At 45.1% G+C, this 144,179-nt stretch overlaps 1 protein-coding gene across 1 annotated transcript; it reads left to right on the top strand.

The window, feature by feature from the left end:
* Nucleotides 1-72,408: 72,408 nt before the first annotated feature.
* LOC129077339 (39S ribosomal protein L40, mitochondrial-like) lies at nt 72,409-72,908 on the top strand. The gene has a single exon (XM_054581777.1). It carries the CDS (start codon nt 72,420-72,422, stop codon nt 72,906-72,908), a length of 489 nt encoding a protein of 162 aa, XP_054437752.1. The 5' UTR covers nt 72,409-72,419.
* The last annotated feature ends 71,271 nt before the right edge of the window (nt 72,909-144,179 follow it).

The following is a 144,179-nucleotide window of genomic DNA, read 5'->3' on the forward strand; positions in this document are numbered from 1 at the left end:
GACTGGTTCAGGCCAAACAGTGGTTTAGCATTTAAAAAACGCTGTCCCTTAATTTTTCGTAAATACTGGAATCTCAATTCATCGCTGGGGTCTGGTCTGTGTCCCATTGCTGGTTTCAGACATGAGTGTCTTCATTCCGGAAGCTAAAGACCTTGATGCATTCTCTGTTCTCGCTAACAAGTCCCTACACCCTGGTCTTTCATGGGAGCGCAACGTTTCTGACTGTCGTCCGGGTAACTAGGTGGGACCCGAGTCTCAGTGAAGCTGCGCCATGGGGGCTGTGACCCGCAGGGAGCTCTCTTTACTCCAGTGTCACTCCAGGGTCGAGCGTCCAGCCACATCGTCATCTCCTCTGTGGGTCCCCCTTGGACCTTCCTCAGCCCTTTTCATAGGCGTGCCCTTCCGCTCCCTCGCATGGAGTACGTCAGGCAAACCTGGCTCTTCTCTGCACCAGAACTTCTCAATGTTTAGTGCGAACAGGAGACGCCCAGAGAGCTTGCTCCCTCACACATTGCCGGCCTTGCCCCACGGTTCTGATCAGGTGGTCTGGGCCGGGGCCCTAGGATTTGTCTTTCTAACGAGCCCCCGAGGCGGCTGCTGCTGCCGGTCTGCAGAACTCACCACTCGACTTGCCTTTTGAATGCTCCTCCGGAATCCCTTGTCATGGGGCTCTCTGGGCTGTTTCCTTCCCATTCTCACAGGTATTGTTATCACCAAACCATTTCTTACGTGGGAAGCTCTAACCCCATTGGCTCTTAGGCTTCTACTAGATTCTTCATCAGTCCTCTCCCAGCGAGTGTCAGTGGGGCAAGGGCCTCCGTGGCGAGTGTTTTTCTTCTCAGTGCAGGGCACGTGCCAAATCATAGCGATGGTGGGAAATCTACGATATTTCTGCCCTGAGGTGCTTGAAAATCTAGACAGGAGGAAGGTTTCCCTGTAAAGGATGAACCTCGCCCAAATAAAGGCTCTGCTCTCGCCAGACAGCTGGGAGGGAACCTCTAAGACTTTGGAATTTTTTGCGTGGTGAGAAGGTCTTTGTTTACCTGGAGGCCTCGGGCCCTACCAGATAGTCTATGCTAACAGTATGGTTTATGGAGGGGGCCTTGGGCCACATGCTGTTGGCTTGACATCTGGGGGGCTAGAGACTGAAGGCAGCCACACAGGTGGCCCGTCGTGCCGACCTGACCACGTCCCAATCAAAACCCTGGATCCCAAGGCTGGAGGGAGCTTCCCTGGTCGCCCGCACTGTGTGTGCTGCTGTCCGTGGTTGCTGGGGGCTGTGAGCTCTGTCCGTGAGATTCCCCCGGGAGAGGACAACCAGAAGCGCACGCCTTGTCCCTCCCGGACTCTGTCCTATGAGGCTTTTTTACTTGTTTGTAATTTGAGTACTTTTAATAAACTGTAACTGTAATGAGTTTTCTGAGTTCTGACCTCCTAATGAAAAATTAAACCTATAGGTGGCCTTGGGGGCCTTCCAAACTGAAATAAATATATACAAAATAAGTGTCCAAAGATAACAAATGCCAACTGCGAATGAGAAAAGTGGTAATTTCACAGGTGCTCAGCGGAGGGAGCAAGCCTTTGGTGGAAGGGCTCAGGGCGGCCCTGCAGGGAGAGAGGACAGGAGACAGTCCTTGAAGGGTGGGTGACATTACATGACAAAATGCCCCTAAAGCATTTGATGTTTCTTAATTTTTTTATAATATAGGAAAGTATGGAGATAATACAGAAATCACCAATAACCCTAATTCTAAAAGCCATCAGCAACTTAACATGTTGTTGAATTTTCTCTCAGTCTTCTTTCTACGAGTATGATTGTTTTAAGGTTTTTAATATGAAAAATTCTAAACCTACAAAACAGTAAAGAAAAGTATACTGAACCCTTTGTATCACCACCCAATTATTGTGGCCAATCTTATTTCCTTCATGTCTCCTTTTGTTATACTCATCCCCTAAATTATTTTGAAGCACGTCCCAGACATTATGTAATTTATTTTTAAACATTTTAGTATGAATCTAAATCTAAGAGAGGAAGACTCTCCTTTTAAATATACCACAATACCATCATCGCTCACACCCCAAATTAGCAAGAATGGCTTAAGGCATAAAATACCCAGATAATGTTCATATTTTCCAATCTGTCCTATAAATTCTTTTTTTCTAAACTGTTTAAATCAGGACCCAAAACAAGATCCATATCTTTCAAGTGGTTTATAGGCCTCTAAAATCTCTTTTTAAAAAAGTCAGCTTTACTGAGTGAGTGGATGAATATACAAATAGACAATGGCCAGGCCTTACATATGAAAACAGAGCGTTGACCCTCGTCCTGCGGCAATCTGCTAGGAAACCAGCCCCTTATCTGCAATACCCAGCCCAGGAAGCCAACCTGCTGCAGGGATTGCAGGGAGCCAGACTGCTGTCGCTAGTGACAGCTCAGGAAACCGAACAGTAACTTCTGTAATAGTTGGTGCCAAATGGCGAGGACTTGATCAATAACTAACAGTTTCCTTAATCTTTGTCCCTGTTTCTAACTTAGGAGCAATCAGAGAAAGCCAACTTTGGGCTGCTCCAAGAGTCCAGTTAGTTTTTTCCATAAAATAGAACATACTTTTTTCATTTTCACCACTTTCTTGCTTTGGATGTTTTGAGTATGTTGGCTGTCTCCCACTATTGGCTTCTAATGGGTAAAGGCCAGCGGTGCTGCTAAAAATCTTCCGATGCGTAAGACAGCCCCACAGCAAAGAATTGTTTGGTTAAAATGTCAGTAGTACCAAAAAACTTCACAAACCACTTTTGACACATTTGATCAGTCACAGCACCTTCTCCATACAATGCACAATTTTTTTGGTGTGCATTGCAGTTGCATTTTTACCTTTCTTGAAATAATAAAGCATAACACGCCAAAAATGTGTATATTTTTTCATCTTCAATATTAAAATAGCAGCACAAAAAATTCACCACTTTTGATAAGGTTTTTTTTTAAGTGCACACTGATATGACAGCTTTCCTGATACAATCTAACAAAATTGTTTTGAATGAAGTTTAAAGACAGCTAAGCACTATTAGAGCATAGTATGGAAAAAACTAAATAAACTTTTTGGCCCACCCGCTAGGCTCCCCCAGCCAATCATATGGCTGCCTGAGCCCTGCTTCTAGCTGCTCGCCTCCAGCTTTCCGGTGGCCGCAGTCTCCGGCCAGGGCCTGCCTGAGGCCCTCTCTCCTTTTTGCCCCATTATAAAGCTTTCCCATGCATTTGCCCATCTTTGATACTCTGCCAAACGCGAGTGACTCCTTTGCTATAGCACGCTCCGAGTTAGTAGTCTTTGCTTTTCTCATTTCTTTGGTCTTCGTTTATTTACACATCCGGTATAGTTTGCCTATATAAAAATCATCCATTTTAAGTGTACAGTCTTTAGTTTCGTAACCACCATTCTAATCAAGGTAGAGAACGTTTTCATCATTCCCCAAAGTTCCCCTGTGCGTCTCTGAAATCAGCCCCCCAACGCCGCCCCCGGGTGCCACAGCGCCAGGCAAACACCAATTAGCTGTGATCCGAATGCGGTGTTTTAATGAATCTCCCTGATCGCGGTCCCTTGCCAACTCCTGCACTTGGTTCCTCTCTCTGCCCCTTTGGAGGTCTCTAGAGATCTCGGGGCTGATTTTTCTACTACTTCAACTCTCTCTGCTCTCTTCCGGGGATTCTAAAAAAAAAATTGGAGACTTTCGATGGCATTTCTCTTTTTTCCTGTGCTATCATAGCTTTGTTGTTAAAATAAAAAACAAAAACAAAACCTTGAAAGCTGTTAAATTCAGTGGGGATGTAAACAAGAAGTAGTTTTTATTTCTTTAAGTCATTGCCTGTAGCCATACATACGTTGTCAGTTTCTTCTTCCTTGTCCCTTGATAGAATCTTGGGAAAATTCTTTAACTTTTCTTACTTTCAACTTTGGGCCAGTTATAACTTCAGAGCTGCTTTAAGCTCTTCCATCCCGTGGCTCCTGGGACCTGTGGTGTTGTGGGGACGGAGGCTTAAGCTGCTCAGGAAGTACCTTCTCCTTTACCGTGTCTGCTTCTTCATGAACTGGGTGCAGGGAGAGGAGGCAGTGAAAACAGACCCAACTGCCTACACGTGGGAGAAGAAAGATACCATGACTGTGCTCTGGCTGGGAAGGGTTCTGTCTGGAGAGACAGCCGCCCCGCACAGGCCAGGCCCTGTGGAAGTGTGTGGTTTTCTAACAGGGGAGACCTTCCTTGGGGGTGTCTAGCTGTCCGGCTAAGGGGCAGTGTCACTATCCCCTAAACCATGGTCTTAGAATTGGGGAGTGCAGTTCCTTACAGAAGACCTGGGGGGATATCCTCAGCATGAACGGGGGGGGGGCGGAAAGAGGCTAAATCAGCAGACTTCCAATGCACGTGTTTAAAGATCTCACCTTTTAAATAGTTGTGTATAGGAAAAGAAGCAATTTTCCCGAAAGAAAATAGCATGGTTCATATCAAAGCCCTGTTGTTAAATCTGCCCCTAATATGTATCAAAGAGTTTATTTTTCTGGAGAAATACAGTTGTCAAAATGTTTGCAATTTAAACTTCCAGAAACTGCTGTGTTTTTCTTTTAAACTAACACCATTGTTTCTTTCATAAAGATGATGGTGAGAAAATGCTTGAGTTCTGTTATTACAGCTCGAGAATAATCTCATGTTTGCCTTACTTACATTCTCTTCCTGGATTCGTCACTCTTTCAAGAGGGGAGTTGTAAATTGCCTTTAACTGACTGCCTCCCCGAGGCGCCCCCGCCCCGTGGTCTTCATCTCTCCAGTCTTCGAGCGTCCTCCTCAGAGACCTGGCAGCTTTCTTCCTCCATTTCTCGGGCTGTCATTCAATGCAAGACTGAAGGCTGTCCCGCCCGCCTTGTGAACCAGGGATGAATTGATTTTTGTTTGAAAATGAATTATTATGAGGATTTACTGATGCTAGAAACGAATGGAATAAAGGAGCTTCTTCAGAGGGTGGAAGGCGGGTGGTTTTAAATTCAGAACATTTTTATTATCATTTTTGCCCAGATTTCAATGGACACTTTGGGGAGTTCACAGAGGAGACGCGCCACAATCTGTGACCAGGCATCCTGGCCACCAGGTTTTGCTGTGTCAGAATCGGTGTCACGACTATTGAAAAGCACCAATCGCCTCCAGTTCGGTGGGACAGAAGAACATAGTACATTTGTTCTGCCCCGTAAATCCTGTTCCTCAAAGGCAATTTAAGGCACGTAAATCAATCACATACTGTTATAATCTCCATGGCATTTGCCAATTATTTTTCTCAGGTCCAACAGGATTTTGAATAATTCTTTTGGCATTTCAAATCCTCTAATGAAAATAGCAAAACACAGCAGGAAGAGCAAGGGACTGGCTTTGGATTCCAGTTTTCACCTATAGCTCTTTATAAACTCAGTGAGCTCATTCCAATTCTGCAAACTCTCTGGGGCACAGTGTCCTTTTCAGCGAATAAGGGAGATGGACGAGGTACTTTTGAAGTTCTCTGGTAGCCACAAAATCCACTGATCCTGTGTTGTACACACACACACACACACACACACACACACACACACGCATGCACGTGCACACACACATAATCAAGAAACCATTCAATAAGTGATTCTCTACTTTATTAAATAACAAGCCTATGTCTTATTAATTTTATTCTTTGGCATTTGATATGTTCTATATTTTGAGAGGCATCTACTATACCATCATATTTTCTAATTTATTATTGTTTTGGAAAAGGAAAGCTTTGATTTTTGTATATTTGATTTGCATTTGATTATGTTATAAGTGCTTTGTATTCTAATAGGTTTTTAGTTGAAGTGCTTGGATTTCCTGGGAATAAAATCTATAAGTAATAATTTTAGACCCTCAAGACCAATACATAAAAGTAGTGGTGATAGCAAGTGTTCTTCCTTGTTTTTTAACTTGAGTAGCATGTCCTTATTTAATATGATGCTACTATTGTTATATGATGAACATTCTACCAAATTTAGGGTTTTTTTTTTCCCATATTTCAACTTTACTTGGAATTTTTTATGAAATGTTTTTCTGGCATCTATCAAAATAAACATGTGGATTTTTTCTTGTTTAATGTACTGATATAATGAATTACATAAATAGATTTCTTCATATTAAACAATCTTAGAATTATAAACCATCCTAAATTTCCTGCAATAAACCCAACTTGTCATTATGCTTTAAAAATATGCTTTTAAACCCAGTTTGTTAATATATTATGTAAGGTTTTTTGCCACTTATACTATTAGTAATGTAGGCCTACAATTTCTTTTTACTTTAAGAAAATTATATTTTGCATCAGGATTATGCTTCTGTGGGGGAATGAGAAAATTTTCTTTACCCTTCTAGGTTCTTCTGGGTGGTCTAATAATCAAATTGACATGAGACATGTTACCAAAGGAAAATAGCCAAATTTAATTATATGCATACATATGGGAACCCCGCATACAGGAGAGGTTCAGAGACACACAGGTAAAATGAGGTAAGAGCCCTGGGACTTCAGAGGGGAGGGAGGTCACGCGCAGGACAATGGGAAAAGCCTTTGTTCAGTAGCTGGGAAGTTTGCCTTGCCCTATAGGAAGGCCGTAAGGAGCTACTTCTGGTGATAACTCTTATTGTGGGCGAGGCCTAGAATTTAATTTCTCTAAGAGAGAGGTAGGGGTTTCTCTTGAGCCCGCAGGGGCTCGGTCGCCTTCAGTTCAAACGATCCATGCACTGAAGTAGCGCATCTTGGGGAGGCCTGTGCTGAACCCCTTCACTTACCTCCCCAAATGATTTGGAAATTAAAAAAAAATTCCCTTTTTCTTGAATTGTTTTGATAGGAGTTTATCTTTTTCATTCAGCGTTTCGAAGAAAAATTTAGATTTTTTTACAGGAAGCGAATTTAACTTTTGGGTTCTTGATTTATTTGATCCACAAAATGTTCAGAAAGGCCACTTGTGACCTTGTCTAGAGCCCCCGCCTGGCCCTCCTGCGGAGTGGGGAAGAAGGCCACGCGGGGGTTTGGGGGCAGAGAAGTCAGTCCAGGCTACACTGGGAGCTGCCTCGTGGGTAGACTTGGTGAGTTTATTACTGTTAACCCTGATTAACAAGTAGTCTACAGCTGATCGCTGGGGAGACACGGTGCTCGGCAGCTTGAAGGCAGTGCGCTGGGGTTAAGGTGAGGGCTTTGGACAGGCGTATGCCTGAAGCCTGACGCTGCTACTCACAGGTGGTGTTACTTTGGCCCAGTCCCTTGGCTACTGTGTCCTCATCTTATTTATTTAGGGGCGATTAAATGAGACGCTCTATGAAGAGCTTTCAGCTCAGTGCCTGGAGCACAGTTAACCTCAGTGGGTGATAATAGCAGAAGGAGTTGTTATTAATCTAGTGTCTGGTCAAATTGTGGCGTCTCAGTTTCTCATTCCCAAACGGTAAGTTTCGGTCCTTTGGGAGCTACGGCTGGCAGCCCAGGCCCGTTCCCCATCGCCTGCCGGAGCGGGGCTGGCCCAGACGGCCAGGCGTGTGGACACCGGCCCTCCTCTGCACCTTCCCAGCCAGCTCATCGAGTTAGGAGGCCTCTGCTAGGTAACCTCGACCCCTCGCCTGAATCCCACAATCTGGACGATGAGGCTGCACAGGGGGAAAGGCAGTATATATATCATTGATCTGTTCCTTCCCCAGCTGGGTTGTAGATGGGATTTTTGAGGTTAAATGGGGGTAATTTAAGGAGTTTATTCTGGTCTCTTTGGAACAGCAAAGGAGAACATAAGGCCTCTGGGTTCCTTACCACAGAAGGACGAGGCGGCAGCCATGCTTTGTCTCCTGCAATGTTTTTCCACCTCACGCCCATTTCCGTCGCGTTCTGACATGAATGGCTATTGTGCTGTATCTGAAGGAGACAAGTGGGGAGAGGTCTTAGAAATACGCTACAATGTTGGAACTTACACACCTTTGTGAAACCTTAGCTCCTATTCCATGGCACATGCTACATGGCCAACAAAGTCTCTTCGGGTTTTCCCTACTGTTCTTACCTTTATCCCTGGGGGACTGTTAGGCCCATGGCTATTGCAGAGACTGAGTCCTAGGACCATAGCAATTTACAAAGCCAAACACCAGCACTGTCTTGGTGACTTCTACGAATAATCCTGTGAGGTCAAAAGAGCCAGTAGATTTAGTCTCTGCATTTCATATGAGAGGAAACTGAGCCCCAGGGAGGTGACGAACTTTGCCCAAGGTCGCACCTAGAAGACATGAAGTGGATGGACGTGGCCTGCTCCCCCTGTACATCAGCCTCTCCTCCGCAGGGACCAAATCTCAGGTCCGAGGTCTTGCATCTAGAAGTTCTTAATGTCTAGAGTCCCCAGCTTGGCACAATTCCCCGTAGAGAAGGACGAGGAGAGGAGAGAAAGGGAGAAAACCTCTTCAGTTATCCAAGCCTTTCCCAGAAATGTGATCTTCTGATGCTCCTGAGTTTTGATAGCTTCTCCAAAGTGCCCTCTGTGGGTTAGCTCTTCACATCCTCTCCTGGCAGAACTGACAATATAAATGTAAACTGTCATCATCATTGCATTGGACCCAGGGGAAAGGTGGCATTTTCTTATGAGACTGAAGGGGAACAGAAGCAGATGTGGGGAAAGGTTGTTTTGCAAACCAAATGCTGTGGTTTGATTTTTACGGTCTCAGGAGAGACACAGCGCTTATTCGGAGGGAGTGGATAACGTTCCCCAGGTTGTTCTGTCTCTAGCAGCAAGCAATAAGCACACTAGTCCAGGGCCCCGCTTTGTGCTCCCGCTGCCCTTCCTCCCTGCCCCGGGCGATGCCAGCTTTGCCCTCAGCCAGAGCCATAGAGTGGACAGCCCCTTAACTTACAGGTGGCAATCACTGGCTCGCTCTCATAAAATGGCCAAACGTCCGTTCTCCACCAGGGCAATTTTCCCTATGAATACATTTGGCAATATCTGGGGACGTTTTTGATTGTTACAATCAGGGAGGTAGGCAGGTACCACTGGCTTCTAAAGGATACAGCCAGCGATGCTGCTAATCCCATGCATCGATGCCCAGAGCAGTCACCACAGCTGAGGAGGGTCCAGCCCAGCGTGTCGGGTTGGTAAACACATTGCGGAGCTGGGAGGACGGCGTGCCTGGAGGGGGATGGGAGCCTCGGATGCCACTTCACCACCTCTCATCCTATGTGTCTCTTCTATTCAGCTGCTCCTGAGTTGTATCCTTTATAGGCCCTCCTATATTTAGGGGTGATTAAATGAAACTGGAAAATTGTGTGTCTCCTGCACACCGTCCATGGGAAGCTGGAGGTGCACTGGGACACAGAGGGAGCTGGAAGGACTTTAGGAATCAGGAACCTGCCATTTCTTCCAAAACAAACAACTAGCTGCTACGGAAAATGCATATGATGTGTAGCTGACACGGAAAAAGTGGAATGGCTGTATAATTTTGCTTCCCTTCTCTCAAGGAAGAGCTTCTCAGGAATCAGGGTAGAATACACTCTGGTAAAAGGGGAATCCAAGCTAAGACACTGAGAGTCTCCAAATACTTTCAAGAACATTGAGGCAAATCAAATATTTCCCAGGGGATCTCTAGGTGAGGCCGCCCAGCTCTGGGAGAGGATTTGAGGAACTGTGGAAGAGGGGAGCGGTGTCAGAAGCTCAGGGACCTACAATAATAGCTCTGATTTTTGAAAATGGAAAGATGGCACCCCCTAATTATATAGCCTGGTGAGCTGGACAACTGAAGCCAGGCACAATTCTAGAATAAATTATTAAGGGAACTGCTTGTGACCATTCAGATTTGACTAATAGAGGTAGTGTGGGTTTACTAAGAATAAGTAAAATCTGATCTTATTTCTTTTTTTCTAACAGAGTTTGTAGACCAAACTGTCAGTTATTTAATTAGAGTTTAACAAGGCATCTGGCAGGAACATAATAATCTCTAGATAGAACAGACTGTTGTGCCAGGGGTTAGTACAATCAGGTGATTCACACAGAATCACTACTCAAGGATATTGATTAATTGACCTGGTCTCTCTGTAGAAGGTGTCTAATGGTGGATACACACATTGTCCAATATCTAAAAATGCTGTACTTGGCTTTTTCATTATAAAGCCTTGATGCTAGAATGCACAATAGCAAGAGGAGGGAAAATCATCGGGACAAAAGAATAATTTTGGAAAGATCCTGTGGATTAAGTTATGGACAAGCCCAGAGTATTCATAGCTGCATTTTATGTGTATAGTAGGCTATAGAAACAAATAGACCTAAAATGTTGTAAAGGCTCACACACAATAGAAATTCATTTCTTGTTTATGTAACGGTCTGAACTGGATGTCCGTGGTTGGTTGGTGACTTTCCGTGAGGACCCAGGTTTCTTCCATCTTGTGGCCCCCTCCATCCCCAAGGGCCTCCTTAACATCTGCTTCCAGATGTGAATTTGGAAGGAGAAGGAGCACAGATGAGGCACACTTGCTTTCTTTTTAAAAAAATGTCTATTTATTTATTATATTTTATTGATTATGCTACTGCAGTTGTCCTGGCTTTTCCCCCTTTGGCCCACTTCACCCAGCACCTTGTACTCCCTCAGGCGATCCCTCCACCCTTGTTCATGTCCGTGGGTCATGCTGTGAGTTCTTTGGCTGCTCCATTTCCTACACTGTACTTTACATCCCCGTGGCTATTCTGTAACCACATATTTGTACTTCTTAGTCCCCTACCTCTTCACCTGTTCCCCCGAAACCCCCTCCCATCTGGAAACCATCAAAATGCTGTCCATACCCATGTTTCAGTCTCTGTTCTTCTTGTTTGCTTAATTGTTTTTTAGATTCATTTGTTGGCAGGTATGTATTTATTGCCATTATATTGTTCATAGTTTTGATCTTTTCTTAAATAAGTCCCTTTAACATTTCATAAAATAATGGTTTGGTGATGATGAACTCCTTTAGTTTTTTTTTCTTGTTTGGGAAGCTCTTTCTCTGCCCTTCAATTCTAAATGATATCTTTTCTGGGTAGAGAAATCTTGGCTGTAGGTCCCTGCTTTTCATGACTTTGCATATTTCCTGCCAGTCCTTTCTAGCCTGGAAAGTTTATTTTGAGAAATCACCTGACTATCTTATGGGGACTCTCCTGTAGGTAACTAACTCCTTTTTTCTTGTTCCTTTTAAGATTCTCTCTTTATCTTTAATCTTTGGCATGTTAATTATGATGTATCTTGGAGTGGATTTCTTCACATCCCTCTTGTTTGGGACTCTCTGTGTGTCCTGGACTTGCACGTCTATTTCCTTCACCAAATTAGGGATGTTTTCTTTCACTGTCTCTTCAAATAGATTTCTAGTTTCTTTCTCTCTCTCTCTTCTCCTTCTTGCACCCCTATGATGCAAATGCTGGGAAGCTTGAGATTGTCCCAGAGGCTGCTTATAAGAATACTCATTTTTTGGTATTCTTTTTTCTTGTTGTTGTGATTGGTTGTTTTATGCTTTGTTATGTACCAAATCATTGATTTGATTTTTAGCTTTATTCACCCTACTGTTGTTTCCCTATAAACTGTTCTTTATTTCAATTAGTGTATTCTTTGTTTCTGACTGGACCTTTTTTATGCTATTAAGGTTCTGAATAAATTCCTTGAGCATTCTTATAACTAGTGTTTTGAACTCTGCACCTGATAGATTGCTTATCTCAGTTTTGTTTAGTTCTTTTTCTGGAGTTTTGATCTATTCTTTCATTTGGGCCATGTTTTTTTTTCTCCTCATTTTGGTAGCCTCCCTGTGTTTGTTTCTATGTATTAGGTAGAGCTGCTTTGACTCTGTATCTTGGTAGTATGACCTAATGTAGTAGGTGTCCTATAAGGTCCAGTGGCACAGCCTCCCCTATCACCCAAGCTGGGTACTCGAGTTGCATCCTTTGTGTGTGCTGAGTATATCCTCCTCTTGTAGTTGAGCCTTGGTTGCTGTTGGCAGGTCAATGGGAGGGATTTACCCAGGCCAGTCAGCTACAAGGACTGGCTGTGACCACTTACTACCAACCTCCACCCTTCACCCTTCATTAAGGAGCAGTTGTGTAGGAGCAGAGTGATGGTACTCTGATGTGGTCTGTAGCCGTCCACTGGGTGCACTGGCCCTGGGGTTTCCTGGGGGGTGGAGGCCAAGATCAGCCCCCACCTGTGTTTTGCCTGGGGCCACCCTTCCTGAACTATAAAGCAATCTGAGATGGCTGCTACTTGTGCTGGGCTTGAAGATTCCCAGGTGAAGCCAAGCTGAATCTAGGCTTGCCTCTGCTAGTGCCAGGCCTTGAGCTCACTGGGGCCAGCTGTTGCTTGTTTGAAAGGATTTAGGAAGTTGTGAAGCTTGAGCCAAGACCAGCCATTTATATGGAAAAGCTACTGTTAACAGCTGTAAATTGGGTGGGAGGGGGCCTCAAGGGATCTCCAGGGTGGGGAAAACAGTGTTAGCCAGGTTGATGGAGTCTCAGACATGGCACCCTCCTGCCGGCTCTGTGGCTCTGCCTGCCTTTCTGTCTGGGAGGAAGCTTTCCCCCAGCTCTCAGCCACTTTAGTTTCTCCCCATATGCTGCTGGTGCCTTTCAAGCTGCTACCCTGGTGCTGGCGCTCAGAGGGGGTGAGTCTGAGTAAGTTTGTGCATGGATTCTTTAAGGGGAACTGCACGGGACTCCAAAAGTTTCTACCCCCAACTGGATCCCTGCTAGTTTTTTCAGCCAGAATTTATGGGGACTTATCTTCCTGGCACTGGAACCCTGGGCAGTGGGGCCTGGGGGCCTGGTGTGGGGCTGGGACTCCTTGCTCCTGAGATATCCTTCCCAAATTTTCCTCCACCACACATGTATGTGGGACCAGCCCGTTCCGTGTTTGTGCCCCTCATACCAGTATGGATGGATGTGGTTTCTTTAATTATGTAGTTCTCTGACTTCCATTCAAACAAATTTCTGCTGGTTTTGAGTGGTGGTGGTTCTATAATTGTGTTGTAATTCTGATGTGGTTTCGTGAGGAGGTGAGCTGTGTTTACCTATGTCGCCATCTTGACCGGAAGCCCTGGTGTCCCTTGCTTTTTTTTAAACTTTATTTTTCACTACAGAATATTTCAAACATATACAGGGTGGGGCAAAAGTAGGTTTACAGTTGTTTGTGTGGAAGATGATACAATAATTAAGAAACAATAATACAAATATAACTGTATTTCATGTATGCACAACTGTAACCCTACTTTCGCCTCACCCTGTATAAAAGGAGAGAGAGCTGCTAAAGTTCACCCAAGTACTCATCATTCAGTTTCAACAGTGATCTTTTAGGGTCATTTTTGTCTCTTCTATCCCTCAGCCCTCACTCAGTTTCTCATCTCCCCCCATTAGATTATTTTGTAGCCAATCCCTGCCTTCATATCAATTTATATGTAAGTATCTCTAAAAGAGACTCTACTTTTAAAAAACATAACTACAACACCATTATCATTCCTAAAATATAATAGTTCCTTAATATCATTCAATTGCTATTTGGTGTTCAGATTTCCATGATTCATATTCTTTCTCTTTCCCTCTCAACTGTTTATTTGAATCAAGGAGATACACATTGCAGTTAGTTAATATGTCTCTTAGGTTTCTCTCAATCTATAGGTCCCCCTGTCCCCACTTTTCCCCAATGTAATTTATTTGTTATTTGTCATTTGCCCTATAGAATTCCCCACAGTCTGGATTTTGCTGATTGCATCTCCACCTGCAGTTTAATATGTTCCTCTGTATTTCCTCTAAACTGATTATTGTATCTAGAGTCTTGCCCAGATTCAGGTCGATTCTGGGGGCAAGTTAACTTCCTAGATGATGGTGTGTGTTTTCATTTTCGACGATCACTGTGGAAGTTCATTATTTCATTAGGGGTTTGTAACACGGTAACATTCTAATTTATTGTTCCTTCTTCACTTGTTAGGCAGAGTCCTTCTCTAAAGAGAAAACATTTCTCATTAACAATTTGGTTATTCTGAGGTCATCCTTTTTTCTTAAATACCTTGACTTTTGTTCACAAAAGTTGCATACATATCACTTCTTTTTTTAGCTTTATTGAGATATAATTCACATAGCACACATTTCATCCATTTAGAGTGTACGATTCAATGGTTTTTAGTATATTCACATGTATGTGCAACCCTTACCACTGCCAGTTTTAGAGTATTTTCATCACCTGAAAAAGGAACCCCATGCCCTTAAGCCATCATCTCCCCATTGCTTTCATTCTTTCCAGTCCTAAGCAACCACGATCTACTTTCTACCTCTATAGACCTGCCTAATCTACACTTCTCATGTAAATGGAAGCATATAACATGTGGCCTTTTGTGTCTTCTTTCACTGAGCATAATGTTTTCAAGGTGCGTCCCTGTTGTAGCCTGTGTCAGTGGTTTATTCTTTTTCATTGCAGAGTAACATCCCAGGGTACGGGTATCGTGCGTTTTGTTTATCCATTCATCAGTTGATGGACATTCCGGTTGTTTCTACTTTGTGGCTGTTATGAATAATGATATTACAAATATTCAGACATGAGTCTGTGTGTGGATCTATGTTTTTATTTCTTTTAGGCAGATACCTAGGAGTGGATTGCTGCGTTATATGGCATGTATCATTTCAATCCTACTTAGGATCCTGTAAAACAGGAATTACTAATCTCGTTTGACTAATGATAAAACGAGGCTTGGGAGGTTAAGCATCTTGCCAAGGAGACGTAGCTAGGAATTGGTTGAGTTCGGATTCGAACCCAAGGCTTTCCAAAGCTGTGCCTCTTTCTGCTGTGCTCAGTGCCCAGGTTTAGCTCTGCTTCTGGTCTGGCACGTTTGATGTAGGAGGGCTACCATGAGCTTGTGGAATCAGCCGCCTCCACGTGGCCCTCACCTTTCTTAAATCGCACGGCTCTTCTGCTCAGAGCCCGTGGGGTCAAGTACAACATGAGCTGGACTTAAGCAGAATTCTCTCTCCTCTGTAACATTTAGATGTTTCACATATGACTGGACCAACACTCCAACTGTAAATGCTTTCCAATTTACAAGTTGCCCATCGCCCACTGTTAATTGCACTTTCATCCTCTTCTTTGTCCTTGACCCCATCAGTTCCGGTCCAGGAGCTGGTACGCCGCGACTGGGAACACCTCCTGTTTCCCTGGCTCAGTGGCTGCGGCCAGATTGTTACTACAGGAACGCGCACCTCTGGCAATTCTTGGCAGGACTGTGTACGTCTTGTTGCGGCATTTTGATTCCCAGCTCTGGGAGAGCGCGCAGCAGATGGCAAGGACGGTGCTGACGCTAGAGCCGTGCGCTCAGGAGTCGCTGAACGGACGTTCCCGTCACGGAAGCAAAGCTCGATAGGATGTGTGCGGTGATTTCGAGGTGAAAAAACTTGACTGGATTGACTCCTCCCAGAATATTGCTATGTGTAAACAGATGACTTTTGCTAAAAAAAAACTTCAAAAAGAAACTCACAGTGATATTGCGTGTTTACATGCCATAGTACCCCCGCCGATGGAACCAGCTGCTTTGCTAATATTTAGGGCCATTAATTCTATGAGCTGAGGCAGGGAGTAGACAGGAGTACCAGGCAACCTTTTTTTCATTATGAAATTTATATCAGATAAGGAAAATTGACATCAGCCTATCCTAACACAATCATTTAAGCATTTTGCTTCATTTCCTCACAGTCTTAGATTAAAGGCAAATCTAGTTCTAGATATGCTGTGTCCACAATGTTATATCACACCATTCCTTATTATAATTATATAATATTATATGTATTATGATTTCCTCTTCATTATTATATTATTTTCATGACCATTTTAAATGGTGCCAACATTTGATTAGGTATAATAATTTGTTTTATTATTTGCCTAACTTGGACATTTAGATCATTCTTGTGCTTATAGAATTATTTCCTTAGGAGAAATTCCTAGAACTGGCATTTAGAATAATCTCTATTATCTGTTGCCAGATTGTTTTTCAGAAACAGATGAGCTGGTTTCACCACATCTTTACCAGCCTAGCCTGGCTGGTGTGGGAAAATTCAAGTGCAGGGTAGTAAAATCATGCTCAAAGAGAAGATAGAAACTGCCCTGCATCTCTGGGGCAGAGTTGGGGGGGTGTCCTGGAAAGGCAGGAAACCCACCTGCAGGAGGGGGAAATCAGGATATGTGTGTCGTGAAAACTGGTTGGTATCGATGATGCCAGAGGAAAAACTGAAGTCTCTCTGTTCTCTGTGTAGAAAATGATATACCATCCTTGTCTCGTGGAGCGGTGAGCCGAGATCATGCAGCCAGCAATGGAGGGAAATGGAATTACAGACGTTCGGTAGGCCTTGAGTTAACCACACCCCTCCCCCCAAGAGTGGTTTTTAAAATGGATTCTAGATGTTTTCCCAGCTTTTAAAAACTCATGATTCGTCATTTCTCTTCTCATTCTAAACATCCAGTTTTCCACCTAGTTTTGTATTTGCATCTTTTCATTGTGGTAAAAAGCACTTACCATGAAATCTACCCACTTAAACAATTTTAAGTGTACAGTCAGTACTACATTGCTAGCTATGTGTACATTGTTGTATAGTGAATTTGCATTTCAAAATCGTTTTTCTTGAAGCAGGCCCTCCAAACTGTCTACATTTCAGGGCCCGCAATTCGGAATCTACCGCTGTTTTCAGACTGTCCCTAGACTGTCCCCCTCTGTGCCACTTTTAAAACCATATATTTCTCTATGTAATGCACATACTATGAAGTTCACTCCTTTAAAATATGTGATTCAGTGGCGTTGTGCAACCATCCCCGCAGTCTAATTCCAGAGCATTTTCACCGTCCCCCGAAGAAACCGTAAGCAGTCACTACTCTCTTCCCTGTCCGCTCAGTCCCTGGGAACGACTACTCTACCTTCTGTCTCTATGGCTTTCCTTGTTTTGGACATTTCATATAAGTGGGATCATATACTATGTGGTCCTTGGTGACCGGCATGATGTTCTCAAGGGTCATCATGTTGTCGCAGGTATCAGAACTTCATTTTTTTTTTTTTTTATTACTGAATAAGCTTCCATTGTATGGCTATGCCACATTTTGTTCTCCCACTGAGCAGTGGGTGGCTATTTGGGTTGTTGCCACCTTTTGGCTGTTTTGCATGATACTGCTGTGAACATTTATGTGAAATCTTTGTGTGGACGCATGATCTCATTTTTCTTGCACAGTTATCTTGGAGGGAAATTGCTGGTTGTATTGTAATTATTTGTGTGCTGTCTCGATGAATGACCAGACTGTTTTCCAAAGGGGTTGCACCATTTTACCACCTCACCAGATCTCGTCAACACTTGTTATTGTTTGTCTTCTTAAATTTAGTTATCTCAGGGCGTTTCAATTGGTATCTTCCTCCACATTTAATTGTTTAATTTATGTTTTTACAGCTGTTTTGTTTTAATGACATTAACACATGGAGGGGACTTCATTTCTCCCTGATTGTAGAACATACACATTGCATAAGTTTTTCTGAATGCATACAAGTTTAGCACATAAATAGATTTAAACTTATGTTTAACTCTCTTCGAGCCCTTGTAGCTTATTTTACTCTTACAGTTTTAAATGTCTGGCCAACATGCAGACCCCTTTCTTTATATTTCCCTGCAGGGCAGTCTTTTGGAGCAGGGAATAATTCAGCCATCCCCACCCAGACTTCCGGCCCAGGGCATCTTATTTTCGATAGTACCAGTTTCATAAGACTGTTGTGAGAATTAAATGTTAAATAAGATTATGTATGTCGCGTGCATAACCTAGTAAGTCTTTAGTAAATATTAGCTAATAAAAAGCCTCGCCCTGATGAGATGTGCCAGTTGTTGGGTAGAGGGGACTCATTTCAGGTCATTTTCAGATCTTTTTGTACCCAGATTACATCTGCAGCATTGAAATAGGAAGTATTTCCACGAACTCTCTCCCCTGGCTGATTTGTTTCATTGGCTGGAGTCTAAACACCCTTGATGTTTCTGACCAAGTCCCCCAGAGTGGACAGCCTGTGGTCATAAAATCGCCACTAGTTGCCTGGGGTCCTAGTCATCCTCTATAAATTTCTTGAGATAGAAGAAGTTATGATCTCGGGGAGTGTTTTTTGCAGCCTGCGCCTGGGAACACTGCCCATATCTTCTGAGTCTTTGCTTTCTGAAAACTAACTGCCACCCACATTCTCTACAACTGAACCATCCATCCAAACTTTCCTTCAAAGGCAACTAGCTAAAAAATCACCTTTAATGATACTCAAACTATAACCGTTCAGTAACACCCACCTCAGAACTTAACTACAGTGAGGGTAAACTAAAGAATTGTATTGGTATTTTTAAAAAGTACATGCACATACTCCCATTTATGAGAAATTTCTTGTTTCACCAAATGCATAATCTCCCAAATTAAACTTGTAAATGTTTTCAAGCCAGTCAGGATGTGTTGATCAAACCCCATGGGCGGAGCCCAGTGTTGGCTTTATTCAGCGGGTTAGAGAGATGTAGTTTATATAAGAACAGTGGAGCCTTGTGATCTTGGCCTACAGTAAATCGCGTGTAAAAAATAATATCCAGCTGAAAAATATAAATGAAAGCAAATACATCTTTACGTAATCTCTTGAGAAACATCAAAGGGGAGAGCACAGTCTTGATGTGCAGAAAACGTCTCAAAATCCTTTTCCGGTGTCTCTTTCACTCACAATCTTTCTCTTATACCAGATGGTGAGAGAATGAATTTCTGTTGTTTAAAACCACCCAGTTGTAGAAATTTGTCACAGCAGCCCTTGGAAACTAAGACATCAGCTCTCATGCAAGAAGTCCAACTTCTCTAAGACAGTGCTTCGAAGGAGCCTCTTAAGCCAGCTGAGTGAAGAGAGAGAGGTGCCCGGCTGGCCAGCCACCAGCTGCATGAGAGAGGAGTTGTTATCTATCTCTCTATCTATCTATCTCTCTATCTCTCTATCTATCTATCTATCTATCAATCATCTCTCTATTTATTTATTTTTAGAGAGGGAAAGAGAGGGAGAAAAACATCGATGTGAGGTTGCATCTAGCGCGCCGCCTGCTGGGGACCTGGCCTGCAACTCAAGCATGTGCCCCACACTGGGAATCAAACTGGTGACCATTTGGTTCGCAGGCTGGCGCTCAGTCCATTGAGCCACACCAGTTAGGGCAAGGAGTCATCATGAATGTCTGTCCCACGACTCCATCTGGTGGTATCCGCATTGGTGACTCGGGCAAGAGCCACCCAGTGAGGTCCAGTAAACGCACAGAACCACGAGGGGGAACATGGACCATAGTTTTAAGCCATTCAACTCTGTGGTGGTTTGTTGTGTAGCCAGGCCTTCTTCCAGGACCTTCCCACAGATCACCGCCTCCTGAAAATGGGGGGTTTGTCCCTCCTCGCCTTTCTCTGGAGAACCAGCTACCCTGAGATTCAGGTGAATAACATCCTTAGCCCCTTCCCATGCCTGTGAAAGACTGGCTCCTCGCATCAGCAGGTGGACAACCTGAACGTAGGGCGAACCTCAACTTAAGAACACGGCTTAGAACGTTTTCTAAGCTTCATGACGACAAATGCAGGCTTATGGGTGAGACAGGCGTGGAGCAGACACGTGGCCACAGTGAGGAGCCCCCTGGGGGGCCTTTCTGGGTTGTGGATGAGGCGATGGGCGTGAGGATGAGCAGCCGGGAAGACATTTCAGGAGGGGCCTGCACGCCGGTTATTGTCATGGAGGGTCCTTTATTTGAGGAGGAGGCTGAAGGCAAGTCCACCAGACTCAGACTGGCCACCTGGCACAGCCGCTTCAGGAAGATGGGCCACAGGAAGTTACCTGTGTGCAGATTCCTGCTTTGTGCCCCGCGGCCCTGAATCCCTGGCTACAACTGGTCATGCCAGGCTTTTAACTCTGGCTGAGGGTCAGCATCTCCGATGACGGTCCAACCTGAGCTCCTCACCCTTAGGGGTCCACAGCTGGCCTGTGGCATGTGTGAACACCCTACAAATGTGTGCAAAATCTTCTAGTTCCCTTCATGTATTTTTCTGGTAAGAGTATCCATACGTGGATCACATTCATAAAGGAGGTGCGGCTTGACCCCACGTGGGAAGAACCAGGTTTCAAGGGAACAAGGAGCTATAGTGCGTCCAGAATGTACTTTTAGGACAATGCGCATAATCACAAAACATAGTCACACTGTAAGCACACAAAAAGATGCCCACTAGGCATTCCAGAGTGGTTGCCTTTGTTAGTGGCAGCAAGTAGGAGTGTGGTTTGGAGATAAAGGGTAAAAAAGAGCAAATGTATGAGCCAGCAGTGGCCTTTCAAATGACCTGGCTCAACAACTTTGGCCAATAGGACACTCCATGTTGGAAGATGACAAGTTGACAAATTGAGTCCTTTCCCCAGGGAAGTTTTAGCGTGAGTGGTGTAAATGGAGGCAATTGTGGGATCAGAGCTGGACTTGGAGGAGCCCTAGGGAGGGAGAGCAAGTGCCTGCTCCTGCAGGGGTGATAAGGCGCTTGGGCTCTCAGAGCTGCTCTTGGCCCACGGCTGTGACTTGAGCTAATGCAGAGCGACGCTGCCTCGTTGCTCCTCCTTTGCTGCAGCCTTGCTGCAGAGCTGGGAGCGTGAGAGAGCCTCCAAGGACTTCTTATATGCCAGCTTATTCCAAGACAGCAGCAACACAGTAGTGCTCAAGTGGCGAGAAGACTGTGAGCTGTGCTTGTAGGAAGGGTCCTGGGGTACAGACCTGGCCTGTTTTGGTGTCTCTGAGCCTGGCTGCATCTCCAGGTTGGCAAACCATAGGGCAGGTGTCTTGCGTAGGCTCCCGAGACAGACGCGGCTAGTTAAAATGCATCGGGCTGAGTGACGGCAGAAATAATGGCCCTTCTCTCAGGCTCCCCAAAGCAGCACATCCTTTCCCTGTTGGCAGGAGGTCTGGAGAGTTCATCCAACTCAGGGGCAATGTTGCAGAACGGGCTCTAGGTCTAACCGAGAGGGAGGCCATCACGGGAATAGCATTTCTCTGCGGAGGCACTAGGGCGCACAGCTGGGGCTTGTGCTGGCACTTGTCTGTTTGGGAAGAGAGGAGGCACATTGTCGCCCACATAAATTATACATCTGATTAATGACAAAGTGCTGGTTTCCAGGCTTGGCGGAACGCTGTGGCCCCACCTGCAGCGTCCCCCTGAGATACACGCTGCCGTCGAAGCATCCCTAATTAGTGGTGTGCAGCGATGCGGCTTGTTACGAGCTCTTCTCAGCTCCCCGGGGCAGGCCCATGTTCCGTGATGCTCACGAGTCTGTACACTGTGTTTTTCAAAGTTGAGGAGGAGTTTGATTCTGACATGTTCCTTCTCAGGGCAGGAGCAACATGATGGACCTCAATTCAGTCCAGAGAAGAGCGATAGTTCATGTTACTGCTCCACGTGGTCCCACTGAGATGGGGAGGGACTTCCTGGTGTGACCCGACCTCCCGCTCCAGGAGGAGGATTAAGTGGGGTCGCTCATGGCCGTCGGGGTTCGGCAGGCTGACATTCCGTTCTGCTTTTGTTTTTTAGCTCGAACAGGGTGTAACAGCGTACTGCACAGGTCCTTCTATAGGGTTGGTCCATGGTGGCCAACGTGCCACTTCACGTCTTATTCAGCTGCAAAGGCTCAGCACAGCATCTGCCATGCAGTGGGCGTCCCAATGGTGTTTGCTCCCCCTCCCCCGCACCGCTGGCTGGGAGCTCTCCTCTGCCTGCCAATGGAATCACAGGCTCTGTGGGCTGGAGCAGATCACCTTTATGCTCATTTCCAGCTCTGACAGACTTTGCTTCCAGAATCCCAGGCCAAAGACGGGACCCAGGCTGACTTGGTGCTGATGCCTTGGCCATGGGTGATGTTGATATGATGGGACAGACAACGGTGGGGGCATTTTTGGTGCCACTTGGATCGCTGGGAGGATTGTTGACATTTTCTGAATTTAATAAGCAAGTCCTAATGTCTAGGGAATGATGTAGTGACAGCTTCATTTCTTTAGTGGCGAGGTTTTTGTTTAAAAGCAAGCCAAACCACAAACAAGTGAAAGGATAAAACACCAAAAATCCAATGTATGTGCAAGATGATACATATCTAGAAACAATCGGAATGGATGTAAAGACGTCATGGAGGTGGTTTCTAGTATTTGTGACCACTGTCACCAACACTTGTAAAATTATGGAACTTAGCAAGGTAAGGAGTAGGTTTGCCGTGTTTAACAAATAATAAATACCTCCCAAACCGAGCCAACGGCCGAGGAAGAGAGGGAGCCAGCAACACAGGGAAGAAATATGGAGGGATCATGAAAAAGGCCATGAGCACCGGCGGAGCAGGGAACAGTCTCCTGCAGGAGATTTGTCCTTTAGTAAGAGACTGGGGGCCAGGTGGCAGCACCGTCAGTTAGCCAGGCTCTGGAGGAGGCACACGTTCCGTTACGCTTTGCAGTTAAGGGCGATGATAATAACAAGGGGCGATATTTCTTGCACACTTGTTCTGGGCCAGGCGTCAGCCGAGAGCTCCCGATGTGGGACCTTCCCTGAAATTTCCAGCTGGCCTCCCTGGTCCCTGATGCCCCGCATCGTTGCTCCGTGCCACGCAGCGGAGCGCCCCGCCTCATTCTCCTGCTCCTCCTCCTCCCGTGCCCGCTGTGCTTCCTGGCGACACTGGGAACACCCTGAAGGGAGGATGTGCCCTTCCCATGGGTCCTGTGCTTGGCGCCCCGCACAGCGCGAGCCCAAGCTGCATGCTCAGTTCGATGGACTAGCTGGCAGGCTCCGCTTGTCTAATAGGGACACCTGACAGCGATGAAGGGCCTTGTGCCAGGACCTGTGCTTGGCACTTTGTAAGCGTGACCTCACCCCATCTTCTCAGCAGTCCCAGGAGGTAGGCAATTTTGTCTCTCCTTTCCATGTCAGGGGCCGGGGATCGAGAGGCATGCCACCTGCCCAAGGTCACAGTCATAAATGTGTCACGGTGAGTTTTGGGCCTGGGTCCACCTGCCTCCCGGCTTATGCTCCTCACCCCACGGACCCAGGCCTGTGCTCGGGCAGGAAGCTCTGGTGCAAGTGATGACTGGCTAAGGCACGCACGCAGGGACTTTCTGTCAGGCCCTGGAGCGTAACCCTAAACGCTCTCCTCTGCTTTTGCTGAAAACCTATTACTTGAGGTAGTTTAGGAAAAAACTGAGTGGAAATGACGCTGGCAGGATCGAAGGGCAATGCAGCGGAGAAGCAGAATTCAAAGTCAGTTGCGGGGGTGATTCGTGCTCTCTTCCCTTTAAAACAACAGACCGACAAGTTATGCGACAACATTCTAAAGACTTGATGTAAAGTGGGTGCCCTTGTTCAAGGGCACACGTGCTTCCATGCAACGCACAGAAAACAGAGTTGTAGAAATAACCCAAATGATAAATGGTCTCTGTCTACATATAGTGTAAGCAACGGTGCCAAATTATTTGCACAAGTTTGCTAACAGATGTGATCTGTTTAGCTAAACAGATATTAATTTTCCAGCTCTTTGACCAGCTGATATATTATATCCTGTTGGAGATACCTCATGACAAGTTATAGAAAAAGCTGATGTTGCGTATGATTGTGGAGAAATAACTCAAATGAGACGAAGACTCTCCTGCCACAAATGTTGTTCTTTGGTTACAAAATGGCCAAAATGCCTTTGATATAGTAGTTTGTTTGTTTTTTTTTGGAAAACTTCTTTTGTTGAGTGGTGTAATAATCCCAGGGGGGTTGCAGTGCTTTGAGCCATTTATCTTACCTGGGCCAGGCCTTGGGATGTGTGACCGCTTTCAAAGTGGGGCTCTCCTCTAGCTCTTCTGCCTCACCTCTGACCCCATGTACCTGGCGTGAATGTTGCTAGGCTACAAAATAAAGTTTTCCCAGGGGTGCCCTAAACTATACATTGCTTTTATGTGATGGATGATCATGACTGGAGTTCCTAGTAATTGGAAAGTTGCTGTGAATCTCAGCTGATCTTTTCATCTATGGAAAACAGATTTCTCAACCTTGATACTGTTGACACATTAGACTGGATAATTTTTTTTCTTTGTGTGTGTGTGTGTGTGTGTCTGTTCGTCCTATGCATCATGGGATATTTAGCATCATCCTTGGCCTCTCCCTACTAGATGCCAGTAGCACGCTCCCAAATGGGACAATCAAAATATCCCCAAAGGTCGTGAAATATCCCCAAGGGACAAAATTGCACCCTCTACCCCCATTGCGAACTGCTGAGAATAAAGCTTCAGAAAGTTAGATGTCTGCAAACTTCTGCATGTTGCCCTGATTTTATGGATAGTTACAGAGCATTTCACATGTACTTTCCCTTTGCAGCAGCGATTAACATAAATATTCTTATTTGTAATTTTGGCAACATCCTGGCAGGGAAGATTAATGGAGAGAAAAAGCAAAAATACCCTCCTGTGATATTGCAGTGCATTGAATTACACGCTATTGAGGTACCAGTAAAGGAGATGATAAATGGAATAACCTTCAGTTAAGTGCTCTGTCCCCTGAGGATGGCCACTTCCTGTTTTATGGCGTCCCTCACCGGAGCTTATCCTCCTGGGGCAGTTCATTGTATGTTTCTTTTTAACCTTCATCCGTATCACCCAGTGACAACTCCCTAGTATTTCATTTTTTAATTTTTGTAATCAATAAAGTTCTGCTACCCATTTGTCATTAAAGTGTCAGCTTGTTTTTCATCCCATATATCTGGCTGACTTCCTGCTTGGATGGAAGGAAAAATCTATTTGACTTTGATGAAGCTAAGATTATATTGCTATCGATCAATGCCTTTTGCATGGCAACGCCTGTTCAAGTGAACTCATGGAATTTTATAGCCTGTGCAGGTGAGCAATAATACTAAAGACAAACACAATAAATAGTCTGTTAACAGGCTGCGGACACTCTCTTCAACTAGACCCTAGAACATACCTTCTGGTTTACATAATACTATAATTTGGACTGTGAATATTAGAATCTTAGAGTTTAAAGAGCCACTCCAACACTTACTTTGTAAAGGAAAAAATTAAGGTCAGGTGAGGAAAAAAAGTAATGCTGTCAAAACCATACAACCAGCAATGTCCAGAACTAGGGCTAGAATCCTCTGTGGAAGGTTTCTCTAATTCAGAGGTTGGCGAACAATGCCCCTTTGGGCAAATCTGGCTGCTGCCTTTTTTTCTAAATAAAGTTTTATTGGGACGCAGCCTTGCCCATCAGCTTACTTATTATCTATGCCTGCTTTCATGCCATAACTGCAGAGTGGAGTAGAGGTGGTAAAAGCAATATGACCCAAGGAAGCAAAATATTTGCTATATGGCCTTTGAAAGAAAAGTTTTCATATACCTGGAGAGTCTTCACCTGCTCTTCCCCTCCCCACTTCCTGGCTCTCGGCACAGTCACATGTCTTGCTTTGGGCCTGCTTGTGCTTGTGCATCTGCCGTTGCAGTGACAAATGCCCGAGCTAGACTGCTGGAGGGTGAGAGGCACGTGGGACAAAGTTGGCTTATCTAAGTTCTCCCAACTAAGGCCAGACTGGGTCGGCTGTCCGCTGAGCAACCCCGGGGCGCAGGGTCAGCCAACAAGTGCTGTTCATGCAGAATAACCCTGGCGTGTAGATTGGATACAAGTCTCGTAAGAATTACTTGGTCATTAAGGACTCAGATTTAAGATGTAGATAAATCTGGATTTGGGTCCTCACCGCCACGTTTTAACTGTGTGACCTTGTTATTTCTTAAATCATGTTGCCCCTCAAATCTCTCCTTGTTCGCTGGTGGTAGAAGACATCACTGCTTTCTTGACATCCGTTTCTCCTCACCTCTGACCCATAGGAGGATTGGATTTCCCTGCCTTCCTGACGATGGGCAGGGCTGTGGGACCTGCTGTGGCCAACAGACGGGGGGTGAAAGCAATGTGCGTCACTTCTGGGCGGAAGACGTCATTGCTGACGCTGGCTCTCCATCTAATTCTTCCCTCGATGGGCATCTGTGGAAGAATGGGTGGATGTGGAGGTCAACCCTGGGCCACCACACGCTGGGCAGTGTCCTTGGGGCGTCATCTGGACCCACAGTGCACTTGGAATGAATGAGAACTGGACTTTTGTTGTGTTAAGCCACTGGAATTTGCGGGGGAGGGTGCTGGTTATCACAGTCAAACAATTTTTTGAGCATTTTGGTTTTTTCTGAACTAGAAGTTATTACAAATGGAAACATTGTGGAGAGGATGGTGTCACTATGAGTTAATCAACAACCATTTATTGGAAGGAAACCCACTGTATGCCAAGGAATAACAGGAAAAAGGATACGCCTCCGGGGGTCAAGTCCAGCAATTGCCGCTAAATAAGCTGTATGAGCTGTGGCAATGACTTCATCCTTTTGATCCTCAATTTCTAGTAAAATAGGAATGAACCTATTCAACCTTTCAGGATGTTGTGAGGGATTCAATGAGGTAGTATTATCCAGTATCCAGGTTTTTGGATGAAGTGGTAGGACTGTCACCTGGAGGGCAGACAGGATGGAACAATATGGAGCCTGGGCCAGGCTGGGACACAGAATAGCCCATTGGGCCATGGAAGCTGAGTTGTTGTTGGAGGGAAGCTAGGTTGCTTCCAGGAAGGCTCAGAAGATGTGCAAGGACTCTGAAGGCGATGAGGCCAGTGCAGGGGGGGTGAGGACAGCTGAGGGACACTGACTGGCACGTCGGGAGGCCTGAGAGGCAGAGGACAGGCCAAGGGCAGGGCTTTGGAGTTAAAGAGTCCTGCGCCTGAATCCCAGATCCACTCCTACTTGCTGTGTGACCAGGGGAAACTTGTTTAACCTCTCTGGGCCTTAGTTTACTTATCTGTGACATAGGGATGATAATATCAACCTTGTAGGGGTGCAGGGAGAAAATGAAAGAATATCTGTAAAGTACACTTGATAAAGACTTAATTATTAAATAGTATTCTTTATTTTTGGAGTTAATCTACAAATTTGGGGGATATATAGGCATGCCCAATTCAGATGATATCCACCTAGTATCTATCTACCTGGTACACACAGCTGAGGTTTCTTAAAAGGAACATACTGGGAGGTAGGTGGGATGGTATGGGCTACAAGCCTGCTGTTTTCGCTAATGTGACGGGGAGGCTACTTGGCCAGTATTTGGAGTCTAAATACTCCAAAAAGGGGTGTCCAACCTTTTGGCATCTCCAGGCCACACTGGAAGAAGAGTTGTCTTGGGCCACACATTAAATACATTACAACACGTAATCACAAAAATATCTCATGATGTGTTAAGTAAATTTACGATTTTGTGTTGGGCTGCATTCCTAGCCATCCTGAGCCACATGAGGCCCACAGGCCATGAGTTGGACACCCCTGATTTAGACCTTTGGGGAATAATATTTTGGAAATAGACTGAACTTGCCATGTTATAATAATAAGTTCCTTGTCTGACGATGCTAAACAGAACTAGCTGCTGTGGGAGCCATGAAAACCAAACGACCTAATTTGATCCTGCCTGAATAGCTCTGTGACGAATACCTGGGTGGCTTGCTCATAACCTCCTGTATCTCCTAGCCCAGAGGAATCCAATGTGAACTCAAAATCTCGTAGAGGCTTTACATTTTTAACTTCTGTTAAGGGAGGAAAACAAAAGAATAAAAACTTCTTAATTGATTACCTCATAGTGGTATAAAGGTAAGAATTGTACACAGGTTGAATTATCTAGCTGGGCAGTGTTAGCAATATGGAGATTATGAAAAGGAACAGTTAGAGTTTATACAGGATGTGCATGTTCCAACCTGATGCCTCTGGTCCCTTCTTTTAATTGTTAAGTGCCTCTGGGGTTTAGCTTATTGGAAGGATCAGGAAGCAATATTCTAAGTGGGCCAAGTTCCAGGACTGGAGGAAGAGAGTGGGAAAGTTTTCTTCCCTGGTAAGTACCGTGTCGGGTGCACACAGATGAAACGCCGACTTAGATGTAAGCAAGGACCAGCGGACGAGCCACGGGGAGCCTGCGGGGAAGGTCCCCACAGAAGGCTTTGGGAGGGCTCTTCATTCAGTCACTTCCAGTGGGCATGTGGGGGCCGCTTTCAAGTTTACAGTTATATTCTGGTGCAGCAAAGCCATATAGCACTTGATTAAAGATGTTGCAATTAAATCGGCTTGAGACCAAGAGTGAGTGTTGTCATGTCTTTAGGAGAAAAGAAATAACTTTTCATAACGAGAGAAAGACACCCTGTAAATTAATTTTCCAAGCCTTGATCACATAGTGCCTGTGCCCGAGAGCCAAGGTATTAATCTCAAAGAACTGAAATGATGAAACAAAAACTCTTGGTGGTTTTTAAGCTAACAGGATGAGAATGTATTTACTTTGGAGGCTTTTGAGTCCAGAAGTATTCCTCTCCATTGCTAAGGTGATAATGCATACAGAGGAAGATAGTAAAATGCTTTCAAGCCCAAAACATCAAAGAGGATGTAGCTCTGGCTGTGTGTTGGATTCATAAGCAGAGCTCCTACGAGCAGCCTCAAAAGAACCTGCCATCGTCCAGGAATTCAGATAACTATTTTAAAGAATATTTCCCCCAAAGTAAGCAGTATTATGAATGAAAATGACTCATATTTGGAGATATGACTCCTAAGGACAAATTTAATTTTTGGCCTTTTACTTTGCCTCTTACCGCATCCCCCCCACCTCTCTTTTTTTTAAATTTTTTTGTTTTTTTTTTTTTTTAGTTGTTTTGGGATACGTGATACTTTTAAAACATTTTTCTAACAGTTTGAATTTTATGTGAAATCAGTCTGCTCAGGGGACCCCAAGAATGATCTTGGGGTACAACTCTCTTTTTGTTTTAGCTTTAGAAAATTCAGAAAATATTTCAGCAGTGTTGTGAAGCTTAGCTAACGTGGTTGAATTGCTTTTACACTGTAAGGCAACAACATCTAGGTGAGTCTTGAAGAAGCAACCCCAGTTCTCGTCCCTGTAACTCATCAGCATTTGGGCACAGAGAGCCACTGGAGAGGGAAACTAGTTGCCTGGGTTCTATTCTACCTGCAGCCAAGCCATTAAAGCGTGCGTGTCCACATGCATGTGTGTTGTATTTTCATGTGTGTATTTGCATGTTTTCCTTGAATCTCTTTTACTGGTCCCAAGAAATGTAATTATGATTGTTGCAGGCATTATCCTTGGTTTCCACCTCCTGTATATACAGAAGAACACAGAAAATGAATTCAAAAATAGGAAGAGCCAAAGCAATTTGCAATTCTGTGCTTGATTAATTGGCTTTTGGAATTGGAGTGTGACTCTAAGGGAAGGGAAGGGGGTTTATATCTTGTGGGGCCTGAGACCCAAACTCTGAGCCAGTGTGCAAGAGGTTCTTAGGCCAAGGCCTGGGGACACCATGGTTTTTATCGGTCTAGCTCAGGATGCTTTCTGGGACCCCCAGGGCCTGAGGCAGCTCAGCACTTGGAAGGAAACCAATTTACACATTGCAGAAATATGAACATTGGTTCAAAGTGTGTGATTAATACTTTAATTAAGAAACTCTTAGGTGTAAATCTAAAAAATCTAAAAAAAAAAGAATGCACCAGGTATATTTGGATTTCTACATGCAAAAGAGTGGCAGATTTGGAATGGCTGCTTTCCCCAACACATTGAATGTTCTAATTGCAATATACTTATCATTCGGCTCTTCCTTTGGAAGCTGTAACAAAGCTGCTTTTTTGATCCCAGGCTCACCGTGGCTGAATTCTTCCCCAAATGCTTGGAGTTTGGTGGCCTTTGGAAAACGGCCCATCAAGCCAGGTCTCCTTGCGGAAAAGGCCATTTGTCATCAAAGGCAGGCAGGCAGGTGTCCAGCAGTTTCGGAGCTGACCTCATTGCGGTCGGTTTGATTTCTTGACTGCATCTTGTTCTGCTACCTCCTGAGCCCACTCGAAAAATTGCCTTATGTGATCCACTCCTTTAAATCTTCAAATTAATTGAAATTACATTAGTGTTACTAGTTTGTAAGTATTATTTCCCTTTATATGATTTTAAACACTCCAAAGCATTGTAAACCTAGGAGTAGAATCAATGAACTGTAGAGGAGAATTTTTCCTGCTGATAATATGAGTTTTTTTCCCCCAAGAATGGGCACTTTTTTCCTTTTTAAAAAAATTTTATCTATGAGGCTTCTTTATTTGAGAATTGTTATAGCATGCCCTATTCTACCCAAATTAGTCTTTAAAAGCAGATGCAGTGCCTTTCATTTTTTCAGTGAGAAGGGTCGTGTGTTCTGTGGGGGGGAATATTTTGAATGTGTACTTCCTTGCACTTGATATGGCTCTGAGTTTGTGATAGACATTCCGGAAGTAATCTTTAACACTACATACATGACCGTAGGTGTTTATCTGGTTAGTGTGCCCCAGGTTTGGTTTTCCTGGGCTCTAGGGCTTTCCTTGGAGAGCTGGAAACGGTCTCCCCGCAGAGCCTGTTAAGGCTGGGCAGGAGAGGAACTCTTAGCTTCTCAATTGCTGTCAGTGTCTTCCTCCTCCCCGCAGCTATCCCCTTCTGTTTATCCTCTTCCTCCACGGCCATTGTCCTTCCTCGAATATCCATCTTCTACATGTTAACTATTTCCTCCTTGGATAAAACTTTTTCCTTAAAAGATGATCTGTTTCTTCTTCTATGTACCATACCTTCTAATGGAGCTGAGGTTTTGTGCTTGCTCCCCTTTTCCGTACTTTGGGTGTGACCCAAGACTGAAAGGGCACCCTTAGCTCGTGCAGAACTCTGGAATGTGCTCTCAGAGTACTGGGTGGTACCCTGGGTGTAGACATTGCAAAGGCTGGGGCAGGATTTCCCAAGGGGTCTAAGTAAAGCTCTGGCCCGTTAGGTGCTCCCCAAGGCGAATGCAATGAGTTTGAGAAAATGCTGCATACACTGTCCGAGTCCTGGTGGTTCTGTGCACTTCGGCATTGGAAAGGCTCTGAGGAGTGCTGCGGTATAGAAGCCTGTGTAATGCTGGTTTCCCCACTGTTTAAAACGTATTTCCATAATGAAATGTAAGGCTTGTTTGAGTGTGGTTGGTTAGGGTACATGAATGTCTCACATGAGATGGACAGCAATTTGAACATTTCACCTGAAACTTCGTATGGTGTGCTTGCGTGTGATATTGTTACGTTATAGAATTACATGCTTATGATTTTGTAATAAAAGATTTTATAAGGAAAAGGGGCATTATTTGTGCTGGACCCTGTATATAGTAATACTAGCAAAACCGTAGTTTATGAAAGTATGTTTGTTCCTGATCCCTTTTTTCTCCATCCCACTCTTCAGCTTTAAGGCAGTTACAATTTTGACTCAGAATGCAGGGAAGAAAATTCAAATCTGATGGGAAAGTGTGAAGAAATAGGACTGAAATGGTGTCCACATCTCACGTGTTGGACCTCGTGCAGCCAGCAGCACAAGGTGAAGGATGGAGAGCTGGTCTATAGTTCTTCATGCCCTTTCCATGAACCCTCTTGCTCCTAAGGACTTGGGGTTCCAGACTGCTGGAGTGGACTACCTGGCACGAGCTATCGAACACTTTCACAGCAGAGATCCAACCACTGAACACGCAGCCTTGTATTTGTGTTTTAAAAGATGAGGGTTAGTCTCCAAAGACTGAACTCAAATTGGGTGATTTCAGGCTGTAAGAAGCCCCCCCTTTTGAGGGACAGGTTATAAGATTTTTCTCTAATAAGAAAATGCTGATTCCGTCTACAAACATGACTCCATTTTCTAGTCCCTAGGACTTCCTTACTCTGGGTGTTGGAGAGGACAGAAGAAGGGTGTGTGTTTCAGAGAGAAATCTGCTTTACGAAATGGGGTAGAGTAGAATTAGAGCTACAAAAGGAAGAGCCAGGGTTTTGTTTGCCTTCTTTATTTTGCCTTCAACTCTTGAGAGGGGGTGGTATACAAGTCTGATTAAAGTCTTCCTTGAATTCTCACTTCAGTTCTCAGGAGGGGACGTGTCTTAGTGAAGCACGTATGGTGTTTTGCTAATAAATGTTCAACAACTGGCTTTCCAAAGAAAAAAGTGCTTCTGCCATTTCCATTGTGTAAACACTCCTTGTACGCCTGATTTCAGTCTACCAATAAGATGTCACTGACTGCAGAGCTGGGAAAAGTACACCTTTGGTGCTAATAAGCCAGCACTGGTCCTGCCTACCCCTAATGGAAGGAAAAGATGGAAGTATCCTAGGAGAGAAATCTCACATTATTTTTGGGAAACTAGAAATATAGCTTTTCTTGATGAACACAATCTAAATTGCCAAGGGATGCCGAAAGAGAAGCAGAAAGCATAGTGTTATCAGTATAACTCTGATATTTTTTTTGTTTGTTTTTTTAAAGATTTTATTTCTTTATTTATACAGCGAGGGGAAGGGAGGGAGAAAGAGAGGGAGAGAAACATCAATGTATGGTTGCCTCTCAAGCACCCTCTACTGGGGACTTGGTCCTCAATCCAGGCATGTGGCCTGAGTGGGAATTGAACTGGCAACTCTTTGGTTCCCAGGCCGGCACTTAGTCCACTGAGCCGCACCAGCCAGGGCAGGTATTTTCAGTTTTATAGTGACCATAAAATACAAAATAAGGAGGCCCGATCCCTTTTCACATGATTCCACTCTCTGCCTCCTACTCCAGCCTAACTGTTCCCTCGCCCGGGCAAGCCTTTCTTCTGTCTTCCATGCCCCGATCTCAGTTCACCTTTGGTCTGGCATGCCCTTCCCTTCCCTTTTCCCCGGCGCCGTGGACACCCATGCCCAGCCTTCAGGGCAGCACAGGTGTTCCTCCTCTCCCTGTTCTGCCCACAGCAGGCCTGTTCATCCATCTTTCCTTGGTCTTCCCATTACAACTTCATCTTATTGCATCAAAATAATCTTTGTCTTTCCCATGGGCCAGGGAACTCCTTGAGGCCAGAGACTGTGCCTCATGCTAAATAAGGCCCAATAGGACCTGGGCTTGGCCCACTTCTCTGACCTCCTCGCATGCCCCTCACTTCCACATCTCATTCTACGGCCATTCTGGACTTTTCTCCTCACCTCACACATGGCCTGCTCTCTTCCACTCCAGGGCCTTGGTCCGTATTGTCCCCTCCACCTGGCCTGTTATTTTTTTTCTTTGTTGTCCACCCCCCCTCGGTTTTTAAATTAGGATAATATTGGTCTTGTAACAAGAGTTTGGGAGTCATCCCTTTTCTTGCAGTTTTTGGAATAGTTTGAGAAGGATAGGTGTTAGTGCTTCTTGGAATGGTTGGGAAAATTTTACTCTGAAGCCATTTGGTCCAGGGCTTTTGTGTGCTGGGAGTCTTTTGATTACTCTGCTTCAATGTCACTAGTTGTTATTGGTCTGCTTCTTCCTGATTCAGTTTTGGAAGATTGTATGTTTCTAGAAATTTATCCATTTAACCCAGGTTTTCCAATTTCTCGGCATATAGTCGTTCATAGTAGTTTCTTACAATCCTTTGTACTTCTGTGGTATCAGCTGTTACTTCTCTTTCACTTCTGATTTTATTTATTTGGGTCCTCTCTCTTTTTCTCTTGATGAACCTAGTTAAAGGTTTGTCAATTTTGTTTATCTTTTCAAAGAACCAGCTTCTGCATTCACTGTTCCTTTGAATCTTTCTTTCTTTCTTTTTCTTTCTTTCTTTCTTTCTTTCTTTCTTTCTTTCTTTCTTTCTTTCTTTCTTTCTTTCTTTCTTTCTTGTCTCTATGTCATTTAATTCTGCTCTGATCTTGATTATTTCCTTTCTTCTGCTCACTCTGGGCTTTGTTTTTTGTTCCTCTAGTTCTTTTAGATGTCAGGTTAGGTCGTTTGTTTGAGATTTTTCTACCTTCTTTAGGTAGGCCTGTGTTCCTATGAACTTCCCTCTCACAACTGCCTTTGCTGTGTCCCATAGATTTTAGGTGGTTGTGTGTTCATTTTCATTTGTTTCCAGGTACTTTTTGATTTCTTCCTTGATCTCATTATTAAGCTAAATAACATGTTAACCCATGTTATTTATTATTTAATAACATGTTACTAAGTCTCCATGTATTTGAGTGTTTTTTCTTGAGGTTGATTTTTAGTTTCAAGCCGTTGTGACCGGAGAAGATGCTTGATATGATTTCAGTTTTCTTGAATTTGTTAAGGCTTGCTTTGTGTCCTACCATGTGGTCTGTCTTTGAAAATGATCATGTAATGATCATATAAAAATGATCATTTGAAAAGAATGTATATTTTGCTTCTTTGGGGTGAAATGTTCTATAAATATCAATTAAGTCCATTTCATCTAGAGTGTCGTTTAATGCCCAAATATCCTTGTTGATTTTTTGTTTGGAAGATCTAGCCATTATTGACAGTAGGGTGTTAAAATCCTGTATAATGAGTGTATTGCTATCTATCTCTTTCTTAAAATTCTCCAGTATTTTCTTTATATATTTAGGTGCCGTTATATTGGGTGCATATATGTTTACAGGAGTTATATCCTCTTGTTGGACTACTGTGTTAAATATTATGTTGTGTGACCTTCTTTGTCTCTTGTTATAGCCTTTGCTTTGAAGTCTATTTCATCTATTTTTCAGGTCCATTTGCATGGAATATTTTTTCCATCCCTTCACTTTCAGCTTGTGAATATCCTTTGTTCTGAGCTGGGTCTCTTGTAGGAAGCATATACGCAGGTCATGTTTTCTTTTCCATTCAGCTGCCCTGTATCTTTTGATTGGAACATTTAAACCATTCACATTTATAATTATTATTGATAACTACTTATTTATTACCTTTTCCCCCACCCACTCCCTCACACATATGGGATCAGCTTCTCCCCTTCCTTTGCACGGCTAACTGCTGATTATCTGAGGTCTCACCTCTTCAGGGAAGCCTCCTTCCTTTTCAGGCTAAATGAGGTTTCCTTGATAGATGTTCATATAGCAATCTCTTCTTTTCATCACAGCACCCAACATATTTGTGACTATTTTATGTCAGTCTTGTCTGGTAGGCTTTCAACTGCATGAAGATCAAGACCTGAGTCTGTCTTCATCATTTTCCTAAGCTTAACACATATTAGGAGCTCTGATACTATCTGACTGATGGATGGCTGGAGAAATATTCAGTTTGGCTACCTGAGAATAAAAAGCTAAGGAATAATTTCAACATCCACAGAAGATCCAAGAGTAAAAGTCAAATCTAGAAAGGTAACTTTGTCTATAGGAAGTTGGTGAATCCTGTTTGTGAGACAAAATAACTTAATTACCTGCTTCATTTGCAATGACGGTTCATTCACTGATTTGGCTCTTGTCATTCACCACCTCATTTTCTGCCCTGGAGATCAGAGATGTAGACCTCCTATGTGTTCAGAAGAATGAATTAAATCGCCTTTCTAAGACAATGCAGGTCTTTGTGCATTTTTCCAGTCGCTCCCTCCGAGCCCTGGGAGGCCGATCTGGGTGAAGGTATTTACTTATCTTCTTGCTCTTCTGTAGTCTCTTTGTGAGTTGAAGATTCATGCATCAACTTCCCTCCTTGGCTTCATTTTATTTACGTTGTGAGAAGAATCAAGCTACCGAATGTAAAACTGAACGCAACGTTTGATGTTCTTTCCTGTGACAGCTGGGCTGGGCTTAGATGCTGGGAGGGCCGGGGCGCCGCACATTCAAGGGGGGGCATTGTCCAAAGTCCTGCCTCATTCCTTCCACTCCCTCCGTACCCACGACTGGAACCGTCTCTGTGTCTATATCAGCAGAGATGGTTGTGCATCTTGAACCTGGCTCCTCCCAGCCTGCAGGAGGAGGACGGCTTAGTTTGGGTGGGGTGGGAAGTGTAGGAATTAGAGGAGAGCTAATTTCTTAGCCCAAGCTCCCTCCCAGGGGAGGAACCCCTGCATTCCTGGCTCCTGACTCTCACCAGGTGGAAGCTAGGTTGACCCAGGTGGGCACTACTTAAATGCTCTTAACAATAAGACCTTGGTTGTCCCTGGAGCTTGTTAAAATTCCCATATGATCTGCTGGCTCTTGAGAACAATGCTCATCTTTGTTTGCTGTGGAATCAGCCAGAAGCTAAACTTATTGAACCCTATTTGTCCTTTGTAGACAAGCCTCTGAGTTAGGTCCCAAGGAAGTATGTTGCTCCTCCTCCTCCTCCTTCTCTTGAATTGAACTCCTCTGGACCCCTCCAGAACTTTACATTCACCCTTACTAGCTCTAAAGCAAGATGATAGGGCTCTCAGGGGACATTTGCCAATTTGGGGAGACATTTTTGGTTGTTACAACTGGGAAGAAGCTACTGGTTTCTAGTGGGTAGAGGCCAGGGATGCTGCTAAAGATTCCACGACACACAGGACAGCCCTGCAACTAAGAACAGTCTGGCCCCAAGAGTCGGAAGTGCCGAGACGAAGAAGCCTGCCTCGACGCTCCATCACAGACACGTCACAGACCGCAGCTGGGCATTTCCCGCCCCTAGGAAGCGCATGGATGGAGCAGGACAGAGTTACAAGCCTGCGGTGCCTCCAGCGCCCTGCACAGAGCTGAGCGCACAGTGGGCCCTCGGGGATGCAGCCACTAAGACACAGCTGCTGCCTGCGGGAGCCCACCATCACAGGTGCTCCTGGGTATATGTTTCTTCAATGACCTGACATTCGATAATACTTTCTGTTAGTTGCAAGTGGGCAGCATGGTGGTCAGACAATCGTGTGTTTTATGGAGTGAGTCCTCCTATAGCTCTAGTGCCCACCAGGCACCATGCATAGTGTTTGCCATATTACTGACCATGTTCCCTATGCTGTACATTCCCATGACTATTTTATAACTACCAATCTGTACTTAATCCCTTCGCCTTTTTCACCCATTCCCTGCCCCCACCCGCAGCCTGGCAACCATCAGTCTGTTTTCTGTATCTGTGAGTCTGTTTCTGGTTGGTTTGTTTATTTGTTCTTTGCCTTGATCTGTTTTTTTTTTTTTTTTTCCGATTCTACCAAGTGACTAATGGGAATCTTTTGATGCTGATGATTTTCCCAACGTTTTTATTGTTAGTTAATTTCAATGCCTATGGAAAAAGGAAATAAACCATTTTTTTTCTTTCAAAAACAGGGGATAACAAGACAGGATAGGTGTTTTTTTTTTTTTTTTTTTTTTGACACTAAAGACTATGTTTTCCTGCAAGTCAATAAAGCTGACTAATCTTGTCACAGAAATCAATGTTTCCATTTGCTACCACTCTCTTTCTTTGCAGTTCCTGGGAGACTCCCAGTACCGCAGTTTAATAAGGTGTAAACATGCAGCTCGTGTGCTTCGACCCAGAGATGCTCTCTGAGGACACGGGGGCTGGGGACTCGGGTTGGGTCTTGTCTCATCCTCCCAGGGAGAGATGAGGGCAGCCGGCAGTCGATTGTGCTGGGGGCTGGTGAGTGAGGAAGAAGGAGGACTCAAAGCTGCTATTCTGGACTGTACAGAACTTGATCGATATTTTCAAATGTTATCAAGGGATTGAAGAATGCAGAGAAAAGGAGAACTTACCAGGGGTTTGAGTTTCAGAATCACTCTGCACTTTTAAAAATAATAGGTGCAGCGGTTTTATTTTGCTGCTTTTGAAAACGTAGCTAGCGAGGCGACAGTTGGTGACATCTCATCACTCAGTCTCCAAGCAGATTAGGAATCAAATTAAGCTTTCTGTTTGTTAAAATGGTAGCTCTTCCCTGGGCAGGAAATTCTGGATTTCCAAGAGTCAGTCCTGCACTCTGCGTTTCCTCCTGCGACAGCCAGGTGCGCGCGCATCACCTGCACCGGGGAGCGGCTGATCCGCCTGCCATCCTGCAGGGGAGGAGAGCGGAGGTGGCGAGGACACAGCGACACGCCTGTACAAGGAGCGCACATGGGGCCATCTCACGCTTTATGAGGATTGCTTTCGAGAAAAGGAGCATGGCTAAAGGAATATGTTTTTGTTAGCTTTTCTATTAGTGTGTTTTGTGTTTTTTTAAAGGCAATTTGATGGGAGGCAAAGAACAACAAAAGGCAGGAGTGTGGCTTTATTGAGATATAATTCCTGTCTTACACCATTCACCTGTTTAAAAGGTACAGTTCAGTGGGTTTTAGCCTAATCACGGAGGCCTGCCACCGTCAGCACAATTAACTTGAGAACGTTTTCATCAGCCTGGAAAGAAGCCCTGTATCCTTTAGCCACCACCTCCCTTCCTCCCAACCCCCCATAGCCCAGCCCGGCAACTGCTAATCTAACCTACTTTCCGTCTTTATGGATTTGCTTGTTCTGGACAATTCATTTAAGTGCAACCCCACAACAGGTAGCCTTTAGTGCCTAGCCTCCTTTACTTTAAATGACATTTTCAAGGTTTATCCACGTTGTAGTACTCCATTCTTTTTTTTTATGGTGGAAAAATTCTATTGTATGCAGAGATCACATTTTATTTATCCATTTTTCAGTTGTATATTAGTCACCCAGCAAAATCCTCCGGTGCCTGGCGAGTGCCCAGTGAGTGAAAGGATGAATCACTTTGCTCAGCACGCGTTTATGGGTGATCTCCTGCGCACCGGCAGTTGGAGAATTGGAAGTGAACCGAACAAAGCTTTTACTCCCCCGGGGATGAATGGTGTTCCGGGCGAGACAGACAGGGGACGGGAGGCTCTGTGCCATGTTGGGCGGTGGCAAGTGCTGTGAAAACCATAGAGCAGGGTGAAGGGCACAGAACCTGGGGGCGGTTACGATGATTCAGATGAATGGTTTCCCTTTCCTGCACGATGCCAGCGCAGCCCAGGGAAGGGAGGGCAGAGCGGAGTGAGAAGCCGGGTCTCCCGCTCCCCAGCGGTGCCTGGGAGGTCACGCGGTTGCCTTGGGTAGTGCTGGAGAGCAAGCTGGCCCGCACCTTGCTTTCACATGATGTCAGCTGTCCCTAGAGAAGGTGCTGACCTTCTTTTCCTTCTCTTCCCCGCACATTCTGTATTCTAAACTACATCTATGTACAGAAAATGCTCATTGTCATCTTGCCTTTTGGTGCTTTTGTGGCCATTGAATATTCCTTTTTTTTAATCAATGGGATTTGATTTTTAGCAACTGTGGAGGAAGCTCGGCTGTGGCACTTGCTCAGAGGCTGGCGATTGCAAGCACCCAGAGGGTTCCCTGGGGAGTACCTGGTGCTCCAAGGGCCGGCCTCACACGGTGCCTGCAGGAGCGGTAGCCGCTAATCGTGTGCTGTGTGAGCGAGCTCATTGAATACGCCTACCTAAGTGCCTCAAAGAATGCTCGCTTCCCTTCGCCTACCTCCCCTTGCAATGCTGACAATTTGGTTTTTAAGAATCAGAGTGGGACTTTGCCAAAAGTGTGAGGAATGGGTTGCGAGCTTTCAGAAAGTGATTATTTTTTCTCTGACTCTGGAAATATATGTCTGAGATAACCTGAAATGCGGGGTTGGGGTCCGCTTAGGAGAAATGAACTTTGTCACTCTAACATCCCTTTTTAAATGAAAATATCTTTTCTCCCTTAAAAATGTGGCCTGAACACCTCCCACAAGAGGAGATTCCCAGCTCCCAGGAGGCTCCCGCCCTCTCTGGGCAACCTTGACGTTTAGGAAGATGATCTCGCGATCCAGCCCACCTGTTCTATTCTGATCCCAGGGTTAGGCCACGCAATCGCTGGGCCTGTGAGTGGTTACATGTATGTTTCTTCACCCTGCACACTTTGGTCCTCAAAATATTTCATTTGATATTTTGAATATCTAAGAAAAAAGGAATATGCTGTTTAATCATTTTATATGTCAAGAGGGCATAGAGTAAAAAATTAATGCACTGTGCTTTTCATTATTTCTGACAAAAAATTCAGGGCAATTGAATATAGAGGTCATAAAGATCACTTTAAAGAGTTCAAGAGTTGGCTTTACAAAAAGTATGTATATAAAATAACATACTTTTTATTTTGGTATTAAGTAAAATAATAAGTTCAAGGGTAATAAGGGATCTTCTAACAAAAGGTAATAGGAACCTACTCAATTTAAATTTTAGAATTTCACAGCATGACCAAAAGCTAGTGATTATTTGATCCTAAATAGGAAACTTGTCTTCCTAGGCAGGAAAATGAGTTATAAAATAACAAGGGAAGTTTACTAGGAAAACTAGGGCTTTAGAGCATGCTGACTCAAGAATATATTTTTTGGGGTAAATTATGTGTTTGGTATTTTTGCAAAAATCCTCCATCTCTGAGATTCCTTTCCCATTAAACAAACAAATAAGCAAGCAACAATAAAAAAGGTCAATATAAAAAAAATATTTCATTTGAGTTTTACTCCATCCCTCCTTTCTCTTCATTTTGTCTAACATGACGTAGAGATGAGCCAGTTCACTTTGAAGACACACAGGTCATCTTGGGCTCACAGATCTTTCCTATTGCTTGAATGCCACAGAATTTCCTCTGATGATTCTTTTCCCCCTTGAAATCTTTCCCCTAAGTCACTGTGTTTTGAAGGCACTGTCATACTATTATGCTGGTTAGCTGTTTCTGATCAGTTGTCCATATGGGAATCATTTAGAACATATGTTCTTATTACTGGTCTAAATGAAGGACATTTTCAAAAGGACCCAAAGGGATACAAACACAAAATTCTGTACTTGGCATAAAGTTTTTATCCTTGTTAAACTTTAGGCAGCAGAGAATAGCTTGCAAGCAAGCAATGCCAGACTGGTATCTTCCCTTTAGAGTTTTATGGTCTTGTTCATTGGAAAAACACCTTTATTGGAAGACCAGCCCATGACGTGGAACAGCTGGTGTCGCTGGCCCTCACATGGTAGTGCCCCATTCTTCCATCAGGTCTCGGGTGCTTGGTCTACCTCACTGACACTTGGGAAATTCTGGCACAAGGGAAAGGACAGAATGCAAGGTGACATTGGGAGCCACCTAGAAACTCTTGGTGTCAATTTATTTCCAGTTGTGAAATTGGAATGACCCCAAAGCCAGTCTTCAATATGAGACTCACAAGGACAGGCAGGGACGACATATCTAAATGCACATCGATCCAAATGACACATGCTAAACACATTGTTAATAATTTACAAGTTTGTAATCCATCTGTAATATCATCTGTTCATCATCCTATCTGAGTAGGGAGCTCATTTTATGATACATATAACGCCACAATTCTGCGTAGGATGCACTGGGTTCTGGAACTGCCTCACCCATGGCGAGGACCGAACTTTGCTTCCGCAGGGAAGGGCTGGTCTGGGGAGAGCGCTGTGGGGAACAGAGAAAGAAGCAGCAGAGGAGAGCCTTGGCATTACTCAAAGTGCATGTGGACTTTGTTGGGGACTCTGGGTAAGTGGCCTTGACTTTCCATAAAATGTTATAACCATGCAAGTCACTGGTCTCCATTCCTGAGACCAAAGATGATGCTGGTGAGGACCCACAGATTCTGTGTCTTTGCAGGGGTCGCTGAGAATGAGTGTTGTACCAGAAATATCTTCCAGTTTCATGGTTCCCATCATGACCTCCACACCCAGGCCCCTCTTTCTAACACAGGAACATGCCTGAACTCTGTTTCTGCATTTCTGCCTCTCTCCTGGGCCTACCCGCCTGGAGATAATGCCGGGACCCAGCACACAGCAAAACCAAAATAAAAATAACTGCCTGTCATCCTCTATTCTCCACATTCCGCTTTCTTCCCTTCTCCTTTTTTCTATCTATGATACCCTGTTCTGCTAGCCTCCCACTCAAAGACCCTTGTCTGGCCCTGGCTGGTGTGGTTCACCTGGGTAGAACATCGCCCTGTAAACCAAAAGGTTGTGGGTTCAATTCCCCAGTCAGGACACACGCCTAGACTGCTGGCTCAGTCCTGGGTGTGGTGCATACGAGAAGCAGTCAATGTTTCTCTCTCGCGTGATGTTTCTTTCCCTCTCTCCCTCCCTCCCCGCTCCCATAAAATCAATAAGCACTTCCTCAGGTGAGGATAAAAAAAAAAAAAGACCCTTGTTTGACCACTATTTTCTTGCCATTTTCTTCTATTTGGCCATCCTATGATCCTTCTTCAACACGGGGCCCATTTTTTTCCCTTTCTAGTTCTTCCCCATCCCCCTTGATCTCCTCCTCCAGATGTGGACAGGAACTCCAACTTGGACATCTTTTCTCTGCTCAGGACAAAACTCAGGGCCCTACCTAAGCAGGCTCTCCGAGCCATCCGGCCCAAAGCCGCCCCGTTCTCCACTCTGGCCAGCCAGGCCAGCCTCCCTGCTGCTCACCCATCCTACTGGTGGCCCTGTTCCACCTCCGAGGTTTGTTCTCATCTGTCCCTTTCCTGGAACATCCTTTTCTCCACCCCAAGCTCTGTATCTCAGTATTCCCTTCGTTCTTCAAAGGCCGACTCAGGCACAGCCGGCCAGGCAGCCTGCCTGGGTCGCACATCCTGGGAGTGGAGTCTCCCTCGTGTGACACAGAGGGAGCAGCACGCTGGGGGCCAACAGACCTGGGCCCGCGCTGCTGGCGCCGCCACGGCCATGGTGGGGCCTTCCGGACCGGTCCCACCCCTCTGAAATGAGGACAGCAGGCCCCACGGAGGGTTCCTACGAGGCATTGCTCACAGGGTTCCTGGCTAGTGCCGAGCTGGGGGGCGAGTCCTGACTAACCAGCAGTTAGGCCCCTCATTCCCTCCAAACCTCGTCTCCACCGGCATGTGTCCGTGGGGCTTTCGTTTCAGGATATTTTAGAGAGGTGCTCTTGAGAGCCATTCAACTTCTGGCTCTGTTGCTTGCGAGCTGTGTGATTTGAGGCGAGTTACTCTACCTCTCTGTGCTTCAGGTTTTTGATCTGTAAGTGGGGATCATAATAAAAGTACTGGCTTGGCAGGGTTATTTAATGAACTAATCCATGAGTTTAGCCAACATTTTTTCTTTTTTGTACAGGGCCAGGTAGCAAATATTTTAGGCTCGCGGGTCTAATGTTTCTGTTGCTGCTACTCAGTGCCGTCATTGTGGGGAGAAAGCAGCCAGAGACAATACGTAAATCAATGCACGGAGCTGTGTTACCAAGAAAAGGTGGCGGCCGTCGTGTAGCCCCTTCGTTAGCTCACACACTGCTCAGCACAGAGCCTGGTAGGCAATGACCAGTCGCGGCTGTTATTATTGCAGAACATGCTACATTGCCTTTGCCTGATTGTAGGAGTCCTAAGAGCAAGGTGTGTGGCTCATTCAACAGAATCTCCGTGTGGCCGGCAGAATAACAGCGCTCCCTCAAAGGTATCCTAATCCCCAGTAACTGTGACAATGTCACGTTACACGGTGTCTCAGTGAGTTCAGAGCGCAATAACAAAGTTGCCACAGGTCAGTGGCTTCAACAACAAACATCCCCTTCTCAGGTCCTGGAGGCTGGACGTCCAAGGTTAGGGTGCCAGCAGGGTCGGGTCCCGGGGAGGGCTGGCTTCTGGGCTGCAGACTACCAGCTTCTCACTGTGTCCTCTCGTGGCGGAAGGGCCCAGAGGGATCTCTGGTCTCCTCCTATAAGGGCACTAACCTCATTTATCGGGGCTCCGTTCTTAGGACCCAATTATCTTCCCAAAGCCCCACCTCCAAATACCATCACATTGGGGGACATGTCCACAGTGTGTGTTAAATAGCAGGATTTCAACATACGAATTTTAGGGGTGAGGGGACACACATTCAATCTATAACACATGGTAAAAGGGAATTCAGGTTGAAAGTGAAATTAGGTTGCTAATGAGCTGTCCTTAAAATAAGGAGACTGTCCTGGATTATTCGGGTGGGTCCAATCCAGAGGAATGGCTCTTCCTCTGGAGCCTCCAGACACGAGTGCGCCCTGCTGACAATTTGACCTTGGCCATGGGAGACCTGGGTTGGACTTCTGATGTGCAGGACTGTAAGATAACAGACTGTGTTCTAAGTCACCACCTTTGTTAGAGTGGCAGTAGAAAACTAACACAATCTCCCCTGTGTCTGGTGCAGAGGGATGCACACTAACCGCTGGTGAAATGGATACATTTCTCATTCCCATCTCATGTCTGTGCTGGGAAATGATTTGACAACGCGCCCCTATTATAAACACTGATATGCTTATAAGACATCTATCATCAGCTACTTATTGTCACACAGTTGCTGAACCTTAAATAATTATCGAATCCTCCAAGCGCTGCAGACCATGTCTGCTTTGGACATTTGTTTTCTTTTCCTCTCTCCTCGATTTCCATTTTATAAATTTCTTTTCCTTCCCAGGACATTATTTGAAATGTCATTGTGTAATACCTCATCTCCTCCTAGACTTAGTGATGCACAGAACATTGCTTTCCCCTTCCCTTTTGTTTCCACTATGAGTTTTAATTGTGCAACACAGACATTGTTGATTTTGGAAGTTACCTTTTATATTCTAAATCCATTTGTCTCTGCTCTCCCTTGTCACTGCATGGGAGCATTTTCCTAACCTTCTGGAAGTTTTCCTGACTTGTTTTCCCTGGTGTCCAACAAAAACTCACCAGCATCGTCCCCTACATGTTTTTGCGGAGTATCTGTGACAGTGTTTCTTAATTTTGCTTTGACTTAAGAGAGACAAGCATTCCCCCAGGAAACAAAATCTGGTCTTAGTTAGAGCTCTCTGGATATTAATGCTCCTCCTGTTTCCCACTAAACTGGCTCTTACAACAGCAAAGACAGGCTGGAACAACGTCTCCTCGGCTGTTTACTGGAATGCAGGGACCCCGAAGGGTACACATCCCTGGGATTGTTTGGTTGGCCATTCCAGGAATGTTCATTTAGCCACACTGCCAGGCGTGAGGGGCCACACAGATTAGGAAGCCGCCCTCCATGTCTTCCGAATGCCCGGACCCTGGGGAGGAATAGGTCTACACGTAGTGAACATTCGTACAGCTTAGGCTTTTTCCTTTTCTCCTCCCGGCATGTGGGCACAGAGCATCCGTCCCCCACCCTCTCAGCGGAGGGGGAGGGGGTGTGGCGGGCGAACCAGGGGCATGTGAACGAATGCGACAGGTGCCCCCTCAGGCCTCACCGTGACTGGCCCCGCCTGCTCTCCCAGCGCAGCTGGATATCTCAATCTTTCAGGAGAAACTAGAAATTCCCATCTTTATGGGAAACCTCATTGTATAACACTGTGCCAGCCTAAATAAATAAATAAATACATACATACATACATAAACATGATACAGCCCAGGGAAGACCAGTTTCTGCCCTGAGCAGGGCCTCCCAATATCTACTTGGGACTAAACTAGGATCCCTGAGAACTTCAGAATACGGTTTTCTTACTCAGTGAATTGGATGTGCTTAGGAGGAGCAGGCACTCCTGGGTGAGGAGGTCTTGCGTGCCGGTGCTCAGGAGCGGCCAGCATGCAGGAGACGCACCTGGGCCCTGATGACGCTGCTCGGGCCGCTACAGCTCAGAAGGAGGCCCCTCCTACTCGGCCGCTACTCTTCATCAGGACTTTCCGCCATCCACCTGGACTTGTGCAAAGCGCCTATCCCTTTACGCCGTTGCCTTCTGGGCATAGATCAAGTCCCTGTGAATATGGTCTTCATGGGTGTTGGGACGTGCCCGCCCTGGCATCTCTGCTGCACATATGGCCCATCTGCACCTGGATCAAAGGACCAGGGACTGTCCTTTGTTCTGTGGTTAAGGCGGCACATAGTGTCCTCCGGAGCTCTGAGTCTCACGAGGGATGATCCCCGAGCAGCCAGCTGCTCCCTGTCTTTGTGGGAAATGCAAAGAAAACAAATTCACCTTGAGCCAGACTCTGCCTCTTCCCACCTTCACTTATTTATCTGGAGAGTGGAAATAAAAAGCTGCACTAACCTGGGTTCTTCCTAAAGCAGGTCCTGAGACAAGCATTCGCGTGCAGGTGGTTTATATGGGGGTTAATGTCAGGGAGCGGAAGTGAGGGAGCAGGGAGGTGAGGCAGGGAAGGGACACGCGCCCACGGTGTGTGTGAAATAGTCGGCGTCTCTGTGGACATGAGGGCCCACCCCAGGGGCCGCAAGACCTTTGAAAGATCATGCTGGCAGAGGACAGGGCGGCTGGGGCACTGTCCTCTGACTCGCCCGCCCTCTGTTTGAGGGTTGTCCAGGGGAGGGGCAGCGGCGATGTTACACCCCTCACCCCTGGTTGCACCTGCGTGCAGTGGAGCCAGCTCTGTGGGGCCAGGGTGAAGAGCAGTGCAGTGGGGAGTGGCCCTCACGCTGCAGCCGCAGGTGGGCTCAGGTGGGCTGAGGAGATACGGCAAGGTGTCCAGAGCGACCGTCTGCTCTACAGCCCCGGGGTAAGCTGAGGGTTGTGAGGGGTAGATAGAACAAGGTAGTCTGGGACAAATGAGAGCTGGGTCTGTCGCTTGCTACTTGTGATGAAATTCTGCCACCATGCCTAGGTTTTTCTCTCTGCCCTTTGGTTCTGTCTTGTCTCCTCTTTCCGTGGATGCTCCAAGGTGTTTGCATGGAGGTCTGTATTCATTTCAATTGGTCTTCAGGGGGCCCAAGACTACCTTGATTCTTTGAATCAAGATTATCTTGATTCCGTGGTTACAGGACCAGTGGAAAATTTGGAGTATTGGTAGAGAAGCATCAACATTGACACACGCTTGGTCCAAGCAGCTAAAACACCCACTATTTTAACCATTCCAGAATTACTGCAAGCTTCGATGGCATGGCCTGGCTCTTAACATTGCCAAAGCAATGGCTGTTGAATTTGCTGGGCTGAAAGGGTTGCTTGCACAAACACAGTTTAGAAGGTCAGACATCCTGGCCAACCTCACTGTAGATATTTAATACATGATTCATTTTAATCTTTGCAACAACTCTGTGGGCAGGCATTACCTCCCTTTTATCAATGAGGAAATTCTATATCTCAGTGGTAGTCAAAAGAGTTTGTCTGATAAGACAAATGAATTGAATCCTAGAATGCAGTTTCTCAGGGGTTGATGGTAGTTGCATGTAGTGTGGTAGTGAATGGATTTTGAATGCGCTCAGTTGGAAAATTGAGCTGTGTCGGGTTCAAAGCACCTGCCATTGGCAGGTGAGAGAAACAAGGCAACAGCTGTGCCACATTTTTGCTGTTCAGCGACAATATTTATCACAACAATGTAAATCAGTGCTCAAGCCCCGGACAGTGGTTTCTATGATTTTAAAATGAAATAATTTCTCAAGAAAGTGAAAGCTTGAAAAATTCTCCGAGTTTTAAAGTCTATGACTTGAAACTACACCATTTCCTATCAGCTTTCTTTCATTCAAAAACCTGCACTTTGCCCACTCTGCTTCTCTGAGAAAAAAGAATAGAAGGGACACTATTTCTGTGAGCTGGCACCGGCGGCCTCCGGGTCTGAGGCCTCTGTGAACTCTGAGTTCACTCGCCTGTATTTCCCTCAGCTGTGCCCGCGATCGGATGACCGGTGCCCGCCAGCAACGCAGCGGGAGCGGGGTTTCTGCGGAAAGGAACCTTGGAAGGGTGAGAAAGGACCACGGGAATTAATAGCAGCATAAATAAACCGTAGAACAGTAAGGCAAGTAGAAAGTGTGAATATAAAGTGAATAAAAGAGGCTTTATTTATAATGTTATTTATTTAGACATCACTATTATATTTATAACTTTATGAATATTAAATATACAGTTGATACAGTAAGAGAAGCAGAAGCAGCCTACCTTGGGTGCGACTTGGGTTTATGACACTTTCCCGGGAAAGCCATATCTTCCAGATTTCACAGAAGGAGCCTCTTGCATGAATTAACAGTCCTAAGCCAACGGGAGGCTGAAAACCAACGCCAAACATATAGAAGAGCCGAGTGCTGATCTTACACCGCAGGTCTGGGGGACAAGGGAAACCTCGGAGTGTAGGCTTTCACGCTGAGCGTGCCGTGCTGTGTTTAGAGGAGTGTGCGGGATTGGGGAGGGTGGTCTCTTTGGTTTAGATGGCAAATTCTCTGGGCTGATGGACAGGACCCGTGAGAGGTGGGGTGTCCCATGTCCCACAGGCTTGGAGTGACAGCCAGCGCTCCTGGCTAAAATGAAGACACTTGTAAGAAGGATTCTTTACATTCGTTGAGTGGTCCCTGTACTTATTCTTCAACAGCGTGTTACTGAGCCCTTAGGAAAGGTCGGCCCTGTGCTCAGTGTCGGGGATCCATTGGGGAGCGACGCAGAAGTGCCCTGCGCTCCCGGAGGCTACTGTCTAAAGCAGAGAAACCAACACAGGAAAAGAAACAAATTACTGGTCCATCTTCAGGTGTGATGGAAATAAACAGCAGCAGGGGCTGGGCAGTGCATGGGGAAGGGCGCGAAGTGAAGAGCGAGAACCTCAGGAGACAACAGGTGAGCGGAGGTCGCCACGAAGAGGTGGCAGCGGGAAGAGTGGGGAGTCCGATAAAAACCAGATGGAAAGTTCGCAAATCGGCAGAAAGGAACACTCCTGCGTTTGAACAGCTCTAGGTAACACTGTGAACGTAGCAGTCTCTGGAGACAGCAGACCTGAGCTTCTTGCCCCTCTTGGCCACTTGTTCACTGTGTGGCCTCGGAAAGGGACGATTTCTCCGAGCTTCGCGTCGGAGTCGTGAAGGGATGTGAAGGGACTAGAGGTGGCTGTGTGAAGCGCTGACCCTGATCCCCAGCGGCGGGCGGTTCTCCGCCTCCGCGCCACCTGGAGCCTTGGCCAACCCGGGGGCCACAGCTGCTGCCCAGGCCGGTCCAGCGGCATCTTCAGGGGTGGAGCCCCAACAGCCGAGAGGGGTATGACTCCCCAGGGGTTGCCAACATGCAGCCAGGGGTGACCACATCTGGGTGAGCGGGTGGCGACGAGATCCATAGCTCAGAAGCATCTATACCCCTGATTGGAAAATCTGGAAATGCACCAATCTCCTCGAATCCTACATTCTGCTTTGTCTCCGTCCTCCCAGCCTCTGGTCTGTTGTTCCACTGTGGCTATTGCTTGAAGTTCAGCATTCACATTGGCAATGTCTGAAAAATATTTTTATTGATGTGGAATGCACATGCATATCCTAAGTGTACAGCTTGAAGAATGGACACGAAGTGAGCCGTGTGTAACCAGCACCCAGGTGGAGAAGCGGGCCACCATTCTCATTCCCCCGCGAGCCCTCCCCGGCCTCTGGCGGGTGCCTCTTCTGTCCTCGCCCCCAGAGCACCTCCAGGCTGACTGTCAGCCGCCACACGGCCTCAGCTCCAGGTCGGCCCCATCACCCACCGATGGATGAAGGGACAGCTTCCTCTGGGAGACAGAAAGCAGCAGGGGGCCCACGCAGACAGCGCAGGCTCCAGCCCACCATTTAGCGGGTGATGGTGCTGACGGATTCGGGGAGGTACGTGTAGGCAGGAGCTGAGCCCCGTGCTCGCTAAGGAAGAGCCGCAGAGGTTCCGTGGGCTGGGTCCTGGAGTCCAGAATGCAGGACTCCGAGTCCCACTTGGGTGCTGCTTCTGCTGCGTCCTTGCTGGGAGACTTTGGGCAGCTGTGACCTCTCCAAGCCTCAGTCTCACCATCTATCAAATGGGATGCCTCGTGTCCCATTTCCCGTCTGACAGGTGAGGAGGAACTGAGTCCTCCATGGGAACATCTTCGTCCCGTGCCTGTCACACAGCCCGTGCCGAATCAACACTAATTCTTATTGTGACACAGATATTTACAAAATTCCCATGGAGAATTTGTGGCACAATCTATGAGATACACAACTGGGTGCTTTTCCTCCCTCCTTCTTCTATTGCATCACCTCAAACCCCTATAGAATTTGCATCGGTTTCTCTAAAAGTAATTTTGGTAAAATACACATAACATCGAATTTACCATCTTGACCATATTTAGGTGCACTGCAGTTGAGTAGCACTAAATATTTTCACACTGTGGTGCAATCGATCTCCAGAACTTTCTCATCTTACAAAGCAGAGACCCTATGCCCCTTAAGTAACTCCCACTCCTCCTCCCCTCGGCGCCTGGCAACCATCATTCTGCTTTTTGTCTCTACGAGTTTGTCTCTAGATACCTCGCATAGGTGAAATCATAGAGTATGTATCTCTTCTGTGACTGGTTTATTTCACTGCACATAATGTCTTCAAGATTCACCCATGGTGTAGCGTGTATCAGAATTTCCTTCCTCGTTAAGGCCGAATACTATTCCATTGAACGTACGTGCCACGTTTTATTTCTCCCTTCTCCTGCTGCAGGGCCCTAGGGTTGCTTCCTGGCTCTGGTGAACGGCACCGCTGTGAACACGGCATGCAAATGCTGCTTGGAGACCTGGCTTTCAGTTATCTTGGACATATGCCCCCAAGTGGGATTGCTGGGTCATGTGATAGTTCTATTTTTGATTTTTTGAGGAATTGCCACCCTGTTTTCCATAGCACCTGCACCACTTTACATTCATACCAACTGGGTACAAGGGTTTCAATTTCTCCACAGTCCCTCCAACTCGGGTTATTTTCTGGTTGTTGACAGCAGCCACCCTAATGGGTGTGGTGCACTGGTTCCTTTTGAAAAGCATGCTTCTGCTGCCTCGTCCCGAAGCCCCAAGACTTCACTGAGATGCCACCTGCGTTGGATGGAAGAGGAGGGAAGCTGATGGCCATGGCAGACATTTCCAGATTGGCCTCTGCAACGCACAATGGCAGAGCTGGAATTCTGCGTGCGGGGTGTTTCAAAGGGCGTCAGACACCTGAAACCCACACAATTTTATTAACCAATGTCACCGCAATAAATTCAAGAAGAAAGAATAAAAAAGGAGACAGTTCACAGAAAGCTATGTGAGTTATTTGGGATTCACTTGAGCTCAAGTTTTACAAAATCTGCCACAGGGAAACATTGTCAAGCAGAAACAAAAGGCATCACGTCCAGAGGCGAACTTCTATACAGATGCCACTTTTCAAGGTTTAATGATGTAAATAGTCCATTGGGATCAATGCTTGTTAGACAGAAAGCAACACCTGCAGATGGGTCAGCGCCGGCTGGGTCAGCTTGAGCCCTGAAAACTGGGGTGTCTTTAGGCATTAAATGGACCTTTTTTCCCTGCTTCCAAAAAATATTAGTCAGCTTGGGCTGCCATGACAAAATACCATAGACTGGGCATCTTAAAGAAAAGCCATTCGTTTTCTTACAGCTCTGGAGGCTGGGAAATCCAAGTTCAAGGTGCCAGCTGATTTGGCTCCTAGTGAGCGCTCTCTTCCTGGTTCACAGTCAGATGCCGTCTCACTGTGTCCTCGGATGGGGGAGAGGGCATTTCTGGTGTCTTCTTTTTCTTACGAGGACTTCATCCCTGTTGGATTAGGACCGGGCTCTTATCATTCCAGCCAACCTTTATCCCCTCCTCACAGGCCCTGTCTCCAAACACAGTCGCACTGGGGGTTAGAACTTTAACATACGAATTGGTTTTTTTTTTTTTTTGGTGGGGGCGGCGGAGACACAATGCAGTCCACAGCAAGAAGTAATAGAGGACCCAAACATTGCAGAAATAAGTAATGTAGAAAGTGAAAACCCCTAGTAACTGCATCCTCCATATAAAACCACTATGTATAGTCGGTGCCTGTTCTTCTCAATTTTATTTCTGTGTGCGTGCATTAATATTTTTTGGGGAAACACACTTAAATGTTGAACATCACTGTAGCTTTTGACAACCATGTTTTTACCGGGACTTCCCAGGAGAAGGCTTCTCAGCTGCTTTTCTTGCAGGAACCCAAGACTAGGGCCACGGGCAGGCCATAGGCAGGGCCACGGGCAGGGCCATAGGCAGGGCCACGGGAGACCCAGTCTGAAGAAGCCCTGAGAGAATCCAGACCCATGGGGAGAGAGGCAGAGGCAGAGAGGCTGAGGCGCACGTCTGCTGCGATTCTGCTTTTTGCAATTTCCAGGTTTGCTTTCAGAAATCGTCACGGATCGGATGACCTACCTTCTAACCCTGGCCTCTCCCCTGCTCGGTAATACGCATCCGATGACCACGGCCTACCCGAGGGGGCTGATTCTGCGCAGTGAGCGCCTACACACGCAGGCCCACTGACAGCAGTGATGCAGCCTCATCTCTCGAGGCGCCCGTCCCGGCCTGGACGTGACCTTCCTACCTTTTCCGTATCGATAGAATTTTTTTCTGTGGCCTGCAGGTCCGTGTGGATGGCCTATTCGGATACACAGACGATTCTTGCTATTCACAGGAGTTACGGTCTACAGTGTTGCCATGGACACAGACTTAGCAAATACCGAGCCATTGTTTCTAGAGGAAATAGAGGGTGAGGTTCCTGTGAGCCTCTGGTTGTCAGCCAGTTAATCCATAAACTTGTTTTATGTATGTTTTTGTTTAAAGACATCTTATTTAATACACAGGGGTGAGGCAAAAGTAGGCTTACAGTTGTTTGTATGGAAAATAATACAATAATTAATAAATAATACGAGAATAAACTGTGTTTTGCACACTCACACCTAATTGAACATACTTGTGCTCCACCCTGTATGCTGTTGCTTGGATAACATGAAATGCACTGCAAACAGCATAGAACTCATGCCTGAAGGGAGGTTACCCAACACACATATTTTCTCTGTAAGTTACGTCACAACCTATGCCTTTAGAAATGCTATACTCTGCTTCAGCACTATGCCATTTCAAACAGTGAAATTGCCGACAAAAAGCATGAAAACTTAAAAAGATGACACTAAATAGGCCACAAACAGAACACTTGTTTACCATGTGAGAGCTGCAACAAGAATGCAGAGGGCAGCCTTGGGCAACCTTGGCCGGGAATGTGCATGCCAGGTGCCTGAAGATTTTGCTGCTCTGTGCATGACCGTGTATGACCATGAATGATCGTGAAAGCCCGCGAGTATTGATTTTGGGGTTGCACATGCATTTTAGGAAGCAGGTGACTTTGTAAGTATGGAATTAGTGAACACTGAGTATCGCTTTGCATCTCCAGCTCAGAGAAGGGGAGAGCTTTGAAGGAGCAGTGAGTGGGCACAAAGCACACTGGGCCCAGAGCCAGACGACGGCCTGGGGTCTAGGCTGGTCCTGTCCCCAAAGAGCTGTGTGACGATGGGCAACACCTACGCCAACTATGAGCCCTTGTCTCCTCCTTTGCAAGCAAGGGGTTTGACTTCAGTTACATCTCAGATTCCTTTTGCCTCTAAAGTTTGGTGATTCTGCCTCTCAAGTTTGGTGACTCTGAGTTCTGCTCTCTGAATGGGGAATAACAGGAATCAATATAGTTACCTACTGCATTGTGTTAAAGAGATAATCACCTCTCTCTATGCCAACCCCGCGGCACTGTTTTCTCACGTCAAGATCACAGGCCTCAAAATAAAGCTTTTCATATGTTGGCTTGTGAAGGAACATCCCAGACTGTGATTGCCTCAAGAGCAAGGTGACAAATGAGGCTTTAGCACAGAAAGAGCATGTGATTTTGGAGTGGAGGGTGCCTTTCCAAGAGAAGGAGCAATTGGAGGCGTGTGGAATATGACTTCTGTGCAGTTAATACACCAATAGAGGTGAGAGGCATTGTTAACTCCGCAGAGTGGGCTCTCTGTAATTTTGCTCAGCAGGTGAAATGGCAAGAATAACCTGGCAATGTTTTCAGAAGGGAAATATCCAAGACTAGAACTACATTGCCCTGTTTATTGCAAAGAGAAATTATGGGTTAAAAGAAGTAATGAACACCCGGCACGTGGATACTCAGCCAGTGATTTTAATAAGAGCTGGAAGTGTCATAATACAAGTTTATTAGATCATCAGTTAATTAAATAAAATATGATGCAGTAGGAATTCCCATTTGTCCTTCTCATAACTGTGAGAAAGGGGTTGGGGATGGGCTGGAGAGGAAGGTGAGTCTTCCAGATATGCAGGTGACAAAGCCACCAAGGAACATCCTGAAATTCATGCTTTCTATCATATTTTAATTAACTTGGCCCCGTTCGCATTGGAAGGTGAAGTAAATCCATAATGTGTTAGAGCGCTTTAATTTCTTCTCAAATCAGAACCCAATTTGTCACTGCCAGATGAGAAGGGAAAAGGTCATCTTCTCACTTTGAAGTTTCTGAATCATTTAATAGCTAATTTGTACTGCTAATTACTACCTTTCACTTCTGTAATTATTATGAATTATTGTCCCCCTGCTATAGTAATGAGTAAGGCAGGGGACAATAAAACATGGCTCCAAGTCCAGTTGGTTCGCCTGGCAATTGAGCCACTTGGACGTGGCCAGCAGAGAGGGATTTTCTTTTCACTCAGCTTTGCTGGGTTAGTGACAAAAATTAACAGCTGAAATGTTATTTGCATTTTCCCAATCTGGAACTACTTCTCATTAATATTTTTTATGGTGACTCTCTTTTTGGCTGAGCACTAGCAATTATGAAGTTAAGGACACTTCCCCTGCTATTTTAATTGTTTCTGTGGTCCCTGGATGTACCTGAAACACCTGTAGGCTTAATCACTACCATAGACCTTTTGGAATCAGCTCACCAGTCAAGTGACCAGAGTTTAAGGGAAATCGTTGTCAAAGCTGAAAATAAATTAGATGATATCTTGGGAAGAATTATTTTTTTATCCTCACCTGAGGACATTTTTTTTTCATTGCTTTTAGAGAAAGGAAGGGAGAGAGAGAGAATGGAAGGGGGAGAGAGAGCAAGAGGGGGAGAGAGAGAAAAATCTATGTGAGAGAGAAACATCGATTGGCTACCTTCTCATACACGCCCAGACCAGGAATTGAACCCACAACCTGGGCATGTGCCCCGGCAGGAAACCGAACCTGTGGCCTTTCAGTCTGTGGGACAACGCTTCAACCAACTGGGCCACACCAGGCAGGGCTTGGGAAAGATTTTTAATGATTCTAGAATATATTTCTGTGAACTTAGCATGTTATCTTGCCTTCTAAGGCATTTTCAGTGAAATTATATAGATTGACTTTAGACATACAATCATGTTTGTAGGATGTTAAAGAAACTAGACAAGTTTTTCTGACCGAGATTTCTCCCCCCAAATAGCTCGAGGGTCCAGATTTATTTCTTTAAATACAAGGGCTAGTTTGGTTTTGAAGAATGCCCTACCTATGAGCAGAGAGCCCGAGGAAGCCCAGGGTCTCAACATTTATCGGCTTCCATGTTACCAGGGCCTTGAAACTGGCTAGGGCTCTGGTGAGACTGGGGTGGCCCCTGAAAGATGGGGCACATTGAGAACAAACTTACTTGCTCTGTAATTTTGCTGAGGGCACACCTTTCTCATAACATATGATGGGGTTACTTAATGTCTCTTATTGGTATATTTTCTACATAATACAAATTCATTGATTTTATTCAAATGGATTGAATTGGCTATTACTAGGCATAAGTGGAAAGAAAAGTGTGGTGTAGATATGCCAGGTGGAGGTTTGAAAGTGTAGAATTTGAGAAGTACAGTTTAGGGTAACGGAGAAGAGATGGGACGATGGGTTAACATCATATAGGATTCATTTGCTATGGGATAGAAATGATAGCATCAGAGAACATAATATCTTTGCTTTCCAGCATTAATCATTGCCATCTGTCAGCTGCGGAGGGTCCTCATGGCATTGTGGAATAAGTATAGGATTTGAAATAATAAACATAATAGCTACCATTTAGTATGCTATTGCTTCTAAGCCGTTGCTGTGCCCAGTTCCGTACATGGCTTATCTTGTTTCCCTCATCGGATGGAGGTACCATAATTATTCCTTTTTACAGACCAGGTAGTCAGGTAAATTCTACACGGTCACATAGCTAGGAAATGGCAGAGTTACTGGACTCAGGTTTCAGACTCAAGCTTTTTTTCTTTTGTTTCCAAGACCCACATTCCTAACTAATACGCTGCTACTTCGAGGGGTCCAGAAAATCCCTTCTCTGGGTAATAGGAAAATGAATAGCCATATTCTAAGTCATAAAAGGAAGGTTTGTGTAGATTGGAAAACCTTGAATTAGTTGCCCCTGGGACTATAGGTTTTCCAAGTATCCTGCCTCAGTCTCCCCAGTGCTTCTGGTCTCAACTTCAGTAACCGAATCAGTTTCTAAGCTGTGAACCCATGGGATTCAGTCCGCCCTGGTCGCAGGGAGCCCCCTCCCTGAGGAGTTTAGTTATTGAAATAAGAGAAGAGCACCCTAATATAAGGCCCTCCCACCTGGTCTTCCAGCGCTTTCCTCCAGCACTGTGGTGTAGTCGTGGGGTGTGTGTGGTGAACAAGGGGGAGTTGAGCCCCGTGCCTGGGGGCCTTTGAAAACGGACCTGCTTGGTCTTACTTTTTTAAAAAAAAGAAAATTAATAGACATTTTTTTAAAGAGAAGTTTTAGATTTACAGAAGAAATGAGCTGAAATACAGTGTTCTCATATTGCTACACCAACCCATTCTCCCTGGTCTCTCCTATTACTGACATCTTGTATTAGTGTGCTGGGTACATTGGTTACAATTGGGGGACTAATATTGATTGATATATTATTAACTAAAGTCCACAGTTTGCGTTACGGCTCACTCTGTGTTTCATAGTCCTATGGGTTCTGACAAATGTACAATGACACATATCTATTATTATCATATCATACAGAACAGGTTTCCTGCCTTAAAAATCCCCTGTGCTCCACCTATTCAACTCCCCCACCCCCAAATCCTTGGCAACCACTGATTTTTTACTGTCTCTGTAGTTTTGCCTTTTCCAGAATGTCATATGGTTGGAATCATCTAGTATGTGGGCTTTCAGATTGTCTTCTTTACACATAATGCACGTAGAGACAAGTGTGATGGGGGTGTATTTGCCAGCTCCCGCATCCCACGGCCAGACGGCGTCACCTTCCTTTTCTTTGCTAGACTCGCAGCCACATCTGCATCTTGGTTTTGTCCCCTGCAGGGCTCCTGGCAGCAGAGCACCGTGTTTTCGTTGCCTACTCTGGCCTGGACCTTTAGGTTTAATTTATACTGTTTCCTTTATATTTTTCTATTTTACTACATATTATATTTGGTATTGTAAGCTCGTTTCAATCCTTTGTGGAATGAGGTCAGATATGAGTAAATAAGGGAAGTTTGAGAGCAACATGCCAGGCTCCTGGTGATGACTTAATAAATATTTATGAGCTGGGAGGGGCCCCAGGGATTCCCTCAGCACTGGCTTTGGTCTTTGCCAATTGGCAGAAACACTGGGGTGCTTTAGGGTTGTCCTGGTGCAAAAGTTCTGACACAAAGGTGACCCCCCAAAATGTGACTCCCCCCAATTTTCACCACTCTGGAAATTGGCAGAAATCTTGTCATGGCGTTGGACTTCCCACAAATTACAGGTACAAATATCCCAGCTTGTATCTGGTTCCAATCCCCTCATTTTACAGATGGGGACACTGAGGCCCAGGAGAACACGATCACACCCTTGAACACATGTCACAGCCTGGACTGGGAACCGGGTCTCCCAGCTCCAGTGAGCGTCCCCTGGGTTGGTGGCGCTTGAGGCGAGAACTGGCGAGTACATCAGTCCCATTCAGCTACCCTGATCCATCCGGCAGAACCTGCTCTCCAGGTGGATGTGGGAAGAGGAAACTCTGACCCTCTCGCGCTGAGCGCAGGGGTCCTGTGTGGGGGGCCTCCTCTCTCAGCAGCCGGGCGCGCGGTGGGACGCAGGGACAAGGCCGCATGACGTGAAATGGATGGAAACGGGTGCCTGCTGTGTGCCTCCCACCTCTTACAATGTCTATTATTGCGTCTAATAACGCTCCTCTCCAGCGACCTATCAAGCATGCAACCCAGCAAAGCAGTTCGTTTTGGGGAAATTAAAAAACAAAACCTTTGAATTAAACCTTTTGAATATATATGCTTTTGAAAAAGATAGCTCACTAAGTGATATGTATCAGACCCATGAATTTACACCCTTAGTGAGGTGGGTCAGAGAGCCATTAAAAAAAAAAAGTTAGTTATGGAAATGATAGGCATATTTTTGGAGGTAAAGGGCATTATTTTGATGAAAAAATTGAAATTAGATGAGACTAGGAAGAAACACCGGTGGCCCCAAAGACTCATGGTGTGGTATAATAGTTACTGCCCGTGACAGAAAGTTAAGTGGGTTTGCAATAAAAATTATGAATTTCCTTGCTTCCTGCTTAAAGAGGCTGAGAGCATAGAAGCTCCATGGACCACTCTGGGGCTTGTAATTTAGTTGTAACAGATTTTCATCAATGGGATTTAGAACTGGATTTTCTATATTAAAAATTGAGTGCCACGGGCAGCGAGCAGTTCTAATTACAATTTCCCGGGCCTTTATGGTCCATGTCGTGAATATCTGATGGCTGGGAGTGGAGAGCTGTTTTCTCAGGTACTACGTATTCTCTGAATCCAACAGGCTGGGTCCCCTGGGGCCTTTTTTCTTCCAGTTGGAAGTCTTATTTAGAGCACAGGCTCTCCTGGGGTCCCCGAAGCCTGGTTTTCTCGGTCCTGGCGGCCAGAATTCCTGTGATTTGGTCAGCAGCAAAGGCCTCTCCCACTTGCCTTAAAGAGAAGAGAGATGGGGTGCTTCTGGGTATCGGCATCTCAGATACAAGGACTAGGGACCTCTTACTGCTCTGAGCACAATTCTTCCTGGAATGTGTATGCTGTTGGCTATTGTTCATCTTTTCTTTGAGCTTTAGGAAAATTCCGGTGCAAATAGTTTTAGCATTTTTTTCTGATGATAAAAATAATAATGTTTATTGCAAACATTATGAACCTTAGAAACATATATTTAAAGAAACAGTCCTAGGCTTGCCACCTGAAGATATTTGCTATTAATGTAATATTTTGATGTATCGTCATTGAGGACTTTTATTTTATGCCTAAAGATATTTAAACCGACATACATATATTTAAACGTAACGTGCTACTGTACAATATATGCACTGTCGAAACCTGTTCCATTTACCAATATGCCTTGGACGTATTTTGTTAATGCTGTTATTGGTAGATGTTTGGGTTATTTTCGGTTTTTCAATATTGTTGTAGAAACAAGGCTGCCATGTATATCCTTTAACCCACAGCCTCACCGACTTCCTTACAGCAAATCCTTAGAAGAGGAGTTTCTGGGAAGCAAGTATACAGCCTTTCAAGCTTTTAAACACACCGCTCTACTGCCCCCACCCAATCTTTTAAATATTTGCCAAGGGAAGGGGGAACTCATTGCTGTTTTAATTTGCGTTCCCTTCATTGCTGAGGTTTTTGTTCTCTTTACTTGATGTATGCTTTATTTACCAGAAGACAGTTTCCCGTGTTTCGCTTATTCTCTGTATTCTGTTCCCAGAAGAGAACTTCATACATAGAAGGAGCTCAAATATGTGTTGAATTTTCAAAGAATTACCTTTCCTGTCCTTTGCTCATGTTTTTCCTCAAAGCTGCTTGTCTTTTTGTAATTGCATTTGTAGAGTTTTTATAACCTAATGATATTAGCTCTTTGTTATAGAATGCAAGTCATTTTCCCAGTTTGCTTTCTATTTTTTAACTTTGAGGATTTTTATTTTAGCATGTCGAATTATTAATTTTTTGTACAGGGTCAATTTTATCAATGTGTTTTTAGGTTTACCTTTTTTTGTTTCGCTCGAGAAAGGGGATTTCTCATTCTCGAATGTTAAAACTGCAATCTCGATTTATTCTAATTACTTTTAATGGTTTCATTTCAAACCTTGAAGTTATTAATTTACCTGCATGTGTATTGATGAAAGGGAGGGATGTGCTTTGGATTTTTTTTTTCTCCCAGAGGATTTGCCAGTTGTCACAGTAATCTCTCACTCCTCCTTGGATGTAATGCCTTTGAAGACAGGGCGCTGGAGGGAGGGAACTGGCATTTATTGGAGGGCTGCTGCCTCTACATATTTCCTGACATAGCCCTGCAGGGTAGATGTTGTCTCCAGTTTGCAGACGAGGAGACTGAGGCTGAGAGAGGTAACCTACCTGGGCACCTGTGGCCCCCCCCTGCACCCCCCACTCCAGCCTCAATATATCTCAGTGCCGGGGGGCCTCTGTTCAGTTGAGGGGCTTCAGGGACTTAATAGCACTTAATGGCAGGTCCTGGGAAACCATTAAAAAAAATGAAATTCTCAAGTTAAGAGGTTTAGAGAAAAGTAGCATTGTGGTGGAGAAAGGAAAGGAAAAAATGTATTTATAACCTTCCTTTCTATCCCTAATATCTGGTACAGTCCACCAAACATGTATTTCTTGGCTCCTGGACTCGATGTTGCCAAAGATAAGTAAAGCAGTTAAAGAGCGAGAGAATGAAATTTAGGTATTTCACATGGGATTAAGGTTAACATGTGAGAAATGAGAAGAATAATGATTATTTAAGATGTGTAAAATGCCTTCGAAGTCATAAATGTTTACCAATTCTAAGATAATGAGCATTATTATTTTATGGTTAAACACAATTTGCTCCATTAAGCTGGGGCCCAGCACTGAAAGTAATAACTTAAGTGAGCGCGACGTTCTGTTCAGTCAGTGTACTTTGTGGTTAGTCTTTATGCAACAGCAGCATTTCACCATAATGCTCTTTCTAAGTCATGAGCTAAAAATGAATAATCATTTGAGCATATTTTAAGGATGCTGGGATTTTAAGTTCTGCAACAGTGCGAATCACTAACAAGGCAACACTCTAACACCTCAAGCAATAGGAAACAATTGTGGCTTTTTAGAGGCTTTGTTTATGCATGCTGCACATGGATCTGCATTTTTACGTTCATTTATCTTGATTATTGGACACAGTTAATTTGAAACATAAACTTGGACAAAATAACTTAACAATTTTGTGTTTTACAAGAATTAAATATGATTTTTATGTATTATCTAAGTATATTTTATTTGTATAAATAATATATAATGAATAATATGAAATAAATTAGAATAAATCCTATGTAATAGAGAATATAAAACAAATACCACATATATATCTGTATTATATATTAAGTATATTATGCAATTAATATAATAAATTATATAAAATCAGTGTTAGCACCAATATTTGCATTTTAAAATGGAAAGATGATATAGTATCATTTTCTGCCAATATTTTCTCCTGGTATGTTTAACTTCTTCATTTTCTTAATAGTTTTGTTTGAAGAGCACCTACTTTAACGTTCTGAAGTTTGTTACATCTAAGTTGTCAAATTTTATTGACAAAGTATTCATAATATTCACTTATTTAAAAAAATCTGTAGAATCTATAGTCATTTCTGATATTGATAACTTGTGTTTCATTTTTTCATTTACTAGTCTTACCAGAGGCTTATCAATTTTGTTGATTTTTTTCCTAAGAACCAACATTATTATATTTCTGTATTTTTAGACTATTTTCCATTTCATTTATTTACACTTTTATCTTTTTCTTGAGTGCTTAATAAGTTATTCTTTTTATGGTGTTTTAAAGTAAAACTTTGATCACTGATTTTAAATCTTCTCTTTTCTAATACAGGCACCTAATGCTATAGTTTTCCCTCTGAGCCAACTTTAGATGCATCCCACAGATTTTTATATTTTGTGTTTTCATTACTATTCAGTTGAAATAGTTTCTATTCCCTTGAGCCTTTTTTAATCCATAGATCATATAGAAGTATGCTATTTAATTTTCAAATATGTGAGTTTTCTCTAGATATTCATATTATTTATTTTATTAATTTTGACATTATTGATTTTATTAACTTATATTGTTAATTTCTAACTTAATTTCATTATCGGTCGAAAACTGACTCTGTAAGATTTCAATCTTTTCCAATTTATTGAAGCTCGTTTTATGGCCTAGCATGTAGTCTATCTTGGTGTATATGTTCTGCATGCACTTGTGAAGCATGTGTATTTTGATGTTGGTTTTAGCCTTCTGTAAATATTAAGTCAAGTTGGCTTGCAGTATTGTTCTGATGTCCCTCCTTAATGAATTTTTGTTTACTTGTTCTATCAATCAATTACTGAGACGTGGATAGCAAATCTCCAATAATAATTGTAGATTTGTCTTTTCTCTCTTTAGTTCTGTTAGTTTTTGCCTCATATATTTTGAAGCTCTGTTATTTGGTGCATATATATTTAAAATTGTAGGTCTTACTCATGAAATAATTATTTTATCATTATAAAGTATCTCTGTATCATATAATATTTCATTTCTTAACATTTAAATTATTTGATAATTATCTGGGCACCCAGCTTTCTTATGATTACTTTTTCCATGATATATTATTTTCCATCCTTATAATGTCAATTTATATCTTTATTTTTACATTAATAATAATTAATGATATTGCTGTTTGTTTACTATTGTCACTACTGAGGTTTGTTTCTCACTCCTTTCTTGCCTTTTTGGGGGGACTTAACATATTTTTTAGTATTTTATTTTATTTCCTGTATTGGTTCCTTGGCTACATTTTTTTTTTATTATTGTTCCTTTTGGGGTTGCTTTTGGGGCCAAAAATATGCATCTTTAACTTATCAAAGTCTTGGAGTTAATATTGCTTCACTTTATACATCAGTTTTTACATTTGGATACCCAATACTTTCTACTTCCTACTTCCCCCCTTTCCACCTAACAAATCTAAGAACTTTTAAACAGTTTAATTTACTCACACCCTTTCCTTTGTGCTGTAGTTGCCATAGAGTTTACTTTTTTATAATTATAATCTACAACTTACAATGTTACTATTTTTCACTCTGAACCATCTTTTTAGGACTTTAAAGAAAATCAAGAGACGATAAAGACGGTCTTTTATACTTACCCACATATTTGCCTTTCCTAGTGTGCTTCCTTTCTCTCTACACATCGGTGCTCATTTGCCTTCAGTCTGAAGAACATCCTTTAACCTTTCTTGTAATATAGGTCTGCCAGTGGTGAATTCCCTCAAATTAAAAAAAAATTAAAATGTCTTCATTTACTCTGATAGTTGAAGGTTATTTTCAGTGGGTATAGAATTCTCAATTTCTACTTTTGTTACTTAATTTTGTGTCATTCTGTTGTCTTTAATGGTGTCATCCCATTATTTGCGGATTCTGTTGTTTCTGATGAGAAGTCAACTGTTGTCTGTATAATTGTTTCCTTGTATAATGAGCCCCACCCCCGCCACCCACCCTGGCTGAATTCAAAATTTTCTATTTATCTTTGACTTTCAGCAATTTGACTATGTTGTATCTAGGTGTGGTTTTCTTTGTATTTATTCTGCTTGAGTTTTGTCGGATCTGTTGTCCTTTCGATTTTCAAAAATAAATATATGTATTTTTAATTTCAGAATCTAAAAATGTTAGTGTTATTTATACTCTGCAATATCTTTGGCAGTGCTTTTTTATTCAAATATTTTTGTTTTTTTGGTGGGGAAGAGGAGTGGTTTACTGGTGATATGTATTTTAAATCTTTTTCCTTTCTATCTTCTCTCTAATAACCTTATCTGTTGATTTTTTTATAAAAAAGGGAACATCTAAGTGTTTTCTATATCTCTGTTCTCAGTTGCATTTATTTTCTTTTTGTGGCTTCTAATATAGCTTTAAGGAAAAAGGAATCCCTCTGAAGATATTTTTTATTTCTTTTTCTGAGCTCTGCCACTAGCTTGATTTTCATTTTCTTTTATTCTCTCTCTCTCTTTTGTTCTTTTTGTGAATCTTATTTGAACCCTTTTCAGAGAGTTAGGTTACCTGTCATGTTTTCAAACTTGTGTGGCACTATTTGTCTACACTCTGTTTCCTAGATTAATTCGTCTCTCCTGTATGTTCTTTTTCTGCTTTCCCTGCATTCTCCTTCTCTCACTCTGCAACTCCCATTCTCAGGACTTTTGTTCTGTGTTAATTCTTTTTCTTGTTCCTACCCACCTTTATACATAAACATCTCTTTCTTTGCCATATCTGTGCTGAGAAATAGTAGGGCAGAGGTAGGGGCACTTACAGGACTGTCGGTTGATAGAGATGCCACATTCTTAGGTTTTCTGTTCTGAGGACATGGTCCTGTCCTGTTTTTGGCCTTGAGGGAGCAGCGTACAGACGGTGGAGCCCCTGCGAGCACAGGCGTTCTGAATCATAATGGAGAGGCGGTGCCTGCCTTCCCTTCCCTCTTCCTCAGCCCTCCAGAAGAAGCCCCCTTGGCCAGGAGGCTGGGTGATAGGCAGTCAAAGTGGCACATTACTTGGTTCCTCCTTCAGCTCCATCTCCTCAGCCATTCTGCACCGACTGATTGAGAAACCACAGCAATAACTTTTCTTACATCTTGCAAAGCTTGCCAGCTTCCCTCCCATCTTGGAGTCCAATAGGTAAATCTTTTGGGAATATTTTTGGGAGATTGGTGTCCTGCTCTGGATCTGAGGTGTTATGTGTTAACCCTCAGAGTCTTGCTTGGCCTGTATTTTACAGTATTTGGTAGCTATTCTTCAAATGTTGTGTTTTGGGGTTATGGCCAGTGCTTTGTTTTGTTGAGAATGAATTTTTCAAATAATTTTTTTGTAGGTTTTAAGGTAAGATATAAAGTACAAATACCTTCCCCCGACATATCTCACTGGGAGTCCATGCACTGAGTTTAAAATGGCTTTGGTCTAATTAGTTGCTGCAGGTGGTTTTGAAGAATAAAATGCTAAGAATATGGGCAAATGCTGTAGAAGCTTCTGAACAAAGTATTTAACTGGGTGCCATTTTATTATTTGGTAAAAATGATCAGATTCTCACTTAAAATTGGCATTGTGGCAACATTATAATCAGCTATAGTCATCTATATCTATATCCGTCTATCATATATCATCTATCATGAACTCCCAATAAATGTATGTCACTCATGTACATCTCATTTGCTCCAAAGGTATTTATTATGCACTAACTGTATGCCAGGCACTATGGCCATTACAACTTTAAAAAAGCAGCATGAAGATAGGGGATGTTTGGGTAGTTTTTTCAGATGAAAATAGCTCAAGGTTACTATCAATAGTACCTTGTATAGAGTTGACAATCAACACACAATGACTGGTTAATATGAATATTTTAGTGATTGATTTTGAAACACCAAGGATGCCATATTTCTTCTGTTATCCTTATGGTCCTCACTTACCATTATAGTTTGATGTTATTTTAACTTGGTCTTATTTTGAGATAACTCCTAAATTTTGAATTTCTTAAGAGTAACAATCACATTGCCCTGAAACCTCTAACACATTTGGTATGTTCCTGTAAACTCAGGGAAATCCAATACATCTTTAAGATTGATGACAATGGTGTTACAGAAATGGTACAAAGAGGTTTCGGAATAGTGATTTATGTAAATATATGTTAATAAGCACTTGACATTTTTGCATTAGTGAGCTGAGTGGCAGAGAAATTCTTCTCAGCCATTTCCTCTTCTTTTTGACTCCTTTTATTTATTTTCACTACTTTCTTCTGGATGCTTTCCATATGTCTCTTAGATATTCTGCTCCAAACTTTGTTGGTATTCCACTGATCGTCTGAATTCAATCAGAACTCAAAAGAAACATTTACTCCACATTCAAGGGAAAAGGAATAAAAAAGATCAGTTTTTTGGGATTCGATTGGCTCTTAAGCAAAGTACTGACTCCAAAACGGTCAAGGTAAACAAGTCACTTAAAACCTTTAAATGGACAGCTCAGCTTGCCAGTAAGCAGGTCCTACATGTGAATTGTGAGGCAAGAGCGTATGGAGCACAACATCTTGGGATGTGTGACAGATTTAAGTCCAGTGAAGTGGAGAGATGCTGTTTATTCTCACAATGAAGTAGGGGCACAGCGAATACAGGACTGATTCGAGCTCTTGAGTGGTTTATGAGTTTTTCTACACCAGGAGGTGAGGCTAGTGCTTAAAATTACTGAGGTATTTCCTACCCAATTACAGAACCCTACAGTGAGAAGCTGTGATCAGTAGTATTTGGAAGAACAGCTGGCAATTAAACTGTGAGGCCAGGCAAATGACAGGCTCAAACTTAGAGCTGTATCAGTCAAAAACATCATTTTATATTTACCAAATTGGAAAGAACTTTGTCATGCCTAAAATTTCCACACATATAGCATCTCTCTTAGCACATAGAACAGACCTGATAGGATCTCCTCATGAGACAGCTAATGAGCATTTCAAAGAATACAATAGGAACACAGAATATGGTCAGCTTTGATTTAAACAGTTGTAATATGGAACGAGAACTTTGGGGTGCTCACACAAGTCAGCAGTTGTGTATGTTGAGAGGGCAGGGATGCTTTCCTGAAGCATGGCACGCCACCAGAAGTCCTCTCCAAGCCGCTTACTGCAGGTCTTCATCCAGAATTTGGAGGGGTCCTTTGTACCTGGACTCTAAGTTCCAAGAGGCACATGTCAACCAACCTTCTCTCAACACACGCTCCGTTTTTTTCCTTTTGGCCTTCTACAGCTGCCAGTGGCGGTGTCCCTGCTTCTGATTCACATGTGTCATATGACAACAATGAAAACCCCCTGAATTACAACGGCAAAGACACTCTCGTGCTGAGCCCATGTCATCTGAGCATGCGGGGCAGATCTGCGGGTTATCTGTTATAACGTGCATTTCAAAACGAGTGCGGCAAGCTTAAAGAGATTTATGCTGCACTTGACCCCTGAAGAGCTCTCCTTTTATGAGGTCACCAGGTCCCGGAGATGCTGGAACATAGTACAGTTTTTACAGTTACAGGAAAAGAGGTTGGTAACTTTAAGCCTGGAGAGGGTTTAAGTTTTGGATCGCAGAGCAACATTTTAGGAAGCGTTCTCTTCATCTTTATTTTCTCCACTTGCAGGAAGGACACCTGAAACTTCAGCCTTCATGTAGGACTTCCTGCCCTGGGAATAGCAACGGTTGTGACTGTTGCTGGCTTGGGTCCTATATTCCCAGTGCGTGTCAAGGATGCTGGGGGCAGTTTACTGAGCAGCCAGATGTTGGGGCTGAAAGGGGGTCAGAGACAAACACATTCTGAAAAAAAAAATAGCAGGGGAAACAAGCAGTGATTTTGCTTCATGGTGTTTAAGACTTCATTACTGTGTTAAAATTGACATTACGTCTGTGGCTTTTCATTAGCTCAGAGAATTATTATCATCTTGCAATTAAATAGTATTTTTAATAGATTCCCCTAAGGCTGCTCTTAGCAGGTACTCTAGCAATAAAAATCTTATTTGAAAAATAATCTCAATGCAATTTGGAGCTTAATGTGTATTGGAATTACCTATTGATTTCACTATACATTGGCCAAATTTTCCCTACTTTCTATAATAAAGCTAAATGCAATTGTTTAGTTCCAGGTTCTGCCCCACCCTCGCACACCCCCCGTTCGGCATACATTTTAATTTAAGTTTCCTAATATTTGCAACTATATAATTAGTAACTGTTATTATTTCTTCAGCTTACTGGGCTGCTGACAATCCATTTCTGCGTGTGGCATGAAGGCTGTTAGGCATGGTGTCTGATTTGGGGCTGACAAAGAACTGGGACCTTGGCAGCAATGACAGAGCGGCCTTATGGGAAATTCTGAAGACTGTACTAGGCAGGACCTGTTTCATTTTTATTCCCATTTATGTACCAGTGATGGCAATTATTTATTGGTCTTAAAAATTCCCATAAAAATCCTAGGATATGATACCATAGACATGGCTTTGGTGATAACTTGAGTAAAAAAATGAAAATTGAATGAAAATTAAAATGAGCAAAACTTTGACTTCTGTATTAGTCAGGGTTCTTCAGAGAAGCAGAATCAATGGGATATAGGTCTGCATTTATTTTGTCTTTTTTAAGATTTTATTTATTTATTTTTAAAAAGGGGGAAGGGAGGGAGAAAGAGAGAGTGAGAAACATCGATGTAAGAAAGAAACTCAGTTGGTTGCCTTTTCCATGTCTCCTTGACTAGGAACCGAACCTGTAACCTAGGCATGTGCCCTGACCAGGGATTGAACCAGTGATCCCTTGCTTTGCAGACTGACGCCCAACCCACTGAGCCACACCAGTCAGGGGTGTCTGTATTTATTATAAGGATTGGCTCACAAGATCACGAAGATTGAGAAGCCCCATGATCTGTTGTCTGAAAGCTGGAGACGCAAGAGGCTGTGGTATAAATCCTAGCCTGAGGGCAGGAGAAGGAGATAAGATGAGGTATCGAGTTCCACAGTGAGGCAGGAAAAAAAGGCAAATCCCTCCTTCCTCTGCCTTGTTCGCTGAGGCCCTCCATGGGCTGGGTGCCCACCTACACTGGGGGAGGCAATTTCCTTTTATCGAGTCCATCAATTTGAATGCTAATCTCACCTGGAAACAGACCTGTCCAGAAATAATGTTTCATCTGGGGCACCCCATGACCAGTCACGTGGACACATCAAATTAACCATCGCAGCTTGGTTTTGATGGTCTCAAGCAGTGTTTTGATTTCATTTAAAAAAATAATTTTTAAAAATAAATTCATTGTTTTTCTTTTATAAGCCACAATCAGCCTCTGCTGGTGCTGGCTTCCCATTACACGGTAACTGGTAAACCTTTGCTAGTTATTTCAGGTGGATCACAATGAAAACTTCTTTCATCTCGGGTTAAAAATTGGTTGTAGGCTGTGTGCATTTGGCATATAGAGAAGTAAAGTACTGAATAGCTGCCCAGCTAATTAGGCCATTGCACACAGGCGGTGTGAATAATCTAATAAGGTGGTGAGGGAGAGAGGGGAGAGGGTTGACGGGGCCCTGGGACCGCAGTAACACAGGAAGGAGGCAGCAACTGTGAAATAATCTCAGTGGAAGGTCACATTTGAAGCATCCCAAACTCCTCACTTCAGCAGGTTTATTTGCCTGCAGATCTAGGTCAGCCCGGCCTGGGGAACTGGAGGTTTTTGAACCAGATGAATTCCCCGAAGGGTTGGTCTCCTAGACGCTGGCAGCTCACACGTGTTCTCAGAACACCCCGTCTTGGGTCTGTGGCCTGCGGGGCTTGGGACACTCCCCTTCCCACCACTTCCGTTCACTTGCTGACCTACCAATGCAGCCCAGATGATCAATTTTTTTTCCTTTTGTTCTGATGTCCTGTTTCCTGCCTCCCTGGCACCCACAACGTTCCAGCACGGCCAGTGGCGATGGCGAGCAGCTGTGTGAGGCTGTGACACCTCTTGTACGCTGGTGCCCTTGCAGTCCCCCACTTGTTCTAAGACAGGTGTGCGAGACATCTTTTTCTCCTTCCTAACTAGACCCAGCTGCTCCGCTGTCTCAGGGACTTACCTCAAAATCACCGGCCCTCACAGTGAGGCACGCTGGGCAAAGTGGGAGTTATAACAACGCACGTGTCATCCCTCAGTTTCTAGAGATAAGACAGGAAGTCCCTATCCTGTCTGATGAGAAGCAGGCGCAGGAAACCTGGCTCTACGTGGAGCTAAATGCACACATCTTCCTCAAACCTTGAGTGCGTTGCACATTACAATAGCACGGTTTGATGGGAAGTGCAAACGGTGAAGAGGACATTAGAGCACTTCATTAAAAAGTGTGTCGCAGCTCAGTTATAACTGATGATGATGCCATGCCTGCTGAATGCCCAGAGCTAACACGCTATTGAACTGGAGAGCCTCCAGCTGTCTCCGCATGGCTCTGGGTGCAATTAAAAATAGGTTAGACTCTTCCAGACCTGCTCGGACTCGATACTAACAATGCTTTATTGAGATATTTGGGACAATATGCCTGGAACGGTATGAATAGCAGTTTGGTTTGCTGATGTGTTAATATCAAAATATGCATGAATGTAAATTTTGATAGTTTTCTGAGATATAAATGCTATGGGGGTCTTCCAGGTTCCTACACACCATTCTTTGGCGTAGTTGATTTTTGTTGGAGCTTTTTTAGTGATTGGAAGATTAGATCTGATTAGATTAATTATTGCAAAAGGGAATATCGGGTACAGGTTATGCTGAAGGGTATAGGGGTCAGAGCTACCTGAGTTTGAATCACAGCCATACCACTTTTGGACTGTGTGATCTTTAAGCCTTGATATTCTCCTCTGTAAAATTAGGATGATAACAGAAACTTCCTTCTCCTGCTGTCTTGAAAATTAGACTAGACAATGCACAATGCCTGCAATGATTGAAATAGTCAGATGAACTGTAACCACCAGAACTGGATTACTTTGGTCTATCTAAACGTTACTTCAGGAAAATAAACTAGAAACTTGTGCATTGGGTATTTAAATCTGGAGTGACTTTGAAAAGGACAATAAGGTCCCAAATAAAGTCCAGTTCAGTTCAAGGTGATAATATAACACTTCAGATTCATTGCGTTCTTTAAACCGTAGATGCCGCTGTTTCTGATCACACTTGCACCCCCAGGACCTAGCGCAGTGTTTGGCACAAAGCAGGCGAGAAAAATGTCTCTCTGCCTTCAGTTTTGCCTTCCTCCTAGTCACCCTTCCCTCTCTTGCCAGAGCGTCCCTTCCAGATGCAGAGCTAAGCCTTGCTTGCTGACAGCAACAGGACAGAGGTTCTCTCTTTTTACTGGGAGTGTCAGCTATTTAGATGATCTCAGTCTAGAACTGCCAGGACCCGGACCACGGGTGGAGCTGGAAGCAGAGGATGACAGACGTTAGCCAGGGTCCCCACAGGAAATCGATGACATTGAATACGGGCAAATGGAGAAGAATGTAATAAATGGACTGTTGGCAAAGGTATATATAGGAGAAGATTTAGGGAAACCAGGAGGGATAATGGAGTTCCCCAGGCCGCGGTCACCGTCCCATGCCTGAAGGGGAAGAAGGGGCAGTTACCAGGACCTGGGAGCAGTTTTGGACAGGATCTGTGGCCTGGGGCTCTGGGCACCCGATGGGAAAGGGGCTGAGGGGTTAGTTCCCAACCTCCCTTTTCTCTGGTCTGTTTTCTCCCGCTGGTGACTCTCCTCGGGGCAGGTCAACTGGCAGCCCGAGGAGCAGGGTGCTGTTGACACAGGCCAAGACTGGTTGGTCTCCCAAGGCCCTGAGCTGCATGGAGAAGGGGGGGGATTGGGTCTGGGGGGCTGGACATGGGACAGCCAGCCCCTTACGTAAGTAGGTGACAGTTTGCCTTACTTGAACCCCACGGAGTGGTCTCTTTCCAAGGAGGAAGGGTCAGAAACGCATGCTGGGCAAAGGAAAACTGGGGGACCCCCTAGCCTGTGCCCTGAGGAGATGCTGGAACCAACGTCTCTGGCCTTCGAGTCCAATGTTCTTCTACTGCAGTGTCCTGAGGTTTAGATCTTGCCCTACAACCACTGATGCCATATTTTGTGAGAGACCCTTTAAAACTTACACTTGAAACTTTACCAGTACCTGGCTTTTAAATCACTATAAATAATTTAGCTGCTCTAATTTGGGCATTTCTTATAAATCTCAGAGCACATTTTTAGTTATTTTTCATGTCTTCCACTTCCTAAACTACAATAATTTATACTACTTAGTATTTAAAAATTACCTATTGAATCCATGGTTCTTAGATCAATCTTAAACTTCTGGGTATAATTTTATATGCCTGGTGTTAGATTTATATTTTTCCTGTTGGGTCCCTGTGTGCCTTCGTCTATAAAGTTTTCAGGCCATACTTGATGGGCTTTTATAGATATCCAATTCACTCAATCAGTTCCATTTTGTAGAGAGAGAATTAATCTGCTGAGTTTTCTAGACATTAGCAATACATAAAAATCCTATAACAAAGTACACTATCATCTCTTTTTGAAAATGAGTAATGAGGCATGACAATTTCTTTCTAAAGCAATAATCAAGAAAGAGAGCCCTGCATTTAATTCATTATGCGAGTCCATAGAAAGAGCAAAGTAAAAATAAATATTTTCACCCATTTAAGTTAATTTCAAGCCTAAAATTATAGATTCTTTCTACTTGGACTTAATTGCTATCACAAAGAAACACAAGTTGCTGTGATCAAATATTTCACAGAATACAAAAGCATGAATCCATGACATCTTGGAAAGCAATATAATTATCTTTGACCCAACCTGAACTGATTTTCTTTTAAAGTGATTTTTTTTTTTCAGATATCAGAAATGAAGACAAACCGAAGCCTCGGGAAATGTAAATGAGAGTCCTATTATGGCAAGACAGTCTGTAATGGAGAAGAAGAACTTGGGTCATGCCCCTTCCCGGTGTCCACATTTATAATAAGTAATGAATGTTCTCTTTCACATCAGGACTTGGTTAATAACACCAGCAGTTTCTTACTCTAAAAAAATGAAAGCTTTCGCCTTGATTGCCTGTTATCAGAGGCAGTACCGAGGTTGGACCTTGGGCCAGGTGGGTGCCCCAGTCACAGCCCCGGACCCTGCTGCTCATGGTCAACCCTGGGAAGTGGCGCGGTGTGTATTCTTTGGAGTGCGGAGGGGATTTCGGTCCTGCCCCCTGCCCCCAGCCCCCTGGTCTGTGTTTCAAGAGAATTGCTTCTGCATCTTGGGGTCCTCCTTTGACTCGATCCTTGTTTCTAATGCTATCGTTTCACTTGTTTTCCATTCCTATGAGAGCAGAACCTCTGCGGAAGAAGAAGAAGGTAGATCCTAAAAAAGACCAAGCTGTAAAAGACCATTTGAAAAAGAGGATCCGACGACTAGAAAAGGCTAGCCAAGAGCTAATTCCCATTGAAGATTTTACTACGCCTGGGAAGTTCCTGGATGAAGTGAGACAGCGGCCTCAGGTCGAGCTCTCCTTTGAGGAGGATGAGCGGAGAGCTTTGCTTCTGAAGAAGTGGTCCTTGTACAAGCAGCGAGAGCATGAGATGGAGAGGGAAGCCATCAACTCCATGCTTGAGGCCCAGCAGGAAGCTCTGCAGGAGCTGAAACTCACATCCCAGGAGCTCCATATGGAGGCCATCAAGCGGGACCCCAGTCTGTTCCCCTTTGAGAGAGAAGGGCCAACGTATACACCTCCAATCTCCAACTACCAGCCCCCTCAAGGCAGGTACCATGACATCACCAAGGTGTACACACAAGTGGAATTCAAGAGGTAGAGCTGTAGGCAGCCGTCTGAACAGTCTGCCCGCCCTTCAGAGCCAGAATGACAAGGGTTCAAGTCTGCTTGTCACAGTATTAGACATGCTGAGAATAAATGTAAATGTAATCAAGAAAAATGAGCTTTATAAAAATGGTGAAATATTTTGGTCATACAGAAAACAGCATGCATGTGCCTACCACATAACTTTCTCTAGTATTATAATTTACCATGGAGGCTTCAGATTTTTAATTTTTTTTTTTTTAAGAGAGAAAAACCTCCTTGTATTTCTGAGGTGCATCTGGAGGGCAGCAGGGCAGCCCGTCCCCTCCCCATCTGCGAGGTTGATCGTAAACTTGTGAGGACCCTTCTCCTACTTGGCCTGCTATTATCGCTGTTCCCGGGGCCCAGCCAGCGCCTGCTCGTACCCGCCCCATGCCTCCCGGATGCCTTGCTGACCCCTCATCATCAGTGGGTCATTTCATATAGGCTTTTTTTTTTTTTTTTTTTTTTTGGCAATTCAGGCTTGCCTTTTCCCCCTAAAGAATCCTTCGTTCTTCCATGTGATGGGTGATATTGATGCTTGTCAGTGAAATAAGTTACAGATATCTTCAGCTTGTGTTCTGACTTTATTACATCATTTGTTTAAAAATAAAGACCTTGAAAGAGTTAAAGTATTTACACCAATCGTTCCTCCTGTGGTTTGAGGCCTCTGTGCCTTTAATAGCAGGCTCTTGCTGCAGGGTGCTGAGTGCACGGTCTGGGGCCCTCTCTGCTGGGAGGCGGCCACCGAAGTGCCAGACTGTTCTGAGCAACACCACAGGCTGCCTCTGGAAGTGTCTTATTACTGTGCCGGCCCGTTCGCCTCGCGGCAGGGGCTGAGGGCATGCAACATGGTTTGAAGCAAAGGGCTGCAGCCCCAGCTGTCCTGAGTCCCAGACTGTCTGCTCTCTTACTGCACACAGAGCCCTCTGACCGGGGGCCTGTCCCTTCCTCTTTTGCCCCTGTTCCCTCTCCTCTCCTTGTCCCCAGTGCCCGGGTGCCAGAGCTGGAGTTTGGTCCACCTCCGACTGACCCAGATTCCAGCAGGGCAACACCAGTCCGTCTCAGCAGGGTGGGGGGGCCGAACTTGCCCTTAGTTGGGGGGATAGGGGGACACTGTAGTCCTCAGCCAGTAAGAGAAAAGGCAGACTTCACTTTTTAGAGGCAGTAAGAAAGATCCAGGTATATTGGGAGGAAAAGCTTTTATAAAAAGCAAGCAATGAATCTCTACCGGCAAGATGACTCTCCAAAGCTGTCATAAGAAATCATTTACACAATCATCAAAGGATTTCTCCCCTTCTCCTGGGGCTCTGGGCTCACTTCGGTCTGCACACTCCATGGAAAACCCCACGGCCTCAAATCAGTGCTTTGAGCTGACGGCCCAGGGCCATCTTTCTGTCCTCAGACATTCATATCACCTTGGTGTTTCAATGCGCGAGGGGCTTTTCTCCTTCCCCTGCCTGGCAGTGGCTCTGCGTGAAGACAAAGCTTTCATTTCTCATCAGCTGGCATGTCCTAGCAGGCCCAGCACTGGCCTGGGACGGCGGCGCCCCATCCAGCTGCCCTCCTCGGCCCCAACTTGCCTCTGGTCAGGCTGTGAGCTACGTGAAGCTCGCCCTTGCTCGTGGGTCCTATGTGGCCTTCGTCTGGCATCTCCCTGGCCTGGAGTGTTTGTGGGGCTCTGTCCTGTGTCTGAATGCTTCCCCGGGTGTCACTGAGTACGACGGAGACAGTTCGGGCACCGGGCTGTGGGATGCCCTGTAGAGTCACACCCTGGAATCTGCGCTTTCAACAGGTAAAAAAGGAACCCTGTGTTTGTTTCATTTTTATTTTTGCAACTATCATTATTCTTTGGTGTAGTGGGAGGCTCATGGGAACAGACTGAAAAATGGGTACAGGTGTCTGAGGCTGGTTCAACACCGAATGTAGCGAAGGAGTGGAAGAATACGGGGTACAGGAGTGGGGATAGAGGAGGATAAAGTGGGAAGGCTGGTTGAGCACCCATTCAGTGAGGATTTCTTCTCTGAAATTTCAGGGACATTCTAGAATGTTTCTTACTGGCTTCTTGAAGACACTGACATTTACTGAGTACCTTCTGTATGCCACTTGTTCCCCATGTGACGTCTCTCCCAGCCTTCTAGCCTCTCTGTGGAGGAGGGTGCTTCCATTTTTAAGGTAAATTTTTAATTTTATGGAAAAATTTCAAAGGCAGTCCAGAGGATTCCTTTGTACTCAGGCCTAGTGTCTCCTTTTGTGGACCTCTTACTTGAGCGTGGTCCATTTGTCACAGCAGATGGATTGACATTGATACATTATTTTTAACCGCCGTCTAGGCTTCATTCAGATTGCCGGAGTTTTTTACTTCCCGTCCTTCTTCTGTTCCACGATCTCATGATACAACAGGACATTCCCTTGGGCTCCTCTTGGCTGTGACAGTTTCTCAGACTTTCCTTGTTTTTGATGACCTGAACAGTTTTAAGCAGTAGAATGTCCCTCAATTAGGGACATTAATGGTGTTTTCATCACGACGGGCCTGGGGGTTTTGGGGAGGGCGACCACAGAGGTGAAGCGCCTTCTCATCCTGTTCTGTCAACTGCACTCCATTTTTGTTGATGTGGAAGCGGAAGCTCACGGAGGGACAGTGACCTGTCCAAGCCTCCGCAAGGTCTGTTGTCCATCGGAACCCAGCTTTTCTGGTCCCCAAGTCCACGCTCCTTTCACGCCAGGACGCTGTTCCCTTGCAGGGCTTGAGGGGCGTAGCCAGGTCCCAGAAGGACAGTCCTCTCCTTGCACAGCCGCCTCGTCCCACGCCGAGCCCCTGGCCCCCCTGGTACAGGTGACTGGAGTTTGCGGGGAGAAGTGTGACTAGAGTGCGTCTGAGGTGTCAAAGCCACTGGAGGAGCCAGGGGTCCTCTCTGCCCTCAGTTAAATGCCCACCCACTTTCCATTGTGTTTGAGATTAAAATGCCTGGTCCCTTCAAGTGTCCATGTGACTTGTCACCCTTGGCAATAATAGTTCTGGCAGTTACTAGGCAAGTCGACGATTTCCTTGGCTCTGGTCATCTGAACACCACCTCCACGTGTGGTAGGCGACTGGGAGGTAGGCTCCAGGGTTTACAGGGGCCTGTAAAGATATCCATGGCCAATCCCCATAACCTGTCACCTGTTAGGTTACACAGCAAAGGAGACTTTGCAGGTGCCATTAGTGCTGCAGGCCTTATAATAGGAAGAGTAGCGTCGTTCATCCAGATGGGTCCAGTTTAGCAATGTGAGCTCATAACAGCAGAAAACCTTCTCCAGCTTGGGCAGGATGGATGCAGGAAAAGTTAGATCCAAAGTGTGAGAAGGACTCAACTTGCGGTTCTTGTTTAAAGATGGAGCGGCAACAGTGGTACCTGGCTGACAACCCCAGGAGACAGGGACTCCGCCTTCCAACCACAAGCCAGTAGGTTCTGCCGGCAGCCTGAATGCGGTCAGAGACTGGTTATCCCCCAGAGGCTTCAGATAAAGTCTGGTCAGCTGACACCTGGCTTTTGGCTTTGTAACTAACACCTGGAGCAGAGAAACCAGCAGACCACCCCCGGATTCCGACCTACAGAACCGAGAAGGATGCACCCCTGTTGCCTGAGCTGTGAAGGTTGTTGAGGATTTGAATGGGAGCAATGGAAACCTAACACAGCCCAGAATGTTCTCTCTTCCCCATGGCTGTTCTTCTGGATGACCACTTCCCAGGCTCCAGACTCCGCTGTTCTTTGATTACCCCATCTAGCTCAGGCCTGCCTGTTTCATGCCATCTCATTCTCTTTCTTTCTAACATTTTAATTACCCTTCACCTTTGATACTTTTTGAAGAGCTGGTACAGTGAAGTTCTTACACGTATAGGCCCTAGGTTGCAGGGGTCAAACCTTGGCTCACCTGACTTGCTACTTGTGTGATCTTGGCTGAGTTAAAACATTTCTAGGCCTTGATTGTCTCACCTGTAAAATGTGCATGATAATACTACCTCAGAAGGTTGGAGATACCCATTGGGTTGGCCAAAACATCCATTTAGTTTTTTCTGAAAAATAAAAGACACATTTTTAATTTTCACAAATAACGTCACTGATTTGGATATTTTGAGTATGTGGGCTCTCTCCCGCTATTGGCTCCTAGTGGGCAGAGGCTAGGGGTGCTGCTTAACACCTTCCAATGCATAAGACAGCCCCACAGCAAAGAATTACTTGGCCAAAATGTCAATAGTGCCAAGAAACTCCACAAACCATTTTTGACACCTATAGTCACAGCACCTTCTCCATACACTGCACAAACCTTTTATTTGCATTGCAGTTGCAGTTTTACCTTTCTTGAAATAATAAAGCATCATATGCCAAAAATGTTGCTTATTTTATTCCATCTCAATTAAAATGGCTGCACAAAAATTCACCAATTTTGATAAGTTTTTAAAAAAATGCACGCTGATATGACAGCTGTCACAATACAGTCTAACAAAATAGTTTCCAATGACACTAAAGACAACTAAGCACTCCTAGAGCCATCTTATGGGGAAAACCAAACGGACTTTTTGGCAAACCCAGTATAAGCATGCCGAACAGCACTTGGCACATAGCAGGCTCTGATTATTGCAGTTTTAACATGTGTTTATTTAATGCCCTTCTAGACCTGAAGTTGGCAAACTACTGCCCACAGGTCAATTCCAGCCACCACTTGCTTTTGTAAGTGAAGTTCTACTGGAACACAGCCACGCCCTTTATTTACATATTATCTTCTTTTACACATAGCACTTGGGGGCTACCAAGGCAGACTTGAGTAGCTGTGCCCATATGGTCTAGAAAGCCTGAATTACTTATCCTCCAGCCTCCTACAGAAAGTTTGCCCTAAGCCCAGAAGGGCTGGGCTACATCTGTATCCTCAGTTCTCAGCACACTCCCTGGCACACAGTAGGTGCACCGCGCAGCAAGCTGAGATGGCAACTGGTGACCTGTGTGTTGAGCCAGTGGCCCCTGGCCCGGTGCAGAGAACGTGGACCCATCCAGGCTGCCTCACTGTGCTGCGCCGTTGGCTTTGGAACCAGCGACTCCACTCAGTCATTCCCCTAACCCATCTCTGTGCCAGACTCCTCAGTGCTCTCCTGCCAGGGGGCCGTGGGCTTTGACATCAGTGCCATTTTTACCTCCTCAATTAAAGCTGTTTTGCGGCCATCGTTAATAAGCTTGGTGTCCTTCGGCCGTTCGTCTCCAGGATCTGTACCTGTGTTGGAATGTCTGTTATGTTTCAGACATCGCAACGCCCAACTGGCCGAGTCATAAATCAGGAGGAGCCATGGAACACGCAGTGCTTTAATGGAACTCTGATATGTGCTTTCAGTGGCCCCTGCGGGAGCTTTAAATCGCCCCTGAGAAGCCCAGAGATAGCACTAGCCTCTGACCTGTGCTGCTGCAAAGTTTGAAAGTGTCTGAAGTTTTCGTCGATTACGACAACGCGTTTCCTGCAGCCACATTTACAGGCGGTCTGCTGCCATCCACCATGGTATTTGCACGTTTCTATTGTCATTCTCTTTATTCCACAGGGGCTTTCAGAGTTTTTACTGATCAAATATATTCTACTGGCAGGGAAGTCAGGTTCCCTTTTCATGACATGCAAAGACAAAGTTGATCAGTAAGCGAGCAGTTTGCCAACAGCCTCGTGGGCATGGGGGGCAGAGGCTGGTGCGGCCTCCCCCTCAGGTGTCTGCTCCCCGATCTGCCTGAGAGCCTTTGTTTAATAATTCCCTCGCATCACACGCTGTCTGCTTCAGGGCCACTCTTTTTATCTTCTGCAAATGTTTCTTTGAGTGTTCAAGTTTCCACATTCTGTGCTGCCTTCCTGAGGGATTTGGGGATGCGAGAGCAGAGCTGTGATGCTAGGGGAGCTTCGGGAGCAAGGCTGTGGTTGGGAGGTCAGCGGGGAGAAAAGGAGTTGGGGGCTCTTCCAGAGCCTTCCCCCCCGCCCACATTTACTGTTTTACTTTAGGTCATGTCCACTCATTGTGAAATCATAGTGACTGGTGTTGTTTTTGGAGGCGGGAACCCAGATGTACCTGCGTGTGGGCCAATCACTCAGGAAGATCAAGTGTCCACTTGAGCTTTCAAATGGCTTTTGTGTTTCTCATTTTCCCCTCACCCAGCTGCCCATTTCGTCTTATGCATTTCCTGGTAAATTTATCCTTAGGAACCTGACAATTGGCTTTGCTCCTGGGAATGGAATCCTTCCCTTTGAAATTTCTATTTACCTTCCTACTGGGTTTGTTGGCCTTGGGTATGGTTGCCTCTGGAAGACTCCTTCCATGGGATTTCTAAATAGATGAACATATTGTCTTACTTGTGACATCTTTTCTCTTTCTCTAATACTTATTCCATTTTTTCCTGCTCTTAATGCATTGGCGAGGACCTCCAGTACCATAGTGAACAGCAAGGCTGGTAGTGGACATGTTTATCTTATGTTTGATTTAGTCAGATCTTCTCTGTTTTTATTAGTAAATGTAATGTTAGTAGTAGGTTTTTGGCAGATAATCTTTATAAAGTTAAAAAAAAATCCTCTTATTCCAAGTTTGTTAGAAGTTTCACTGGGAATATGTATTGAATTTTATGAAGTTTTTTGTTATATATTTTTATATATATTTAACTTGTTAATGTGGTAAATTACATTAGCAGACTTAATGTTGAACCATTCTGTTATTCTTGGGCTAAGCCTTTATAAATACTTTTGAAATGTAGTTTCAGCACACTTTTGGATTTGATTGGACAGAATTTCATTTAGGATTATTACATCTGTATCCATTTTTGAGATAATCCCATTAGATGTTGTATTCATTTCCTAGAGCTGTTATAACAAGTTACTCTTTTTCCAAATAAGGTCACATCCACAGGTTCAGGGGATCAGGACATGGACATATCTTTTTGGGGGCCACCAGTCAACCCACTGCAGGTATGTTATTAGTATGGCCCTAGGCCTTCTGAGCATATGGTGGTATTGCATTTCTTAGACACCATGTTAGTGGTCTGGGACAATGAGTTAGAAGTGGAACTAATGTCACAATTCTGGGCCAGGCATTTTATTGTCACAGCAAGATGTCCAGGGCTATTTTTTCTCTCTGACTCAGTGGCCAGCACTGTTCAAGGCCCCCCTGGTCCCTTGATTAACTATCATGAGCATAGCCTCCTGTCCAACAGCACTGGACATGGAACAAGAGCAAGCAGGTAAACTGCAGCACTTTAAATGGATGGTTGGTGACTTTCTGTAAAGAATCAGATAGTATTTTAGACTTTGCTGGCCAAGAGGTGAAATCAGGGATACTATCTAGGCACTCACAAAGACAAAAGAGAAGACAAATTTCCACATATCTTTATTGATGAAATCCAAAATATAATAATAATAGAGTATGATTTTTAAATGTAGGTTTCTAAATAAGAAAAATGAAACTCTTTTTTGGGGGGAGATAATGGTTTTCTTAATAGGATTTCAAAGTTTGTGTTCCCTATGACCAAATCAATAACAAATGTTGATTTCTCAATACTGTTCTATAATAGAATTTTTTTCATATTTCATTTTTTAAAATGTCTTTTCATATAGGTAGGTACAGTTAAATGTATCTATCCATGAGCATATGCATTTAATTGAACACAGCCATTACTTGAAAGGCATATAAATTAGGAGCTCGCAGTCTAGAGAGGAGATAAACATTTAATCTCTGCAAAGTAGAGCTACAGAACGCAGTCTTCATCTTTCAAGGTGGTACCTCACTTCCTGTAAGAAACCTTTCTTGTTCTCTTAGCTCCCCACTCTGATGGGCACACATAGCTCTTTGTTCATAGCTTTATTATTAAGTAGATTGCTTTTAATGATCGTGTGGTAGAGCCCAGGGCTTGGGGTTTAGCAGCACAGACTGCGCTGCACTGCTGGCTCTGACAGAAATGTGCTGTGTGACCTCAGGTAGGTCACTTTACCTCTCTGTTTGGCTGGGCCTAGAGGAGCAGCTTTCATGGCTCCCTCACCGGGCTGTTGGCAGGAGACCTCCGTTCCTCACGTATGTGTCACCGAGTAGTGGCTGGCGTCTCCTGTAGGAGTGACCAGGACAGAGTAAAGGCGACACAGTATGGCCTTTTGTGAACTAGTCTCTGAGTCTCACACTATCACACCCGCCTATTGTGTTTGTTAGAAAAGAATCACAAAGTCTAGCCCATACTCAATCAGAGGGGGACACCCAAGGCTGCGATTCTGGGAGGCGAGGGTCACCGGGGGTCATCTCGGAGGCTGCCTACCACGGCCAGGAATATGGTCAATTTTTGGTGCTGGCTCATGTGGTTTGAAAATATTTTTGTCTCCGTTGGGATGTGTTCCATGTGAATCTATTGGATTTAACTTGTCAACTTAAATCCTCAAAATTATTTCTCATTTTTGCTTGCTTCCTTAGTTGATTTTGGTCTGGGATAAGTATCTATCTTAATGACTACTTCATGTATACTTAAAAAGATTGTGCATTCTACAGTTGTTTGGTAGAATGTTCTAGAAATGTCAGATTGAGTTGTTAGAGTTATTCTGTTCACTTTCCTCATCATTTACTGAGAGAGAAATGGAAAAATCTGCAACTATGATTATAGATTTGTTTATTCTCTCCCTTTGGTTCTGTCAGTTTCTGCTGCATGTGATTTGAAGTTTTATTATTAGGTATGTCACATACAGAATTATGTCCTGATGAATTGTCCACCTTATCATTATAAAGTGCTTCTCATTTTCTCTGTAATATTCTTGTCTACTTTGGCTGATTCTTATACTTACTGTTTACATGGTGTATATTTTCCATCTTGTTATTTTCTGTAATGTTTGAGATCATTTGATTTTAGAGACAAATGTATTAAAATTTCCCACGCTGATTGTTGGCTTGTCAATTTCTTTTCTTTCCCCTCTAACAGATTTAGCTTTACATATTTCAAAGCTAAGTAGTTTTGTACCTTATGAATTAAAAACTGCATTTAGCTCCAGGTTACAGAGACCTAAAACTCTGAGGCTTAATCAGGGTAAGGATTTACTTTTTATTTTTTTACATAAAAGAAGCCTGAAGCTGGCTTTCCAGGCTGGGTATGGGACCTTCACAAGTCAGCAGAGACCCAGGCGCCATGTCACTTGCTTCTCCACCAGCCTCAGGACGTGACCCTCATCCTGGTGACCCTGAGAGTGTCACCAGAGCTCTACCCAGTGTATCCTGGTCTCATGCAGGAAGAAGGGAACAGGCGAGGGATAAAATAATGCCCACTAACCTCACCTAGTGACTTCCGCTTAGGTGGATTTTAATAGCCAGGCACATGGCAACTCATTCTCTCTCTTCAGATCTGTTCTTGGCTTCCAGTCTGAGGTCTGCCATTATTGTCACTGTAGACTGGCCTCTTTAGGGTGGCTCAGATTTAGACTTTAGGCTTTGTTGGTGTAGGCATCTTCCACCCCCTGAGGCTGATCTTCCCTGGCTCATGATTCTGCCCTGGCAGCCAGGATACCTCGGTTCTCCATAGGTGACATTTTCTCTTTCTGCTCACATTTCTTGGTCTGATTAGTCCGCTCTGCTTTCTGTCTTCCAGAAATTTGTCACCCTTTCCAGTTCTCTGATCCATCTATTTCTATGCTGTTTTCTCCCTGTGCTTGTATGTATGTATTATTTTAAAGATATTTCTGTAGTTTTACGGAACTTTGGAAGGAAATTTTTATTTGGATGTTTTACTTTTGCTAGCTCAACCCCACCAAGTTAATCATTTTGCAGATTTTTGTGTGGTCTTTCACAATTTTCTCTTGTTATATTTAATAGTTTTATGAAGAAGAACTATTATATTTTGTATAAGTTGCATCCATTTATTTTCAGCTTTGATGTTATTACCATAGTTTCCTAGGCAGCTTCTTGTTTTTTTTTTTAAGAGTTATTACAACTTTTCCAAATAATTTTTGTTTTTTTTAATACCTGAACCTCTTATATGTGTTTTAATATTTTAATAGCTTTTAAAGTGGAAAAGCATCAATTATACATGTGATGTGAGGTTAGCCTTCTTTTACTTTGAATTAGAGTAAAATCATGTGGCGCCCAGAGTGTGAACCTTCCTCTGCCTTAGTTTTACTCAGGATATATTTGCTAAATCCTGCTTTCTTCCTCTCCTTGTAAAAGTGACTGCTTGTCTGTTTTGTCCTCCCTTATTAACAAGCAAAACAAGTTCCATGTGGCTGTGTTATTGTGGATCTTGTTGGAAATCAGCTGTTGTAATACTTACCGCCTATTCTTAAGTAGTGAGATGAATGCAGGTGGGACCCAGGCCCCTTTTCACGCAGGACCCTCGAGTTTGAAGGGGACTGCCCCCCACTGGAACTGAGTTCTTAGTTCTGTGCTTAGAACATTCCGGCAGCCAGGTCATGCCTGGCTTCTCGCGTTGGGAGGGAAAGAGAAAACTCCAGGTTTTATATCTGACTTGCTTTGAAAACCACCAACAGCAATCCCCTCTCCCCTCAGCAGTAACACCCCCGACAAATGAAAGGGAGAATGAAATGGCTTTTAATGTGTTGTCAGAGGAAATGTGCAAGTCTCCTACTTAAGGGGGAGATCGTGTGAGCTACCGAGTTATGGTGTCTCAGCTCGCAGTTCGTGTTTTTGGCCTGCTCTGTGAGCGTGCATCTGGGCCCTTGAACTAGTCTTCCTGAGCCCGCCGACCCTGACGTTTGTCAGTAGAGGGCGCTGGGGAGACATTGCAGGAGGAGAGGGGTTTGGCTCCTGGGTCAGGTGAGCCGCATGGCCGGCCGCTGCAGCACGCGGGGCTTTCTCCCGCGTCCATGAAGCTTCGGCAGCGTTGCTGGTCTCCTTGCTTAGCCCAGCAGTACACCAGCCAGGGGCTCCCCTGGGCACGCCCCTGGGGTTCTTTCGCAGCAGAATGTCCTAACTCCTGCAGAACTCACAGCTGGTGGCAGGCCAGCAGCCAACCGCTGCCCCCAGCACCTCCTCCTCACCTCAGAGTGCCTCTGGTGAGACCCCTCCCCACGCACAAGTTTCCAGCACTGTGGACGATGCCCGCCAACGTCTTCTCAGCCATCTGGTGAGCTATGGCTGTGCCGCTTACCACCAAAGCTCTTGAGGTCAGCCCTCAGCCCTGGGGTTGAGCTGGGGAGGGAGTGGCAGGTGCGCTGTGTCTCAGGGCTAGGGGCTGGGGCTTCTGCTCATATTAGCTATTTCTATAGTCTTTAAAGTTCTTTTTACTCCTTACTTTTACTTCCCCTGAAATCGAATCGCCTTTTACGTTAAAACTCCTTTATATTAACGTTTTGCCATTCAAATTACTATATGGTTACTCTCTCCTGATTATACTCAGACTGCTTTGGAGATTTTCTTAGACAATTAAGCTCTGATCATTGTAAACCGGATCCATGGGAATTTGAAAATAGAAGAGCAAAATGACAACACGGAATGGAAAGAAAACAAGGAATTCATTTCTTTATTCCTCAGGCAGGTCACTGTTTCTGCATTCAGCTTACTTATCACATGATGCTATTGGTCACTTCTGTTGAATTCAGATCTTCAACTGAAACCAAAACCAAAGGCCAGCGGGAGCCCCGTCCTCTGGTGCTGCGCCAGGCTTTCTGCTTATCGCTTTCCAGGCTGCCATTGTCGCTCCCAAATTTCTGTCTCTAGCCCTGATTATCCTCCCAGGCCTCAGCCCCATCTCCTCAGCCTCCGATTGGAAACTTGAAAGTGGAACGCAGAACTGTGGCCCAAGTCCAAGCCTTGACTCTGCCCCTTACTCCCTACATGACCTTCGCCTGAGTGTGTTGTTTACTCATGGTGAGCTCTGAATACATGTGATTGTTTTATTGCTGGACATTGTCCTCTAAAATCTGTAATCATCATATTTACTTTCATTGAGTTTGTATTGTGTTTGATTAATGACCCCCGTCATTCGGGCCTAAAAATATAGTGTCTGTGTTCTGTCTCTGTCCTCCCCATCCAATTAGCTCCAAGCCAGAACATTCTTTTAGCATCTCTTGCATGTCTCCTTGCTTATTATTCCCTTCTTCACCAACCTGGCATTTTCCTGATCTATTTCAGTAGATGTACACTGGTCACTCATCTGTAATTCACATTTACGAACTATGAGTTACACCTGCATTTTGCACAATGCAGGGGCACTGATCTTTCTAAATGATGTCATCTCGTGGCTCTGTCAGCTCTCTTGTCTCCCAGTTGCCTGAAGGAAGCTGTCCTGACTCTTTAGGTAGGCAGGCAACGTCCTTTACTTTCTGGCTCCAACTTGCTTCTCCAATTCTCTCGCAAGTCCTCTATTCCAGGTAAAGGTTCTGCCTTTTGTTTTTCCACAAAGCCACTGTGTTTTTCTCTTCTTGAGCGATTTCCTTTTCCTCTCTAACCTGGCTAGGAAGTCCTCTCCCCGCTCTGTCCTCCTCCCAGCTCCTGTCCTTCCCTGTCCCTGCCGTTCGGCCGGAGTCAGCCACAGCCCGCCACTGTCCTGAGCGTCTTGGCAAAGAAAGACTGCTCGTGCAGTAGGCTGCTTTCCAACGGTGGTTTCCTACGCTGCTGTCCTGCATTCCCGACAGCTTTCATTAACCATTCAGGAAAGATGTGCAGAGCTCTGACAGCAGAAACAGTTTTTCATTTTTTTCTGTATCTTCTACAGTGCCTCACCCGTTTCTGGTATGCTATGAAAATTAGGTTGAATCAATATTGTCTTTACAGAACATTGATTTTTAACTGTTTGGTTGAAATGATCTGTTTTTCTTAGTATTTATTAGTAATTCAATATTTTTATTTGCTAACCTTCAAGCAATAGCACTTTGATGAACATTTTGAAATAGATAAAAATGTAAAATTGGGAAATTTTTACCTGTTTTTGTTCTCCCCTATGCAAATTAAGAAAAGTTAGCCAACATTAGAAGCTTTAGTCTTAATCACAGAATACTTAGGCTTTTAAAAGCAAAATATGAGAGTTACTGGTATAGGTACAGATTTAAAAAAAAATACAAAGGAGATGTTGGTAATTGCAGAATACATATTTAAAGTTATAAGGTGAAATAAAATGGTATAAAAGAACACTAGCCTTGTGGCAGCTGAGAACTTGGAATTCCTAGAGACTTTAAGAAAATGGTATCTAGAGGGCTTTACATTTGCATCCAATAATCCATTTTCTTATGGATATTTTACATCTAGAAAGTTACCGTGTGTCAATGCAAAGATTATCACTTGTAAATGAGAAGCGATTCTAAAGGCCAGCATCCTGAGTGATGAGGCAGCAGATAGAAGCTGCGGGCCTGGCCTCCTGAGGGCTGTAGCTCTGTCCCACTGAAAGGTGCTCCTGGTCGCTGTATCAGACAAAGAAGGTCCAGAGTAAATCCCCCGTCTCAGCCCCTTGAATCCACTCTGAGGCGCTCTCAGCATGTTGCTCTTCACCTTCCTACAGGGACAGGAAGGTGCCCGTGGTGATTTTGATTAATAAAATAACACCGGATAATTTCCAAATTAAGTGTTCTGAGAGGCTTATAGATTTTTCCAGAGGAGTCTCGATTTGGGGGATTATTTTGTAAATCTAAATCCGTCTCTCATTTTTGTTATAAATGGCCTCTGTGCTCAGCGGAGACCCAGTAAAAACTGGGGTGCTCCCATCAAAGTCTGGACAGGGTGCGTCTGTGGGCTGGGCGAAGGCAAGCGTCCTCGGCGCTGTGAGGCAGCGGGGGCACCTAGCGTCACGCTCATGGAAGCCTTCCACCTGCTTCAGAGAAAGAGGCCAAACCTTGCGGAGGGGAGAGACAAAAGCCGATCTCTAGGTCAAGTGTTTTCGTGTACAGCTTTGGGCCTATTGCCATTGCATTTTGTACCTACAGACAAAATTATGAATGTGAATGGTAAGATTTTTTTAGGAAAGTCTTTTTAAAACCTTGATGACCGAGAAGAAAAAGATATCTCTAACAGGCATGTGAATTTCTAAAGTACGGGTACGTTGATCATAATTATGAGACTCAAGCATATAAGTTGTTAAGATGGCTTTTGAATGATAACTTAAGCCGACCATATAGGCAAAACTAGTCAAATCTGTCTACATGGATGGAGACACAAAGCATGCACAAAACACAGTCTGGTTGCCAGGATTGTTGGTGAGTAGCTCTGCTACAGGAGACATTTGGGTTCTAGGACTCTGATGTTCAGCCCTGATCTCTGACATTTTCATCAGTCAGTTGTGAAGGAAGAGAAGGTCATTATTTCGTAGCAATTTATCACTTTTTTTTTTTATTGGCCCATTCCTTACTGAGCTGGGCACTGGAGATACAGAGATGAATAAAATGTGACTCTTGCCCCACTTGGACACTTGGGTGTCCAGTGGGGAAGATGCCTGTGGACACCCGTCACTAGAGTGCAAGTGCAATGAGCATTGAAATGGAGAAATGTACCAAGAACTACGGGAGTATAGAGAAGGGAGGTGAATCAGGGAGGTCTTCCAGAGGAGGGGACACCTCAGGAGGTGACATTAAGTCAGTGATGGCTTGGAGAATTCTATGAAATCCGTTGAAAATTAACTAAAACATAAATAGACTTATAGAATCTTCTGGAGAGACTTTAGAAATTATTTCTTTATTTTACAAAAGGGGAAAGTGACTCAGAGAGTGACTTATCCAAAGTCACACAGGCCGCCAGTCTTAGCTCTTTCATGAGGCCCTTCTTTCCATATTCTGTGCTCAGGAATCTAATACTAGGAGACTATTTTTCTCTCAGCTGCCTCACTTCATTATTGAGCAGGTTTTTTGTTTTATTTAACAGAAGGAAATAATCAATTAAATTCAGTAAGTCATAATTATGGAGAGAAAACAAATGTAGTCTGCGGTTGTATGTTAGGTTCCTATTGTTGCTATAACACAGTACCTACCATGAGCTCAGCGTCCTAAGGTAACAGAAATGTATTCCCCTGCAGTTCTGTCTGAAATCAGTCCAGAAGTCTGAAATCAGTATCACTGGCCTGGCCGCAAGGGATACACACAAAGGCAACAGTGTAGAGCCTTAGGAAGGAGCCCTCCTGTGTATCCCTTGCGGCGAGGCCAGTGATACACAGGAGGGCTCCTTCCTAAGGCTCTACACTGTTGCCTTTTCTAGCTTTTTGGTGACTCCCAGCATTCCTTGGTTTGTGGTCACATCACGCCAATCTCTGCTTCTGTCTTTGCTTTCCTCTTCTGTGTGTGGAATCCACCTCTGCCTCTCTTATAGAGACACTTGTCATGGCATGTAGGCTCAGGCAGATCATGTAGGAATCAGCTCAGCACCTCAAAAGCCCGAGCTTGTTAATATAATCACACCTCCAAAGACCTTTGTTCTGACAAAGTTGACACTCACAGGCGTGGGGATCGGACGTGGACATATCTCCAGAAGCCATGACCAGCCTCTCTCAGGTTGCATTAATAAGAGATCGTATGAGTACAGTGGAGGTGCTGGTTCTGTTTTCCTCTGGCTAGACTTCTGTGTGAATTATATGTTCATTTCTGGGTCCCACATCTTCAGAGGGATGGAGAGAACCTGGATCTCACTCAGAGGAGAGTAAAGATGGCAAAGGGCCATTTGGGGAAAGAACCATGGGCCTTGGCCTGGGAAGAGAGGCCTCAACACAACAGGGTGGGATTTGTGGGTGGAAACCCAGAAGGCCGATGGGTGACATCTGTGAGTGAGGCTGGAGGGTAGCCTGGGGGCCTTTCTGTCACTGCCAAAGTGACACCATGAAGTAGAGTCCAGAGGAAGGCTGGCTGGAGAAGCTGGCCCAGATTCCCTCCAGCCCCCAGTTCCTGTGAGTCCAAGGGATTGTCATCTGTGAGGGAGCTCAGCTCCTCCCCTTTGTCTCAGAGGGTGGGGACTGATGCTGGGAGCCTTGGGACACCAAGGGATTTTCATCGGAAGAATTATGAGCCAGCACAGGTTTGGGGAGAAAAATGATAATATTCAAGATATTTTCCACAGAAGCCTTTGCGACAGTCTAAATAAATGTAATCACTGAAAAAAATGGCTCTGATATAAAAGTATTAGGCTATTAGGAAGGGCTTCTATACTAAGATTGATAGACGTAATCATTTACTTAACACAATGCATATAACTAGAGACATAATAATATATAGTTACATAAAACCATGCCACTGTGTATATAAAAACTACACATAACTATACATATGCATATGCATCTATGCTTTCTGTTGTTGTTCCAGAAGATGCAGACCAAGGTCCTCTGCACTGCCGTTTCTTTCTGTGCATATGTCTTTTCTAAATAGGATGACTCAACCCACCATATGCCTGGTGCTCTGTGGGTCACGATGGCTCTTGAAGCAATGATTTAGAACAGTCACTGTGTCGTCCTTCAGGCCACACATCTGGAGGGCAACGGGGAAGTGAGAGGTCTTGGATCTTGGCTCAGAGGCAGTGTCTAAGGGCCCCTGTCCTGGTCTAGAGGCCCTCGTGCCGGCTACAGCTGACTGCATGTTCGTGCTGCGTATCTGGGGAGGTGAGAGTTTTAGCTGCAGAGAGGTGACCGCGAGAACCAGCTGTCAGCGCTGTGCAGACAGCCCACCAGGGCCACCTACGCCTCCGGTCATATTCCGCCATCAACACTGTATCTGTACAAGAGTCAGCTATGCCTTGAGAAGGCCCAATTTCTGAGTCCAAAGGGTCCAATTTCTTCGGTGACATATTCAGTAAAGTATTTCATACCTACCGGTGACTCCACACTTTCTAGATGCACAGCTTGTTTTTGTCCACTGTGCTCACGCCTTCCTGAGCATCCCCCTCAAGTAAGAGAATGCCACCATGACCCCGGGGATTCTTTTGGTTTCCTCTGCCCACCGTCCCCCAGAGGTAACCTGTCTCCTTGTTTTGACAGGGTAGCTTAGAACAGGGTGGCCTGTTTTGTGCATTGTGTACATGGAATTCTGCCCCCCCCCGCATTCTTGGCTGTCTGGCTTTTCCCGTGATGTTATGCCCGTGAGATTCCTTTCTGTGGCTGTAGTTTGCCATCCCCACTGCAGGACGGGAACCCACTGGCGAGTGGATCGTGATTTTTCCCTTTGGGATGGATGGAGTGGTAAATTTTAAACTTCATTATTGATGGCTAGATGCTACCTAGTCTACCCTTTGGATAATTTTCAGTTTGCGGATACTACAAAAAAATGCTACTGTGAACATTCTTGCACATGGCTTTTGGTGAACATCTGTACCCATTTCTGTTGGGTCTATACCTGGAAGCGAACTTGCTGTCATAGTGCATGACAATGGCCAACTTTTGTAGACATTTGTGTCTAAAGTTCATGGAGCGTTCATGAGACCCCTCAGCAACCCTAAATGTAGGGGAATGAATACAAAAAACAAGCCTGAAGAATGAATTGAATTCTTTCCTCCCTCTTTCTTATTGCACAGAGCTCACCATCCCTTCGGCTAATGATTTCTGAGCACTTACCATGTGCCAGGGGCTAGACATGCTATTACCTTGCTCGGTCTTCACAATAACCCTGTGAGTTGGGCTCCGTCTCAGATCGCCACTTCACAGAAGAGAGAGCTGAGATGCTAACGACAGAGCCAGGTTCAACGTTGACCGCTAACTCTTATGTATACAATAGTGTCTCTCATTCCATTTACGCTTCTTAAAAAGAACAAGCCCCGTGAGTCTAATTCCTTGAAAGGGTCCGGGTGTAGGTGCCTGTGGCTCTTCCTGTTTATAGTGCACCTCCCACCCCCCAGTCTTTAAACGTGTCCAAGTAAAGATGAAGCGGAACTCAGGGCAGATTTATTTTACTTTAGCAGTTTATTCGACGTATGTCAGTTTTTAAAAATAGAGAATTAAAATGTGACACGAGGCCCTTGGGAGTTGCCTTTTCACGTCTACGTTCCCCTACAGCCACCATCCAGCTCTCTGCGCATACCCTTAACGTGATGGACATTTAATTATCGTGCCAATTCCATTGCTCAACAGCACATGGGTGAAAGGAAGCCTTCACCTGCGCTCTGCACCTTTTGGGAAATTTGCCTCAGCGGATTTTGAGCTGGGAAGTAAAAAAAAAAAAAAAAAAAAAAAAAATTACCTATCGAATAGAGTTTACAAGAATGAGTGCAAATATTTCAGCAGTGCCTGTTTAATCAACAGGCCACTGAGGAGATTCCAGAAGTCAGGCAAAAGTCGCACTTTCCTGGATGCAATTAAAGTGGGATTATGCTTTCGGCTTGTTTTCTATTAAAAGTTTGTGAGATTTAACAGGTTGCAGTATTCTGCAACATATCATTCTGCACAATAGCTTCTAGATGCTACCTGCAAATGAAACTTATGTAATTGGTGTTTTAAAAAAGCAGCTACACAGCCTGACTGGGAAATTCAGGGTCCTTTTAGGAAAGGGGAAGGGAGGAGGTGAAGGGTCACAACCAGTACAGGAATCAAGATGCATCGTTGTGTCATGGGGCCAGATTGGGGAGGGAGGGAGTGGGGAGAGAGGTGGAAGACACACCTGGTCTCCAGCATGAACATCTGGGGGACAGATGTGCTCTTCACTGACCAGGGAAACTGAGGACAGGTTTTGTAGAAAAGGGGGAGAGAAGGGGCTGCTTGGTTTCATTTTAACTATGCTGATTTCTGGTCACCAACTGATTGCTCTCATTGGTTGCAAATTATGACAGAGGGGTTAATTTTTGTCCATGGAATGGACACACTGACCGCCTGAAGAAGCGCCTCACGCCCCCTTTGAAGTGGAAATCGTAGACACGCAAAGAAGCGAGGTGTCTGTGGGCTTGTGATTTCAGAGCCGGCGGCCACTGGCAGGTCAGCGCGGAGCTCCAGGCTGGGCCTCTCTCAGGGACCTTCTTGCTTGCTCCTCCCGGGATTTCTCAAACATTCTCTGAGGTCCAGGCCTCACAGGGATCACTGGGCAGAGACTAGAGCCTCTGGCAGGTCTATCCCCGCAGCGAGCTGCCCCCTCATGTTTTAGTCGAGCTCTCGTGTGGGCTTTTGAAAACTGTCTTGGGATTTAATGTGCTCTCATAAATCCCTATCTGGCACCTGAATGGTCTGAAAAAGAGACTCTACTTTCTAGAGACTGGGGAATAATTTATTTTCAGTGGTCGAGGTCCAAGGACATCAGGCTCACGTCGCGTGGCACAAAGTAAACCTAGTTCATATCCCTGGACTAAGAATATGAAGTTGTGACTCTGACCCCGATTTTACTGCTTTCCTGGTTTGGGAAAGACCCTCCAGCTCCATGCGCCCCACTTTTTCACATGCAAAACAACAGCTACAAGATTTTGAGTGTCCTTTTTAGCTCCCAGGTGTGACGGTTCTCTAATTCTAGTGCTTAGTTTAGCTGTGAAAACCTCACCTAGGAGAAGCTGAGTGCTGGGTCAGTGCAAGATACGAGCTGTTTGGTACGCGCACCGTGGAAAGAGAACACAGAGGGCAACGTGGGAAGACTTGGTCCTGATGCGCCGGGCAAGTTAATGGTGCAGAAAAATTACCATGTCTGTATCTCTCTAGAAACAAATATGTTCTGGCCTGGGAGCTAATGGATCTGAAACAGATTTTCTAAATTGTGTACATGAGAAGCATGTTATTTATTCCTGAGGGGACCCTGCCTCTTTATCCTTTTCTTGTAGGGCTGGACCCCTACCCCATCCCACGATGAGGGTCTCTGAGGCTGTTTCCAAGATCCAGCTTGTTCCACCGGACAGCGCCTGCCACCGGGAAGGGCGCTGATGACGGGAAGGGGAAAAGAGGTCGGTCTAAATTACTAAAAATCCTAGTGTAATAATGCATGAGATCACAGCCTGTGAGATTGCCAATGTATGCCCACTCTCGACCTACACAAATGCCAAATTTGCTATACACATGCAACGGGACATTATCTGGCCTTTGAAAGGAAGGAAATACTGTCATTTGTTATAACATGGATGAACCTTAAGGATATTATGCTAAGTGAACTAAGCCAGTCACAAAAAGACAAATACGGCATGATTCCATTCGTATGAAATCGTGCTACTTAGTGTACCAAAAGTCGCAGAGACAGCTGTGGCTGGGGTGGCTCAGTGGATTGAGTGCCTGCCTGTGAACCCAGCTGGGGCACGTGCCTGGGTCATGGGCCAGGTTCCCAGTCGGGGACGTGTGAGAGGCAACTGATTTATCTCTCGTACATTGACGTTTCTCTCTCTCTCTCTTTCTCCCTCCCTTCCCCTTTCTCTAGAAGTAAATAAACAAAACCTTTGAAAAAAATCACAGAGACAGAAAGAATGGTGGTTGTCAGAGGAGGGGGAAGGGGGACTTCTCGTTTAAGGGGTACTGTTTCCATTTACAAGATGAAAGGAGTTCTGGGGATGGACGGTGGTGACGGTGCCTTATGAGCGTGTTTTACACCAGGGAGCTCTACACTTAAAAGTGGTTAAGATAGAAAATTCTATGCTATATGTGTTTTTCCACATCAAAGAAATGGGAAAAAGCGACAAATTTCATATTTAGAATGCTTCTAAGTAGATTCATACTTAAGTAGATTCACAATGTAAACTAAGGTAGCCATTCCCCCCTCCCCCCGCCCCCGAATAGACTAGCTACTTTACCTAGTAAAGAGCAGGTTGAGTTTAATAAATAGAAAAGGCTGAGTGGCCATATTTATTTTCTGGAGGTAGATAATAGTTCTGAGTGGCCAGATATGCATACAAATCATTGGGACTTGAGTGTGCTTTCTGTAGTCCTGGCCTCTGTGGAGGATGCCAGCTCGGTCATCGTCTGTGCACGGGGAGGGATCGGACCCACCTTGTAGTATAAGAATATATGCTCAGAGTCTGACAATTGCAATGTTATTAATATGTCAGTGATTGATAATACAGTTCAAATCTGAATTGCCAATTACAGAGGATATCCTTTAAATCAAACTCCCTCAACAGATGATGGTTATACCGAGAATTAAAAAAGCCCCTCTGAACTGATGATATTCTTGAAAGATGATAGAAGTGTGCTCTGTGTATTATTCATAGGCTCTTCTAGAGACATAATTAAACATGTCTTCAGATGATATTAATGTTGAAGTCTGAACTTGCACAAGAGGTAAGAGGTGGTTGACAAAGAAATGAAACATTTGTGTATCAGAGCACATTTGTGGCCTAATGAAGTCTCCCCGGTCATATGAGAAAATCTATCAGCCTGTTGTGCATTTTTTTTTTTTTTTTTTTAAATTTTAGGGTCTGGGTTTCCAAGAGCTTTTTTTCTGTTTCTATTGGCCCCTGCAGTCTCTGGTTTAGATCTGTGGAGTGGAATCATTTCCTTGCCTCTGTTTCTTTCCTTTTCAATGTATGGTCTCACCAGTGTGTCCGGTCTTCTTGTATCTCTGGGCCACACTGGAAGAACTGTCCTGGGCCACACATTAAATGCACTGAGACGCATAATCACAGACAAATCTCATAATGTTTTAAGTAAATTTATGATTTTGTGTTGGGCTGCATTCACAGCCATTCTGGGCTGCATGCGGCCTGAGGGCCGCAGGTTGGACACCCCTGAGTCTACACTATAGTCCCAATGACTTTAAAGAACGCAGTTCAGATCTCATTGCTGCCTGATAAGGTCGCTTATCAATGCCCCACACTAAGCCGGACTGCTGGTGGTATTCGTGGTGTGTGTGGAGGGCTTAGCGCGGGGCCTGGACTATGGGCCGGTACAGAGACATTTAGCTGTGACACCCACTAGGGACTGTCTTTTACCCTTGACCCCTCACCTCTAACACTTCCTAAGGGCTGTGTATTTCTTATGTGACTCAACCCTCATGACAACCTACAGAGCCGAGGTTTGCGTCAGCGTTTTACAGGGAGCCCTGCCCCTTACACCGCATTGGAATCAGTTGGGACCCTTTTTAAAATACTGAAGCCTGGACCTCACGCCCAGAGGTTCTGATATAATTGGTTTGGACTGGGACCCACATGTTGGTTTTTATTTTTTAGGGACCTGGGTTGATAGCCACTGAGCAGGGAGAGTTGGGGACTACTGCGCGGGGTGATCTGCCCAGTGGTCTCACAGATCCTAAACCGGTGGGCGTGCTGCGGGGCGGGGCCCAGAGCTGGCTGGGCACTGGCCGTGCTGCCTGTTTCAGGCCCTGGCATCTCTGCAGGCACCGCTCCTTCCGCTCCACGGAAACCCTGTTCCCTCGCTTCTTCACCTAGTGAAGCTGCTCCCTCTTCATTCCCAGCTCACAGGATGCCTCCTCCCCAGGTTGCGCCAATCGCCCCGAGGTTGGGGCCGCCGCCGCCTGCTCTTGGCGCGCACCACATGGAGCCGGAATTCCTTTGCCGGCCTGGCTCTCCTCCTGGACGTGAGCTCTTTGCAGGCAGGCCCTGCCTGGCAGGGCCCCGTACTTTGTCAGAAAATAGGCTTCAAGAAGCGTTCAGTGAATGAGTGAGGGGTTCAAAGTCAGGCTTTTCCCATAGCAGAATTGCACGACTGTTCAGAATCCCTAATTTCTTCCTCTAATGATTAATTTTTTTCCACTTTCCTTGTAAGTAACTGTCCCAGTACTCTTTTTCCCCCTTCAGTTATTGGGCTATTGGGAAGAAGAGTTCTAAAGGCCTGTATTGGGTAAAAGCAGGTATTTTGAAGGTCAAATCCTTAAATGTGCTTTTAGGAAATGAGCCTGAGTCTTCAGTTTTCTTTTGGGTCTTTGGAGTGGGGGGTGGACAGTAGAAATGGAGTTTCTTATCATGTCATTGAAGAAACAGCCTGGCCCTGGCTGGCTGGATGGCACAGTTACTTCGAGTGTCGCGCTGCACCCCAAAAGTTTGCGTGTTTGATTCCTGGTCAGGGCACATACCTAGTTTGTGGGTTTGATCCCTGTTTGGGGAATGTGTGGGAAGCAACTGATCAATGTTTTCCTCTCTCCCCACCCTCTTTCTAAAATCAATAAACATATCCTCAGGTGAGGATTAAAAAAAAACAACAGTCTGATGTCTTCTCTTCCTGAGAATCCCAGAGCCCCAAAGGGACAGACAATCGAACCTGTAAAGAAGAAACCCAGCGGCCGGGGAAGAGGGGGGCTGGGTTTTTACCCTTGAAAAACAAAGGCCATGCTGGCGCTTTAGCACGGCTGCCCTGGAGTCCCCTCCTCGCTGACCTCCTGGGACAGCCAGCAGTCTCAGTGGTTCCTCTAGATCTGGGGGCGGCGGGCTGACTTAAGGGCCTTTTGATCAAAGGGGGCACCAACTCAGCTTGGAAAACCCTATTGAAATACTCCATACGTCCCAAATCAAACTCCCCCGCATAAACAATATTTTTCTTTTAACCGCAAGATTTATTATTATGGTGTTATTAAAAAAAACCCAGTTGAAATGGAAACAGTCGAAAATGATGATGATTTACTGTATCTGAAAGAGAAATTAGATTGTGTTCAAGTTTTCATCAAGAGAAGTTGATTCTCTCTTTATGTGTGAAGCCATTAGGGATTATAGTTTTGACATGGTAAGGAATATTTTCTTACTGTGTGGAATATTCACTTTACAGAATCACCATAAATGTGAATGGACATTAGCAGGGATATTAGAAATGGTTATTTTCTCAAATCCTCCGGGTATGTTTGTGGAAAGCTGATCAGTCTAATCCCCTTAATAAGTTCTAATTCTTCTAACAAAACCAGGGTGTTGAGAAAGAGTGGCTTGAGACAAGTTTTAAATGAATCAGTTTTCTGTGAAGGTTGTAAGGGGTAATTTTATGGAGTTCCAATTTTAAAAGCCTATTAAAGCTTTTCAGTGTGGATTTTTTTCCCCTGCATTAAAGATACTTTGGCTAATTTCATAGGATATATTGGAGAGGCTTATAGGTCGGGGACACCCAACTTGCATTGATGGGTCTCCACAGGTAAAGAATTATTAAGGTCTCTACCAGGTGTAGAAAAGGCTGAACATCGGGTGCCTGGCCATCCCTATACTTCTCATGGACCCATTGCCAGTTCTGCGACTTTGGCCCGGGGCGGGGGTGGGGGGACACATTTGTTCAGAAATGTTCCCCGTAGACTGTTTTGTATTGCTTTTTCTTCTATCTCTTTTAGGGGAATTGCCGGTCATTCCTAGGTGAGCTAGTGTTTTACCACCAGCAGACTGGGGCCAATTTTATTTCAACCTTATGGTTAAAGGAGAGGGGTTGCTTGAAGCCCCTCAAAGACATAAGGAAATTTGGCCAGTGTATCCTGGTCAAGCCATAAACAGTGATCCAAAAAGTATAGCTTAACCCAGGGCACTGCTCCCTCCTCCGGACCACCTCCCCCCCCCCCCCCCCCCCCCGCCCCACGGCCCCACCCCACCCTGCCCAGTGACTAATGTGCTTTCTAGGAAAGGCAGTCTCAGAAATGGGTCTTTTGAATTTCTGTCAATCATAAAGTGTTGCAGTTCTTTTTGGTAACTTTTCTCATACCAGGTTTCTCTCTCTCTCAGGCCAAGCAGCTAATCTAGGCTCTTTCATGGCATTAATGACCTTTAAGATCATAGTTGCAAGAGCATTTAGAATTTCCTTCCAGAATTTTCTAATTTTTAGTCAATAGTGTAATAATATTGTTTAATGAATTTTTTTAATAGTAGAAAAACCTGGCTCTTGACTGTAATCTTTTTGAGAGCAGAGGTGATGCGTTATTTATCTTTGATTTTTCCATATTTAACAGTTTCCGGGAACTTTTAGGCTTAACAGGTGTTTGCTGAATAAATGAGCAAATCTTATTGTATGTTGCAAGACAAAAATAACTGTTTTTAGAAGAGAAAAACTGCAGTGGAATAGACATCTTATGTATGTGGGTTTCTTTTATCTGCAGCTCGACAGCACCTGTGGTAGAGACTGGGGGCTTCCTGGCCCCTTCTCCCCACCCTGTTCTCTCAAAGGCCTGTCCCTTAAATTCTTTGGTAAAGAAGAGAATCAGAACAGAAACTTAGTTGGAGGTTGACCTGTTCATCCTCACAGCAGGTAGTCGTATTCTGTGAAAGACAGGGATGTATTGGGTTGGCCAAAAAATTCGGTTAGTTTTTTTCTGTGCACTGGCTCTAGTAGCGCTTAGTTGTCTTTAACGTCATTCGAAATAATTTTGTTAGATTGTATTGTGACAGCTGTCATATCAGCATGCATTTTTTAAAAAAAAAACTTAATCAAAACTGGTGAACTTTTGTGCAGCCATTTTAATATTGAGATGGAAGAAAATATGCGACATTTTTGGCATATTATGCTTTATTACTTCAAGAAAGATAAAAACTGAACTGCAAAAAAAGATTTGTGCAGTGTATGGAGAAGGTACTGTGACTGATCGAACGTGCCAAAAGTGATTTGTGAAGTTTCTTGGCACTATTGACATTTGGGCCAAATAATTCTTTTCTCTGGGGCTGTCTTATGCATTAGAAGATGTTTAGAAGTACCCCTGGCCTCTACCCACTAGGAGCCAATAGCAGGAGACAGCTGACGTACTTAAAATATCCAAACCAATAAAGTTATTGGTAAAAAGGGAAAATGTGTCTTTTATTTAACAGAAAAACCTTAATGGACTTTTTGTCCAACCTAATAACTAATTGCTACCAGGTCAGGTCAGACATGGGTCAAATCGTGTTTCCAAAGCAGAAAAAGCCTAAGAACGTGACGGTTGCTATGAGGGGGTGGGCCTGGCGTGTGTGTCCCTGTGTGAGACACTCACCTCTGTAGCTGGGGATTGTGGAAGACGCAGGGAGAAGGAGAAGGAAGGGGAGTTTCTGCCTGTCAGTGTGAAGTTTTGCAGTGCTGCTCTTAGGAACTAGCAAAACTTACAAGGACTCTTAATTGTTTTGTTTAACTCCGGGACTTTGAACTAACTGGCCATCTGTTGTACTTGTCCAGGCTGAAACTTTTTCCTCAATTTCTATGAGAGACATAGATTTATATGGCCACATTAGATATCATCAAAACGAATATTTTTCTTTTGTACTTTAAACCTAATATGACTTTGTTTTTGTAAAAAGTGTATTAACTCATTGTAGTTAAAAAGTCAGACAATACTGAAAAATAAAAACTTAAGGTACCACATCATTAAAAAAAATCTCATCACCCAGAAATAACCAACTTTCATTAGTATTTGATGGATATCATATGTACAGAGTGACAGATGGACAAAAATGGTTTGAAAAAAATGGGAATATAGTATATTTGCTTTTTATTTACAAAACTATTAAATTTCAGTTTGCTTGAATTTAACTGAAAAAAAAAAGTAAAATAACATTAATGGAGTTGCTGGATTTCAGAAGAATGCCTCCATGCTACTATAGATGAAATTCTGATAGCTCTCTCCCTAAAGCTGTGGCCTTACAAATCGTTGTTGAGTGAATATATGACTATGTTCCTGTATTATTTGTTCCCTGAAAATTGATTTTTTTTCTCAAACAGAAATAATTCAGCCTTGCATGGCTTTGATTTCAAGGTCAAGTTTGTGTTTGTTCATGGATTATTAATTCTTTTGCAAACACTTACTGAGACATTCTTTCTCAGGCACCATGCTAAGGACTGGAAAACACGTCAACCTGTTACCAACCCCTGTGACTTGCTTTAGGCCTAAAACCTGCTGCTGGAGCTGCCTTTGCCCCTCTGCAGCTCATCTGCGGTCACCCTGCCTGTCGTTCTGGGACTCCAGCCACACTGGTCTCCGTTCTTCTCCTTAAATGCTTCTTCTTGCCTTGAGGCCTTTAAGTGCTCTTGGGTGCTATTCCCTTTCTTCTTGCCTAGCGTGATGGTGAATATTTTGTGCCACGTTGACTGGGCCACGGGGGTACGTAGTTATTTGATCAAACATTATTTTAGGTGTGTCTGTGAGGGTGTTTCTGGATGAAATTAACATATAAATCAGTAGACTGAATAAAGCAGATTGTTCTCTCCAGGATAGGTGGGCCTCACCCAATCAATCGAAAGCCTGACTAGAAGAACGAAAGGCTGAGTGAGGGAGAATTGGCTCTTCCACTTGATTGTCTTTGAGTTAGGACACTGATCTGCTTTTGGACTTGGACTTGCATTTATACCATTGGCTCTGCCAGGTTTTCATCTTGTCAACTGCAGACCTTGGGACTTTCCAGCCTCTATAGCCATGTGAGCCAATTCCTTATAATAGTTTCTCTCTCTCTCTCTCTCCCTCTCTCAATTCTTTTGTGCAACTAGGTTTGGGATTGAGTAGAGGGGATGACCCTGTGACCCCTTGCAGTTTGAATCTTGATTGAATCTAGGTGTTATTTGAAAAGTGCCTTGTTGGCACTTATGCAGACCCAAGTTTCTTTTTGTTTCTGGAGAAGCTAATAAGGGTTGGGCCACATGGAACTGCTGAGACTTAAAGGGAACAGTTTAATCTTGGACTGTCACATTGAATTGGTGGCTTTCTGTTCAAACCATCTGTTCTAGTCATCAGTCATAGTGTGCCGTACCCTGTCCTGCATGCTTGGCAGGGTCTCATTCCCATAGTTATTTTTCAAGGAGCTCTAGGTCGGGATTTAAAAAATTTCAAATCGGATGTGAGGGAAAAATTGTTGATAGTGAAAGGCTCTGGATGACATGTCTCCCCCCTGGCATTTTTCAGGGCGAGGATAGGGGTGTGTAATAGTATAATTAGATGATACTTCAAAGGTTTGCCCAAGAGAGCTCTGTGGCATTTCTTTTCCCAAGCAAAATTATCTCCATTTTTGGCCAATGTGTTCTTTTCAGTTACTCTTAATATCCTATCCGGAATTAGTGATGGAGGAAATAACTGGGTCAGCTCATCTTTGCTTTGCCAATGCAGGTGTTTTCCAAAAACGAATTTCCATCGTGGTGCCCAGTTCTTAATAACAAGCCTGTGCAGCAGGCAATTATTTTGATAATACAGAGAAGATGCTGCACAGCATCATTTTTGTGCTACGAGGGCCCTTTCATTGTAGCTGTTCCACGCTGCATCTTTGGGGAAACCAATGGATTTCCCCATCTGCACTGAAGACCCTTGGCAAAGTCCCCTGTGAATCAGAAGTGAAAGAGTTGGGTGTTTTGGGGTGTAAACAAAGCTTCAAGTTATTTTGTTTTTGAGGTCTCAGTCTAGCCAGGTGTGGCATAGCCACAGGAAGTAGCATAACCATAGTCTTACATAGTTCAGTGCAGCCTTGATTAGACAGGATCTGTCCTGTGGCTTTCATAGTTCTCATTATATAATCCCTCCAGAAGCCGCACCAGCCTCCTCCAGGTGTAGGTTATGTGCCTCTTAGTTACATGGTTCTTTTGAACCTTTTTACATTTCCATTTACTAATATATCCTGGAAGTTATTTCATATCACCACTTTATAGAGACCATCTTCATTCTTTTTTTTTAAATGAGTAATATTACTCCATTTTGGTAATGTTAAATACCATAAGCCAGTCTTCTGTGGAGATGCATTTGGGCCATTTCCAATGTTTTGCTAGTTCAGACAACATAGTCGTGAATAATTTATGCATATGCTGTTTCTTACTTGTAGAGATGGCTTCTTGGGGTAAATTCTAGAAGTGACATTTTTGGGTAAAAAGTTACCCACTTGAATTCTTAGTCAGGCCCATGGGGGAGGGGGTGATAGCTTGGCTGTTCTAAGAAGCAGTTGGAAAATGTGGCTTAAGTGCTTCCTATTGTAAACCATCATATTAGGGAGACTTAACCACCTAGTCCAGGCCATTCTGGAAAACGGTGGGGCAGACAGAGAAAGATAAATAAATACTGTATGGTATCACTTGTATGTGGAATCTAAAAAAGGCAAACTTGTAAAGCCAAAGCATAGACTGGTGGTTGCCAGGGGCTGGGGAAGGAGGAATAGGCGAGAGATTATCTAAGGGTGTCAAGTAGTAGATGAATAAGTCCTGGACAGCTACTGCAGAGTATACTGATTTTAGACAACAGTACTGTATTGTAAACATCACACTTGCTGAGAGACTAGATCTCATTCCCTTCACAAAAAAAAAAGAAATAATAATTACTTGAGGAGATAGAGGTGTTAGCTAACACTACAATGACAATCATATTGTGATATATAAATGCATTAATTTAACATGCTATACACCTTGAGCTTATACAATGTTATATGTCAGTTATTATATTTCAATTAAAAAATGCTGGCAGTATAGTAACTACTCAATAATTAATCCCTTACACTATGATGAGGAGACATTTAGAAACATTACGAAATCCGCTCTTGGCTTGGGGAGACTGGTGCAATGCATCGTGCATGAAGGAAAGGACCCAGAAAGTTGTTTTTTTTTCCCCTCTAAGTGATCACACTGCATTTTGAAATTAAGCCTTTTCTATTCTGCTCAGAAACAAGGCTGCAAATATGCCTCAAAACTTTGTCTGCAGAAAATATGACAAGGCAGTCCTGTGCCAGGAGTTGTTCCCTTTGGAATCTCTGCATCGCTGGATCGGTCCTTCAGAGCTCAGTAAAATCAGTATAAACAAGCTTCTCTCCTGGTGGAGAATTCCAGTCAACTTGAAAATGAGGCCAGCTTCCAGAGCCTGCTGCACTAATCCTACCTTGTTCAAAAGCAATATCCTATGGGAATGGGTTTTGGGGTTGGTCAACCACAGGCATTTAACACAGACAGCTGAAAGGAGATGCCAATTAATTTAAGCCTGGCCCCCGGGAGCCTCATGAAGGCTGTCTGCGCTTTTGCATTTCAGAAATTGCAGCATTGGAGGTGGTGTCCTCGCTAGCCTACCATTTGTGCTGGATTTATAGGAATGATGGTAATAGGCCATTTCAGAATATTTAACTTCGGTACCCTGTGATTGAACTTGGATCCTGGTACCAGAGAAAAGTGACTGCTATAGAGAAGGTAAACTTTTCTTTTTAAATGACTCATGGACTTTCTCAAGTTGTTTATAAGTTCTTCTATAATGCCTTCAACTGCTGCGCTTTAAGGCCAGTCTGCAGAGTTTGTAATGCCTCCATCATATGGTTACTCTTGGGATTTGTCCACAGATAATTGAGTCAACAGCTTGATCCACATCAAGAGGGCAATGGTTCAAACATGTCAGTTACATGGAAACTCCATGCTTTCTGACTACGCTGTGGGCCAGGTGAGAGTGAGGACCAAGCGTGGCCGTTTACAATCATATCCATGGCAACAAGCCCAGAGCTGGCCTTCTCCTGGGTGCTAAATCGTTCCTTGTTGTGAGTGGCTGATTGATCTCTGAAGCGTGCTGCTCTCTCAGCTAGTTTTTTAAAACTCTATCTCCATATCATCTACCTGTCCATCTATCTTATTACATCCTTTCCTCCGTTAAAAGTGCTTTTCATGTATTCAATTCTCACAACAACCCTATGAGGTAGGTGCTGTAATTATCCACATTCTCCAGGTAAGAAAACAGAGACACAGAGAGGTTAAGCAGTTTGCCTGAGGTCGCACAGCTCATGAATTGTGAGGTATGGGTAACCTTGGGGTTATGCTTCAGCCTCATCATTTGTTCATTTTCTCCATGGTCATGTCCTTGGAATGTGAGAAAAATTAGAGGGGCATAGTTTTTTTCTTTTGTACACTTTTTCTAACTTAATGATTTTTAATGAAGCTGAGCAGAAAAGATGAAGGCCCAAAGAAATTCGACTGCATGTAAGCACATGAGCATATGACGCATACCCTGCTCAGGGGGCTTGAGGAAGGGAGGTATGAAGGCCCAGCAAGAACAACCTCACAATCCCAGTGAGAACATGGCAATGACTCTGGAAACATAAGAATAAGACTCTTTTGACATTGAAGAAAATTCTGTTCACATCTCTTGGGTGATGGTATCCCCCTCGAGGAAGATTAATAATATAACATAGCTGAAAATTCTCTTGAAGCTGAGAAGATGTATTTAACATTTAATAACAAATTTTGACCCTTGAACATTAAAGTATATGTCAGTGACTCCACATAACCAATCCAATTTTATTTTTCTGCAGCAATAACTGTAGTGATGTTTGGATTTTAAGAAAAAAAGACAATTAGGGTAAAATGCAGGGATGATGATCCTAATCCATATTGCGTTTCTAAAACTTCTGTGGGTAAACTTTCCTTAACAGAGATGGTTTGGTTTTGCTGATGGTGTAATTCCTATAATGAATAATTCAAAGAAGCATGCAGGAACTGTTAACTGGAGACAGAAAAATGTCTTTGAGTTCCTGCTCCTTTTACAGGCCTTTGGAAACAGGGACGTATCTATATGAAGCCCCCTTCTAAGGGAAAAAGGGGACAGTTCTTAAGCCAATGGGAAATAACAGCATGATCAGCAAAGCTCTTTTCTTGGACACCTAAGAGAGATAAGCCGACTGAACCTCCCACATCGCTGCTCTGGTATCTGGAATGTTATCAGATGAGGGATGCCAACTGGCAGGCTTTTACAGTGTAAGCTGGTGTTCCGCCTGAGGCAGGGCTGGTCTCTGGAGTGTGGGTCCCAGAGGAAACCAAAGTGCAAGCTGACAAGGAGTCACTTCTTCCAGCAGACCCTGCAAGTGCCTACCGCAGCCTGCTCAGCGTTTTCTGGTTTTCCCATGCCCAGAACGAAAAACCTTTTTCCTTCTGGATTCTGAGACTGTGAGCCAGCCTCGCTTGCCGGAGGAGAGCTGATGGGGATTGTACGCCATCCATCAAGAGGCCCAACCGCCTCCTTCATTAGCTGGGGGCATAAAGCTGCTCTCATTTTGCCCGCCCCCTCCAGTCGGGGCAACCTCCACCCCGTAAGTGATTTTCTTGTACTTCACTGAACATACACATAGAAACAGACATGTCTATATGGAAGTGAATGTGTCTAAGCGAATCAAACGGATAAATCTGTCCACATGCACAATGCTTCTAGCTGTGCTACCAAGCCTCAGTTCTTTTACCTCTGAAATATTTTAGGGGCCTTTTTAACATGATGAATTGGTACCAACTGTGAGGAAATGGCAGGCGTGATGAAAACTTGAGGGGTTGGGGGCAGGAAAGAAGTGATTGCCTATCCTCTGAGCAGTTGTGGATATGCTGGAGGCTCCCTCCCCCTCAGTAAGCATTTGAAAACAAGCAGGTATTTCCGATTGTCATATGGCTGTGGGGCACTGCCAGGTCTCCCGGGCAGGATCCACGGCTGCAGCACGTTGTTAAATGTGGGGACAGTCTTACAAAACATAGGCATGCGGTATTATTTCCTATGGCTGCTGTAGCAAACTGCCACAAACTTACTGGCTCAACATAACATGAATTTATTATCTTATAATTCTCAGTCTGGGTCAGGGTGTCAGCAGGGCCTGTTTCTTTCTGGAGGCTCTAGGGAGAAATATGTTTGCTTGCCTTTTCAAGCTTCTCGAGGCTGCTGGCTTTCCTTGGCTTACGGCCCCTTCCACCATCTTTAAAGCCACCAGCATAGCTAATCTCTCTCTGATTCTCTGAATTCTTCCTTCTGTTGTCACATATTCTTCTTACCCTCCTGTCCTCCTCTTTCTCTTATAAGGACCCAGACATTGGTGCACCCAGATAATCTGGCATACTCTTCCTATCTCAAGACTTTCAGTTTAATCACATCTGCCAAGTCCCTCTCACTGCATAGGTAACATATTCACAGGTTCCAGGAATTAGAAACCTTCAGCAGGGGGCATCGTTCTGCCTGCCACCCATGCCCTCCCCTGATGCCAAAAGTGAGTTAGGGCTTGACTGTTTACGAGTCAGGTGATGTCCTTTTCTTTCTGGTGATGGCAGGAGTCTTGTGTCTTCCTGGTTAGAGAGGCCTGATGATGTGGCAGGGGCTTTCGACCACTGCACAGGAAATAGTGGGGTGTTCCAGGCCAAACCAAAGCTCCCTGCTTCCCAGGACTAGAGTTGGGCAGTATCAATCAATAGCCTTTTACCTCATCTTTCTCTCTGAAGAACCAGTATGAGGTCCTGGATATTTTTCAAGTCTCAACAATAGATCTTCTTCTGGAGGCTCCATTGTATGGCCAACTGAATTTCTCATTCTTCCCAAGAACACTCTCCATGCCTTCCCTTCATCCGCGGTCCAGCACAGCCGGCCAGTTCCCTGATTGGTTTCATTTCCATTTCTGCTCAGCCACTTCCTCCCCATCTACTTAAATTTAATTTGCCTACCTAAATTGTTGGTGGGTTTTCTTTATTATGCTTTGTGTACGGTCCAAGTTTTTTTTTTTCAGCGAGCACTTTAATAATTAGAACCTCCTCTACCAAATTCCCAAAGTAATAACAACAAAGTGCATCCTCTCTGTCTTCTATGACTTAACTTTCCTTTCCATGCCTTTTCTTGGTGCCTCACTGGAGCTCACATCCTACCCATTCATAGTCAGCCTGCCTTCCTTCCTTCCTTCCTTCCTTCCTTCCTTCCTTCCTTCCTTCCTTCCTTCCTGTGTTCATTCATTCAACAAAATATTCATTCAACAATTATTTATTGAGCACTTGCTATGAGCTGGGCCCTATGCTATCACACTGCATGACATATATCATTATATTTCTATTTCCCCTGGTAGGTTGCACGTTCCACGTGAAGTATAAATTTATGCAGATTGAATCTCTAAAAGCTATGCTGGTGCACAAACATCAAGTTTGCTACTGGGCAGGAGAAAACACATTTCCCAGGAGGAAGACAAAATTTATAGCTGCTCATGGAGTTGGCATGCTGCTTTGCTATATAATAACACAACTGTATAATTGCCTCATGGCTGGTATGAAGTGTGGAGCTTGAGATATCCATCTGAATTTTGGTTTTTCAGCCTAGATGTTTTCACTGCATTTTCTAAGGTCCAAATGGCCAGCATGATATTGAACCAGGGGGTCAGAGGGCCAGCTCAGGAGGCCTAGATGCAGCCTTGGAGGCAAAAATCAAGCTTATATGTTTAGTAAGGGATCCTGCCCAGTACCAGTTTGAGGGCCCTTCTGCTGGACAGTGTGTGGGTAGATGAGGTCCAACAACTGGCTTAGGGAGCTGGAGCCCTCTTGGCCACCCGGGACGATCTGGGCCTGTGGGAGACTGAGCCCTATCACTAGAACCCAGCCCAGCTGGACTGGCCAAGGTCTCAGGATCCTCAGCCTGTGACAACTGTTTTCTGGCCGGCTTGGCACTTTCCTTACACGTTTTACCCTCCACAGATCTACTGATCGTGTCCTTGACCTCTGCCTGGGGCCTCTCGTCAGCCAGCATCTCCCATTGCCTACTCCCCGCCCTCTCTCCCTCTCCTTCCTTATATCGCCTCTCTTCCTCTCTTTCAAACATTTACTGAGAAGCTACTTTTGTATCAGGCAAGCTAAATGACAGGCAGGGTGTGGCCCAGTAGTCAACTGATTGATTTATCTCTTTACCATATGGGCACTGCGGATTTGCCCTGGGCTGGGCACTGGGACTGGCATATGCAGAGGATGGAAGACAAGAGGGCATGACCAATGTGAGGAACGGAAACAGACCCAGCACAGCCAAGTGCAGAGTGGAAAGGAGCGGGGCAGTGGTGAGAAGGGATGCAGCAGGCAGGGGTGGGCAGCGGCCGGGATAGGCAGGGTCTTGAGAGCCACTTTGGACCCTGGCCTAAGAACTACGGGAAACTATTGCAGCATTTCAGCTGAGCAGTGACATGGGACATGGTCAAATTTGCATTTTAGGAAGCTCGCTTTGCTTAAAGGGTGGGCCATAGATTGGGAAAGAGCCAGGGTACAGGATGGGAGACCATCGAGGCAGCTGTTGCAGTGAGCAGATAAGCTAAGGAGGTGGACTCAGCGAGGGTGGGCATAGAAATCAATACAAAGATGAATGATGTGAACGGATACCTAGGAGTGGGGCCCGCCATCCTGGGACATTGATCAAATGTAGGGCCCAAGGGAGTGGAGAAGGGTCCCTACCTCTGAGAAGCTACTAGTGTAATATAAGTGCTCCCTAGTCTCAGGGGTGGACTGAGGGCCAGACGCCAGGAAGGCTGATAGGAACCCTATTGTGGAGGTGGTTAAAAAACCACTATAATTGCCTATTTGGAAATGTAATCTACAGAAAGCAAAGTTCTACAAAATCTTGGTGGGGGGTGGTCCACGCAAGAGCATGCAGGGCTTGTGGGTTATAAAATGCGTCAGGGACGGTGCCAGGTGGAAACTAGAATCATCAGGGGGAACCACTTCGTAAGTTGTGTAATTGTCTAACCACTGTGCTGTACCCCTGAAACTGATATAACATACTACTGAATGTCAACTGAATTAAAAAATTGAGAAATAAAATATCAAGAAAAGTGTTAAAATCCTGGCATAGTAGGAAGCAGAACATTAGGACAGATTATAAGCTGATGAGACCCATGTGCAGTTGGGACACAGGGAAATGTTCTTTTGAAAACTTCATACTTTATTCTATGTGGAAACAAAGCAATCTTTGGGGGAGATGACCCCTTTGTTTTGAGGGACCCTTTTGGGGTGCCCCTTCCGTGAGATGCAAGTTGGGGATCTACTCCTGCTGCTAGGGGTGCCTGGCTTAGTCTTTGGACTTGGGACTTGGGTAACCTTTAATGAGAAGATATTCAGAGCTGTCACATGTCTTGTGTGGCCAGAGACAGAGGCTTGATTCGTCTGAGGGCTCAGGGCCACCCACTTGGGGACAACGGTTGTCTGATGCGGCTGGCTGGGAAAGTGATGAACCTCCACGCTCAGTCTGGAACGGGAAATGAGGCTCCTTCGTGTAAGAATGGAGACTCCGTAGAGGGTATGGAAAACTGAAGATTTTATCCTGTGATGAAGGACTTGACCATGGAGGGTTTGTAAGGGGATGATGAGTGGATCCCAGCACCCTAGCAGCTGTTTTGGGGAGCAGGGAAAGGGGGCCAGTGAGGAGATCTCATGAAGTATGTGGTCCACGCGGCTGGGATATGGTTCCCCCCCATGCATTGAACCCCGTAGACCTTGGTGTGCATTTGTGGCTTCTGAGGCTGTGGTCCCTGCTGGGGACAGGGCAGACTGCAGAGAGCTGGGGGAGCCTGGGGGAACAGGCAGCCAGTGTGACAAGTGAGAAGCTGGGGGGGGGGGGGTGGAGCTCTGGGACCCTCACACAATTCCAGTCTCTTCTTGGGAAGGAACATGGGGGAGGGGCTTTTTGAGGCATTGTGGGAGACAGCTCAGGTTATTGTTTTTTATTAAAGGAAAAATGGTCTCTAGAGGGCTACAAAACTCAGCTCAGAGGTGTTGTCACAGAGGACTCCCCGGTGACAAGAGGAAGGAGTCGCCAACCCCACCCGAGGGAGGCATTGCAGAAGCAGCAACATTTTGGTTCCCAGTTTATTTGTGAGCTTTCTGTCTGGGCCCAGGCAGGATTTACTCTGTCACTTGCAGTGAGCCTTTAAAGACTTGCAGCAAAACGAGCCAGGATCTGGCTTGGAAGCCATAAGAACAATTATATAAGACATTGAACTTAAAAACACCCGGTGTGCGTCGGTGCCAAGCGCTGTGCTGTGCACCGTCTGTGCTTGTGTATTACCCTAACTACCTCGGAAGCTTGGTGCCGCTAGCTGCCCCCACAGAAGGTAAACGGAGGTTTAGGAGAGGCGCGAGGCCGCCTGCTGCTGAGCAGGGACTGTCTCACTCGGATCCTGAGATCAGGTTTGGGACAGGCGACTTGACTGTGATTAAATGCTCAGATCTGGTGAAGTGAACCAGGACATTATAGGGCTGAGCAGGACTCGGATCGAGCCTTATCCGAGAACTGAACTCCAGGCCGGGGTCCCTCTGCTGGAACCCCTGCTCTCCTCACCTTCTGTCTCCACCACTGACCAGCTGCCGAGGCTGCCCGGGCTAAACCCTGGTCAAGATAAAGGTGTTCCATGGTGGCTTCGGCCCTTGCTGCCCACCAGAAGGCGTCCTCCAGGAAGCCTGCCATTCAGAAACCCTATTACACTCATCTAGGTGAGTTCGCCTCCCAGACTCTGGCACCATAAAGCCTTTGCACTTGACCCAGCCCAGGTAAAGGCCGCTTCTCTATAGAGGATGAGCCGCAAAGCTCTTTTCCAGATCCTGCGTGAAAACAACAATAAAGCTTGGTCTTTCTTAAGGACGTTATAAATTGGGTCCCTGTGGTGCCTTTGTGAAAAAGACCAGTTGGCAAATCATGCAATACAGGAGCCGATCTGCACTTAGAATGCTTCCTGAGAAATTAATGGACCTCGTTAAAAGAGATGTCCGTAAAATATCGATGACCTGAGCCCCAAGGGGGAGGCGGAAAGCGGCCACCGTTGCGACGGTGTGTAATTTATTGAAGGCTGCAAGTTCACAAGACGCTTTGCAGAATGTATAAAAAGATGAAGATCTTGGCCCCAAGGACCAAAAGCCTCACTAAGACCGATATCGCTGAGGATCAAAGTTCAAACATGTGACCACCTGTGATGGTTATCGGAAATACTTTAGGCAGAAAGGCTAACGATGCTGTTGCTTTGAGGAAGTGTTTAAAGGAGATTAAGAGTGATGATCTCGGAAGAAAGGCATAATGTTCACTTAGAGTGAAGAGGAAGCGTGTGTCTGTCTTGAATGCCTCAGAGACAAGTAGCTGTATTAAATGTCAAATTAAAAGACATGTAATCGATAATAATAAATGCCCTCGTCTATGAAAATGCAGCAGTTTGGTAAGGCATGGATCATTTCTGTTGTGCTGATCAAATTACCTTGGTTATGTCTTCTCTGGGGGCAAAAGGCTCCACATTTGGAAAGGTTGTGGTTAGACATCGAGGTGAACTTCCTGGTATGAGGTAAGACTTTTAGACATGATGGGTGCTTAATACCCGGCCCCCACGGGAACAGACGTAGACATACATGGGACTAAGCTGTGGAATGCATAGTCCTGTAAATCACGAAATGACCCTCCCGTCCCTGCTCACTTCCACACCTTCTCCGTTCTAGAAGTTTTAAAAAATTAACACTTGATGAGGCATCATCTGATAGATGGGACACATCTCTAAATGATACCATAAAACCTCAAAATATATTCATTGTACTTAGCATTAGCTTTTCGAAATCCAGATTTCCATTTTGAAAGCAATGGTTTTCCAACAAATTAATATTCCAGAGCGCAGCCAGGCTGATAGCCCGTGACCTGCCTCCCGCGGAGCCCTCCACCAAAGGCGCAGGACCGCGCGCATCCCGGCACTCATTAGCTTCGAGAGGATGCGCACTAAGCTCGCTGGGCACAGAGCATCTCCCGCTCCCTGCTGGGCTGAACTTGTGTCTGCACCGGAGTTTGTGGAGCTGGAGTCATTAATGTTTCAAAAGCTCTGGAAATGGTTAAAAAGGAGAAGCCACAACCCCTCCACCTGGGCGCACTGCGGCTCTGACGCTTGGAGGGCGGCGCGGGGTCTCCTCCCCACAGTCCCGAAGCCTCGCTCTGCTCCAGACCCCGGTGGTTGGGGAGGCTAGTAGTCAGAAGCGATTTTGGTTTTTTTCCCTCTCCTCTCCTCTCCCCTTTCTCCTATTTTTCTGGTCTTTTTCTCTGCACACCCCTTTTTCCGATCTGTCTCCCTCCTTTTCAGATATTACAGTTGGAGGGGTGGGTTAGTTGGCTTCAGGAAGTTGGTTGTGTCCTCGGGATTCCCCTGAATGGAACTCTAGCCCCTAGGTGCCCCCTCGTGATGATTTCCAGAAGGCGCTACCGCACAATGACGGAGAACACCTTTAGGGGACAGATCATTTTACAGGTTGACCAGACGGCTGTAAAACATATCTGAGTGTGTTGGTGAGAGTGTTTCCAGAAGAGACCAGTATCTGGATTGGTACACTGGGTGAAGCAGGGCTCCCCACCCCCCGCCCCGTCTGGGTGGGCATCCCCCATGCACAGAGGGCCTGCGTGGAGCACAGAGGGCCTGCGTGGAGCACAGAGGCGGAGGAAGGGTGAATTCTCTCTCTGCTGGAGTGGAGACAGCCTCTTCTGGCCCCAGGTTGAGCTCCGCACCGGCTTGCCTGGGTCTCCAGCTTGCAGATGGCAGGTTGTGGGACTTCTTGGCCTCGAGAACTGTGTGAGCCACTTCTTCTAATCGGTCCCCTCTTGCATACATCTCTATAGACCCTATTGGTTCCACTTTTCTAGACAACCCTAGCTGACGCTTAATTGTTAACCAGCCTTTGGACCCAAGACCCAGTGCCAACCTCCCTGGTGAGATGGCTTTGACCACATAGAGGACCTTTGTTTTAAAACCCAAATGGCTTCAGAGGAAAGCCACCTGACACTGCCATCAGCTGCAGGGGAACTTGTCCGCAGAGAGTCTGGAATGGCTACAGAGAGCCCTGTTTGGTCTCTGTGCGGAAGGCCGGCCGGGCCTGGCTGTTGTGTGGGCAGAACACACTGACCTGCAGCTCTTGTCGCCAACTGTGGGTGGCATTGGCCTTGCCCTGGGGGCCACACATTTGGCCTCACAAAGCCTCCTCTCCTCTGGGGCAGACAGGGATGGAGCGTGATGAAGAACCCTTGAGTTTCGTCTGCTCAAAGCCCACTGAAAATCGCCTGCCTCTATTATTTACATATTCAGTACTATATCTGCCCCTTTTTGGAGGATCTCTGTTTCTTCTACCATGGAGGAAGATGCCTGAATATGAACTTACACAAATCTAAAAAAAAGAACCTGTTTGAAAACTGTATACTTTAGATGCTATAGTGGCATCTAATTAGCTATTGAAGTCAAAATGTTTCAAACGAAATAAGGAGTTTGTAAAATATTAAATGCTAGGTTCCATTGTCTCTTTCATGCATCAAAAACAACTTCACTAGTTCTATAATTCTTTGAGATATTATCTGAAGATAAGTTTGCTTTCAAGATTGTTCTAACCAGTCAGGAGCGCACAACTTCATCTTCCCAAAGCTGCGGAATCCAATCTGTTTCATACAATCAATAATAAGGGTGCTGACCTTATTTATTTGAATTTCCACCATTTCAGGGTCCTTGAAACTTCAGGGGATAAATTCATGGTTAAAAACAGTGTCTTCTTTCCCCTCGTCGTTTCCTCCCTGCTTCTCCCATCCGGCCAGGTGGCAGCACCTGGCTCATCCAGCCCTGAGTCCCTGGCCAGAAAGGGTCCCGCAAAGCCCACAGAGGTCCAAGCCCTCAGCCCTGGCTGATCTATGACTTTCCTATGGCTGCTGATCACAGATGACCTCAAACTGAGTGGCTGAAAACAACGCACATTTCGTAGCTCACAGTTCTCTAGGTCACAAGTCCTGTGTGGGTCTCCCTGGGTTAAGATCAAGGGGTCAGCAGGCTGCCTTCCTTTCTGAGATTCTACAGGGGAATCCATTTCCTTGCCTTTGACTTCAAGAAGTTGCCTGCATTTCCCTTCTTCCTACTTGAAAGCCAGCAGCAGTAGGCTGGGTCCTGCCCGTACCGCCTCTCTCTGGCTCTCTCTTCCTGGTCCAGGATAACCACCCCGTCTCCAGCTGCTCTGCAACCTTAACTCCCTTTGCCTGGTAAGGTAACATATTCACAGGTTTGGAGATGAGGATGTGAACATCTTGGGGATCTGCGCATTATTTGCCTAGCTCCCCCACGGGGCCTACCTTCTAGCTCTGTGTGTCTGTGTCCTCACACTGCTCGGTCTCACTGCATCGGCCTCCTAGATTCTTTGCTTCTCTACCTGGCAGGAGAATTCTCTCCGAGCTGGAGCAGGAGTAGCTGAAGCCTGGGGAAGCAGGAGACCTTGAAGAGGGCCTGAGATTGGAGAGGTGAGGGTTCTGGGCTGTTATGGGGAAGGTGGGAAGGAAGGACCTGCGGAAGGTGTGGGCCTGATTGTCTGGGAGGTGGCCTGAGGCTGCGATGGAGGGAGTGGGTGTGTGGGGTGCAGACCAGGCCTCTGCCAACCATCTGGGTGATGCAGGGCCAGGGCCCGCTGCTGAGTCATGAGGCCTTTGCAGTTCCGGCCCTGACACAGCCATGCCAGCGGCCCCATCTGTTCCCATAGACCCGCATGCCGTGGATGCAAATTATTGAAAAGACACGCCAGCGTTGGGGTTATGGCGTGCAGCTTGCAGCCGTTCAACCCTGGAGAGTAATTGACTTCGCTCTGGATGACGAGGGGCTGCGTGTTTCCCCTCCCACTGACAGGCAACCTGGCTGAGATCGGTGTTTGATTTTCCCTGCCATACTCCTCATTCCTGAAGGGGACAAAGAGTCCTTTGGCAAATCCTGAGTCTCTCCGCAATCCTGCTGACTGTGGCCTCATTTCTGTTTGTCGCACATGGACAAGGCTCCCCACAGTAGAGATTGATCCAGCTTGTTTACAATGAGGTTAAGCAATGGATTTTAATTAAATCCTCTTTTCAGAAATCAGCAGAATGCATCCGTGTGTCTCCCCTTCCTTTCTTGGAGCATTAATCAACTTGTTAAGTAATTTCTTCTAATTTATGGGCCCCAATTAGCCTCTTTCCAGAGACCCAGAGAATGAAGTGAGACATACTGCTTATTTCCATAACCTGGAGTCATTAATTTTGAAACCAGAGTTCAGGGAAATTATTTGAGAAGACTTTTTTCCGGTGATTTCATTTGGCATTTCATATGTCAATAACTGGCTTACAGTTAGTGGGCAACGTGATTTGGGCTGGCATTTCTTTGTTGAAAGGGACAGTTCCTGGCCCACCTTACCTCCTCCACAGATGAACCCCTCTCTGTGACATTCCCCCAAGTCAGCGATTCCCAAACTTGAGCGTGCAAAGAGCCACACGGAGAGCTCGTTAAAACAGTGTCGGGGGCCCCAGATTCTGATTTAGGGGGTTGAGATGAGGCTGGAGAATTTGCTCTTCTTTATTATTATTTTAAAAATTAAATTGTATATATTTAACATGTACAATATGATTTGATAAACATATGCACACGCGATGAAGCGGTTATTCCAATCAAGCTAATTAATGTACCCATCTCCCCACAGTTAACCTTTCTTTCTTCTTGTGGGGAGAGCATCTGAAATCCACTCAGTAAATTTCCAGTATTCAGTACAGTATTAATTGTAACCATCACGTGGCACATTAGGTCTCTAGACTTACTCATCCTACATACCTGCAGCTTTGCGCAGTTTGACCAAATCTCCCCATTTCCCTCACCTCCCATCCCTGGTAACCACCATTCTACTTCTGTGTATTTGACATTTTGGGGGTGTTTTTTTCATTACCATTGATCCATGCTATACCCCCTCCCTCCCTGCTACCACCACACTGTGTATTTGATTTTTTAAGACCCCACATATGAGTGAGATCAGGCAGGGTTATTATTTTTTTTTTGGCAGTTTTTGTCTGGCTTATATCACTCAGCATAATATCCTTCAGGTTCATCCATACTGTTGCAAATGGAAGGATCTCTTTTTTTAAAGCCGAATAATATTCCTTTGTGTATACAGGGTTGGGCAAAAGTCGGTTCACAGTTGCACTGTGACATTCTTTTAAATAGTTAATAAAGCTACTGTAATAACCATAATCTGCAAGTCTTTTCCCATACAAACCACTGTAAACCTCCTTTTGCTCCCCCATACATACCTCAGTTTCTTTATCCACCCTCCTGTCCATGTTCCCTAGGTTGTTGCCATAGCTTATCTATTGGGAACGACACCATGACACGGCAGTGCGGATATGTCTTTGAGATACTGATTTCAGTACCTTGTGAATTTGCATTTCTAACAAGCTCACGGGTGATGCTTCTGGGCATCTCTAGGCAGAAACTTCAAGTGTTGAGTCCCCAAGAGGGGAAAAGGAAAACTGAGAGTGAGCGAAAAGCCAGAAGAAATAGACAAAATTCATATAATTCTTTGTTAGGCCAGTTTCCTTTCCCTGCGGTAGGATGCATGAAGAGTTTCTGTGTATTAAGTCTGGTTGCTTCTCACAGTTTCTTCTTCAGGAATAATCGCTACAGAGCCTGCATCTTCACCCTGGCACTGTGCTTCCTGTGAATCCAAATTCATTCAGTGCATCTGTGTGTTGCCTTTTTCCTTTAGACTTTTTTGGTGAGTGTACTTTGGAGAAGAAATACCTACTTTACAAAATCGCCTCTAAAGCAGATAACATTTTAATTGGCTTAATTTTCAAAAGTGCCTAAAAATGTCATTCTGTCACCAATTGATTTCAGTGAACAAGGAAACCTCTGTGAGTCAGAAATTTCCTGCCCACGCTTCCCATTTCTTACAAGCACTTGGCAGCTGCTGCTGTTTTGCCATGTTTGTATAGGAGCAATGATTTTGATGGAATGGAGCTCTTTATAAGGTTTAATGTTAATGATAATCATCAATGTCTATGCATGACATAAACATGCATGCCTTTTAGCATTTAGAGAGGGCAGTATTCTGATTTTTTAATATACTTAAAATGTGATTTATAAATAGATTTTGGAGGATGCACATATTTATAGAACTTTCTGTTTACTCTGTAAACTTTTTTACCAAGTATTTTTCCTCAGTAGGAAAATCTCCATCTATAACTTAAGGTCTGATTTACTTTTTGAAAATTGTATAACAATATTTTTTGGGAAAAACCATTGTGAAAAATAAGGTGTGTGCCGGGTAATCTGAGAGATGAGGTAAACGAAAACCATGACTGTGAGTTTGTTGAGTGCCAAGGTTTCCAGTGTTTCAGTTTTGTTGGCTCTAACTAGATGCTATCCTTTCTCATGGAAATGAGAAGACTTTGAAGGAGGAGGTAAAACTTGAAAAAAGGCCCATGCGACTCAGCGGAAAGTGTTTGGGAAATTTGCCGATGATGGGTAGATGTGATAAGGAATGAACGTAGAAAAGAAAGAGAAGGGAGAAGTGAGTAGAAGACAACATCAGCTTGGTAAGCTGCTGCAAAACATGAATGGTCCAGGCTATAAATTACGGCACAGTTCTTGAATTCAAAGCCTAATCTTAGTTGTCTTCCCATATGTTCATTTAATGATCATAGTTTACTATCTTTGTACATAATTCCAGATTTTCAAAGCCACCTCTACAGGGCTTTTTATAGATACTGGTAGAGCTGGGCCATGAAGAACTGAAAAGGATTCTTTAATGCAAGTAATTACTTCCTCCATTCCATGTTGGTTCCCTTCCAAGTTGGTTTGTCTGTCTGTCCGTCCATCCATCCATCCATCCATCCATCCATTTCTGGTTTTTTTGGGGGGTTTTTTTCTGAGTAGCAATACCCAGAGCAGAAAACTCTCCTGAGCTCCAAATATTGAGTGGCTGTGTTTTAATCCCCATTAGGATGGTAAGTGCTCTCTGACCCCTTTCTTCATGGCTCTCAGAGAGTACACTCTGCATGCCCCATGTTCTGGGGCTGAGTGGTTTTGACTCGCAGCGGGAAGAATGAAAAGCTGTTATTCACCCTCGATTCATTTCACGGCTCAGCAAGGCTGCAGGTGCTGCCTCACCCCAGTATCGCTAATGCGGATCACACTGCACAGGGGCAGACTGGGCGTCAGTCTTGCTTGTTAGAGGAGCCAGAGCAGTCCTACTGCGAGCCTGGGGCTGTGGCTGCAGAGAATTTTAGGAACCGGGGGAAGCCAATTGGCACTCTCGGACTTACCTTTATTTCCTCAGGTCTCACCTTAAATACCTTCCCCCACTTTCTTCCTTCTGTAGTGAGTTCCCACTTTTCTCCCTGGAACGGTGAGCCCCTACTGTGCTTTGAGGCTCATGTCAAAGAGTGCTTTTTCTGAGAAGACCCTGCAAGTCACCCAGGCACAGTTCAGCACTCTATCTGTCATCTGGATGGCCCTGCAATTTTCACGCATTATCTCTAGTGGCCTCTATTAATTCATGTCATTTGCATTTCTGTGTCTCCAGTTGTTAGCACAACACCAGGCATGTAGTGTTTATTCGGTCAATGGTATCGAGTGTAGCCATTCATCATGTTCAGCGTGTAGGACATAGACCTCAACACGTCCCTTCAACCTGACCCAAGCTGGTGTCTAACGGCGCAAACACTCACGCTAAACTTTTCACCCAGATGTGTTTGTCCCTCTACAGGCCGGGTCCAGTCTCTTAGAAAAGGGTTAGCATGCGTGGACAGAAGGACAGATGAGTTTGGAGTTTGACCCGGATTCACATTCCAGCTCTTCCCTTAGCTGTGTGCACTCGGACCAAGACATCTGCTGTCTGAGGCTGTTTCCTCATCTGTGGCGTGGGACAGAAATAGCATCCTTTATTGAGCTTAATGTGAGCACTAGATGAAATGATGTAACATGCTTGGTCTAGCACCTGGGATTTCTTAGCCTCAGTTTATGGTGGCTGTTCCTCCCATGGGAGCCATGGAACTCGGATGTTTTCTGTCTTGAAATATCTCTGTAGAGCATGCGCACGCGCACACACACACACATACACAGTTGGGTTTTTTTTGTAATATATAGCTCAACCTATTTGCTTTTCTACCCAGATGACTTTCAGCTGATTTGCTTTTACTGTGTCCTAAAAATGGCTGTGAAGAATCTCATGCCCTTTTATTCTATTCAGTCTGCTCAGTTTACTCTCTTCTTAAGAACACTCACCAGCAGCGCCTTCCTGTGTAAAGTGAGTCTGTCTCCCTGGCATATAAAGTGTCCTATCACCAATGGGTTGGGGCTACCAATTGACATCAGGGATAATGTGTTTTTATCAGCTGTTTTTTACCCATGCAGCTTTTCTTGGCTTAGACCTAGAGGTCAGATGGACTTGTGATTTGAGGCATCTGGTGGCTTTAAGGGAAAATGGCAGAGTAATTAATGGTGGATCCAGGTGAATTCATCACTGAGACTGAAAGAGAAATGTGACAGAGTAGAAGGTAGCCAGAACACAGCATCCTTAACAACACAATTCGGCATGACGGGTATGCCTCCCGGGGTTAGGGTTAGGGCTGGTCCTCTCTGTGTGAAAAAGTCTAGTGTCACAGAATTCCAGGTGGTTGGGACGCGAAAGAAAAGCTGTTGTCCTCAGGACCCTCCATTTTAGAGGTCATTGGACCGAGACCAAGTAAAGAACAGCGGTAGATCGTTCAGTGAGTCAGTGGGAGGCACAGGAACGTGGGATCCAGATCCCATGACTCCCCTGCTCCCTGCTTTTCTGTGGAATTTAAGACTATTGGCCAAAATCAAAACACACATACAAAAGCATTTAGCCCAGATGCCTGAGATCAAAGGCTTGGGTCAGTTCAGCAGCCAGCGAAGCTCAACTAGCTGACATCAGCTACAGAAATACGCTATAGAAGCTGATTATGAGTGTTTCTTCCTCATTTTGAATGCCTGTATTTGTTTATGTACTAGTTGTTTTCTACTCCTTCCGTTCCCCCACCATTTTATGTAGGCGGTGTTAATAGTAATTAATATCTCAGCATTTAAGTTCCAAGGTCTCAAAAGGGGAGTATGACTCAGCTAGAAGAGAAATGAAAATGACCCAAAGATGGATCAAGGGACTCTGTCTTCTATTTTCGGGAGTGTTTTCAATTAATCAGGGTATAGTTTCAGGCATGATTTTGCTATTGTCTTTGTCTGGACATTAAGTATGGCTGGAAGAGGTGGGTATAGAAACTCGGGGACAAAGGGTGGGCTGTGAAGGCTGTCACTCTGTCAGCTCGCCTAGACTGAAACAGTCATACCATTTTAAGAAGTGAGATGACATTATTAACCATTAAGCTGCTGTGTATAGTTCTTGCAAGGAGATAGAGTTTAAATGAACAAATAAAATATAACTTTAAAAAGAACAGTACAAGTATTTTGCTGGAATCTCACAAATATTAGGAAAAAGGAATAATCTTCATTCTGATTAATAAGTACTCTGAAGATGAAATGAAACTTGCTTGAGTTAAGTTATGGCACAAGAAATGGGCTTCCTGGGTTGTGGGTTGAGTCTAGGACTGTCTCAGCAGTCTTAAGAAACAGATAAAGCAAAACTGATCCTCACCGCTGGAAAGCTGGACTGAAAATATCCAGCGAGTGGAAGGAAAGGCAATATTGTGAGTGTTGCACGTCTGACAATGACTGTGAAACAGGCTCAGAGTGACAGAGTGTGCATGACACCCCTCTTTTCCTTGGCCAGTTAGGGCTTCTTGAATCTGTAAGGCGGGCTCCAGCAGCCTTCCTGACCATCTCTCAATGGTAGAAGTCAAAAGACGTTGAAAGAATCTCTTTAACAAGTGGTTCTGGGAAAGCTAACTTTTCTAATAACAACAACAACAAAAAAAGACCTTGGACCTTTGTCTTATACCGTATACAAAAATTAACTCAAAATGAGTTAAAGACTTCAATGTAAGACCTAAAACTATTAAATTAATGCACAAAGATATAGGCAAAAGCTTCATGACATTGGACTTAGCGATGTCTTTTTTTTGTTGTATTCTGTTGTCCATGACCATTGAGTCCCCAACCCCCCAGCAATCACCATCCTGTTGTCTGTGTCCATGAGTCCTTTTTGTTTCTTAGCAATGATTTCTCGATTCTTGCCAAGGCATAGGCAACAAAAGCAAACATAGACAAATGAAACTATATCAAACTTAACTTTTGTGCATCAAAGGACACAATCAGCAGAGTGATAAGGCAACCTATGGAATGGGAGGAAATATTTGCAAACCACATATCTGATAAGGGTTAATATCCAGAATATATAAAGCACTCCTGGTACTTGACAATAACAAAAACATCAAACAACCCAATTTGAATACGGGGTTAACATTGAATGCAGATTTCTCCAAAGCTTATATAGAAATTGTCAATAAGCATATGAAAAGACGTTCAATATCACTAATCATCACAGAAATGCAAATCAAAACCACAGAGGGATATCTCCTCATACCCATTAGGATGGCTACTATAAATATATTGTTATTTTTTAATATATATAATATTTCATTTATTTATTTTTAGATGTTTTTACAGAGAGAAAGGGAGGGAGAAAGAGAGGGAGAGAAACATCAATGTGTGGTTGCATTTTGTGTGCCCTCTCCTGGGAACCTGACCTGCTACACAGGCATGTGCCCTACACTGGGAATTGAACCAGCGACTCTGGTTCACAGGCCGGTGCTCAATCCTCTGAGCCACACCAGCTAGGGCTGTATATATATATTTTTTAAAAACAAGAAAATAACAAAGAGTTGGTAAGGATGCAGAGAAATTGGAATGCTTATCCACTGTTGGTGGGAATGTAAAATGGGCAAGCCACTATGAAAACTGTATGGAGTTTCCTCAAAAAATGAAAAATAGAACTACTGTATGATCCAGCAATGCCACTTCTGGGCGTATATCCAAAAGAATTGAAAGTAAGGTCGCAAAGAGATGCTTGCGCACTCTCGTTCATAGCAGCGGTGTTCACAATAGCCAACTGGTGGGAGCAACCCAAATACCGAGTGACAGATGAATGAATAAAAAGAATGTGGTACATGCACACCATGGGATAGTCTCAAAAAGGAAGGAAATACTGTCACATGCAACAAAATGGGTGAGTTCTGAGGGCACCATGCTAAGTAAAATAAAAGTCACAGAAAAACAAATCCTGTATGATTCCACTTACATGTGGTACCCAAAGCCTCCTAATTCATAGAAACGGGAGGAGAGGAGGTGGTTGCCAGGGGCTGGGGTCAGGGAGCAGGGCAGCTGTTTAATGGGCATGGACTTCTGGTTTTGCAAGATACAAAATTCTGGAGATCGGTTTCACAAAAATGTAAGTGCACTTCACGTGACTGAACTGTATGCTTAAAAACGGTTAAAATGATAAGTGTGAATGCTATGCATTTTTTATCACAGTAAAAACAATGTGAAAGATAGTGTTCGCTGGACTTTTTTCTTCTCTGCAGTATCTCCTAAAGAGAAAGCTTTTCAAAAGTCTTTTTTAAAAAATTGTCTTCATAGATTTTATTTATTTATTTATTTATTTATTTATTTATTTATTTATTTATTTAACTGTTGTTCTATTACAGTTGTCCCGATTCTCTCCCCCACCCTCCCTCCCTGGACCAGATTTACAAAAGCCCTGCTTCCAGCAAAGTCTCAGGAAACCTTGATCAAAAGTGCAGCAATTCATATGCAAAGCAACTTGCCCTGGGGCACTGTACCTTCCTTCTCTGGCGACTGCTCACCACGAAGGGCCCTTTTACTAAGTGCCATCTGCTGGCTCCCAGGGCTCCTTTGTCATCTGTGCGCTAAGAGTTTGACTGCCTCAAAGTCAACTAGAAGTAGGTGTTGCTTCTTGGTACTGAGGCCAGGAAACATCTGGACCCTAATGGTCAGAGCATTTCCAGATATTTTGATTCAGATGAGACCCCACAATCTCACCTTCCAACAAATCAAACAGACCCCGATGAGCACGGAGTCAGGGCCTTCCGTAACCTGATCTCAAAAATGATCAGGAGGCGAGCCCAGAAATAAATGGAGTGAACTCTGTCTAACTGGTATCCTTACTCCACGACCTCTGGAAGCCACCTGACCAAATGGGCTCACTGACCAGAAATTCCTCCTGCGTTGTTCCATTAATTAACGAACTGAAATAGTATTTATTGTGTGTAGGTGCCATTCTGTTTTACGAATGCTAGTTCATTCAATCTTTGCCACAAGCCTGAGTTAACTATGAATGTGATCACATTTTACAAATGAGAAAATTGAAGTACAGAGAGGTCAAGAAACTTGTCCAGGGTCATGCGGCTACTAAGTGGTGACTCTGAATTCAAACCCAGGCAGTCTGGTTGCAGAATCCCGATGAGGAGAAAGGAAAAATCTCTAGGGAAGCAAATATCAAGGAAACACATATATTTTAAAAATAAATTACTGCTTTGGGATTAGTAGGTTACTTTCATCTATTTCCTTTACAGCTATGGTGTCATCGTCAATAATAATGATTATTAAATATCATGATTATTTTAGCTAATATTGATTAAATCCCTACTATGTGTCAAGGATTTTGCTGTTTTTTCCCCCATTGTTTGCTCAGATCCTACACTACAACTGCTCAGTCACTTACCATCTTTATCCCCCTTTCACAGATCACAAAACTGAGGCTCAGAGAAAGTAATTGTCCCAAAGTCACATGGAGAGGAAGTGTAAAGGTTTATAGGAGCCAGGGCTGCCTGTTCTTGGACCCTGTGCCACACATATATGCTCTGCAGGAAATCAAAGAGAAATGGATAGTCCTGTACTTTCACAGATCATTCTTGAAAAATGGGGACAAGTGTTAGAAAGGGAGGGGCTACTGGCCCCTGCAGGAGCCACCAACTAGAATGGCGGCTCAATGAGAGGAGCGAGCTCCACACCCCTGACCAGCAGCTGCTGGAAACGTTCAGGGTCTGGGGTCTCCAGGGAACACCACTCCAAGGGGTGGGGCTACCGCCCGTGTAGGTCACCATCTGCAACCTTGGCTGCGGTGACTGGCAGTGGCACCACCATTCATTCATTCATTCATTCATTCTGTGTTCCAGGCAAGGTATCAGACACTGGAGGTGTCATCTTCATAGGTCTCTTTTGAGGATTGGGCTAATGCGAGTAGGCGGCTTTCTATAGTGCTTGTTCCAATGCAAGTGCCCAAGAAATCTGAAAGCACCCAATCCTAATTCCAAATCACACATGTTCCAGATGCAAACAGTGTCAGGTAACAACTGGGCCTCACAACAGCTCCTCCAGGAGCAGGTGCCATGCTCATCTCCATTTCACAGGTGGGGAAACTGAGGCAGAAAGAGGTCAAGTTACTTTGCCCACAGTTACACAGCTTAATGAAAGACATGCTCACCCTGCGAAGCTGATTTATCCAGGGGAGAGGTACCTTTCTCAGCCAGGCCTGTCCAGCAGCTTCTGCTGGGAAATGGAAACCTACATGGAGATTTACCAGGAGGGGCGGGTGACGCAGGGGAGCCGCCCTGACGCTCCCAGAAGGACCCGGGAGCCTGGCTGCTGCGTGTCCTGAAGGCCTGGCTCTGCGGTCCTGGCCCTGGCTGCTCAGGCCTGCCTTTGATGCTGAAGTCTGTCTACTGTCCTTCTAGAAAGCCCTCCTTTTCTGTTTTTCAGTTTGCTAGAACCGGATTCTTTATTCGCAGCCTCAATAATCTTAATACACCTCTGCTGAATCAGAATCTGGAGGATCCGCCTGAGCATTTATTTTTGGAAAAGACTGCTGGAATGCTCAGCCCAAAATGACTGACAAACTCTACCTCATGCATATTTAAAGATTCTTAACTGCAATATGACATCTCTGCATAAATTGAGTCCAACTAATTATTTCCAATGAAAATAGATTGGTCTTGCTTATAAATGCTCAGCATCAGGCATGGGTATAATTCTGTCCACATGTCTCTGTCCTTCTTGGAAGGAAATCCCCTTTGAATCACTGGCCTTTAGCTGGCTGCGTCCTGTCCACTGCAGTTTATAGTCCAATCACCAAAAAGGAAAACAGGCCTTAATGACATCTATTTAGAGATAAGAATTGCTGGCTGCAGTAAGGACCAGTGCAGTAACTGAGCATAAGAAAACAAAAAGAGCCTAGGTTCCAGGAGATGACTGAGCGATTCAGTACCCAGGGTGTATTCAGGTAACCAGCTGTTTAGCCTAGCCACACATCGTGCAGATAGGTCTCTGTGTCTAATAAAGCACAGCATTGCTGGGCCGTATGGAGGGAGGGCAGAATTGCTTACTCATGTGCTGCCCTTTGCATTGGCCCCAACCCTGCCCCACGTTTCCCAGCCCCCTGGCAGTTAGGTTTCTTGTTCTGGCCCATGGATCACGAGGAGAAGTGACAGATGTCACTTCCAGGCTGGAGTATTTAAAAGCTTTCCTGAGATCCTCCAGCTCTTGCAGCCCCTGCCTTGGCAACCTGGTAACCCTGTGCTGAAATGGTGGTGTCACACGATAGAACAGCCTGGATCACCACAGAAAGGGGAGCCGCCAGTCGGCAGGAGATTTTGCAACGGCAAATTGTACACCTTTGATGAGTTAACTGTTAAGCCATTGAAAACTCGGAGCTGGTTTTTTTCTTTTTCTTTTTTTTTTCTTTCTGGACCACCGCCTGGTGTTCTCCAACTGGTAAGATAGATAACTCCGTTTCATCCAGACCAAGGTCATTGGTACTGTACTGTAGACGTTTGGGGCCAGGTCATTCTTTGTTGTTGGGGGCTGTCCTGCTCATTGTAGGATGTTCAGCAGCATCCCTGGCCTCTACCCCCCAAATGCCAGTAGCCCCACCTCACCCCCTACCTGTTGTAACAACCAAAAATGTCTCCAGACATTGCCACATGTCCCATGGGGAGCAGAATTGCCTCAAATTAAGAACGACTGTCCTAAATAATGAATGACATTCATTGTATTATTTCTACCATCTTCTGTGTGATGGTTAATATGTTAATCTTCTTTATATGCTGCTCCATGGCACAGCCCAAAGAGCACTAGTGACCTATGATCAAGGCAGAGAGCTTGGACAAATTACAAATGTATTGCTGGGTTCTTAGGTTGCAAGCAAGAGAAACTGATTAACTGTAGAAGGAATAAAAGGATTTGTTACAAGGAGACTGGGAGAGTTACAGAACACAGGACTTGAGTGACCTGGCCATGCCCTGCTCTCAGTGGCAGACGCTGTGGGTTTCCACTGTGGAGTCTCACCGTGAGTCAAATTTCCAGGAGAGCGAGTCTTATGGGCTTTTCTGAATGATGACCCCCTCTCAGCTGAGGGAAGTCAGGGCCGTTCGGGGGTAGCAGCAGCGTCCTGTGATCCATAGCCTCATCAGAAGCACATGTGGTGAGAGGAGGTGCTTCCCAAGGGGAAGGGAGACGTCAGTGTTGGGGGGACAGGGAGGCAGGGCACGCAGACAGAGCAGATGTCCTTCATTTCTGTGTCTCCAGATGGGACGATTCAGCTGGCCCTGCTGACTGCACGCATTTCAAGGATCTGATGAGATGAATGTGAAGCAGTAAATATCAAAGAGCAGCCTTGAGATGACAGAAATGAATGTGACCTGGGGACTCGAGTTAACAGGATGTCAAACAAGGCAGGACTCTGGAACATGCTAGAACTGTCTCATTCCAGTGGCTGGTTATAGCCAGGAGCTTTGGCTTGAGGTAGAGTTTCACGGGATTTGGGGCTCCCAGGGACATCTCTGGCAGTAATGAGCATGAGAAACGTGCCTTCACTCCTTCCCTTCTCCGGACCCAACGTCAGGCCAGAGAACTAGGCTGTGGGGATATCAGACCGTGCGAAGCAATTCTGTTGCCCTTCTGTTTGGCAAACCGCTATTCCACGCTATTCTACTTCCAACCTTCTGTGGAGTGATAAACAAGTGGTATTAGAGGAAAATGAGAGATTTCTAGAAACATACAACATAATCCCTTGGGATAAAAAGAAGAAAAAATAAGCACAAAGGCCAACAGGAGGAAGTTAATTTAAATCCAATCCCAAATCCTGAAAGCTATTGGACCTAGGTGAACTTGGGGGCACAGGAGAAAGGGCTGGGAGATTGAAGGATTTGAAAGTCATTACCTCTGCAGAGTCTGATTTTGGGTCAGTGCAGAACAGCGAGTGTGTGCCTGAAATCTATTTGGTTCAATACCTAAAGTGACTTCTGTTATTTCTTGACAATGATATAATTAAATAAATGAAAGTTCTCATTGCTCTCTCCAAGGTAGGAGAGGCATAAATGAAGCTAGCATCAGCTTTTCCCAAACCCTTGATGTGTTGACATTCGTTTGGAATGACACTTAATTCAGTTGCACTTCAGGGAGGATGTGCTTTGTAAATCCATGTAGCACAGAGGCAGGCAGGAGACCATCATGGTAAAGTTAGGTCGGGAGAACAGTGGCAAACATCACACTGTGGGCATTGGATCAGTTTGTTGTGGAGGCAAAGAACAATTGTGGAATCATTACCGAAGTCCACTAGGGACTAGGTCTCCAGGCACTAGGCGTGGGAGACACTCCCTCAGGCCCTCAATTCCTCAGGCCCAAACCACAGGCTTCATGAGGAAGAGAGAGAAAAATGTCCCATGAAAGAGGAGAAAGCTATTGCTATTTATTCCAGAGTCCATGTCATCCATATTATACCTGGTTGTTCAGTCCCTCACTGAGTGAGTGGCTCTTGAGGGCCAGCTATGAGCAAGGTGCCATGGGTGCCAAAATGGACGAAGCATCTGTCCTCCCGGAGCTGACAGGGCAACATTAACCACCAAGCATCAGGTGAACGCAGTCCTGTAACTGTGACATAGGTTATGGGAGGTCAGGCACAGGGCGCTCTTAGAAATGATCATCATAGAGAAATGGCTCATGGCGCAGGTCAGAGGATTTAACTGAAAAATCTGGAGGGAGAGGAGGTGTCAACTAGGAGAGGATTGGAGGTGGCGTGGAGAGAGGCCCGAGGGTCTGGGTTTCAGGGGGTCAGTGGGCGCGCTGAGAGGTGGGGCCGAGGGGCCAGGAGGGGCGGGCCAGGCGGAGCTCCACAGACCAAGAGCAGGGCTTTAGTCTTTATCCTGTTGAAGGGCATTAAGTGGGAAATGACACAATGAGATTTGTGTTTTGAAAAGGTCACTTTGTGACCTGGTGAGGGCCACAGCAGGCTGGTACTAGGGGTTATGTGGGAGCCAGGGTCAGAGTGTCAGAGCATTGGAAATCCAGGTAGATAAGAGAGACTCCAGGAAGAGCAAGGCAGCTGCAGCCTTGGTTGGGCAAGTGGGCAGTGGCTAGTCCGGCCACAGACCGCTCAGGAACCCCTGCGCAGGAAGTAACTGTGGGTGTGACCAGGGAAGAGCTTCACCTGGTGCGAAAGGGCATTATGAAGGGAGTTCTGGTGTTGTCAACCTCCCTGTTTTAATTCTGGACTCAGAGAATCCGTGGATGATCCCTCCTCTGTTTTTCTTCTGATAGACTCTGGGTCCAACACTCTTGTTTTACCATAAAAAAACGCAGGAAAAAACTTTGGCTATTATTACTGAATGCTTCAGGAGTTCAGAAAAAGAATTCTTTCCTGTGCGGAGCAGAGAACTCTTGAATAAAACGAACATACAACCCTCCTGCCTCTTAGTCCCCTCTCTGATCGCTGGCCACTTCACAGGGAGCGCCTGCTCCTGTCCCCGGTGTCTTTGATTCTGTCTTCTCCTGGTAGCCCGCTGTGACCTCTTGTCCTCTCCATCTGAGCATCTTTCAATTCCAGTTCAAGAGCCATTGATATCTCTTAAGTTCACCAACGCTTGTTTCTGCAATGTCTAATCTATTAAATCCCATCTAGCGTATTTTTCATCTCAGACATTGTAGTCTTCATCTCTAGAAATTCAATTTTGGGATGTTTAATATCTTCCATATCGCTACATAACATTTGAACATATGGATGACCATGGTAACACCTGTTTTAATGGCTTTATTAATTCTAACATTTGTGTCAGTTGTTGCTCGCTTTCAATTGACTAATTTTTTACTCTTTAGGGTTTATATTTTTTCTGCTTCTTTTCATGCCTGGTAATTTTTGAATATATGCTAGTCATTGTAAAATTTTCTTCTTGGGTGCAAAAGTTTTGGGAGGGGGTATTTTTATACATTTTATTGAGCTTGATTTGTGACAAATGTAGGTTACTTAGATGCAGTTTGATCCCTGTGGGTCTTGCTTCTGAGACTTTATTTTTCAGGTGGAACCAGAGTCATGCTCAGTCTAGGACAGGTACTCTACCCAAGATCCCATGAGTCACAGATACATAGTCAGCCCTAGCTGAGCACTAGGCACTGTTAGCTCTCATCCTTTCAGGTGGTTCTTTAGCCTCGGGCAGTTTCTGTGCAGACATGTGCTGATCAGTCCCCAGCTGACTACATGAAGGGAACACTCTGCAAATCTCCCTAATTCTCTCTGTGGGAAGCTCTTTCCTCTCCGGCGCTCTGTCCTATGAACTCTAGTGGCCTCAGTCTCTCTGGACTTTCAGCTTTGTCTCCTCAGTTCAGGGGGTCTGCCAGGCTCCGTCCGGGATACCCAGCCTGTGCTGTGCCCCAGAGCTCTGAAGACAGTATCTGGAGCAACTGTAGGGCTCATCTGTTCTGTTTCCTGTCTCTCCGAGGTCCCTGTCTTCACCACCTGGTTTTTGGTGTTTTAGAAATGATTATTTTCTATATTTTATTCATATTTTGGTTGGTTCAAGTGAGAGGGGAAATCTTCCTGTTACTCTCTCTTTGCCAGGAGGGTACGTTCTGTGCTGCAAAGGTGCAGCATATGCTCTAGACAACGCAGAAGTGTTGAACCTGGGGAATGATGATCAGCCCTGGGTGTCCAGCAGGTGGGTCTGAGAGTGTTTGGAGGAGGCCCTGGAGGAGAAGGTCGGAGAGAGGGAGGCTCTTGCAAAGCTCAGTGCCTCAAAACAACAGGCACTCAGCTCCCAGGGAAGGTATGCATTTGAGAAACTCTAAAATCCTAGAGTGGAAAGTAGCCAAAATAAAATGCAAAGGTCCAAGCTTTCAGAATAGAAAGGCAGAAATTGTTTTCCACAGTGCCATCCAAATACTAGGTGCCTAACACCCTCAGAACTGGGGACTGGGGCCCACATCAGAAGTACCCCCATAACCCTGTGGAGTCTGACAGCTGGGGAACCTGTAGACTGATGTGACCTCAAAGGGCTTCCAAATAGCTGTTCTCGTTTGGACAACGTTTGAGGACATTTCCCATGAGAAATCACGATGTTTTATTCAAGGGCACTTGGAAACTTCGTGACTATCAGAGAATATCTTAGGATTTTAGAAAGCAAATTTCCACATGTGCTTATCAGAAGGCCTTTGAGTTTTCAAGTCAGTTTGAAACAAGCATATTTTTCTTCCAAACCACAAAGTCTAAACTCAGCTGGGACCTTTACATTTGAACACTGTGTTCTCAAGTTACTGGTGTGCTTAATGCTACAACAATATATTTGGGATAATAAAATAAAGTGTGGAAGAAAAAGCATAAGGCATAGGTGAACAAAAACAGTCTTGAGAAAAATGTGCTATTTCTACTTTGAAAGACTTAGGTGAAAAAGGAATCTTTTGAAACTTGGTGTGGGGAGGTTTGTTTGAGGAACCAGCATCAGAGAACATTAACAACTTAGTGTTGGAGAAACACTACTGAAAACCTCTGAGTGTCCGTTGCTTTGGGGGAACCATTCTAGTCCTCAAACTGCTCTCTGTGATTAGGAATGAGGGGAGCAGAGAGGTGAGCGCCGGCAGCCTGTGGCTGTGGGCCGGCTTCTTCTCAGGCCAGGAGCCTGCGGCCAAAGCCGTGTCTTCCCCTGGAGGTCCTGTAGGTTTCAGAAAGACTGGGAGACTGTCCCCCAAGATTGTTCCTGGTAACTACCCAAGGGGACCTCCAGGGAAACATGACACCCTCACATACAAACCCAATACAAAGTGAGTGTCAACCCACAAGCCAAAAAGTTATCTTTCTAGAAGCTTCACTTCAGGAAAGAGGGCCTGTTACTTCTGACACATTTGAGTCTCGTAGAGATACTGGATAACTGTCTTTACTATGAAGAGGGAACTGGGAAACAAGATGGCAGGAGGAAGAAAAAGGAATAATGGAGAAATGGATACATCAGTCAACACAGTGAAAAAGAAAGTCCCAAATGCACATTTCGTGTGGTCGCTGAGAAAAGTCTGACTACCACAAAACAACCAACATTTTTTTAGCTGCTTTACAACATTGCCACAAAACTGTTGGCCCCCGGGGTGCTTTCTCGTGTTGGTTGGGTGCACGGACCCCCTTTAAATGGGAAGGATTTTGACTCCCCTTCCCATCCCGCCGATGCCCCTGGAAATGGCATGTTTGCAGGCTGGCATGACAGATCATGGTAGCTACAGCCTGGGCGGCTGCTTCAAGGGCCTGTCTCAGTCCTTGAGGACCCTGCCCCACTCCTTGTAGCCTTGGCGGGGCGTCCATCGGGGTCCCTTATCCCTCCCACAGGAACGGGTGGATGGCCCAGGGTGCCCAGTTAGGAAGCCTGTTGCACAGGACCCAAGCAGGACCGCTCCGAGGCTTCCCTGGAGGGGCCGACACATGTGGGGAGGGAGAGAGGGCGTTTCCCTCTCCGTGAAGGTTACTTAGTTGGCAGGATGGAAGGCAGGTCGCTGGCCGAATCTGGTTGAGGGGAAGGAGCATGCTGCCAGGGCAATGTGAACGGTGGAATCAGAGCCTTTTTTGATAATTTTGTTAAATACCTATATGAGGCTTGGATAATGACAGATGGAGATTTGAGGGGTTAATGATATATTTTTAACAGCTTCCTAATTGCAGACACTTATTTTCGCTAAGACTGAGTTTCCAATCCCGTGGACTAAAATTAGCAGTCAATTCCTTTCCAGTCCTCCTGTCAAGATGACAAATGACCCACATCAGGAAAGTGCCAGCTGGCAGACACTGGCAGCTTTGCCGCCGGAGGGGGTGGGGCAGCGGCGGCTGCTGTGTCTTTCTCCCTCCAGGTATTGGATTTCTCTGGAAAATTGTCCCCTGACATCCGAAGTACATGGGTCATTTGAACAAGAAACAGTCCTCTTAAATAACTGATGAAGTTTAATGGAAATTGGCTACCACTCCAGGGCTCGGCTGTTCCTCCCGCATTGTGTGAGCTGGGAGGGAAATAGAGACCCACTGTTTCTGAGTGGCATGAATTTAAATCATCCTCTAAGTGCAGGACTGGCCAAGTCTATGCAAAGCCTGCACGAAAGAGGGCTTACAGCTTGGGTTCACTTTGAGTTTGTTTAGGGACACAGTGACCATCAGCGGGGGTTTTGACCCTTGAGAAAAAGAGGTGTCATTGGAAAGGCCGCGTGTTACTGGAAGAAAGACACAGATTTTCCTTCTCTCCTCAGGCCCATCAGGAACCTTGAACTTTGCTCTGTCCCCCAGGTGGGACTCTTTCTTCTCTCAGTTGGCTGAGTGCTCCGGTGGGGACTTTTTTGGGGAACACTCCAACCTGTTGTCTAGAAATAATTGTCATGAATGGGAAAGGTGAATCTCTCCTGTATGCGCACATATGCACACATATGCACACATATGGGGAGCATTCTTACTTAATTGCAACATGGAGACGAGTCAGAGAATTTGGAAGATATCATAAAAAGTGCTTAGTACAGGGTCGGCTGATGTTTTCAGTAAAGAGCCAGATAATCATTCCTTTAGGGTTTGTAGGACATACTGATTGTGTTGCAGCTATTCAACTTCGCTGTTACAGCACAAAGGCAGCTACAGACATTATAGAAATAAGCAGTGTATGACCTGGCTATGTGGCTCAGTGGATTAAGTGCCAGCCTATGAACCAAAAGGTTGCCAGTTCAATTCCCAGTCAGGGCACATGCCTGGGTCATGGGCTGGGTCCCTGGTTCGGGGTGTGCAAGAGGCAACCGATCGATGTATCTCTTGTGCATTGATGTTTCTCTCCTTCCCTCCTCCTCTCTCTAAAAATAAATAAATAAAATCTTTAAAAAAAGTGGTGTGGCCATGTTCCAATAAAACTTTATTTATAAAAACAAGGGCAGCTGGATTTGGCCCACAGGCCCTCATTTTCTGACCCCTGGTCTAATCCCAGGCCCTAGACAAGCAAATCAAGTCAAAACAATCTACCCTGTCACGTAGCGAGTAATGAGCCCAGGTCGCAGACCCCTGAGGCACCCCATTCCATTCCCACTGTCTGACATGCAGTCTTTCTGGAACCCTAGCAGGCTGCCATCCAGCACGCCCCGCCCTGGAGGAGCACACAGGCACGAGGGACAGATTCCTTAAAACAGGGTTTTCTCCACTTCTCTTCAGTGCTGCCTCCTGGGTGCTCGTGGCTCTGTTCCAGGCGTGTGCCAGGCGTTGGAGGCTGGGCTGTGCTGGGTCATAGCAGAGGTTTCAAGGGAGACCCAAGGACCAGAGGGCCGCCCTAAGACCACCGCTGGCCTGTGACTGAGAACTACCGCCATGAAACACGTCTTCTACCTGTTCATCTTGACCCGCCTCAGGAACTGCACAGTCAATTGTGAAGATAATTCTGCAAATTCCTGCAGTGGAATAAGCCTACCTTCTAATACTGGGAGTTAGCAATACTGGGGACATCATTCTGAGCTTTCCTACCCTTCCTTACCTAATGCCCGCCCCCGCAAAACAACCCCACCTCACTCAGTTGTTTATCCCTTTTAGATAATCAGATTCTCGTATCTCTACCCTTTACTCTTTATTTAGCCTGGCTGCAGCTTTAATTATTTTAATCTCATCTGGTGAATCACACTCTCTTGATTTTGAATCATGGGCTTAACTTTGCACTGAATATTCTCTGATTTACTTTTATACCAGAAGTGAAATTTGAACTGGTAAACGGCTGTAGGAAAATACCTAAGAGCCCAAATTCTCTTCTTTTCCCCATATTGGGGATTTGTCTTAGGAAGGACTTAAAAATATTTTATTAATTTAAGAATTTGCAGATAAAATTACCCCCAGGATTCATTTGGCCCATTTGATGTCTCTTTCAGCATAAGCTGGACAGGGTTGAAATGTTGTTCAACCTAATGCTGCTGTTAATTGGTTTAGGGATTGTTTGGTTGTAAAGAACCAAACTAAGAACAGGTCCAAGCTAACTTAAACAAAGAATAAAATTAAACTCCTTAGAAGACAGCTACTCACAGATTCCAGGTGGCCAGGTGGGCATCTGCAAGGACTCAAATCAGGGCCTGGCACATCAGGACCAAGGTCACCTTCTGCAGAGGCCTCTTGTCCCCTCGTATTTCTGCAGTTTCCAAAGAAACCAGATGCAGCCTGGTCTAGCACTCCAGTCTCAACTCTGAACCCTGCCTGTTGCGATCTTGATGGGTGTTTGTCACACTGGGTCCTGTGGAACTCCTGGGCTCTGTGGGGATGTCACAGAGTGGCCCCAAATGAGCAAGAATTTATCCGAACCAGTAAGGATGTAGACCCCCGGGAGAACCCCTTTAACACCGCCCCTGGCTTCATACGTCAGGGTTCTACGTGTGACAGACTTTTGAGAAAGGAGATCTGATGTTTCTTTTTTGCTCCCATGGAATCAGTACTGGTAAGAATTGGCCAAAACAAACAGCAAAACAGCAAGAACTATAATGCGTGGGGCATTTTTTTTGCATGAATGTACTTTATTTGGTGGCAAATGAGCTAGTTCTATTGTTTACCTTTCAAATGGGTTTCCTGATAGTTTCTCAGGACAGAGGGATCATTCGTTTTTTGGCTCTCTAAGTCTGGGGCAAAGCAGATGCATACAGCGGGATATAGGCAAACTATGGCCGCTGGGCCAAATGTGATAGCTGCCTGTTTTGTCAATAAAGTTTTATTGGAACACAGCCATGTCCATTCATGTCCATATGGTGTATGGCTGCCTTCCAGCAACAACAGCTAAGTTGTGACAAAGACCGTCTGGCTCTCAAAGCCTAAAACATTTTCCACAGGGTGGGGCAAAAGTGGGTTTACAGTTGTTTATATCAAAAATAATATAATAACAATACAAGAACAAACTGTGTTTTGCATACTCACAACTGTAAACCTACTTTTGCCCTACCCTGTATTTGGTCCTTTGCAAAAAATTTGTTGATCCCTGGACTAAAGAGATAAAACAGGAACAATGTTTACCTCGATGTGTGTCAGGGGACACCTCAGATGGTTCTGGAGGCAAAAGACAAAGGGTGCAGGAGTCGAGAACGAGGACGTCGTGCAGAGATCCAACAGTTCAAGTTCATGGTGAAATCTGGTCATGGACTTGTTTCAGAGAGTGCTTGTCAACCAGGGTCTGCCGGGGCTCTGTATGACATCCAATGTTTTCAGGTCCAAGCTGCCGTTCACAAGGTTTGATAGGAAATAAGTGAGCTCCAGGGGAGTGTGAATGAGGGCCAGGATCCAGGGGTACGTGACGGCACTGCCCACTGGGGACTGAACAGTGTCCTCTCGAGCCCTTCTCTACCGTTGCATGGCTCTAGGTTAAAACTGGATGAAAAGTAAAGAGAAAAGGTGCACTCGACAGGCAAGGAGAATACAGCCCTGAGGTGGCAACGTGGATGATTCAGATAAGACATTTGATAGTTTTATTTCAAGTGCTAAGGAACAAACCTTGCTTGAGGCTGACAGGGAGACGCTGGGTTGGTTTCCAGGGGGAAGCGCAACCACTGCTGATCTCTGAGGACGCCCCGCTGGAGACGCTGTCTAAGCAAGCGAAGAAACCAAGGGAAAGCATTGTCTCAGTTGTCACCTGTTCCTTCTGACACCTGGTTGGCACTGCTGTCTCTTCTTCGCTGAGGGGAAGCCCCCTTATCCAACTTACACGTCTGTGCCTTCCTTTCTATCTGACAGGCCTCCCATTTTATGAAGCATGTCTTCTAATGACTCCTTGTCATATGTTTATCTTTTTAACTGTGCTCTGGCCTTTCTTTTATGTTGATATTTGGATAAATTCACTCTTACCTCCATAATAATGCCAACGACAATAATATTAGTTATAACCTGGTATTTGTTATCCATTGAACACTTCTTCTGAGCCAAGCATTTCAAATGATCTCATTTCACCCTCCTATCCGCCGTTGGGGAGAGAATACAACTATAGTTCCTATGTTACAAAGGAGTAAAATGAAGAGTAAGTAACTTGGACAAAACAATTCGTTCACTTATTCCTTCAGTAAAGAGATACCGGCTGTCCACATGTGCCCAGTGTAGTGAGCAGAGTCCTGAGATGTGAAGCGGGCGCTCGAGGGGCGTCCACAGATGATAAACGCAGAGCAAACACAGGCTCTCAACGTGGGAGGAGTGACCCACAGACAGGGCGGAGGTGGGGGGCTGTGAAGGAAAGCATGAGCCATCGTTAGCACGTGGCTCCTGAGCCCCCAGTGTGTCCAAAGTCCAGGCTGTCTCGGGACCTGTGCTCTTGAGCACCTGGTTGTCCTGCCCTTCCCAACTCAGTTGAGCTGGGTGGGGCTTCGAGATCCCCTGGTTCTGCCGAATGGGCTTCGAGACACCCATCAAGATCGCAACAGGCAGGGTTCAGAGGCAAATTTTTCCATTATCTATTTTCACCTCAGTCTTCTTCAGATATCAAGACTCCCAGAAGCCTTTGCTACTATTTTTTCTTTCTCATTTTTAAAAAATGAGCAAGTTTCTCTTTCCCTCCCTGCTCCCTACCTTTATCTGTTTACATTATTTTATTTCTACCAGGGAATGTAATATATTTAATTCAGTTTAGCAACTATTTATTAAAGATGCCCAGGTTGCACTGGTCAGTGTGGTTTGATTGGTTGGAGCATCGTCAAGTGCACTGAAAGGTCACGGGTTCGATTCCTGGTCAAGGCACATACCTACATAGGTTGCTGGTTTGGTCCCCAGTTGGGGCACTTATGGGAGGCAGCCGACTGATGCTTTTCACACTGATGTTTCTTTCTCTCTCTTACATCAATAAATGTATCCTCAGGTGAGGATTAAAAAGAGAATAGATGCCTGGGGTTTAGCAGAGTACTCTCCATAACTGTTTATTGAATGCATGAATATGGTCGCCAAAAACAAACTTAAAGCGGACAGGCTACCTGTCCTTGGGGAGCTGACTACTGGCTGAGAAGACCTGCAGAGACTCAGTTCCCCGCAGCGCACGGCGGGGGTGGGGGGCAGGCTCTGCCGGGGGAGGGGGGCTCCACCTCGGGTGGCTCTCCCCAGATCCTACCCTGCAACATTCTAAGAGACTGGGCCCATTTCCCCCAAGCACTCACTTCGGGGTTCGGCTTACTTTCACGCACTGACTTTGTAGTCTGTTCCTGAACTGCATCTAATGAGCTTTGGACTCTAAAGAACATTTCTTTTTTCCAAAACTCAACTAAGGCCCTGCAGGTTCACGATAGATTTATTAGCACCATTCCCAGTGGCATAAAATTGTTAGGATGGCGTTGCTGGCGGCAGTGAGCAGAGCGGAGATGAGGAAGGGGGTGTGGGAGTGTGTGTGTGGTGTGTGCGCGCGCCGACTCACTCGGCCCTGCGCTGCGCTCTCGGTTACTCAGCCCGTGTCCCCAGCCGGCGATCGCCAGCGTCTGCAGGTGAGAGCGAGATTTATGGCCTCCTCCACAGAGAGCTCACTCCAGCATTCAAATGTGCGCTCTTTTTAGCTCCGCAACACCACCTGTCATTCTCCCGACACGCGGTGCTCTCTTACAACCTTGTGGTCGTTTTCCGGGGCTGCCGAAACAGATGACCGCAAAACGGGTGCCTAAAAACAACAGAAGTTTACTCTCAAGTGGTTCTGGAGTCCTGAGTCTGAAATGAAATGTCGGCAGATTTTTCTCCCTCTGCAGATTTTAGGGGAGAAGCCTTCCTCGCCTCCTCCAGCATCCGACGGCTGTAGCCTGACAGCTGCCCCCTCCAACCCCTTCTTGTGTGTCTCCGCATCCTTCTCTCTGTAGGAGAACCTCAGCCGTTGAATTTAGGGCTTGTCCTAACCCAGTAGGACCTCTTCTGAACCACATTACATCAGCAAAGACCCTATTTCCAAATGAGAGTACTCACAGGCATTGTGGCACTTGGACATACTTTTCTGGACAAAACAGAGCCCACACAAGCCTCATCCCTCTAAAACGGCCCTGGAGTCCTCACACTTCCCGCCCTCTCCACCGTGTGTGCCGCGGGCCGACCCCCTCTCTTCTCTGTCCCGGGCGGGCGGCTGCGGGCTTCCAGGCAGCCGCCCCACCCCGCCATCCTCTCCTGCCTCCCGCAGCCCACCCGCCACCCCGCGGGGTGACTGATCTAAAAACCACCCATCAGTGTTTTTTTCAGGGACCAAACACCAAACCAGAATGATCACTGCAAATAACCCCGTGATGGCTTTGGCTGATGGCGGGGTAGCACCAAGTGCACCGGGGGCCTCTTTCTGGCTCACTGCCGCCTGTGTCCCACCCCTCACATGCCCCTACTCCTGTCTCTGTCTTGGCACTCGCTTTGGCTTCTGCCTGGGAATTTCCGCCTCACCTGCGCAAGTCAGGCTCCGTCTCTCGTCTCGTCTTCTCGTCTCTCGTCTTCTCATCTTGAGAAGTTGCCTTCTCAAGAGCAGCCGTGCCTCGTCTGATCTAAAACATTCACCTGCTCCTATTCCCCACCCTGTTCCCTCACAGCTGGCCTCTCTGCACAGCGTTCCAGTCGCCCGCACTATCTTCTTCATTTCCTTTAATTGGGTGCCGTCTGTCTCTGCTTCCCACTCATGGTAACTGCCATCAGCTCGGGAGCCTGGCCTCTCTTGTTCCCTTCATGTCCCTGGTCTGGGCGGCACCTGGCATGTCTAGTGTGAGCAGGTGCTTGATATCATCTGTTGAGTGACTGAATGGAGGACAGCAGTGACTACCTTTTTTTTTTTAAGTCACAGAAGAGCCCATCAAGTAAGTGGATGACATTGGGTTTCCTGAGCTCGCAGATGTGGGAGATGAAACAGAGGCCATTAGAAGAGGCAAGGGTGCTGTGAGCGGAGCGCAGATGGACCCCACTGGGGAGCGAGGGACACGAGTGGCCGGAAAGCACCGCCAGAGCTTAAACACAGAGCGCGGTCGGGGACACCTCATCAGGGGCAGATGGAGCCAGCTCCTCGCCGGCCCAGTACGCGGCTCCAGTAGGCCGGCGGCCGAGGTTCACCAGCCTGTGTGCACACTTGAGCCGCAAAAGCAGCAGGGCCCCAGGCCTCCTGCTCCTGTCCCCACCTTGCCCCTGCGGTGTCCCCCCACCCCCACCCCGCCCATGGCCACCTGGCCCCAAGCCTTTCTGGCTTCCCCTGTGGCCGCTCACAGGAAGTGCGGGCGGTGCCCTCCGTGGGGTGCCCATCTCCATGCTGGGGTGCCCGATCCATCGGTCCCTGCAGGGCCACTCTGGGCTGGGTCCTGGGCAGAGTGGAGAGAAAAGCCCTTCCTGGCTCTAAGAACCCCAGAAAATGCCTCCTGAGCCCCTTCTCTGGGCTGGGCACCGTGCTGAGCACTTTACATATGCAAAACCCCCCCAACATCACCATTTCAAAACCGCTTTCCTTCCATCCCCCATATTTTAACACCTCAAAATTGGGAGCATCTTATAATCCATGACGTGCTGGTATGGAAGGCAGCCCTTAGTCCTGCCAGCAGCCCTGAGAGGGGGGCAAATCATTGTCCGTTTAAGGAAGAGGCAGAGGGAACTTGAGCTTGGATTTGGCTGGAGCCCAGAGCCCACGCTCTTCGTGGCTGCACTTTATGCCACACTTCGTCACCTGGACACCAAACCACCTGACTACTGCCCCCACTCATGTCCGCCACCTTCACAGCCCAGGGGCCGCGAAGTGCACGCCTACCAGCCGGCTCTTTCATCCTCGATCGGCAGAGGCCGCCTTGAATATCTTCTCTCACAGTGACGCACTCAGAAGGGCCACCGGGTCACTTGGGCCATAAACAGTCTGGCTCTGAAACTTAATTTGGGCTTTTCTGGAGAACGTGCCTATAAGCTTCTAGTTGCAAGAAAAGGATCCTTTAACTGCAGTGACTTCACAAGAGTCCAGAAATCCAGGACAGAGGAGGGGGGACCCTATCTGGGCTTAACTGAGTGGCTTAGTGCTGCTTCTAGGACCCAGGTATCAGCCATGCCCAGTGTTAGGGCTCCCCTCTTAGAGTGTCACACTCTGTCACACTCACACTATGTCCCCAAGAGACGAGGTCCATTCTATCCTTCTTGTCTCTTTTTATTTGGACCTTAAGCCAAACCAAACCAAACCAAATCTAGCAAAAACAGAAAACCAAAACAACAAGTCCTCCTCTCTTTTTTCCCTAAGGTCCCCCAGAATACCCCATTGGCCAAGCAGGGGTCACACAGCTGCAAGGCAGGCCGCGAAAGCTGGAGCCTGGCCCCGTCTACCTGGACAGTAGGAGGTGGTCTGCGCTAGTGGGGAGGAGGGTTAAACGGAGCCCGTGACTCCTGACATAAACCAGCACGGCTTTGTTCAATTACGGGTATTCAATATATCCATAACATAATGCCCGACATGGTTTAATTAAGCTCATCATTCTCGGTATGAGCAGCCGGGGAAGTAGCTTATATATTTTAGAAAGTTCTAGCCTTCATGCTTAAAAATAAAGGCTTCTATCACTGTGCGCCATTTTTCTGGAAAATGCATTATGTGGAATCCCTTAACCTCTGACAATTCCCTGTCAGTTATTGCAAATGAGCGAGTTGTACTTCCACGCAGCCATTCCTCCCAAAGAAACCCCGAGTCCTGGTGAGCGGCCACAGAGCCCTGGGCCGGGGCGGGTTTGTGCGGTCTGGCCCATTCAAAAACCGACTTAATGAGTTGCTTTGAAAGCCTCTCCATTTTCCCTTTTCTCTTGGTTTTTCTGGCAGAGCAAGGAAAAAATGAACAAAAGCTGAAATTTAAGTAATTCCCAGACATTTTTGCTCTGGGCAGATAGTGCTGGGATGAGATACCTGAGACGCGTGGTTTCAGAGCATTTGGGGCTTATCCTTGAGCATTGGAGTCAAATATGTCCTTTTTTTTTTTTTTTTTTGGTGATACTCAGATCCCCATTATCAAGTTAAAAGAACCATTCTGTATTGGAGTTGGGAAGCACATCAGAAATTCAGAAATAGTTTCCCTTTTCAATGGGCGGTTAATAGTTTATTAACAGTGCTTAATGACTTACATCATCTTTAACATTTTATTTTTATTTTTCAATTTTAGTTTTTTTCAGTTACAGTTGACATTCCATATTATGGAATATTATCATCGGGTGTACAGCAGGGTGGTTAGACATTAGACAAGTTACAAAATGTTCCCCCGATAGTCCCAGTACCCACGCGGCACCAGGCAGGGTTATTACAATATTACTGACTGTATTCCCCGTGCTCTACTTTACATCCTTGTGACTGCTTTATAACCGCCAGTTTGTACTTCTCAATCCCTTCACCTTTTTCATCCCTCCCCAACCCAACATTTTTTTTTATATTATTGAGGAAACTGAGGCCCAGACAACTTGTCTGAAAGTCCCAGGTAGTTACCTGAGCCAAAGCACACGCCGTGCCCCCGCCTGGCTGGAGCGTCTGACAGCCGTTCGGTTTGCGTTGACTTCTTAGCCTTTCTCCCACGCCCTCCTTGTACTCGGCCAGGGAATTCACTGGACAAACAGACACGCTATGGCCCAAACCATCGCTGATCATGAATGGGAGTCAGGGTGGTCTCCTTGCCAGTGGGGCCCCTTTGCTTACCTTACAAAGGCGCCAGCCAGGGTGACCAAAGCCCTGGATGGGCCTGTGTGATCACAGTTCTCACCTGGGTGACCTCTGGAAAACGTTAGAAAGGCAAGTTTTCTAACAATTGTGCACAGGGAAGGTGTGAGATAAAAGATCACCATCAGGGAGCCTCCAACTGTCTTTAAACAATCGATGTTCAAATATGAACTGTCTGTTTAGGATCATAAATATTTACAAGGCTGACATTTGGTTATTTTTTTTATGAAAGTAGGGAAAAACATGTTAGCTGCCATTTACGTTTTTGGAGAGGAATTTGCTTGTGCTTTGTAGCAATAATAAATGTGTTCTTGGTGGCCCTTTGTGCCGAGGGTCTCAACGGTAACTTGTAGGAATCTTCCATTTTTGGAAGACACACATGCCATCAACACCTTGGAAAAATGTGCTTGTCGGAGCTCCTCAAAGTTCAGCTGAATATCTTATTTGTTCTCATAGACCCTGGAACACTTAGTGCTCTATCCAGTTGCTAAAAGTATTTATTGAACCCCTTCTATGGGCCAGACCCCACGCTGTGCTCAGGAGACAGGGATGAGTGAGGCGCATTCCCAAGCTCAGACGCCTGCGCCTCAGCATCCGACGTAATGTGGACCGTGCCCCATTCGGTTCCTTATTAAAGTCAATATGGGAGTACAAGACGGTTTCCTCTGGCCGTAGCTTCACCAGCCGCACAGAGGTTAGACCAGCGACAGGGCTGGGTTTTCACTGTCATCGCCAGGGGTGTTATTGGGTGCTTATGACTCACCAAGAGCTTTCTTACCTTAGTTTACCCACTAGATAACTCTAGAAAGAAGGTACTGGGGTTATCTTTCCGCTTTTCAGACCATGAGCAGAGGCGTAGAGTGGTAACATGACTGGCCAAAGTCACAGAGCTAGTAAGTGGAGGAACTGAATTGAAATCCAGGTGATCTGACTTCTGAGTCTCTTGGTACTAGCTGCTGAGTTCTGCTGCCTTCCATTTAATCCACTGTATTCTCTATTCACCCACCCACTAGCAGGTCTTGTTAATATTTGGCCAAGCATTTGCAAGCCAAGTGTATTCTCTTCTCTCCTCTGTGTTGTGCTTGGATGCTCAGTTGCGCAGGGAGCCAGAAGGTGGACAGGAGAGGTATGTGAGTGACAGATTCCCTCAAAGCCCAGCCAAGATGGTATCGGACCATGGCTCAAGATGGACCAGGCAGTGTCTTTGCTGGTATCTTGGAACTGGAAGAGAGTGGGAGCAAAAGAGAGAGTAGGGGAAGGATAATCTCTCTTCTGGATGCCTAGATTGTAAAATATAAAGTTTCCAGAACTTCTTGCAGCCATGTTTAGAGGTATGGATCCAGGATAAACAAAACTAGTCTTCAACGACTAGTTGAAGACATGGCTGTTGATGTCCTGCAAAGCATAGACGAGAGACTGGGAAAGAAGGGTTCCTGGAACAGTTCTGTTCTCCAAGCTGGGCTGCCCTTAGAGCTGCTGCCCTGTCTCAGCCTCTTTCCAGTCAAGGGCCCTGTTTGCTGAAGCTCGTTTGGGTTGGAATTCTCTAGGAACCTCTGAACAGTAGACAGAATCATGGCCTCCTGAGGATACCACATCTTAATCCCACCTCTTACATCACAGAGCGAAGGAGAATTAAGGGAACAGATGGGATCAAAATTGCTAATCAACGGACTTTAAGATAAAGAGATTATCCTGGACTATGCCTGGACCCAGCAAAATCACAAGGGTCCTGTGGAGGAGGGAGGCAGCAATGGAGATCCGAGTGCTGTGATGGGAGGGAGATCCGACTGGCCGGCGCGGGCTGTGGAGTTGGAGGAAGGGGCCAGGAGACGTGCAGGCGGCCGCTAAAAGCTGGGTAGAGCAAGGAGGCAGAAACTTCCCTAGAGCCTCCCAAAGGAACCCAGCTCTGCAGTCTTTGGTTTTAGCCTTGGAAGACTGTGTTGGAATCCTGCGCTACCGCCCGATAAGGCAGTATGTTTGCACTATTTTAAGCCATGAAGTTCGTTACAGCAGCAATAGGAAATCCACACTCTCAACCTTGCAATCCCCAAGAACATCTCTACCCTCCCTATATGAAACTTTAAATCCCCTTCTCTGAACGTGTCTCTCCATTTTTGCTCATGGTCTTGGCAAGTTACTTAGGTTCTCTTTATATTCTCCTGTCTCTGCCTCCAACATCCACATTTCATTTTCCTCCTAATGAAGCAAATCTAGCAGTGTCCCTGGCACTTGGAGAGGCACCCAATAGAGTAGCAACAGTATGGGTGTTACTCTGTTATTTTTATTGAACTTATTGCAGGTGACATAGGTTAATAAAATTATATAGGTTTCAGGTATACAATTCTATAATACATTCTCTGTATATATTGCATTGTATGTTCACCACACCCAAGTGAGGTCTCCTTCTGTAACTATTTTTCCCTCTCTTCACTCTCTTCTACCTTCCCGCCCCCACCCCTGAGCCTTCCCTCTGGAAATCACCATTCTGTTGTCTGTGTCTATGAGGTGGTTTTTTGGGGGGATGGGGGCTTAATCCCTTCACATTTTTCACCCAGCCCCACCCAACCCCTCTGACAGCTGCCAGTTTGTTCTCTGTATCTGTGAGTCTGTTTGTTTCTATTTTGTTTGTAAGTTTATTTTGTTCATCAGATTCCATATACAAGTGAAATCATACGGCATTTGCCTTTCTCGAACAGGCTTATGTCACTTAGCATAACTATGGGCGGCTTTTATTAGCATCATGCCCAAGGGACGTCTGACTTCTGCAGGACCCAGAATAATGCTCCTCTTATAAGTAGGTCCTTGTGAAACCGAATTGGAAGTATGTTTACAAGAAACCGTAAAGTCAACTCCTTATAACTTCTGGCAAGTTTTAATTTTGGAAAACTCTATATTAAATAAAACGGATCAATTCCCCACCTCCCTTTTGTTTTAGTTACGATTACAAAACTGCATCAGCATCTATGCCTTACATCTTTTGCTTCGTTCTTTTGGAGGACTCAGATGTTTGATCTCTACCCTTCTTCCCCAGCTTTTCATCTTTAAATACAAAATGTTATTGGTTCCAGAGTTACGATGTTTCCACGACAACATGGAAACCATCTATGTTTCTTAAGAAGTGAAATGAACTCATCAGCACATACAAATTGTTTAATTGA

Source organism: Pteronotus mesoamericanus, unplaced genomic scaffold (assembly GCF_021234165.1).
Source record: "Pteronotus mesoamericanus isolate MK-2021 breed Mesoamerican mustached bat unplaced genomic scaffold, CSHL_Meso_final contig_657, whole genome shotgun sequence".
Classification (NCBI taxonomy): Eukaryota; Metazoa; Chordata; class Mammalia; order Chiroptera; family Mormoopidae; genus Pteronotus; species Pteronotus mesoamericanus.

Excerpts from the sequence above, each read along its gene's own strand:
- LOC129077339 (XM_054581777.1), top strand. The coding sequence starts at position 72,420 with ATGAGAGCAGAACCTCTGCGGAAGAAGAAGAAGGTAGATCCTAAAAAA.